The sequence below is a fragment of the Hippoglossus hippoglossus genome, chromosome 16 (assembly GCF_009819705.1).
Source record: "Hippoglossus hippoglossus isolate fHipHip1 chromosome 16, fHipHip1.pri, whole genome shotgun sequence".
NCBI lineage: Eukaryota > Metazoa > Chordata > Actinopteri > Pleuronectiformes > Pleuronectidae > Hippoglossus > Hippoglossus hippoglossus.
The window spans coordinates 24,210,595-24,354,773 of NC_047166.1; the positions used below are offsets into that span (position 1 = coordinate 24,210,595).

At 40.8% G+C, this 144,179-nt stretch overlaps 2 protein-coding genes across 2 annotated transcripts; one reads left to right on the forward strand and one right to left on the reverse strand.

Annotated features, from left to right (window-relative positions):
• The first annotated feature begins 2,345 nt into the window (after positions 1 to 2,345).
• On the forward strand, positions 2,346 to 86,355 carry me1 (malic enzyme 1, NADP(+)-dependent, cytosolic). The gene is made up of 14 exons (XM_034612128.1): positions 2,346 to 2,598; positions 31,902 to 32,035; positions 34,587 to 34,736; positions 59,601 to 59,676; positions 61,142 to 61,303; positions 69,708 to 69,811; positions 80,570 to 80,679; positions 81,798 to 81,895; positions 82,604 to 82,717; positions 83,410 to 83,515; positions 84,259 to 84,401; positions 84,496 to 84,669; positions 85,530 to 85,628; positions 85,716 to 86,355. Exons 1-14 carry the CDS (start codon positions 2,476 to 2,478, stop codon positions 85,881 to 85,883), a joined length of 1,761 nt encoding a protein of 586 aa, XP_034468019.1. The 5' UTR covers positions 2,346 to 2,475; the 3' UTR covers positions 85,884 to 86,355.
• Positions 86,356 to 137,109: 50,754 nt separating this feature from the next.
• prdm13 (PR domain containing 13) lies at positions 137,110 to 143,554 on the reverse strand. Its single transcript, XM_034612067.1, has 4 exons — positions 143,262 to 143,554; positions 141,742 to 141,873; positions 141,504 to 141,624; positions 137,110 to 139,602 (listed from the first exon to the last, which is right to left on the reverse strand). Exons 1-4 carry the CDS (start codon positions 143,427 to 143,429, stop codon positions 138,113 to 138,115), a joined length of 1,911 nt encoding a protein of 636 aa, XP_034467958.1. The 5' UTR covers positions 143,430 to 143,554; the 3' UTR covers positions 137,110 to 138,112.
• Between the last annotated feature and the right edge of the window lie 625 nt (positions 143,555 to 144,179).

Below are 144,179 nucleotides of genomic sequence, written 5' to 3' on the forward strand. Positions count from 1 at the left end.
CCATTTGGCAGGAGTCTGATGTTGACTCTGAGCCTTAAGGACAAAGAAGCTTGCCACTGAGTCTGTTGCCACAGGGAAGCATGCAGCAACAAAAAAAAACTCTGACCCCATGTGAACCTCCACAGCCTGTTGGTGCTTCATTGGTTGTTAGACAAGTATGCAAATATATATGAGATAAAACTGTATTTTTAATTCATCTGAGATGGAAAACATCAAGAGAAATGTTTCCAACATTCCAAAACACCAAGAGAAATATCAAGCCTCTTTGTATATCTGTCAATTTACACGTTCAACAGCAAGTGGGGATGTCAAAGAAGTAACAGATGTATCAATCTCTTCACTAATAGCAGGATAACAATACTTAATTGCAGCACCAGCGTGGTCTGATTTATGTGAGGAAATGCTGTCTGTCTGCAACGAGTGCAGGCATGCTCTTTACTCTGACTATTGTTGGCACATTCCATTTAGTTTTAGGCTTATTTATCTTCTAATTCCAGAAATGTCTCGGCCTGTCTGTCAGTCAAACTGATAAAACTGGTCAAACATTAATATTGTCTTCAACCAGCATTACCACAGGTCATGAAAACAGTAAGTTCCAAACAGGCATGTTTAGACTGCATTAGTAAAAGTGGATGAGGGAGGAATCCACAACAGTCCTGAAAACCTTTCAAGTCATTATAAGACTACCAGTGTATGAGGACTTAGCCTCCATTCATACTGAGTCTTGGTTCTTGCACTCTGTTCTGCAGATGCAATGTCAGATAACTTTATCAGTGCAACTGTCTTCACACTCTTGGCACAAGCTCAAGCTGTGCATGATATCAGACTTCAGATGTTCTCACCCAGGTTCCAACCTCCCTTTATCTCAGTGACACACAGTTCTGAGGAAAACCTTGTTTGTGGAGGCAGACATGAAGGAGCCAGAAAAATACTACAGCATGCACCTGATTAAATCATTTTAAGGGGAAACAACAATAATAGTAATAATAAACATCTCTGTGAATACCTGTGCTTCTGAACAGACAATAATAAATTGGCTTGAATACATTGACCTTGATAACTCAGCTGGTTTCCTGGTAAGAGTTTTGTGAATTGGGAGCAGTCACGCCATCCCTGTGTGGTGTGTGGAGTGACAGTTGAACAACCGTAATCTCAGTCCCAGAATGCCACAGTATTCTTCACTGTCAAACTCGCTGCTCTCTGATGTTGCAAAACTTTCCAGCTGTAACCATGTGAAGGTCGACCTTGGCTTCAAATATCCTCACTCTTGTCACAGCCCTGCGGCACTTTGTGTCGTAAAGTGATCTCAGTTACGTGTTTGTGAGAAATGTCATGACCCTCAGAAAACCCTGGAGAAAACTGCGGAGAGGGGGGAGGGGGTGGGTGCAAGTCATACTACTCACAGCATGAAGGCTGCGCTGTTTATGTTAGACCCAGTAAAGTCACTGTCACCCCTGGTAACGCTGTCCAGTGTAACACATACTGCACTACAATTATTAACATTATTTCTGCAACTGCAAACTCCTTTTGCTACACTTATTCTACTACAACCACTATTTTGGTATTTTTAGCCTACTGCTATTAATAGCATAGGGTTATGTAACCTACTGTTACCACCACCACAACACAACAACTCATTTTCTCAAAGGCTTTAACTCTGGTCAAAAGTTATTAATGTGCAGGTTCTCCTTGCTGCTTTTCCTCTTTATTCTCGTAATATTATGATTTTTTCCCTCATTAAATTAGGACTTCATTCTCGTAATATTACGACTTTGTTCTCAGAAATGTACAACTTTTCTCATCTTTATTCTTGAAATCTCAAATATTATTTCCCCCCTTTAAGTGGCCCTAATACTAGACTATACCTACTACTATACTGACAGTAGTGCTAATATTAATCTACTGTTACAACCTCACTTCCTTAAGTAATATGCTGGTGCTTCTCTTTTCTCATGTAATGCTTGAGCTCTGGTCAAATATTTTTAAGACTCTTAAAGGGATAGTTCACAGAGAAATTAAAATCCACTCATTATCTACTCACCACTGATAAATTAAATAAGCAAATAATTAACAGTATGAATGTTTTTAAATGAAGGCCCATGGCTCATATTATTTTCTGTGCTGGGGCCTAATCCGTACACAGAAATCCTAAATTCAACATGCATACCTGCAGTTCTCATAAATCAACCCCAGAAAAAAAGATGTATGTGATGTAGTTTAACAGTGTAAAACGATGTCATCACATTGGAGAGGTGAAGGCGTGGAAGAAAGGGAAAGTTCCCTCCAGGTTCACGTGTGCGACGGAGTGAACCTGGTGGCCCGCGGATCTGCGGGGACTGATTGGGAACAATAAAAGCTGGGGACTGATAAAGACGCTGTGACTCTTCTTACACTCACTGTCCATGAGCGACCTGGGCTGAGCGGCTGCACTTGTTGAGTTCACAATAGTTCACCGGCGTCGCTCTATTTAAAGACATGGCACACGGACTGGTCAGGCGGGAGTCGGTGGACACGGAGATGCAGAGGTCCGGCGGGAAAACCTTGGTGCACACCAAGAAGAGGGGCTGCGATGTGACCCGGAGCCCCCTCCTCAACAAGGTGAGCGCGGACACGGCGGGACACACGCGCTGCGTTGGAGTTTCCAACGTCAGTTTCTGTCAAAGACTGAGCGGCCCGGGCTAGGTGCTGCCTTCAGGGGCCGTGGGAAATCACACCTGCCTCAAATATCCCTGTGACGGTGTGGAGGGGAGAGATGGAGCTGTTCATTAATATCACAACTCAATAGGTTTAGTAACTTTTACGTGGTGCTAAGTTAACAGCTACTGAGACGCAGGCCCTATAGCAACCTGTAGCAACGCTTTGCTAACAAGGTGCTACAGTGCTAATGTTAAAGATGCTCACTTAGCTTAATGAGGTGTTACATTTAGCGTCATACTCACTTGACGCACCTCCTCTACTCACCATGAAAGCAGCAACAACAAAAAATATTTGAGATGTGAATCATGTTTTACATCAGACAACTTTTTAATTTGTTTTCTGGATCTCCCAGGGAGTCAATGAACGCAGCGTCAGCCAGGAGGTTTAGGTCTCAGCTTTAGGGTTATATTTAGATTTAAAGAGGCTATTATATCACTGCTATATCAGGTATTACATGACCATTCCAGCCCATCTTCATCCTCACTAACAGTGCAACAAGTGATGCCTCACATTGTTAAAACCGGTGTGAGACCAGTGCGACAGCGGACAGCGATCACAGTCAGTGAAAGTCCCCACTGCCTCTACAGACTCCTACAGACATTTAAGATTGAGGCTTGGTTTAACTTCCTCTCTCAAAGAGGAACAATCGAAGTTGCTTAGTCATGCAACTCATGACATAGAAGCCAAGTTATAAATAAAGATACATAGAACCTTATCAAAATCCCAGCGTAGCCAAGTGCAGTGTCCAAATCACAGCTGCAACTGTTTGATAGAGCTAAGATGTGTCACAATATACTAATACAAATGGAACACAAATCATCGGCTGTTCTCCAGATGTAAGGGACCATGATAAGTACAGATTCCAGCAATTGTAATATTTTTTTCAATGAAAATCCAATTAATCACCGTGAATGATATTGCAATGGTAATATCTGTCAATCATTTCGTTATAAGTACAAGCTTTTTAAGATAATCCTTTGTTTGTCCCACAACTGGGAAATTTGCTGTGTTGCAGCAGCAAAGAGAAGAGCTAAAGATAGACATCAGTCAAAGTAATAAATAAGTAAATATGTAACATTAACACAAGCAAATGAACAACAGAATCAAAACGACTATAGTTTGAAGGACAAAAAGCTCAAGTGAGCAAGAGCTACAACAGGCTGCCACTAGTAAGGCACCTCTTTTCATTTTAGTGCTGAGTTTTCTCACATGATTTTAGTGACCAGCATTAACTGTTGAATATTCCCCTTTTTCCCCATGCTGTAAATGTATCTTTAACAAAAGAGCCCCTGGCAGCCTTTGAGTCCTTCCAGTGTTTTCCTGGTTTGTGTGGTGGGATGGGGCCCCACAGGTCAGGCTATGGTGACAGGGTCTCTGTCCATGGTGCTGACTGGCCATCAAAACAACTGGCTTGATTCAGGGTCACTCTTAACGTCAAGTGTGCACTGTGAACACTGAGCATAGTCTGACTGCTCTTTGTCAACGTCAGGCTAATTTTAGAACACTTGTGCAGTCTAATTCCCCCCCCCTCTGAGCTGACTTCTGCACGCTCACTGGACAAATCCTCATGTTTCCCTGTGGGCAGCGACAGGAACACATTGAAACTGCTCTGGCTAATTTCACTTTGAATTCATAGATACAAAATCCAAAATATGATGTTGCAGACCACAGAGTCTGTTCACTTTTAGTATGACAGCAGTTCCTGTGTGATAACAGCCACAGGCAGTTTAATCACGGCTGAAGGAGCTGCCACCCGGAGTGGTGTCAACACCGAGCTGATAAGTGAGACAGTGGAGTTCACACAGGCCAGTGTGTTTGGGTGAGGGGTGGTGTTGTGGTGGCTGCACAGAGACCCGGTTGTCGGTCAACTTAATGACTCCACTCCGACACCGCTACATACTGTGCATCAACCCTGTGTGTGTTTGATTTAAAGTGCGTAAGTGTGCATGGTGTGCAGGGGTGAGTGAGGTGAGGTGTGTGCACAGAGATACATTATAGGAACAAATTAGGCCACAGTTTTCAACCATGGTGTGTTACACCAACATGCAGATGTCATGTTGGTGTAAAGCGTAGTTCATGTTTGTTTAATCAGTGGAATATGTTTAATAAAATGTAATTTAGAAACAGTACACCTCAATTTAACGTTTAAGCTGGAAGTGAGTTGGATTATATTATAGTAGAAAATAGACAGAGATCCGGTTCTTCAACAAAATGGAATAGAAACTAGAAAAACATCTCCTGTGTGAAATAAATGATCGCATTCAAGGGAAGTGTAGTGCTAATCTGGACAGAGCTGAGCACTATGACTCCAATATTTCAAATGTCAAGTTTTCAAATTGTGTTTGAACTTTTCAAATTCTGCGTGTCACTACAGTGAAAATGAACCGGTTGATTCAACGGAAAGACTTCTCTTTTTATATGCACTTTATTCAAAAATGAAAACACATCGACGTCAGACACACGCTTGTCTATATACTAATCAATATCAAGTATAGGTAGATGCAGCTCACGTAGATGATGACTACAGGACGTACATATGTCACACAAAAGTCTTTGTCAGCTCCCTAAATTACAATAAGAAACCAATACTAACCAGATCGAATGTAAACAATCGTAACAAAGGCATGACCCTTGGTTCAGACATTAGTCTGGCCCTTCATGTGTGAAATCACCCTTAGTTGTTGACTACACTTAGTTCTTTGCTGTTTGTGATAGTCTACAATTGCATTTTCTCTATGTAACTGGAGAATTTTCAAGGAATGGCTAGGTTTATTATTGGCTTTGTTATGTTATCCGACATCTCTCTCATTGCTTCAGTTTGTTCTCTGTCTACATATCAACTTCATTTGATCATGTGTAGCTAACCACTTGTTGATGATCACTAACTATTGCTATGTAGTCACAGACATGGTACCAAAGCTCAGGTCTGGTGGTCAGTCTGTTGTTTATATTCTTCAATTCATCAACATGTTGTGAAGCTTCACTGTTCACAGCAACATTTGAGCCAACCATGGTGTTGTTTCAGGTTGTGGTTTGTTGCTGATACGAGAAATATTTTTGTCTCAACAACCCCTTTTGATATTCTTCTTATAAAACTTAAATTTGTTAAGAGAACATTTTCTTACTGATCTGATTTGAAAACCTTCTCTTTTTAGACCACGAGGATGCTTGTATAGTGTGAGAGGTCAATCTGTAGGCCTTTAGCTTCAGTGCGTAGAAGCTGGCCCAGTACTGTTTGTTTACATCCCAATTTACACCTTGGGGCCCTGAATGGACCCAGTGTACAGTGGGGTTCTTAAAGAGGGCTGGAAAGGTTGACCTAAATCTATGTGGAAGCATGACTGGTCTACAACAAGGGATGTTTCGTCTGTTTTAATACAGTTCTGTTGTGATCTGGGGCTTTGTCTGACAGACTCACAGAAATCATCTTAACACCAACTCTCTCAAGTTATTGTTTGTCCTTCTTGCTCTCCCTTACTCTGTTTGCTCTCTTCTTTTGTTAAGAGTGAATGTTACTGGAGCCTTTGTTCTTTATTTTACGCAAGGGATTTTCATTTCACTTTCAAGTTGTCCATCTTCAAATGAGCTCATAATTTTGTGCAATTTTGTTGTTTGAAGTTCTCTTGGCCTTCAGACTTTTATAAACAGTTTTTAAAGACAGTTTTTACGAGTGCATCAGTTTGTTCAACTTGAAAACAAAAACAAAGGGGGAATCTCCATCCATCTATTATCTGTACTGCTTGGGGATCCTGGGGGAGCTGGAGCCAATCTCAGCTGATATTGGGCGATAGCTGCGGTACACCCTGGACAGTTCACCAGTGTATTGCCATTCCCTCTTTCATTCACACATACATGTACGTACAATTTAATGTCTCCAAATAACCCCAATCTCCACGTCTTTGGACTGTGGGAGGAAGCTGGAGTACCTGGAGAAAAACAACACAGACATGGGGAGAACATGCAAACCCCACACAAACGGATTGAACAGAGAACCTTCTTATTTCATTGTTTTAAGACGTTATCCAAACAGTCATTGCATACAGAATGATTGTTTAACTTGATCCTCTCTTCATTTGGCTTAAATAACTCAAAACACAGGCTCCACCAAACACACACGTTACAGTAATAGCACAAAAAAGGGTTCCTTAAGCAGCCAGGTGAACCATTCCCTGTCAGTCCCGTACATGAACTGGGGCGAGGAAATTGGAGGAGAAGGTAGGAAATGACTGCTAAAGCGCGTTAGCAGTCAGGCACAGGCGAGCTTCTGTGGCTCAGGCAGTGGCACATTGTTGCCTTCCCTCTGATTTCAGCGAGCCCTGGGGATGAGGTGTGTTTACCTCCCTCAGCTGGTCCACTTCACCTCTAAGGAGCCAGTCACAGCACAACCTGCTAATTGATGCTGAGGGCCGCAGCGCTGAAAGCAGCCTGTACTCACCCCGGCAGGATTCGATTTCCTTTTAATCTCTCCACACATACACATATATACATGCAGAGCAGATGTATGGGCACACACACATACTCACACTCACACAGCTTCACCTTCCTCTTTGGTTAACACTCCTTACTCCCTCCTCCCTCCGCCAGAGGTGGAACCGGATATTATAGGTGTGTGTTCACCATGCAATAAAGAGATGAAGTGGGGTGCAAGATGCAGAAAGGGTTCTCTGTGACGAGGAAGAGAGCGCTGGCCACGCTTCACAGACGTCCTCTGTCTCTCTTGATCACACATTAATGAGGCATCTGTGTGAATCCCGGCCCTCAGTACGTCCCTCTGACGCTGGTTCCGACTGCCGCGGCTATGAAAAACAACAACAAACTTCTCAAAAACCCTCTTAGCACCCAATCAGGGATGCTGTTTCACCTCCAACACTGAACTGAGCTGCCGGTGTGTCGGCGACCAACAGATGCCCATTCACTGGCTCTGTACTGTGGTTGAAGTCAGTAACATGTGCAGACAGTTAGAAAGGTTGAGGAGAATAAGACGTGCAGCTTCGGTCTGTTTGTTGACCATTTTTTACGGTCTTACAGCAGCTGTCTGGCAGGCGTGTTTTACTTGTTCCAACAATTAACTATACTTGCAAAGACCTGCATTCAAATACATTTGGTCCCTGAGTGAGAAATGGTGCTGTCAATCATGCCTTTTACCGCTAAATCCTACGAGAATACAAATTGATCCCCTTGATTGAACAGCAACGTTTTTGTTTATTGAGGTTTTCTGAGTCGCAATGTCATGCATCATTTGAGCCTCTGAATGCTGAGTAAAACATAGGGCTCCTGAACAGACAGTGCTGCAATTGGATGCCCCATTTGTAACCACAGGCTCCACATATGACACCGCACGATGGCCCGCCAGATGAAAGACTCAAATTAAGAATCTCTGTTCTCAGCAATAGTGGAACAACAATATATCTGATTGGGCACTGAGGATGTTCTGGTATGCCAAATGGCGTCCTGATAACCCTCTGTTGAAACTGGAAGCCATTAGGGTCACATGTTAGATTTACTCGGGTTTGGCTGATGCACTCGTCAGAAATGTTATCCCTCCACCAGGTTTACATTTCTTACCAAGAGCCACATAAACAAATTTAGCAACAGTCAAATGAATGCAAATAAATATGCAGAGTTTTTATTTTCTTATGTGGAAATAGTTCTGTATGAGTTTCTGCCTGGCTCTCTTCTTTGTGTATATGTCGTGCTTTGGTTGTTACTTTACAGTGACTAATTTGCTGAGCTTTCCATGTGAAACATAATGTACTCCAGCTGGTCTGTATCTCTGGTGAGGCCTGATAATGTTTTTATAACAGTCCATGCACTCTGATAGGATTATGTCTCAATTGGTTAAAGGTGCCTGTGAGAAAGCAGCCTGATGATCTGGCGCAGACTTAAGCCAGTGGCGTCTGGAACTTTTATTCCCAGTGAGTCACCATGTCAGCATGACACGGGGCCAAAGTTTGTTTTCTGCACAGTCAAGACGCTGACAGTTGTGTGCGTTGACGAAGTATTACAGCAATGCTTTGTTTGTGCTGCTGGCCAAGGTTCCCATGGACCGTGGTAATCTTTCTAAAATTATCGGTCTCTAGTCTTGCGCCCCTATCCACCAATCATCAACATTTCAGGGGAAATCCTGTGATGGATGTCTGTGAAGATAGAACAGTGGTTTTAAAAATTAAAACAAATTAGGAACAAACAATGCTAATAAGGATAGCTGTCAAAAGATTAGATGATATGGTTGATACCAAAATCAAGTCAGCAAGATAAACAGTAAGAAGCTAGAGGCCAAGTGTGACTATTTTACAGTAGCTTAGCATAAAGACTGCAAGTAGTGACAGCTAACTTCCAGGCATGAGTCAGTCAGCTCACATCTAGGAAGTCTTGGAAGTCATTGTGCGAAGCTAAAATATATCTCAAGCATGTGGCAACTTGTAGTTCTGACATGTGGGATGTTTTTTGGGATCTTGTACAGGTGAGCTTTTGAGGTGTTAGCCATTCATGGTCCCCAGAGGGTGAAGGCCTGTGGTGATGTGGTTGACATTTTTGGCTTGAGTGAAAAGGATGGCTTGTATGAAATGTGGACATTCATGTTCCCCCTGATGAATATAATGGCTCTGCCCGAAATCACTCACTAATATAATGAATTTGCCATTTTGTAGCGGTGTCTGAATGTTTTGTGAAGTTTGTTATACCCTATATACAGTAGTGCACACATTGTTTCCCATAATGCATCATGAAAAGTAGATTACAACTGATAGTCACAAAACCAAGCAATATATACCATCATGCATTGCACTCGTGGCGGAGTGTTGAGAGGAGCGAGGGCAGCAGGAACAGCCCGACCTGTGGTACAAATATAAATACAAGCAGAGCAGCTCATCACAGGAGACCGATTCAGGATGCATTCTGTCGTCAGGTGACGTAAGTGTAAGATGTAAGTTTTTGTTCATGTAGCTATTTGCATGCTGGCTGTGGCGTTATATTTAATGTGCCGGCATGAGAAAGAAATGATAGTAATGCATTTCCGCAAATCTTGGGCTGTACCGCTGAATTTCACCCAACTGCAAGCAACTTTCAAACCTTCAATCAAGACCTTTTAAATGCTTTATTTATCTATTTAATTATATTGCTGTACGGCTACTGCACATGGGTTTCTGACATCAATCTGCATCAGTCATCAGTCTGATTCTGAGCAGAAATGATGTTGAAATAACAGTGTGTGTATATATGTTACAGGATGTTTTGAAATGAATGACAGTGGTTATGTGAGGTTGAACACGATGATGATGGTCATCAGATTACAAGGCTACGTTTAACCGAGCGGTAAAAAATGGGACAAACCGTTCTCTGTTCAGGCTTCAAACAGAGCAGCTGCACTTGTCAATCCCCCTCCCTAGGTGGACTGCAGAGCTCCGTGAATGTGTGCGCACACTGTTTGAGTGTGTGTGTGTGTGTGTGTGTTTGGGGTGGAGGGGTTGTCCCAGGTGTGGCCAGGTGTTTCAGGGCGACCGCACGCATTGCTAGTGACCAGACATTCCTCTGATGGACTGGAGTGGATCGGCCAGACAGAGAGGGTGCATGCTTATTCTCCTCCAGTAACCTGCAAACTTGAGCTTTTTACACACACACATACATACACTCACACACACACACACACACACACACACACACACACACACACACACACACACACACACACACACACACACACACACACATACACACACACACACACACACACACACACACACACACACACACACACACACACACACACACACACACACACATAGACACTAGGGCACATACATGGCAAGTTCACAAACATTTCATTTGGTTGTTAAACTGCAGACACATCAAGGGATCAGTGTTTTCCTCAGGATTGGCTTGAATAAACTTTGTGTAATATGATCAGACTATCAATTCAATTGTGTCGGCACACACACACACACATATACACACACACATCTCTGAAGCTGTTTATACAGAAGCAGGTCCCTCTAAATTCCCCTATCTCCTTAGCTCACCTTTGTGTTTTTTGTAAGATGGTCCTCATTCATGTGAGCACAATGGAAAAGTCATTAGCTTGTCCCAGACAGAGACGGGGAGACAGTCTGAGCCTCGTCACCTTCCTATGAAGCTCATCTCAAGCATCCCTGCTGTCTTTTCCTCCTCTGCTCCTCAATGCGGCTTTTGTCTGTTATATTAGAGTAGTGGAGGAGGGCTCTGACTGTTGTAACAGTCAAGAATTTAAAGGTAGTATTTTGTTTCAGCATTCTGCTTCATAGTGGACTCATGACCATTATGTACAAATAGTTTTCTCAAGGTCTGTGAGAAGACTGACAGTATGACTGATTGTGTGATGATTGACAGCTTCTGTGTACTTGCAGCCGTATACAAACAATGAGGAGGTTAGCATCAATGGATTTAATGCGTTAAATACAAAATGTAAAAATGTCAGATAAAGCCCTAAAGTCCCAGTCATACCAGCATTTAAATTTGATTATTTCCAATTGATATGCTTCCATCATGCACCATTATTGGTATCAAGATAAGCGCTTGTGAACTTTGACCCACCAATTTCTGCCTTTGACCAATAGTAAGTTGACTTGACAGTGCTGACCTTTGAGAGAACAGGAGATTCTGAAATGCAGTCTGTTGAAGTTTTATGCAATATGCAAAGGACTAATTAACAGACAGTTATAAAACATGAGGCAATGGTACAAATGTGCCTTAGTAAAAAACTTCACTGAACTTATTTACTGTTAACAACGGAGCATGTACAGTTAGAAAGCTCACTTGCTCCATGTTCTATTACTATCTGTTGAATAAACAGTTCCCTCCTGAGAATAAAGTTCCAGGAGTAACCAAAACTAAATAGAAAATAGAAATAATGATCTAACAAATCAGCACTAAGCTAGCAGACCAGTTGATCAGCACTTAGAATGCAATCAGTAATTTCATCATTCAGTTGTTTCATTATCCATCTTTTGCAGTTTATAACACCACCACCCAGCCTATCCTTACTCCAAATAACTTTGTTCATCACCAGCTGCTCCAACACAAACAAAGCAGTTAAAAAAAACCTTCAAAACCCTGGTATAGCTTTTACTTTCTCAAGTGAAGCTTGCCTTTTACCAGTGACCATGAGCTCCTGCATTACTAGTGACTGTGTTTTCCGGCCTTTTACTGTGTTTAAACAGTAGCAATGCTGTTGCTTTGTGGAGAGAAAAGTTCTCTTATTTCCTTGTTTTTAACTGTCTGAGTGCATTTAAAGAACCAGCTGCCATGTAGGTGGTCATTTCTGCCATCAGAGAAACTCGCTTTGACACAAGGCAAATGCTTTTCACTGGGGCCCGGACATTAGCTTGACATGTCCACGTGTGGATATTGATGTACTTCCCAAACTGTTGTCACAGAGGTGAGTGGGAGACTTCTGTGGTTAATTGCTACAACAGAAAGAATGTCAATGCAAATACAGCTTTATTTCCCCTCTATGGTGATGCTAAAGTATCCTGGTTCCTTCTTGGTATTGCCTTCAGTAGCAGACAGTTATTTTGAGACAGCCAGTGAAATAGGATTGGCCGTCTCTGAGACCACAATGAGATTAATCAGGGATTTCCTGTGCTATTAAGATAGTTCAGCCAGTGGACACTTCACGGTCTTATAACTGCAGCTTAAACATTACTCTACAAATTACATTACATCACACAACATTAGAGTTACAAATGAGATAAATAAACATAAGTCAGGCAGTGAGCCAGACAGGGCTAGCAAAGTCCCATACTGTCACCTGAACATGACCAGTGAATGCCGATGCACCACGAGCCATTTTGGATGGACTCACAGAGTTGCAGAATTCTATCTAGGCTAGGACCCTTTCCCAGCAACACTCAGGCTCCTAAGGGACCTGGACTGTTCAGCATGAAAAGGCTGCCTCAAGGGGATTGGCTGCCTTTGAAGAGCGCTACATGTCCGCTACCTCCACCCACTCAAGGCTGCCCTCCCTAAGTCAACACTGGCTCGGTTTTCAAGGCTGTTTGGCCAACAAGCGTGTCTGTACATTCACAAGTTGACACCTCTTGATTTAAGAAGCACTGCGCTTGCATATTTGCTCTGGATGAGGAATTTAAGACGCTTCTTTTGGTCAGTCTCGAAGCTCAGTGTTGCTAGGTGGGGATCATGACTCAGGAAAGTGAGAAGTACACACCCTCACAAGAGATGTGCAGTTGCTGTCCATGTTGAAAGCTTTGATAATAATCGTATCACAGGCAGGGGAATTGATACACAAGACGTCAAATACTGTGAAAGAAACAGACAATATAAAACACAGCTTACCAAAATGGTTATGAATCAAATCAAAATGCATCACTACAAACAACGTGAGAGCATTCACTCTGCTTATTGGTCAGATGTGTTCTGAAATAGTGCATATTTCATTACTATGCAATTTAACACGGATCCGCTTCTACCTCTCAACAAAACGCTTCAGTCTGCATGCTCTGCTGCATCCCAGACTTCTCATCACCATCTCATCACATGGTGTAGAACCTTGTTTACATCCTGGCAACAGCACTTAGCTGACAGTATTTGTTAACTCAGGACTCTTAAGGCTGTCGAGATATTTTCTTACACTCCAGTGTGTCATTAAAAGCTGTAATTTAGATCAAATACATAGAAAGATGGGAGATCAAACCAAGCATATGAATCTAATTTAGCACACAGAACTCAGCTATACCTTGATAACTCCTCTTTTTGTTGTCAGCCTGCTTCTTCTCAGTGCTTTTATCTGACAAACATGTTGATAGAGAAAACACTAGTGATCTTTCTGCTGAATGTGTCTGGCCCAGTGCACAAAGTTCAAGTGCTTGGCCTTCTAATGACCAAAATTGTTTAGGAAAGAGAGGGCACATGCAGGTCCTCCACGGCACATTTATTGGGAGGCATTCACTGGGAAAAGCCTAGTCAGGCCATAGGATCTGGAGAAGAGATGGATGGTGATGATTTGTGCTTTTCCTCTTCCTCCTGAAAGGAAGGGGTGGATTTTAAAGGATATTATTTGCAGGGCATTCCTCTTGAACCCAGTGGGGACTGCCATTTTAAGGGGTCAGATGGGGGCCATTTGGCCTTTGCTGAGAAGATCTACAGGATTTTGACACCAAAGAGCGACATGTTAAGGTGTGGTTTCAAACTGAATACAGACATTTTCTTAAATGAGAGCTTACATGGACAAAAAAGACACTGGCCATTTATTTAGCTTCTAGGTTTAATGATAAGTCACATTCCATTTCGTGTTATCGTACCTTTTCTTCTGCTCTATTTCATTTGCCTTCCTTGAAACAGTGTTATGTGACCTTTCACTGATAATATCTTTCCATATTACCCTCTCCTTATGCGACCTTCTGTTGAACTTAACCTCTTTTTTCCACAATGATATACTGTATTAGCGTGTATCCTGCAATGACTTACAAGCAATCAAAGACAGCCCATTATCTCCTGTCTTATCACCAACTATTGTGAGATATCAATGTGTCAATACCCTAACCCTAACCCTGAGTAGCAATAAAATGTACTAATATTTGTTGAACTCATTGCCCCATTTTTGAGGCTTTGTACAATCTGTACACAGTGAGGCCCTGCTTCTGTTCTGCTCTAGAGATTATTAACAGTTTCTTTGTGTGTTTCATATGACACCCATGCCTAGCACATTCCATGGAGACAGCACATAGACATGAACTATAAAACCCAATCTTCTAAACACAATACCAGTCAAAGACATCTGATATGCCACCCAAAAATAAAATGTTCCACAGTTCAAACTGAATGTGACTTTAACATTATACTTTGCTTTCAGGGTTCATCCTCAGACGTCTTTGGCGACGAACATGAGCCTGTGTGTTGTTGTCTCTCATATTGCATTGAATGAACCATTAGTTTGGTACCTCATACAGGTGGTCTGGTGTTTCTCCCTCTGGCAGCTTTATTGGGCTGAGGGTGCAGTCCTGTCCATCAATAAGCACTGATGGTCCACTAACACGAGGAGGAGAAAGACAGGAGCTGTCTTTGATTGCTTGTAAGTCATTGCAGGATACACGCTAATACAGTATATCATTGTGGAAAAAAGAGGTTAGGTTCAACAGAAGGTCGCATAAGATCCAATAGTACATGTAATGTTATATTATAATATTAATGCATCTCTACTTGAAAATCAATTGAGAAAAGTTGTTATGGATGACAAGTTGGTGAAAACAGGAATGTTTCATGGGCATTCACTTTATTTTCATGGCCTCAAGGGACAATGAAAATATATTGCCAGAGTTTTGAGACAGTATGGTTTCCCACTTATACTCAATTCGAACAAAAATGGCTTAAATTTGGTACTGTGGGTCCTCTAGAATTTAATATAAGCCGTTTTTTCCTTGTCCTCTGCAGAAAAGGCAACTGGCTGTCAATGACTTATCATCTTTCTTGTGGAAGATGAGTAAAGAAATATGTAAAAACTGTTTTTTATTTCTTACAGCAAAATGAAACTGGGAATCTGCAGCTTTTTTTTGGCCATATACAAAAATAATAGATTTATACTGGCTTATTTCTATTTAGTTTCTTGGTAGTGATTAGATTTCCGTGGTCAAAGGTCAAGGTTATTGAGACATCATGTCTGTATAACCTAAGAAATCATATGCTAATTATGAGAAAATACACTTATTGCCTTATATTAAGTTCCTTCATAGTCGTCACTACGTCTGTCTGTCCAAATGCACATTTGTACATATGTGTATCCGTCATGTTCCTCTCCTGAACCTTTGGACGGAATTTCATTGCATCTGGCTTGTAGTCAAGGATGAACTGATTTGAATTTGGTGGTCAGAGGTCAAAGGTCACGCTCACTGTGACCTAAAAAATGTTTGGCCATAACTTATGAATTCATACTCTAATTATGATAAAATGGATGCAAACTGCAACTTGACTGGTTGGCGGAGCCATTTAACCACAAGGCAGTAATTCAAGTTTGGGAACAGTTTAGGGGTCATTATTGCATTATTTATTGTATACTATATCGCTGAGCTAGATTTTTCATAGGAGCCTGTGGTTGAAATGTGATATTCAATGAAAACAAGCACATGTTGGGTGTGTTCAGAGATACTTATGCAGGTTGAAGATTTTGAAGCAATGACAGGAACAAAGATGTCATCTCTCTCCCTTTCGTGTGGTGGTTATTATTGGCACCAAAGCAAACGTGTGTGTTACCATGTAGTCGTTACAGGAGATTTATTTTGGCCATTTGTAATGGAATTTCCACAAGAGAGGGAACTTCCCCTTTAAGACCAGTGTAGACCAGCTCTTGAGTGTTTCAATGTTCCCACAGTACAGTGGACACAAACACATCCACCCTCAAACCTTTTTTTACGCACACAGAAATTCATGGCTTAATTCATTGAAGCATGCACATGCAAAGTTATTTACGCAAGGCTGTGTGAGGTTTTCCATTCTTTGATACTGCCCCTGCACACTATCATTTCAATGGCAAACTTTCTCCAAAAAAGACGAAAAAACAAAAAATGTCGTATTTGGGCAAAAATAACAGGGCTGTAGTGGGAGACGAGGAGAATGTCGTCTGAAAAAGTCACCCAGTGTCAGACTTATACCAACACTCTACATCTGGTGAGTCCAAATAACTTGCATATGGTTCTCTGGCATGTGTGCTGTTTTGAAATGACGTCAGAGGAGATGGTCATTTGCCTTTAGGATGCGTGACAGCACTTCACCTCCATGGGAAATGAGCGCAGACATATTTGACCTTCATGCTCACGTTACTGTTTCAGACTTTCACCTCTTGTCCCCTGGATGTTGACATTGACACTTGGTATATTTAGATGTGCTTTTGACTGAGGTAAATTAAAGCAAATGTCTAAGCCAGTGGACTTTGCAGACATTGTGTACATGCTGAGAAATTAGTAGGCGTTTTGTAGCAATGTGCTTATATTTGTTTTTGACTTGTTCTGACAGACTTTCGGTGAACATATGTTGACCGGGTGTCAGCCTAACTCTTCTGCTTGCTCCATCAAATAATCTGATTTCTCTCCTGGCTCTACCTTCAGAGGAATCCCTGATTAAGCTCTTTCCAAAGCTAAGCCACACATATGATTGCACTTCTCATGCTTGTCCCCAACTAAACGTTAGCCAAGACAAACCAGAACTGTAAGCTTGAGAATTCAGAGAATTGAATGGGGAGGCGATGAGGAGATACAGCAACCAAAGTAACCATAGGAAATTATTTCATCTCTACTCATCCCAGGGGAGTGCAACCTAACAACAAAGGGGTTTTCTCCTTTGGGAAATCAAAGATCCAGTGTGTTAGATGTTAGACTTCAGTACAGGGAAAAGTTGGATTCAAATAATCACTGTTTCATGTATTTACAGTTCATACTACTTAGTTTTTCTTTGTAAGCTTCCATTAACATCAAAGAAAATACAATACTTGAAATGTTTGTACCAGCTTTAAATTATACAAGAAGATAGCAAATATTTCCCTTTAAAATATTTAAATATTTTATTATATGTGCTCATTATCTGCTGGGTTGGTTTCCTCAATATACTGGAGTTAACATGTATCACCAGGTTTGGGTGAGCTCGTCAACACAAATTCCAATCAACTTTGTTGATTTGGCAACAAAGTATTCAATCTTAATCTTGAAGGAGAGATTTGCCTCCATTTCTATTGGGCAATGCATTGTTGGATAATTGTGTCCATCAACACCCAAAAAATCATGCAATTAAAAAAACAACAGTCATAGTTCTAATTTTGGATTTTGTTACTTGCCAGTGAAAACCATGAAAAGACTATTAACTAAGCATGGTTTCTGTGGCTAAGAACTGTATCTCTGAGCCATAGAGTTCCACTACAACTGTAGTTTGTATCTATTAAAACCAAAACATATATACAACAATGGATCATTACATGTTAAACATAATTAATCACATCTTTTAGAATAAAGTTTGAAGTCCTAGAGCTATTTTGCACTATTTACTTCTGGCCTGGTCAGCATCATTATTTGATCTGGTATTGAAACACATCTTAGGTCATGTTTCTCTGAGGCCACATGTGAGCTGATGTGTAGCCACAGCAGGATGACTCTGTTTCAGGATAGATGGCCTTCTTATGTTCCTACTGTTTCCACTTGATTGCTGAAGCCTGTAGGATTTATATAGAGTAGGATGACTGTGATGGCCATCAGGAACAATGAGTGCAGTGATGCCATTCGGTTTGCTTCCTTCAAATCAGGAAATGCATTCCTGTGAAGCGTGGGCCCAATATGTAGTTTTTTAAAAAAAGACATGGTTTAAGTTTACCATGAAGCTTGCAGAATTTGCCTTTGTGAAATCCAAGAACATCTGCAGGCCGGCTCCATATGGCTCTACAATGCAGATGATTGACACAGCATGCATGAGAGATATCCCATCATTAAGGGCAGTAGCTGGATGATTGACAGCAGTGATGCTCTCAAGCTCTCAGGTCTTTCTAAGTGGAAGGAGAGAGGGTATAGATGGAGGGCTGGAGATAATTTATGAGTGAGGAGGAGAGAGTGGAGAGTGTTAAAGGGGACGAGTCAATAGTTTGAGTGTGAGTGTCTGTATTTGTGTTGGACATTTGTGTTCAGTTCTCACTTCCATTCAGATTCATGTCCACTCTATGCTTTGCAGATCAGACATAGAGCGTGAGCACGAACACACATACCGGCATGAATGTATTTATTTTTCCCTATATACCCTTCGCTCTCTCCCTTTCTCTCTTTCCTTTTATCACTCCCCCAACACACACTTATCCACTTAATCTAATTAAAAAATATAAGAGAGCACATGCGAACACGTTATACGTCTAAACTAGATTTGGTTAGCTGCCTCTGCAGCGGAAACCACTAAAGACCACACTATGGTTTAACACCTGCATTCTTTCTCTTTCCATGTCCTCATGACCACAGACACATTCTGAAGGCCAATACTAATATTTTTGATTGAGGCTGCTAATTGCATATTCAGTTTCTATAAACTTTAACATTTTCCCTCAAATATTTCCCAAAGGCATCAGTGATTTATTCATGGTAACAAAGGTCCCTGAACAGAGTCAAACCACGGATGTTACATACATGGTACATATGATATAGTACCGCAGATGGCAGTATTGTGGAGTAGAAGGGAAAAAATACGTATATCCACACATGTTGCATATTGATAAATGACTGAGTTATTCAAACAGCGCAAATAGTAAGTAGAAAGTACCAGATAAGTGATGGTTGGCTGAAAGTGAAGGAAACCTGCTGAAATAGTTCACGAAAATGTCCATCCATCCATCCATTCATCTATCTATCCATACCTCTTTTCCTTTGAGGGTCGCGGGGTAGCTTGAGGCTACTGGGTGGGAGGTGGGGTACACCCTGGACAGGTCTTATAAGTTGGAATGATTAGCTAAAAGTGATGGATAAATATCTAAGAAAGTTAAAAGATATTGGATAAAACATTGCAGTAATTATTATTATATTATTATAACTGGTAAATAAATAGTAAATGGTCTCTATCGCTTTTTCAAGTCTAGATCACCACTCAAAGCACTTTACACCACAGTTTTGCCATCCACCCATTAACACACACATTCATACAATGCTTCTATGTGCTGCACTTCTCTTCTTCTTCCTACACTGTCGGCACAGCAGTCAGGGGCAGTTTGGGGCTTAGTAATTAAGCCCAGTGCAAACGGTGGGAGAACTATTGTCTGTCAAAGAAACAAACTTCGGACATACACTGAAGACAGGACATTTTCTGGAGGGGCTATATGTGAGATTGCGAATGTCAACAAATTTCTACTTCAACTATAGGTTTGAGAGCTTCTGGTGATGAGGGCCAACGCAGTTGTCAATGCACTGGAAACAAAAACATTGAGCTTTCTGGAGTGGAATTTATACAGTACATGATGTCCTGCCTCCTGGATGCTCTACCAATGCTCTACCAAGGTGACATGTGAATGCTACGGACAGCTCTGGTTTGGTTATACTGATATGGCCAAAGCTAAACGTGTTAAAGACTTCAATTCACATTCTTTGGTGCCTGGTCATCAGATGGAAAAACTTTCAAAGTAAGGTTTTGTTGCTGTTTTTGCAGACTGTTTGGCCACAGACATGTTGAAATCACTGAATGAGATTTGGTGGCCTGGAGCAAGGCTTGGTTCTGCGTTCCTTAATTTTTTTTCTTTAATTGTTGAAGACATCCACATCTGATTGGAATAATGTGACACTTCACTGAGGTTAACAGCTTGACTGTGTTTCAAATCAGATGTCAGATAAAACAGTCCAAAAATCCAGCTGCTTAATACATTCAAGATGCAAAATAAGCATCATTGTCCAGAACACCAAATGTAAGTTGTACTGAGAATTTGGGAAATGCTCACCATCATGCTGGTTAATCAGATACATGATACTGCCACGTATTCTGAATGATATATTCTGGCTGTGCAGTGGTGACATTGTGCTTACAAAGCAAAAACTGGGTGAGAAACATGTGCACTTCTTCATTCTTATCCATTTTCTATTTGGTTTGATGACTAATTTTTCCTCTTGAGTGAAGGTTGTGGTTTTGAACTCTTCTTTATGACAAACACTTAAACAGCAACACATTTAAACCGCATAACTTCTCACTGTGCTTACAGAATGCATAATAAATATACCGTTATATATAGAACTTTTGTTATATTGCTATCGAATGAAATGTAATTATAGATATGGTTTTATTGCGCATCCCTAATCACAAGTGTTTTATGAAAACACTGTAAATCTGTGGGATGTGCTAAAGAGGTTCACCATCTCTGATGAGTTTACTTTTCAGTGGACAAAGTGCTTTTATTGCTTCAGAGCTTCCTGTGTTTTGGGGAGATTCCCTGCTGGTGACCTCACTTGAAGGCAGATATGTAATTGGATATTTGCTCTCCTCTGTGTAAACCCCACTTTTAGACTTTCACAGCAAAAGCCAGTGTAAGTTTACCAAACAATCTTTTCCTGTGCAGCTTTAAAAGATTCCTCTGCTTCCAGCTCAGGCCGCATTTGAGCATGAAACAGCCTGTGAAAGGCTCTGCCTGCTGCATGCTAGATCTCTCTTTCTCGACGTGGCAGCACCAGCGAGAGGGTGAGCTGTTTGGTGGTGCGTGGTCTGGATGGTTTGCTGTTATATAACAAGCGTGGTCGGCTGGCTGATCAGAGCCTAAAAGAGTCATGGATACTGGGCCAGTCCAACTCGTCCATTACATCCGGTGAACCAGTTACTCCACCAGCCAGATGCCTGCAGCCCGATCAGTTTGCTTTTGACCTTCATAAAAGAGTTAACCCACCCCTCCCACTTTATTTCTTTCTTTTTCCCGCTCCTTTTTTTTGTTTTGTATTTGTCTCCCTTCAACCCACCATTTCTCTCATCTGTGTCCTCTAATCCTAACTATGACAACTATGGGATGAATCCGTCATTCCGCTGGCCGATCCACTCTCCTACTCCCACCAGCTGTTTTTACAGAGTCTAGACACACATGCCGCTATTGATAAAACAAAAGGACGCCATGGTTTTGCTGCTGGACAATGTGGACGTCGTGGAGTGTGGGTGCTCTCCTGCAGCAGGATTAAATAGACTCCCTGTTCTTCTTTGATTCACAACCAGGATTGTGTTAAGTTTAGCTTGTTGTGTGTGTTTATGAAGCATCACATGTTTATGTACCTGTACATAAACATAAGGCTAGGTCTGTTTAGTAAGATATCACTTGAATCTGCATCAAGGTCACAATTTTTGCGTGTGTGCTTGCATGTATGTAAATGTGTGTTTATAAACACTAGAGCAGGAATGGAGAAAGAGGGAGGCATGTGACTCAGTCTTTCCTCCAGCTGTTGGCCAAAGCCCTCCTCCCCCCCAACTGTGGGTCACTGCCAACCAAACCAGTGAACTCATCCCGAGGCTTCTTGTGATAGCAAGTTTCTAATTTTATTTTTTAGGTTTCTGCTGACTGTGAATATTTGCTTGTCTCCTTTATGAGCTTTGGTTTCCAAATAGGCTTACTTTGCATGTCTGAGACACATTGTATTCAGCTCTGAGACCTCAAGGCAGGAAACCTCTTTAATTCCAAGTCTACTGTTAATCCCTGTTTTATTGTTTCTTTCTTTTCCTTTGATGACCACTATTCTTTTTTGCTGATTGCAAAAATTAATATGATCAACTGAGATGCTGCTGTATACTGCACCTCTACTGCAATAGACAGTATTTTCTTTGGGACCAGAGTGCACTGTGGGAGAACATGTGGCAGTAATAGTGGGGTAGAATAGATGGCGCTGGTGGCGGTATTTATGAGAACAACCTCTGCTCTCTGTTTGGGCAGCTGCAGAGAGGTTGCTGGTCTGAGGAGCTCTGACATCACCCCCAGAAGTGAATCCAGGTCCACTGGTGTGGTGTAAGAACAGCGTGGGCGAAGTCAACCGCTGTTGAGGACTTTCTCACAGTCACGTCTAATGTTAGGCAAATTTCTTTCCCCCTGCAGTTTCATTTCAGGTTCATTCAAAGTCAACTTTTGTATTGGCAGCAATTGAAGAAATGCTTCTTTGTGCTGCTAGCACAAAAGTTTTCCGCTCTCTGCTCTCCAAGTGGCAATAGTATCACTCACAATAGTTGCTTTCAGACATGAACTGAACTCCGCAGTTCCTCCGTATTTTCTCCGGAGGAGGTGCATGTGTGACCGCAAATGTCCGAGTGACATGCTCCGCAGTTTTTGTGGACTTTCTTTGCCTGGCCTCCCATAAAGTCCGTAGAAATCCAGGAGAAAGCGATGTGTGAACACAGCAGGGGATCCCCCGGTGGATTCACTGCGAGCAAGTGGGGGGGGGTTGAAGATGCTCTAATGCGTGACAGTAGCAAAAATGAAAAAAAGAAAACCAATATCTCCAGGTGAAAAAGCGGTGAAACACACACACAGAGAACACCGACAACGATGTCAAAGGAGTTTGTGTTGTTAAGAAAGCTGTGTGTTGTCAAGAAAATCACATGATCTCCGCAGTAGAGATAATATCTCACTTCCTGTCTCTGTCTGCTGCACCCGGCTGCTCCACCTCTTGCCTCAATAATGCAGAGGTTTTGTTGTTGTTGTGAATGTGTCTGTGCAGAGAACCTCTCACTGTGTTTAAATAAATATGCCATAATAAATATGACAGTGCAATACCAAAAGTAAATGCCAGAAGTAAACAAATGCTCTCCTTATAGTAAAGTGCATCAAAAAGACTTGTTGGTCTTGTCTTAGGATTTGGGACAAAGCAAAGATGTTAGACAAAATTGTGATTTTTGCAAAGTGATGACTCTCGACTGTAGATTTCACATTAAATTACATGTTATTTGACAGACGCTTTTATCCAAAGCAACTTACAATTAGTGCATTCAACATCTATGAGGGGCCATTTTTAGGGGTTCAGTATCTTGCCCAAGGTCACCTCGGCATGCAGATGGGGAAGACTGAGGATTGAACCACCGACCTTCTGGTTGGAGGTAGACCGCTCTACCAAAGCCACCCCAGAGTGCTGACAAGAGTAAAGTCTTAACCTCGCAGATGTGATTTCCTGTCTTTTATGTGCAGATTAAAGATCTACATTAACACATTTTAAACCTCTTTATGGCTTTTACAGCTTTTCAGTGTGACTGATGTGGTTTACCTGTGTTTAGCCCATTTAGTGTTTCTTTGATCTACTTACACCGATGAAACACTCTGGAGCCCTTTTTTTATTTTATACTGATGACTTGACTTCAAAAAAGCTGCGGTGACACTAATTCAACATGAATGTAATGAATGAGAGGAAAGTAAGGTTAAGATGGCTATCACCAGACATCACTTTCAGCAAGTGGTTTTACTGATAAACAAGTAACACAAGAAGGCCGTCTCTTGTCAAGCCTCGCCTCTCCCTCATGAAAAGAAAGCCCTCCCTCTCCCACACAGGGTTGAATAGAGAAGTGCTCTGTGGCCACACACATCTCTGCCAGACCCATATCGCAGTGCCAAACATTTGAGCCCTCTCCCTGTTGAAGGCCTGTGGGCTTTTGTCTCCGTGTCTGATCCGCAACTGTGGTTGAGAGAGACTCAATGGGGGAAAGGCCTCTCTTGTCGTGTTAGGCTCAGGTCTCTGTCAATAGGGGCTGTTTCTCCCAGACCAGAGGGCACTTCCATTGAAGCTGCAGCTCAGCGAACACACAGGCAAAGAGGTGGGGCGGAGTGACGCTACATCCAACAGTTTGATGGATTTTTATGCGGACGTGGGGATTTGTGTGTTGTTGGGCTGTGAGCCGGAAGGTCCTCCTCCTTCGTCTTGTCCTATCTCTAAATCTCAAGTTAATCATGGCTTTATGGGGAATAACATCATTTTTAAGTTTTCCCAGTGAGTGGAAAGGTTTTCAAGGGTTTTTGGGTTGAGTTTTTCTGAGTCAGCACATTGACAAAAATGTCCATCTAAACCAGTTATTTAGTCTAATAGTGAGTCATAAACCCTTATTTTATTTTCTGAAGAAAGAAAGGATTTCCTTACTTTCACTGAGAGAAGTTTCTCTGCTACAGTGTATAATATGTTTTATTTTCCTACTCATAGCAACATTCTCACAATTGCATGAGAAATAGTGCAGGATATTATGGAGATACAGTATATATACCTAGACATGGTTAGATTGTTTTATCAATACCCTATTTCCTTTATACCACTCTTTGCAGTTAACCTGTACTGTACTATGTGAGCCTCTTTGGAAACTTGTGCAAGGAAGGCCTGAGACAGGAGTTTAAAACAGCAGCAGATAAAACTATACAAATACAAATACACACTTCTTAATGATGAAAATAAGACAAAAAGAACAGAGAAAATTGCCAAAGGAATCATGTGTTGTTGAATTTACATTAGTATTGTGTTTCATCCTATCACTCTTCGGAAGAAAAAAGGTTACACTTCACTGCCAAACAATTGTGTATTTATCAATGATTAAAGTAAGCAACAAATACAAAATAAACATATTTGCCATATAAAAGTATAATAAGCATGATAGAGCATCACCAGACTCATGTTTATTTTCCTATACAAACCAAATGTATTCAGTTTAGGTTCACTCCATATTTCCCCAGGTAATCCACACCCTGCAGTGACTCTATGCCCCCTCAGGGGGGCCTTGCCCTCCAGTTCGAGAACCACTGCATTAACCCTTGAGTTGTGCTCATGTTTTTGTTACTCAGCCAATGTTTGTGGGTCTGTTGGACCCACTGCATTATTGAGTTTTTAAATCAATCACAAGAACTATAGATAGCATATGGTTGATATTTGCATCTTTCCTCTGTTCGATGACATTTATGAATAAAAGTGCTATTTGTCTTTTAGTGAAAGATTTTTAAAAATGAATAATTATGAAGCTATAAATAAAACAAGGACCTGAACACCACATATGTAGGGGTGTGTGCAGTCATTAAAAGTGTGATCTTTTATGTTATTTACAGAAAATGAGCCAAGGTCAATGAGTCTGAGGTTGAAATTTTAAACATCTAAACATTGGAAACTGGCCCCACAGAACCGAACACCTCAATGGTTAACCTGTATGAGTGGGTTTTTTGTGTGACCTGTCTCTGCATCTTGAAGGAAGTTCCACACGTACAGTCATCAAACATATCAGGGAAAAGCAGTGTGTGAGAAAAGTTTATGAACCATGTCAATATTGTGAGCCAATGGCATAACAGAATGTAACTCATTCCAGATCAGGTGTAGCTGTAACTGTAATGACGGGAGGGGCCCTGCTGTCGACTGCAGTTAGACACAGCCCTGTGTGGTTATGGGGGAGAAAAATGAAAAGGTTGAAGTTGCAGCGTGTTTAACTTTCTCAATCTTTATAACTGAAAGTTGCAACAAACCCACCCTTTGAACTCCTCGGGACGCACAGAAAGGCATTTTATCGCTTTCACAAGAGCATGTTTATCTCTGTTGTTCGGCCCTCTGGTGAACTAATTAGCTGTTTCCTCTGCACTGACGGCTTTGGGGTGGGCATGGCAGCAGTCCGAGGTTAAAGGGTGGCACTGCCCAGTGGGTAGATTACAGGTTTGGTTTGTTACCACGGCTTCTGGAACATGGAGTTGCGGGCATCACATGTGTTGGCACAGGGTGCGGGCACTTCAGATGTGGTCAGGGACATGTGGAAGCTTTCTAGGGTTTATCCAGCCCAGCCCAGTTTAGTTTAGAGCCACAGCGGAGAGAGAGGGAGAGAGTCAGCATTACGGGAGTCAAACATTTGAGAACCTGTATTCAGGCAAACAAACACAGGGATGGCTTGTGTGTATACAAGAGTCAATGTGTGTATATGTGCGCATTTTTGTGAGCTTTTCACTTTTGACCTGTGACTATGTACTGTCGTTTGGTTTTGAAGAACATTAACCAAAAAAAACAGTTAAAGAAAACGTAGATCTGTGTGCATATTTGGCTCATTTACAATCATACATATTTACAAGCTAACGAGCTGATATATTCAACAAGGCAGAAGTATGGCAGACTAGAGATTTTTGCCTCCTGGGAAGCTGACATGATGGATTACTTTTCAGGGGAGTTTTTGTTTGCCATTGTCACGGAGAAAACATGCCACACTTTAAATGCAGTGCTTTAAATAGTCTTGGAGTGAAGCCGTCATCACCCCCGCACCATCTTGGATCACCATTCCTGTATATTTACCCTGGCCGACAATAGATGGATTGGATCTCGCAGAGGGTTGACTGATGGACGTGTTGATTGAGTCCAGCAGTCAACCTTGGAATTGAAGATTGGCAGCTCTTTTTACATGCTGAGGACAAGGGGGCGTTGAAAGGCCAATATTCATGTCAAAAAACAAAGAGATGTAAGATCTGGCGTCGCCGGTTCCCACGCTTTGCCAGCCAAACTCTACGAACCGTGCAATCCGTGCAAAACTGCTAAGCTTTAGTGCGCAGCCCTGACACCAACCAGCCGTATCTTCAATCATAAAGTCACTCTACTGGCCCCATGCCCTCATGTATGGCCACCTCCTTTGTGGGGGATGTTAATTGGTTATTTTGGTCCTGACTCCATGATGGTTTCTATTTCACATGGCAGCCTTTTAGGGCCCATAGAGCTGTGTGGCTAATTGTTCTTAATGAGCCATGGTGCACATTCATTGGTCCTCTCATTCATTGACTGGCTGCAGATTTGCTGTAATAATCTATTTTTAATCAAAAGGTTTTCTTCCTCTTCCTTTTTCTTCTTCAGACCACTCACCCAACATGAAGTGAAACAATTGATTGATTGATCAGTTGTTTTATTCAAACCCATTTCTGACAACAATAACACATCCTATATGAACATGGAAGACTTTATTAGTTTGAATTAATCCCTTTATTTTAACAACATATACATACAAATACAAATACTGCAAATAAAATAAACACTCACTAAATTTTAATACATGAGAAAAGAAGACTCTCAAGCCTCCCCAGCCATCTCCCCTACCGTTCCTCCCAATGAGGTATGACTGAGAGGAGGAAAGCTGTTAAATGTTGAACTCCCTTGTAAAAGAAAAAGATAAAGAACGGCCCAAATCACTTCCAGAACACGCCATGCATGGTGTGAGGCACAAATCTCCTCTGCACATTTTGTAGTTATCATTAATTTTCATTGCACCTTATTGCTCTCAGTTGAGCTCAGGGGTCACTTGAGAAGTGAGAGGAAGAGTGAAAATACATTCTTAAAAGGTCTGTAGTGAAGTATAGTGAAAGTGCTAGAAAAGCAAAATGGAAGCACACATGCTTGTGTGTTGATTATAGATTTGCATGCTCTGTCATGATCTGCCTCTTCCTCTAAACTGAATCTGTGGACTATCTCTTACCTTATGTGACTGTTACTGTTACTGTTTGCATTTTATAGGGCTAATTCTGTAAACCTAAGTGCATGTATGAGCAACTCTGTTCAGAGTTGTTTGACTTATAACATCTGTGTTTAAACATGCTTTTATGCATGCAGACTTAATCGCAAAACCAAAAATGATATCTACTCACCACTGTGCAGATGGAGGGGTGGGTGAAGTGTTTGAGTCCACAAAACACTTTTGGGGTAAACAGTGTTGCAGCCAAATCCAATACAATTGAAGTAAGTGCCAAGTGGTGACCATGTCTTCAAACAGAAAAAAAACATTAAATGCCTGCATAGCGGTCCTGTGGTGTCATCCAAGTATCCATAAGACCCGACATTTAACTCAAAACAGCGTAATTTACACCATGTTATCTCAGTTTCTGGGCTTTCTCTTCAGGTTCCTGGTTTTCCTCCCAGTGATGTTGTAGCTGCAGGTTTTCTCCGCTGACAATACTGCTAGCTGCATTTTCTCTCACAAGCAAATTTGAAAAGACTCCATATCGATCAGTTTTGTTGCTGTCATGTTGTTTTATCGTCACTGTATGATATGTGTTGTACTACCTTGTGTTTAGGTAGGTCCAGTCTGAGTGTGCAGGAAAGAATTTGAACTTATTAAAACACAATACATTTCCTCTTTTCATCATCAGAAATAGAGAATTTTATAAAATGTTTGTATTTCAATCAACAATTTAGTCTAATATTTTTTTCGGGAATTATATTCCATGTTTATATAGTGCAAGATATAGTTTAATGATGTTAGTGCCACCTTGTCTTAGTCGTGGACTAAAATATCATTGACCAAGTATTTTATCATAGTTTTCATGAAATTCTTGTTTTTAATCTTACAGGATTTCAGCGTTCAAGTGTGAGTTGTGAAACGGCCGTTCCACTCACAGAGAAAGTCCGAGAGAATGTTCTACATGTGCTACAAAGTGCCGCTCTGAGTGTATCTCGGCTAATGAAAGAGCAGTGTGACTCTGTGCTGGAGCTCATTTTACAGCCTCATATTAAGCTCAGTTTGCCTCATGTATTTTAAGACTTTTCTCCATTTACTCCTCATGGTCAGCTGTGGCAGACAGCAGAACACTGGTGTGTCCTGAGCACATGGAGCCTGGAGTGAACAGCTGGCTCTCTGAAAAATAGAAAATCTTTTTTGATAATTGGGGAAGGTTATAATTCTGAGCTGCTTCTGCCTATTTGAGGTCCGTTAAGTACAGACTGTGTCGGGCCTCGCCGAACGGCAGCCGGTTCGGGACTCGTGCTCCAGTGTCTGAAATAACCGATGACCTTTTTGCAGTCATGCCTGGATAATTTAGTACTGTGAACTAAACTTTGTTTGTAAGGATTCATCTTTGCACGTTATTCTGTGTTAACCTATGTCATAACATACTTTATAAATCCTGACGGATTGTAAACACAAAACCCATTTCTTTCAGATGTTCTGACAAATTGGAAATAGCTATTTTTTTCCCTCAGGAGTCACTGTGCTTAAATCTAAAATCAGTCATTTGTGATCCGCCTGCTTTTTTATTCATTATAATTTAAGTCGTATGAGAATTTGGAAGTGTGTCTGTGGTCGGCACTGATGGCTCGTCTGACGTCAAAACCACCGAAGTTTCTTCCCAATGCCTCATTCTGTGTCGTGTGCTTTTCTTCTTCCTTCTAATAGTGCGTCTCGTGTGATCAAGCACATTTTTACGACCTCAGGACTGTTTTAACACAGCCAGATACACAGAAAGTGCCGGTGGCTTGGAAAGGCTGTAGGCTGTGGCGCCGGGGGCCAAGCATCCGTGGATGTGATCCAAAACAGAGACTGTCACAGCGCAGCTCTGCTTCTGTCTCAGCAGTCAGCAACAGTAGCTGGTGTGTTGAGGCTGAGGCTTCACCGGGTCGCTAGTCTTTTATAGATGGAGAAAGGATTAAAGATGCCCTCCAGATCATGCCTGACTTGCAGAGAATAGAAGAGAATGTTGTCCTCATTTAAAATATGGAGTCATTGCGGGGACAGGGTGCTTTGTGTGCAAACCACATTCATTTTGTATATGCAGATGAGCATCAGCTGAAGTACATCAATCTCATTCTACTGCTTTTTGACGTCACATTTAGGCCCAATCCCATTTCACCCCTTGGCCCTCCCCCTCCCCCTTGTTTTCGAGGGGTAGGGGTGAGGGTGTGACATGAAATTATGTGAAAATACAGGATTATCATGCAAAAAAAAAAAGAAGATCGATAGCATGCTAAAGCTAGTGCGCTCGGGTTGTTGTGAAAAAAGTGACCATAATACATTGAAATGATATTAAACTAAGATATTACAATCATTTTGGAGAAAAAACTACATTTGTGTGTCTCTCTCCCAGCTTGCCGGTTTTTCGCAAGACATTCTGGGTACCCCTAGGTATGAAGTGAGTGTAGGAAAAATCTCCGCTTCGAGGGCTATAAGGAGTCTACTCTGTGGAATAGATTAGACTCCTAAGTGTGTTTTTCAATATTCCCGGTCAGAGGTCAAGGGTGAGCGAGATAAAAGCTGAAGTAAAGGTCAAAGCAAAGCAAGTTATTTGTCTGGGCCTCATTGAGTGCGTGTGCGTGTGTGTCTGTGTTTGAGGTTGTGTAGGTGAAGACATCCACCAGTGTATGAGCTAACGGCATCATGTCTGAACACAGTGATCCCCTCTGAGAGCAAACACTGACGGATCAGACACGTTTGACCACCTCCCTCATCACTCAGGAATGTTTGAACAGGAAGGATTGTTGAATATTTTCCCAAATATTCATTTGTTCAAAGTTCAAGCAGAGTTTTCAGAGCGTAGCTAAACTAGGGAGATTCGTAAATACCAAGCGAGCAGAAATAACCATGATTACGGTTGTTTTACACACACAGAAAATAAATGTATCTTTTTACCAAGAAAATGATACACAGTTTTATATATATTATATTGCAGTTGTATTTTATTGTGGTTTACTGAACTTCTTCAAAGTGCCAGAATACAGTGGACAGCCTAGTTTAGCATTTCCTAAATTATAATGCCTTTAGAACGCATTGCTTAGTGCTTTTAGATATATATTGATGTCATGATGTAGAGACATCCGAAAGCATCAGTACAAGCATCAGCCCTGCAGGGTCTGAGATGGTTTAAACACTGGGTGTGTTTTTTATAGTCCATATTAATCTGGTAATAGAGGTGATTCAAAACCAGGATTAATGTATTTGGTAAAAGAACGTTTATATAATTGAGTTTACAGCTCAAAAAATGCATTTAAGTGTGTAGCATCTCTTTAATATGTGAGCAGCATTTTGTTGAGGTTGGTAGAGTGAGGGCGGTTTTTAAGAACTGTATTCACAGTTTAACCTCCTAAACTTGAAATCTTTTAAACCTCCTTCTGCAGTGTAAGAATTTTTCAGCATATTTTTGATCCTTGTGATACTTCCCCTGATTATTTTTAACTCTTTCTTAGAAAATAAGTGTATGTGCTTAAGGCCATGCCAAAATTAGCTAATCACATGTTTTGTATTAAAAATACAACATTTACCTCTGAAATATGAAGTGAGAAGTAGCATAACAGAGAAATAAGTAAGTAAACTAGGCCTAGAAACTGTATTTAAATAAGTACTTGAGTAAATGCACTTTTCAGGTTTCTTCCTGTTAAATTTCATTGTGGGAACTGTTTTTTATATTGTAAGATCTTGACCTTACTATATAAAGTGCCTTGATGTAATGTATGTTGTGATTTGGTGTTATACAAATAAAACTGAATTTAATGTTATTGAACTACTCACATAAAACTAAATAATACCCCTTTGCAGACAGCATGACATTACCTGACCAAACAGAACAGAACAAGTCAAGTATGAATAAGTCTGTTATCCATCACCATGTGTGTATAAATACCAAAACTAAAGGGAAAAGACCTGTCCTAACCAAACAACCTTTAAACTTACCTGAGATTGTCCGAACAAGTCTCCAAAAAAGCTACAGTTTTGTGTTGTGTGTCAGTCTGATGGTCATACGGGACCTGGTTATTGAACCAGGCTTGTGCCATCATGAATGAAAGGCCACTGTTTGAGACTTAAAAATCAACAGGAACAAACACACTGGGCAGGACTGGGCAGCATGACTCAAGTCTAACAACTGCTGAACTGATTTAGAGTGGCGTGTCCTTGAGCAAGGCAATCAACACCCATTGGTATCTTCCTCTTCTTGATATCCAAAGAAGGTAGAGATTGAGTTAGCCTGTGTTGGGATAGTTGAGGATAACCAAGTTGGTTTTTGTGTGTGTCTGTAGGGCATGGCTTTCTCCCTGGAGGAGCGTCTCCAGCTGGGGATCCATGGCCTGCTGCCCCCCTGCATCATCAGCCAGGACGTCCAGCTGCTGAGAGTCCTCAAGAACTATGACATGAAGAGAGACGACTTGGACAGGTAAGATGAGCACCAAATCGGCAGAGTTGAATTTCGGCTGATTTCCCCCAGACGGATCGCCTGCCTGCGTGCACACTGAGACATCTAACATCTGGAAGCCGTCAAAACGCGAGAGGCAGATTAGTGATCAGCCCTTAGAGATCTTCATCAATCCCCAAACAGCATATATTTTACTGAACAAATCTCTGCACTGTTCTCTCCTCTCCTTTTTTCCCCTTTTCTCCATCTACTCCCTGTGCCCCTTCATCTGCGTTGATGTTTTTATAACCTCCACAGCGACCAAATGAAAACTTCAGTTCAGTTATGCATGCTCCATCAGGCGCTTAGGAGTTGTAGCTGTTGGCATTATGTAATGAGTGTACCCGCACTGGGCTCTTTGATCAACAAGGTCAGGCCTCTAACTCCGGTCAGAGCCTGGTTTACTGGTTTGAATTATATGCTGAGTGCTTAATATTATCTGTCTGTGAAATTGCTTCTTAGTCCAGTCTCCATCATGGACTCTGACATCTCCCCATGTCAGAGTGAGCTGCCTGTGAGACAGGGTCGACAGTTGCTTCGTTTTTCGCCGTAGCAACATGACGGCATCAGCATCTACAAACATTCATTATGAGCCATTCCCATGCACCGTCAATGACACTGACAAGCTTTGGGCTTTGGGCCAGTGGATTAAACCCTGTTATTTGCCTGCCGTTGTTATAACCTGCTGTGTTTACATGCTGTCTGCTCCCTGACTCTCAACCCCCCACTGGTATCCACTGCCAGACGCTGTCATTTATTCTTTACAACCATAATTTGGAACTTTCAATACTTCCCGTTCTATTTTAACCGGTTATCCTAATTCCCACGTTTTTTTCTTTTTCAGTGGAATTTGTCGCAGTTTTGAATTATTGTGACAAATTGGGGAACAGCACCGTGTTTAGGATTTGAGATGAAGGAGCGGGTTAAGTACCAACATTGACTGTGTCAACAAGTGTCAACAGAGGAAATGGATGTTCAAAAGCTTTGCCAATGAAAATAGTTCTGTAGTATATAAAATGCAACAGCGAAGGGGAAACCTTGTAGTCAGTGAGGTTGTTAGACGGCAGTAACAGGCCAATAATGAGCCTGACAGACTAGAGCCGGTTCATCGCTCATGCTACAATAGATGGAGATAGATTATGTCCTTGCTTCCTCAGTAGGTTGACTTTAAAGGGAACGCTGCACTCACTAAGGCAGCATGGCTACTCCTCTATTAAGCAGTGTGCACCAATAATATTCCTGTTTCCTGGATGTGGGTTGTGTTCACTTCTTTTAAGGCTAAGAATAGAGAGAAGAAATAATATGTAGCAGTATGAAGTCAAACAGTAGTTTTAAGCAGTAACTCTGTGGCTTGTATTTGACGTAGTGATTTTGTTACAATTTGTTTGATGAGTCACAACATCGGCGAGTGAAGTCAACCAAATGTTTAAACTGAGACAACTATTTTGTTGTCTGAATTCACATTTTCTCTTGCCGTAGTTTTGTTTTCTTAAATAGGGGAGTTTGCCTGTTACAAATAAATTCCAGCTTACTTGTCAAACTGCCTCAATCCTATTGATTATTAACCTGGTAATAATTTTCTCAAATTGTATTATTTATTATTATATATGGCCCATGAGGTGTCGATAAATAATAATAACAAGAAAATGCTCATCACTATTTCCTTAGGTCCAAAGTGACTTCTTGAAAACCCTAAAATATTTTGTTTACCATCATGTAAGATGACAAAAAGCAGGAAATTCTTACATTTACGATACAGGAATTTGAAAAGTTTTGGCCTTCTTGCTTGAAAAAAGACTTAAACAATTTACTTTCCCAATTTTATTTGACTATTTAATGAACTGATAAATTGATACACGTACTATACTTGAGTCTATCAAGCATCACTCAGCGGAAGAATGAATAATTCAAGTCCAAACATTACGACATACAGAAACATTTCATTTGACAAATTACATGTGGCAGATTCTTATTTCATTTAAACAGTTTTCTTCAAGAGCAGCTGTCATCACTGTGCATTGTGCTGCAGCTGCTGTGGCCTAACCTATAGCAGAGAGGGTGTGCAGGCTTTGTAGCCCCTCAACAAGAGGTACCTTGTGCTCCTGGCTTTATGGAAACTTCTCTGATTAGGAAAAGAGCCCTCTCTGGCGTGCGCTGCTTAATTTGGCTCATATGCGAGCCCTCAGTTCTCGGTCATCCTGCAATGAGAACAAAGGACTTGTGTGGGCTATCTGAGGGGCAGATTTTTTTTTTCTGTGTTTATCCAATCAGCCTCATCATAAACAAAAATACCATTAGAGGTAGTTACTGTACAACAAAGCAACGTTTGACAGTATATTTTAGTATGTATGTGGCCTAACTCTCACAAAATCTCCCAGTTCCTCCAATCTTACTGGTACTTCTCATTCACAAACACGCAGGATTTAACATCTGACTTTAATAATCCCGTTCTCCGTTCAGCAGGTATGAGTCCTCAAGCTGGTAAAGATTAACATGAGGTGTTTTTCTCCCTGCTCCTCGCTGTCATTCACAGATATGTGTTCCTTATGGGGCTCCAGGACCGCAGCGAGAAGCTCTTCTATCGGGCGCTAACGTCAGACATCGAAAGGTTTATGCCCGTCATTTACACCCCCACCGTTGGCTTGGCCTGCCAGCAGTACGGCCTGATATTTAGAAGACCGAGGTGAGTCACCATCACAACACTTTCCTCCCTCTTGAGCTATGAAACAGTACATTCCCAAGCAAACTGACCTAATTTACATTGAGATTTTATTCATCCAAGTTCTCACTGCTGGGAACAGAAAGTGGCCGATGCTGTTTTCTTAATCTGTTTCCACCCAGTCAATCTTCCACCACTCAGTTATTACGTGTTTTTTATGGTATTGGCTCCTTTGTTCTTTCTTCTACTGTTGAATGTTGGCTGAAAGGCACCAATGTTCCACTGCCTCAGGCTGGTTCTTCACACGCTGCTGAGAACTTCCTGGTCACAGGTTTAGTCCAGTTATATGGAACCTAATGGGGACTTTATGTATTTTGTCAACTCAAGAAAGACTAAACCAAGTTGAGGGAGCAAACTACTGTTACTGTCGTAGCCTCTCACATTTAAACCCACGCAATAACACCAAGCTTGTTTCCGTGAGCCTGTCTTTAATTTGTGCAAAAAACCCTCAGAGAGTGGAGACGGAAAAATAACACTTAAAATACAGCAATCGTTTATTTTTTACTTGGCTTACAAAGTGTTTTAAATGTTTGTATAGATGAACGCAAAATGTGACAAAATGCAGCGGAAACTGTGAATAAATCATGATGTACAAAACTAAAACAAGTGGCAAATTATATCAACATCAGATTACATTTGTATTCCTCCACACAGGCTAGGCATCATGTTTATGGGTTGTCCATCAGTAGGTACGTATTGTATCTGCATCCCATTCTTGTGAACATCTCAAGAATGCCTTGAGGGAATTTCTTAATACTTTGTATAAACATCCACTTGGACTTAAATAGGAACTGATTAGATTTTGGTGAGTGAAGGTCAAATATCAAGGTCAGTGGACCTCACAATCCCTTTTTTGCATTGGAACAATGATATCTTATAAATGCCTCAAGACTATCCTTTCAGATTTGACATAACTGTTCACTTTGTCACAAATGCCACTTTACTCACAGATTAATCTGTTAGATTTGGTAGGTCAAAGGTGAAAGGTCAAGGTGGCCTCACAAAATATGTTTTTAGTCTGTTGAACATGATATCTCAAGTCTTTTTTTTACGGAAATTAATCAAATTTTGACCAGAGTCAAAGATTAAGTGATCAGACACCAGTGGTCAAAGGTCAATCCAGGGTCTGGATAAAAATACAAGTGGAAATTGCAGTTATTGGTGACACACAAAGTCACAGTACAGTGTTTCTAGTACCCCTCAAAATGCTGGTTATGTTTATTTACTTGCAAAAACCTTTACATCCAGACTGCCTAGGTCAGACAACAGCCTTAAAGTCCCGTCCCCCCCCCCTCCCCCAAAGAGTGGTAATCGATCAGCGTCTGTGAATGTATGCAGTTTATTCCTGCCACTGCAATCATGGTGGCTTAGCTAAACAGCACATGGCAAATATCATACAGTGGGTTCATCTAAACATCTGAGGTGGGTTCATCTACAGGATATACAGATTGACATACAAACAACAGATACAAATCTTCTTGGAGGCCTTGTTTCACCCAAGGCTCCAGAAATTGGTAAAACTGTTGTAGGTCTGAAAGCTGTGATTTAATGTGTTCAGGCGAAACCAAAAGGCAGGCTTGAATGTGTATGTTATGTTAGAGCTGGTCATAGATGCTATAAAATCTGAACCAAATTTGGAGGTTGCGGTGACTTGAGCAGCTGGAGTTTGGTTAGACAGCTCAGCCTGAGGAGAACTGCTGAAATCTGTTCAGTGTTCACCTTAAGTGGCTCTGGCTCTAGCAGATGTCCATTGGTTTCCTCCCCTTTTCTAATAAAAACACACTTTCACTCTCTCCCTCCATCCCACACACACACACACACACCTCTCCACTTGTATCTTTTTTCTCTCAAATGGGTTCATCAGGTCCAAGTCTCTCACTATCTGACAGACTCTCCCTAAGCAGTTCCTAATAGATACTGAGATGGTGATAGTGCTTTTTCCCATGTGCTGCATTCCAGGCCACATTCTGTTTTACCTCCCTGCAGTTACTCTCACCTAGGTGGTTGCAACTGTTGGTTTATTTTCATTCTAAAAAAGACTGATAGGAGAAAGACCACCCTGGTCAACAGTTCTTCATCATTCAAGTTCACTTCCACTTTAATTAGTGCCCCCGTTTAGAGAACAAAAAAGGACCATTATTGGATATCAGAAAGAGAATTGTCAGTTGCATTTTCATAATGATGCAGGGAACAACCATATGACTTCTCTGAGTACATCATACCTCTAGCATTGCCATAAACAGTTCACTCAGCATTGGCTTTGTTTGTCTATTCCCACCATTGATGTGTTTGATAAGCTGTGAAACCCATGTTTTCCTAATTAGGTCCAAGCAGTTTTAAATACTTGGAAAACCAAGTTCTCCCATGCACATTGCTCTGTTACCCAACATCTCTGTGTTTCCCTGTCCCTGCACAACTATGTGGAAAATATTCCTAGCATGCTTCCCTTCCTCTCACACTGAGCTGGCTGGAAGAGTCATTTTATACACTCCCTCAGTCTCCCAGCACAGTGAGCCAGGACCTGCTGCCAGGGCCCCGAGGCTGAGAGTAGGGCCTCTGTGAAATGTGCATCAAGGGGTCAGTCAGCAGAATACGCTGGGGACAAAGCAGACAGTCTCGGAAAATCTCAGGCTGTTTCTCTATTCTGACCATGACTGAGAAGAAAAAAAGGAAAAAAGGAACAGAGATTTTTATATATATATACAGTGGCACCTACATATTGTACCATACCTCAACAAATATTGGAAGGATTGCTACATTTACAAACATTCATGGTTTGCAATGTTGACATTTTTGGTTTTTAAGTGTGATACTTTAACAGCTGTTGCATAGTCATGAAATTTAGTCCTGGAGGTTAGATCCTAATTTTCTATGGTGATCCCCTGACCCTTTCTCTAGCACCATGAGCAGGCTCAACTTTTCACCTATCCTTGAAATATCTCTCCTGATTGGATTGGCACAAAATTGTGTAGAGACATTCATGGTTCCAGGATGGATTGATATGAGGTTGTCATTTTTGTAAAGTGAATCTTGCCAAATATTGGTTGGATTGTTACAAAATTTGGTAGAAACATCCATTCCTCACTCTGAATTAATAACTATCTCATCACATAACTTTGTGCCATCATCGAATTCAAAATTCCTCTACTTCACAAATACCCAAAACAAGCATGCTTTCATATGGTGGTTTATGATGATGTGCATATATGATATGTTGCATTTTACCCCAAAAACACCAATTCATTCGAGGGCTTTCACACCTATCTTGTTTGGTTGAGAATTTTGGACTTCTCAGTTAAATCTAAAACAGCCTTGCGCCGAAGAGGTAGTCTCAGTCTGAATCAAATGAACCATGTTTCAGTTTGTTTGCAGTGTGAAAACATTTTGGACAATGGCATTAAACAATAGAAGGAGAAAAAGAAGGAAAGGTGGCTCACAGGATTGCTTTAATCAAGGAGGATGACATTTTGACATTTTTCTCATACTAATACCATAATGATATTACAGTGGCCACGAATTAAAAAAGTGAACCGGTTCATTCATTTTCTTTTTGAATTCAAATGGAAATCCCACATTTTTCTATCCACTTTATTCAAAAAGGTTTACAAACCAATCAATGTCATCTATAGATAGATGCAGCACACTTAGATGATGACAACAGGACATACATGTCATACAAAAGTCTTTATCCTGCTCCCTAAATTGCAATGTGAAACCAAAACTAACTGGATCAAATGTAAACAATGAAACAAAGACATGAACCTTGGTTTGAACCATGGTCCAGTCTTTCAGGTGCAAAGTGACTAAGTGCAACCCTGAGCTTGGATCATTAAAATAGAGGAGGTAGTCTTGTTTAATTTCACAGCATTGTGCTAAAAGATTGTAAACTTAGTCAATATCATGTCAGCTAAACAGCTTCATGATAGCATTGACACTTTGAGCACTTTAGCATGGTCCTGTTATTAATTCCAAAGCCTTAAATGCCTAGTTACAGCGTCATAGAGCTAATAACCAGGCTGCAAATGTCTCACGTCTCTAATCTTTGCTGCATGTGTCAAGAGCACGAAATGAAAACATTCTGTTTCTATCTAGGTCTAAGCAGCAGAGTTCTTTACTCATTATCCTCCTCTAAAAATGCCTGCGCGTGTGTGTGTGTGTACATGCGTGTTTTCCAGTGGGACCACCATAGCAGCAGATTAGGTCTCTAATCACTGGCTTTTAGTCATAAAGATGTTCTGTTAGGAAGCAGCAGCCTCGCTTTGTCTTGCCTGATTTGACCAGCTAATCTGCCTCATGAAGACTAAACACTCCGACACCGGGCTCTGTACCTGAGGCCAAAGGTCAAGCGCCATTAAGTGTCAAATAACGGCTGATTCACTGATCTTTAGACGGGGCAGACGCAGGAAGGCGAGCTGCACAAAGGAACACATTCACTTCATCAGAAGATTAGTGGACATGCTTACTCTTTAATGGTTTGTAAGCTCATGAGCGAACACAGTGTTTAAGCAGAGAACGTTTGTATGTCTCCATCACATGAAGTTTGTTTCTGTTTTCCCCATAACTGTGGGTTGTCTACTTTTTTTGACAACTGAAAGTGCTCAGTTGTGATAATTGATAATGTTTTATCGCATAAAAATATCCTCAGTATTGCATGAAAATAATACGATTTTATTTCAGCCATTTCCAGTGCCACTGTGCTTCTGTGGTGCACTGCCAAGAAGTGTTTAAATAAACTTGTAATGAGCCCTATTTAAAGTAAGAGACTGCATGTTCAAGGAGCTCTCAGGGTAAATGACATGAACCAATCCATCTTACTGATGGAGATGGATGATCATTGGCAGCCCATTACAGATTTCTTGTTAAGGGTCAAGGGTTATTAACTCTGTTGTAACTACAGTTGTCTGTAAGGAGCTGGAAAGTGTAAAACATACACATTCTTAAACTCCCCAGAGTTAGGTTTGGGTGAAGACCAGATGTTTTTTTTCTTCCACCACTCCTACAGACATACTGTAGCTTTTACTGCCTATAGATTCAGTATATCTGTTTAATATTAACTGCCAATGCCATGTTGTAAACAGGCTGTAACTGAGATTTTCACTTATCCCTGCACACCCTATCGAAATTTCAGGATAAGTCAGAAAGCTTAGGTATATTTACTGAATATGCACTGTGTATAAAGTAGATAAGGATAACAGTGAGCAGCATTGCATGTTAAATTTAAACAGAGTGAGAAAAACCACAAAACCAGCAATGACTTCATTGTACAAACAAGTGTTACCCTTACTCACACTAAGGCCCAATCCGATTTCACCCCTTGGCCCTACCCCTACCCCTTGTTTTCAAGGGGTTATCTTGCCCCTTGAAACGGAGTCACAAGGGATAGTGGTGGAAATTTTCCCCTACGAATTGGGACAGCCCTTCAAGAAGCTGTTACATCATCAGTAGTCGTAGCGAAAACCTGACATGTCATCAGTAGCCGTCGATGTAAACAGACAAGACAGTTTTGAGATCTTAAATAAACCAATGCTATTGTTTGCAGTTACTAAAGTGACAAACCTACAACATCCAAATAACATCTATGCTAATGCAGGTGAATCAATGACATTTGAAATTGAAAAGCTTGGATTCTCTGCATTATTTCACGTATGAAATGTGACATGAAATGATGTGAAAATACCGGATTATCATGCAAAAAAAAAGATCGCTAGCATGCTAACACTACCGCGCTCGCAATCTTTTTTTTTTAAAGGTTGTCGTGCAAAAAGTACATATAATACATTTGTGGATCTCTTTCTCTCAGCTTGCCAGTGATTTGCAAGGCATTCTGGGTACTCCTAAATTTGAAGTGAAAAATCTCAGTTTCGAGGGCTATAAAGCCCTACACCTTAGCCCTACCCCTCCTTCCCAACAGGTATTGGGACAGCCAACAACCATTATCAACCAACATTATAATAGTGACACAACTGATAACTGCAGGACAGACAGGACAGATTGATCTATTGATCAATACATTGTCAGTCAGAATGTTTACATCGGTTATTTCAATGTAACATTAGTCCTGTCCAAAGAAACATCTGCCCCACACTGAAAACATTATAAAATGAGCAGGGAATTTTTTTTCAAACTTCATATCAAGACGAGGGAGTAATGAACATTACTCATTACTCTCACTCGTTTACATGTGTTTTGACAGCGTGAGAAGTAATTTTCCTGAAGCTCCTGTCACAGCGATTCAATTACATTTTAATTTGCTTCTGGACTAAAATAAGATTTCTTTCTGCTGTATTTAAACATATTTTCATGGTAATTTTGCATGATTTTGTATTTATGATTATTTTACCTGCAGTGGAAGCCGTCTTGATTCGGATCGTCCATTCGTAAAGCATTCGGGAATTTCCGCCTACCCATTCGTTTGTAGGTGGGTCCTGGATACACTATTGTTGAAGGGGTGTTTGAAGGGATAGATGGCCACTACCACTACATTACATAGAGAAATGGGACAACACTCCCCCTTCACGGCTACTCATGAAAATAAGGGGTAGGGCTAAGTGGTAGGGGTGAATTGGGACAGGGCATTACAGTAACACCTGCTAGTGGTCTGTGTCATAGAGCTCCATTGGTAAAAATTCATCAGTGAGCCACACTGTCGCACCAGGACACATGTTAAGTTGTCACATTTATATCATCCTAATACTGTAAGTACTTACTCACACACCAGTTTTGCTACGAAACGTTATGTACTTGTCCTGGAGTAATTTGAGACTTTCCTATAAAAAAGTTGCCAAAACATCATCTGTGTTCCATTTTATTGTTAGGCAATCTTCAGCAACATAGTAATTATGCCTGGAGCCAAGAAGAATGTTAGGTGAGCAACACAGTCCTTGTTCAGAGGAAAGCAGGTAGCAGACCCCCTAAAAGGCAGGCCGCAAAATCATAAGCTTCTTTCAGACATGTACTGAACTCCGCATAATCTGAAATTATCCACAGAGGCTATAGGTTAGAACTGCAAATGTCTGAGTAAGTTGCTACGGACATTCTCTAGAGTTTTTTTCTGCCAGCCCCCTGGTAACTACTGCAGAGAATGTCTGAGTGAGCCAATGTGAGAATACAGCACGGTATTGTCTGGAGAATGAACTGTGCAGTGATGTGCGTCTGACCTGAACAAACTCCTGCTTGCAATTTTCATATGTGAAAGGCAAACTCTGGGCAAAGTCTTGACCCAATTGTTTCTGGAGTTGATATCTGAAAGTGGCTATATACTTTATAGCTGGTCATTCATCATTATGAAAGTAATCTGTGATGATGGGGGCTAGAGGTATTGTCTGGGCAAAGCAGCTGGGTTTTGGGTTTCTGGAGCGTAACAGGATTTGGATTGGTGATGGTGTAGAGCATAACTGGTCCTCCTAGATTAAAGGAGGCAACAAACAAGGTATAGACTACAAAGAGTGTGCACCAATATATGTATATATATCTATACCACTGCGGGAGACCGATTTTTACTGATTCTTATGATTAAATGATGACCCAGTAAAATATCACAACAGTTTAGAACCTGACTCTTGAGGTCCTGGTGCTTGGTTAAATTAGTGGGTTTTCAAGGTCATCATCTGAAGTTGCCTCGGCCACTTCTGAAGTGGCACGTGCTGGATGATGAAGTGTTCCAACCTTGCAGATTAGGGGCTTTTGAGCTGTGATCTCACACCCTTCAGGCCCACACACAGTGCCACACTGCATCTGTGTGAGAGAAACTACTTCATTTGGATTGATTAGCATCAATACAAGCCTCGCCTTGTGGAGCATTTTAACAACGTATGATTATTGAACCATGATGACCTGCTTTAAACCATGAATAAGAAATAGCTGCTCATTCCTTATAACCGGTGTCCAGAAAGAATTTGTTCCTGATTATGACTGATTGCCTGACTTATGCTGATGTATTTGTTTACTGCATTTGTAGAATAGGAAAGAAGAGTATTCATTGTAAGAATGAGAGAAGTAATGGAGAAGTGGGGAGGAGATAATGGTGACCTCATGAGGAACGTGGCAAACATTTGGGATTAATTCCACCCTGGACTTTGAATACCTTGTATAATAATACAGAGCTCGTGTCTGAGGAGGTTTTCAAGACAGCGAAAACAATGAAACTTGCACACAAACTTGTACTCCAGTTTTTTTTGCCACATCCCATAGTATTATAAATTATTGTATCAGCTAATACCCAACTTAAATCCACAGCAGAGTTACGGTTTGCTGTGTAAACATGGGAAGTAATCAAACTAAATATGTTTTCACTAACTGTCTCCTCAAATAAGACGACCTGGGTGATTTGTCTGTGACCTGCAGTACCAGAGATCACTGCTCATTCAAATAGTCATAACTTTCCATGACTGAAAGTGGAGCAGCATGCCCAGAGAGCAAGGTGCTTGGATTTGGCTCTTTGGGTGAAAATCCAGTGTTTCTAAGAAACAGCCATAAAATCATTACAAATATATTTATTTAGGGTTTTGGTTGGGCTAAAGGCTGTCAGCCTAAAAGCCTGCCTGGCAGTCATTGTGATTATCTCTCCCTTTACCTCAGACATGCTTGGCTTTTGGTCAATCTCCCATCCGGTCTAGATCCAGCCATGGTCCATGCAGGCTTCAACTGACCTTCTGTCACTCAAGTTTGGATTTTGAATTCAGGCATCTGCTCTTCCACAAACCTTACATAAACCCGAGGAATGACAGATGTGGAACAATGAAGAACAGACTGACACTGTTTACCTTCTTCAGCAGTACAAGCAGACCAGGTTGCAAGGCCACTAAAAATTAGGCGATGGATGCCTTCAGACATTTCCATTGGTTAGGTGACCCTTGCCTTGCAGGTCAGAGAGGTCTGTCAAATGTCTTTTGCCAGAACTAAGCCTGTTAGCTCAGAGCCAATCAAATAGTCACACTGACACACCCCTTCAGAAGGACACAAAAGGAATTTATCTTTGTCGATTTCTCTTTTTTTTAATTATGTGCTTTCAGTTTGACTTTACTGAAGCTGTTGAATGAGGCATCCATAAAAGCCTCTCCATCATCACCACCATTATTTTTGGATCCTATCTGCACACTTTCTGAACAACTCTGTTAAAATTTTGGTTATTTGTAATGATATTTTACAAAACTACACTGGAAATTACGACTTGTTGAACATGTCATCAAGCTTATTTGATACTCCGGGTAAATCTCAAGCTCCCGTCGCTGGTCAAAAACCCCACTGACATCCACTAACAATTGGCTTTTGTCTGCAATGGGAATGGATACAATCGGCATTCACTCCTGGGTCAAATGACTCTCCAGTAAGCACAGGTTTTTATCGGCTCTGATCCGATCTGATCAGCGGTGACGGAAACGAGACATCAAGGTTCATCAGAGTGGTTTGTTGTTTTTAAGAAAACCCTGAGGTGTCTAAACTTCATGCTGGTAGAAATTTCATTTTCATAAATTTCATATATATGTCTTACAGATTGACAACAGGGGTAGTTTCTCTCTAATAGCTTTAACATGAACTTCACAGAACATTAGAAATAAGAGGAACATTTATGGAATGACATATGATGACAGTGTTTTAAGTTTGATACATTAGGATATTCAGCTTTAACTTAAACTGAAACAACTGCCAAAGTTTCTTCTACAGTAATAATCTGAAATAGTATGTATTTGGTTTCCCTACCTTGTGGTAGAACTATAAAACATGCAGTAGGAGAGGTTGGTGAGTTAAATACGAGGCCTTATGGAATAACCTCATGTTTGCAAATGTTGGCCACTTCCACTGCTTCATACTTATGGGCTCTGTATATTTTTAATGATGTTATCTTTCCTTATTTCTTCACAGTTACCACTGCCTGTAGCCCTCCGAGACACACATTCAAATAAAACTATACAAATTCTTTATTACACTTTCAAGGCTGAAGAGTGTGTGTATCGTTCGGGTGACAAAGCAGTTGTTGGAAATGGATTTATAAAAGAAGGGTTGCCTGTACTTCAGCAGAGATGTTTCAGACCACCAACATGCTGTGGCCTTGTTCCTGTGTGAGTTGTAGGAGCCAGTTGCATATATATGATGTAATACAGTGTATTTAATGGATATGTGTGTATAGCCAATATTCACAAATCACAATTTGTCTGGCTTTAACAAGGTGTGACATCCTCTGCCCTTAACTCTCAACAAGAGTAAGGAAAAAGTACTAAAAAAAAGCCTTTTAACAGGGTAGAAAGAACGTAGAAACCTCAGAGAGAGCCACATGTGAGGGATCCCTCTCCCAGGACGGACAGAAGTGCAATAGATGTCACTTGTAAAGGAGAACATCAAAAAGATAAGGGTATTTACAGCATTGGTTAGAATAAACACTTTGTAGAATAATGGAAGGTCAATGAATTGAGGAATTATTGTCAGTAATGGTCGAGTATCTGAGGAGACATATTGTATATCAAGTAGTCTTGTTGTAATCATAGTACACGATCAGCAGCCACCATGATCAGGATCCACCATCACGATTGGATGCCACCACAATCATGATCCACTGCCGCCATCAGGATCCACCACCAGCTGCCACCTCGATCGTGGTCCACCACCACTATCAGATTCCAACACGATTCAGGATCCGCCATTATTATCATGATCGACAGAAGTTCAATAGATGCCACATGTAATATATCAACCATCCATCAATTAATTCATTATCTGTCCCGCTTATCCTTTGAGGGTCACGTGGGGGGGCTGGAGCCAATCCCATCTGTCATTGGTCAACATGCAGGCTGCACCCTGGAAAAGGTCCTAAACATATCGCAGGGCCAACATGCAGAGACGAACAACCATTCACACCCTCATTCACACCTACACATGGGCAATTAGAGTCTCCAATCTGCATGTCTTTGGACTGTTGGAGGAAGCTGGAGTACCTAGGGAAAACCCACCTGGTGAGAACATGCAAACACGGCAAGAACATGCAAACTCCACACAAAAAGACCTCAGCCAAACCAGGATCTGGACCAAGAACATACTTGCTGTGAGGTTATCATGCCGCCAACTCAATATGACCCCTCTCAACTACCCCCCATCCCCTAAGAGAGAGAGTACTGCGTGTGCAGATGGAGACTTTGTTTTTGCATGTGAGCATCCTATAGTTAGGGCTGCTTGCTCAGTAAATTGTGAGATCGGCTTTTTATTTTTAAAAGTTGGAACCGTCTGCTCCTGCAACTTTTGCATTGGCAGGACCGAAAGCAAAATAGGAGGCGGCCAGAAAAGAGACATGGTCAGTGTTAGACTGGAAATACCGACCAGAATGGCATCGAAAAGAACATGGGGATTAACAAATGTTACAGTTTACAGCACAACACAGAAAGGCTGGAAATTAGTGGTGCAGAAGTTACTGAAGGCATAATCTTAATACGATTATGACTGTAACTTTGGAACTGTTGCAAAGCTGTTTTTTCTGGTCCCTTCCTCCCCAAATGTGCAACAAATTAAAAAAGTGTGTACTTACAAAGCACTGCCATAGTGCATGGAGAAGAGCCTCACTAGTTTGTTGAAACCAGCTTGGTCTCTGCAGGGATTGCAGGAAAACTTTAAGTCAAAATTTCCCCATTTCACAGTAAAGCTTTATTGGCACTTTGTCATCTAAATCTTTTCTGTTTCTTTCCCTTTTTGAGTCCGGTGTAAAACTCACATTATGGTCTTAATGGGATGATTTAACTCCAGTAATGACCTGATGAAGGTGTTTGGACCGTGTGGATTGGTGAAGACGATGGAGCTTGACAGTTTGCGGTCGATGAGCCGAGCTGCCCGTCTGATGCCTGTTTTTCCAGGTGTGGCAGTTTAAGCCTCAGCTCCACATGCAACTTTGTTTTTGTTCCTGTGTTACCAAGAATTGCCATGGGTGTGTGGGAGCCAAACAGAGAGAATTACATGTTTGAGATTCATTTACAAGCAAAATGACAATTTTCCTCAAGTCTGATTTGAAGGAGTATTCCACAGATTTATTGCATTTCATCCCCATCACTCTCATCGTCATGGTTAAAAGAACTACTTAATGGAATAGTTCAAACATTCCTGGATATAATTTGTTTTCTTACCAAGCATGAGAAAATGGATTGCCAGTATTATGTCTGTGTGTAAAGTTTTTTAGCTTGAACCACAACAGGGAAACATCTTTTATGCTGAGAAGACCAAACTGGGTCAGCCTCATGTTGGCATGGAACACTCTCTTGCTGATAAGATGTAAGTCAACAACCCCACATTAATCATCCAAGGACAACGCTTCTATAGATTCGGCCATAGATTTGTCTATAGTAGAGACCTACAGTTAACTAACACGTTATCTCTTAAAGGCTCCTTGTTTTTTTTCTTTAAAAAATTCCCTCAGCTTTGTTAATGGATGCGGTGAGAAGGCACTAAAAGCTAATTTCTCTTTGTCTTGACAGCTCCATGAGCTCTATGCTGAGCTTTGGCTGCGAACCCGTGAAGTCCTGTCATGCGCTTGGCCCGAGGATAGAAACTGAAAACTTGAACATGTCCATCTGCACTCAAAGACATTCTGAGTGGTGGAATCTATCAGAACGCTTCCAATCTTTAAACACTTTCCATAGCTATAACATACAGTAAATAAGACATGTGATAGTATAGTGGTAATAGATTTAGGGTCTTATACTAAAGTTTGATTTATTTGCAAAGAGAGCCAGGCTGGTGTATATTTGACAAATTTATTGGCATGTTTCAAGCCTGTAAAATGCATGTCTGTCAAACCTGTTATTTTCATCAACAGGAGTGCATGCACATTAGTGCATAAATCTCTATGACCTGTCTTTGTCAGCTTCTCTGATGCTTATTGGAGAGCATTGTATATTCTTTATATCAATAAAGCATGAAATGTAAATGGGAAATCAGTCCAACAGAGTAGCTTGCACCTACACCACTCCTCTGTGTCTCTATCATTCGCGCTGCGTACTGCCAACCAAATCGAGCCAAACCGAGCACGCCCCGACATCTCCTCCAGCTCTCCATATATTGGCTAAGTTTACAAATTCAAATGTTTTTACCCAGTCTGAGTTTACACATATGTCAGATGTGCTGAGCGTGATGAGTGTGTTTATCTGTGTGAGTGTGGCGTCATTCCAAACAGATCGACGTTAAAGTTTCAGTGTGTAGAATTTAGTGATATCTAGTGCTGAAGTTGCATGTTGCAGATGATACCCCTCACCTCACCCTCCCCTTCCAAACTCAAAAGGTGTTTATTTTGTCCAGATTGGACTGGACTACTGTTTAAAAACATGGCGGCCTCCGTAGAGAGGGCCCGCTCCCGATGTGAATATAAAGTATTTCAATATAAAAGGGGCCATCATTCCATTCATATTTCCCTTGTATGTGGTCCTGTCTGTGGTCCAAATGTTGTGCTTTTACATTTATATAAAATGTTTATGTTATGTGAATAGAAGTAACAGAAGACTGTTGATCCTGGACGTGTATTTGACTGCAGGGTTTCAGTGTCTCAATGAAAGTGAGAAAATTGACACCTATGACCTGCTGATCACAGATGATCTCACTGTGTGATGATTATTTTCTGTGGGACTACCTCACCAGCACTCAGTCCGACCTCTGGGATTTGACCCCAGGTGACTTTCTTTTCCACTTTCTTTGATCTGTTTTCATTACATGAGACTTGACCTCTCCCCTGGCACCCTGCACAATTGATCTGATTTAGGTCTCAGCATTAGAACAGTCAGAGTTTCATGTTATATTGTTGAAAAATCCCCTTCAGGCCCACGGGGGCTACATGCTAACAGACCACACATTCCTCTTGTGTGACAAACTGCTCAAAAGCATCTATTACAAAAGATAGATCACAAATGATGTTCATTGATTAGTAATTTTGAACTTTTAATGGAATTGAATAAATTATTATGTCAAAGGTATCATTTTACATCAACATTGTTGATAATTTACATCTAGACTCTGATCTTATCAGCTGCCAAAGGAAACACCAGACTCAGCCCAGCAGGCAGTGGAATGCAAAGATGATAACCTTCTATGTTATGAAGTTCTCAAATTTTAGGTTGTTCTTTTTTATTACTTTTTTATCTGACCTCTCTTATGTGACCCACCATTTGACACATGGGTACTACAGCCATGTATCTTAAATAAATGTTGACATTATTTTAACATTAATACAACAGGAGAATTCTGTCTGTTTCCATTGGTAGGTCAACATTCCTTTTATTCCATATTCCTACAAAGCGGCTTAACTCTGTCTGTAGCAATGTTTTTAAGTTGTCTGTATGTCTGTCCCATTCTGTGAATATGATATATAGAACAGGCCTGGGAGCAATCGTCCACTTGGAATTGATTAAGATTTTGTGGCCTAAGGTCAATGTCATGGTTACCTCATAACATAGCAGTAACTTCGATTTTAATTCAAGAGCACTGTGCTTAACCATCTTATAGTTGACAGATGAGCTATGTTTTTAGGAAAATAATCTTTCTAAAATGTATTTATTTAAAAAATAGTGGCAATACCCTTATTCAGCCCTTGGTAGTGTCTGCAGGTAATCCTCTCAAACTGCATATAGCCCCACAACTCTCACTTATAAAACAAGATAGTCTGAGAGGCAAACACCAGATTAGCCCCTTGTTGCACCACTCACTTGATTCCAGATAATTACAAAATGTCACAACACATTTGAATGCTTTGCCTTGCAACCTGCTTACAGGTACAGTGCCTTGCTTTGCCTGCTTTGTGTGTGGTAACTCATTGCAAGCAACAACCAATCAAATTGTGTTTAAACAAACACTCGAGTCAATCAGATCGCATTAATTCAAATGCAGGTCCTGTCTGACATCAGAGGTGAAAATTAATAAGAGGAGGCAGAGGCAACTGCTGAACATGGTACATGTTTCATCTGAAGTTTATTTCCCATGTGCTTCCCTCTAGCATTGCTTGGACAGCTAGCATGGCAGGTGATCATGCAAGCTAGGCTATGTTTTATTTATTTAGCTATATATTCCCAAGAGAAAACTGTGGTTGTTGTCATTATGATCATTATGACCAGAGCATCAGGCACGGCCAACATCAAGTTAAAGCAATGTGTATATGTGAATGCTTGAGTAAGGGAACCTTCAATGGCTTTCAGGTAATGTAAAACTGTGAAAGGCCCTTTCCAGAGCCAGTGTTTGGTTTGTCCATTGTGGGCTACTGTAGAAACCCTAGACTGTGGGCCCTATATAAAGATGGACAATGCATCTCAACTCCCTCCCACTGGCAATTTTATTTATAAAGGGTTTATTTATAAATTTATTTATGTGGGAGCGAGCTGGAATCAAAAGTATTCGAGCTACGTACGACACTATCTTGAGATTTGCAGCCAGCGAATAGGGGATGGAGCCACAGTAGCGTGATTCTGCAAACACGTGTTCTCTACCATTTGTGAGTTAGTCTCAGCTGTCAATCATGATTTCCCCCCATTTTTATAGTGTCAAATAAATCATTTAAAGCAATCAAGATGCTTTGGCTTCACTTTTGGGGAGCTCATTTCCTCCATCTTTATATACAGTCTATAGAAACATGGCATGGCTAATCCAATGAAAACCATGTTTCTTTCACGTGATTATATATTATATATTAATTAAAACATAAGTATGAATAGTATCTGCCTATAGACCCTCCTTTATTACTAAACACTGGAGCTTTAAATGATCTTGAGAGCATGAAGATGTGCAGTGAGTCACAATTGCACTTTCATTTTTATGTAAAACAAAATGATTTGAACTTCCTCTTTAGTGTCATATACTACACATTATATATCCTCACCAATAAGTCATGAAGATTAGGAAACTCTTAAAGCACTTCTCCATCTGTTTTATAGTGGACAACCCCTGAAATCGATTCCATCGTTTCCTGTAAATGTCAAAGGGAACACATTGGACCATAAATCATAGTCGCCCATGCTTCATGATTTAACAGCATTCTGTCTCCCATCACCAGTGAACTGTGTGTCTGTTTTCCATGAAAATATGACCTACTTGAATTTTGGATGATTTAGGTGTTCCCATATATGCACCATGTGATCTGGTCTCGACCACTGTTGCTAACACAAAGCAGCATTTGCAAATAAACATGCTTCAACTGTTCCTTGGATAGTTACTGACTGAGGCAAAACCAATGGCTTTTGAAAGTGACTTTGCATCCCACGCGAAACATAATTGGCATGCCCCAAATCTCATGTGTGAGAAGGCGAGTGAATGGAAAACCTGGTTGCAGATGGTTGAAAGTCATCTAATAGCCAGCTGGGTTCATCAGGTCTGTGCCTCTAATTCCTTTAGCAGGGCCTTTGTTCTGGAATGGGCCTTTTCCTGCTATTTCTTACCCCATGAGTTATGTAAGGTTGGCTGAAAAAGAAACTGAACTTCCACAGCAGTTGTCTGGACACTTGATTGCCGCTCCTTCACCCAGACATCTATAGCAGACGACAGCCTTTGAAACCCCGGAGCCCCACACTGTCTGGTTGCTATTTTCATCACCTGCAGTTTGGCCCGTTTCAGAGATTCAGTCTTTTTCTGTTTGGCCTCAGCATGTTACCCAAGGTGATGAAAGGCTGATCAGATTCGCTAAACTGTGTTCATTTTGGCTTGAAATTCTCCAGTTTCCCCTTCTCTCTTAGTTTGGAAAAGCTTCATAGGGAAAGATTAGCTGTTGTGTGGAGACCCGGGCTGATTTCAGTGGGCTGCAGTGGAATGAGGTGGGGGTGGGTTTTGGTTTTCTGAGGCCAGGGACTGGAACTGGTCCTCACTTGTGTAAAGAGAGAGCGTGATTCAGGCAACATGTTGAGTATTTGTAATGTGATGGAATCCTGTCAAAGTCTGAGCGTGCCATCGAGGGTGGGAGGGAGAAGAAGAAGAGTGCATTGTCTATGGAGAGTCGTACTGTATGGAGAGAGGAAGGTGTGAAGGGAGAGGAAAAAGAGGAGACTGGAAAGAGATTTCCTGCCTGTCGTGTCTCATTTCTGAGGGATAAGAGCTCTGTGTTGAACAATAATTACTGGGTACTGTTTTCTTGCTGCAAAGATAAATTCCTAGAAATAACACACATAAAAACATTCAGATCTCCTACACAAGTGTATTTTACTGATTGAACAATCACAGAGAACAGAACATGTGTTTAGACAGAAATGGAGACATGGATTATGGGCGGGTTAATTGTGTTTATTGCGCGGATCTTAAATTATTCACCCACTATCCGAATCCCTTTGTCGTTTTATATATAAATCTTCTTCTTTTTGTGTTTACAGAGCACTTTTTCCTCCTTCCAGAGCCCTGTTGTATGTTTAGTTTCTTTAACGATCATCCTTTCCATTGCAATTAGTTATTTTTGAACTGGGCAGAGTTAACATCAGCCCAGGCTGCGGCATGATCGTGGTCATTGATTGGCACTGCCAGACCCCCTTTTGAGTTTTCTTCTTCTCCTCTACTGGTTCATTCAGTTGCTTGGCTGCTTCATATGTGCTGCAGGGTGACTGTGTTATTTTTAATGCTGACAGCTTCACTACCATACTTGCTTTGGAAATTACCAGTATGAAAAAAGCAACAAGTTGTGAAGCTACAATATTAAAACTAAAATAAAATTCACTTCGTCACAAGATATGATCTAATCTCTGTCGTAAAAATATCTTCTTCTCTTTCCATGGAAAACCATTGACTTATTAAATACCACTCAAGAAAGGACGCAAGAAAGTTGAAACCGGTGGTCTCATTGCTTAAATAGTGTGCCGTCAGTTCATTCTGCAGCTTGTGGTCAGATACCACATCCAGTCATATAAATGTCCCTGTCTCCTTGTGAGTGTACTGTATGTCTGTGTGCTGGGCTTTAGAGGATGCTGTGCTCAGCTAATAACCATAGGATGTCAAAACCCACGGTGAGTAATAACGACTGGAGAAAATTGATCTTCAATGCGAATTAAAGCACGGAGCAAAATCCAAAGCACTGTTTATCCTAATATCAATGGCCATGGCTGAAATGTTTGGTTTACCTTGACAGAGACATAACCAAGACCCTGCTGTAGCCAATAATCAGCCAAATCCCTCTGTGTCATTGTTTGTGCCTGCTTTAGCTGCCGAGTAACCAGGGTGTAATAAAAGCCTCATGTTGATTAGAATTGTTTTATATCCATGCTTGGAATGTCTGTATGGGCGGCAATGTCATTGTGTTGGTCTCTGTGGGTCTGCATCTTTGGTCCAGACTGAATCCTACCAAGTTTGGTGTTCTGCATTTATATTTAAACTATCAGATTGCCATGGAATAAAGTACAGATAATACAGATATTCATTTTCCTGTTTTTCAATCAAAGAGACAACTCCCCACATGACCAGAGTAGTCCAATCTATTCATTAGAGTTTGTCTAATTGTTGATCTAATTTGACAAATTGAAGTCATCAACTGGCAATGACTGAAACAGGATTACTGTTTCTTTAAGTGAGTCATTGTCCCCTCTTAGGTTGTTGTTTTATCCAGTTTTAAAAAAGATAGAGCCAACACATTACTGGTAATAAATACTGGCACATCAAAATCTGTGGTTTATCATAGTTTAACTCTTGACCATTTTAACCCTGACCAAGCAGTGTTGACGAATATATTATGAATCTATTATGAACATTTACATATTAAACTGTTGTTATTGGCAATGGAATGTTTTTGTTTCTGTGGAGACCTGTTTAACTTCCCAACTTTAATAAAATTATATCTCAAATTTCCCAGCAGCTGGTCTGGCAGAAGGATCCAGTGTGTTAATTTTGGAGTGACGCTCCTGTTTGAACCTGTTTTGAAAAGCCACGGATCTCCACCAATTGAATAAATGTGTTTCTTTCTCTGTGAAAGGCAGACAGTACCTTGGCTATTTCTCAGCCTTTATTTACCACAAGTGTCGTACTGTGCTAGTGGTCACACTTCAATGATTATCCACTACATGTTCACTGCAGAGGCCCATTTTATATAGACACAGCTCAATGTAGAGCAGGGGTGGGGAATCTTGCACCGTATACAGCTTGCAAGACAGGTTGACCTGGCCTGCGAGACAATTCATAAATGCAAAAAGAAAAAGAAATTGACAGCAATTTTCTTTTTCACGGTGGTCCCCTCCTGTGGCTGTGCAGCATGTCATCGATGACACACATAATGACAACTGTCAATGAAAAAAGTAGGTGCACAACGTGCGCTTTCCCAGAGAAATGGGACTAACAATTATTTTTGGTCAAAGCAAAGGTCAATCCAAAGGTTGCATCATTACAGCTGGAAACACTCAGCTTAACTGTATGAGTTGCAAGGATAAATATGCTTGGACAAAGTTAACACTCTTCAGCAGAGTTTGGGCACCCAACAAGCAGCTTTCACAAGACCACATTCTCACCGAGACAATGTTCTGCAGACAATTTTTGTATTTATTGAGCTTATAGCTAAGACGCTGAAAAAGAATATAATAATATGCTGATAAAGTCAATTTGTCTTGAGGAAGTCATCAGTTTTTTCTCTATAAGGTGATATACAGGCTTATATTACACAGTGCGCTAAATGTGTTTAACTATCTCTCACTTTCTATGCTGCTTTGCGTGACTTGCATAACTCTTCATGTTGCATAACCATTTAGACACGGTAAGTCAGCTATTTCAAACAGCTTGGTGTAAATGAGAAAGTAATAGGTCTAACAGTAACAGATTTGTGGGTCCAATGGCAGCTCCAGCTGGCTGACAGCTGGAACAGGTACAGAGGTGTATAAACAAAACTCTATGAGCAAAACTCTATGAGCAGTGCATGGTGTCAGTTATAATGGGTTGGAAATGAACCGTATACAGACATATAACTTACTATATTTAGTGTTTAAATATTTTTATAGAGTAATTCCATGTGGTCATGATCAATTATTTACTCTGCACACAGAAATCGTAATATGTGTTTTGTACTCTTGATTGTGAAATAGTATCTCTATTGTCACCGTTGTTTGTCTGCTGCATAGTTTTCTAGGCAGTGGTTGCCAGTCCGGGGTCAGGATCCCCTACATTTTTAGGTGTACAAGTTCATCACACAGATTCAAAGCCAAAATACATTTCTACTGCACAAACCTTTTTGTATTTTTCCCGACTCCATTTTTGAATTTTCCTACTTGACACAAATTTTCCACTGTGGAACTGGGTTTGGATTTATAGCTCAGTGTCAGGTTTCACATACTGATGGCTCCACTGTGAGGCTCAACAAAAATCGTACTTTTATCATATTCCAATAGTAACCATGGTTATATTCTTTTATCAGCTTTGTCATACAGGACACTAGTGGGCTATGCACCTACTAAAGTGCTATCCAGGTAACCGATTCCCTTGTATCATTCCCGAATAGAGGGTATAGAGACCATGGCTCTGCAATACGTTCTTTCATTCACTGTGATAGTATAGCATCTTTGGCAGTGAGCAAGTGATTTTCAGAGAAAAATAAAGCCTTTGCTAGACTTGTGTTTTATCTGTGAATCTATAAATATCCTTTGAATAGTTCTTTCTTTTCTTGTATCCTGGAAAGATACCATAAATTCTGGTATTTGAAGACATATAAGTTTTATGTGACCCATTGTTTTCGAACTGTGGCTTTGCCCATCAACAGTTACATTTGCTCTCTGTAAAAGTGACATTTCAGAGGCTTTTACAAAATGTCAGGCATTTGTTTTTTTAAAGTGAGAAAGTTCAAGTTACACACAGAAACAATACAGGAATTGTCCGCACTTAGTTGACATTTACCTCCTCCCGCTGGGCAGAGTCCCAATCTAAGATGTTGGCTCTGTTCACTTCCAATTAGGGCCCTTTCAAACAAATACCAAATTTTTTTCATTTTTTCTCAGTGAACACCGACCGACTATATGTGTCTGCTGGTGCAGATTTTGGGCTTAATTATATTCAAAAATCTCATACTGTTTGACTGTGACCTTTGACAATATTTTCACAGTCTTTACTCAGTGATTTGTGTCCATTGTGTCAGTTGAACATTATGTGGCTCGCTAACTGAGGGCGCCGAGCACAGGGGAGATTAAGGTCATGCCGTTGGGGTGAAGAATGGCGGTTGGTGGTGTTTTGTGTGGACACGGGTCAACGATTGGAGGCGGGTTTCCTCACACAGAAAGCAGCTTTTCCTCTTGCTGGCCCCCTGCAGCTTTTCCACAGTCCCCGGGGTGTGTTTTGTGTTGGGCCGCAGGTCAGTAGTGCTGCTGTTTTAGGCCATCAGGTTGTTTTCTTTAGCCCCTCTGTTCTCGCCACACTCTCTTCCAGAAGGAGCCAGACATAGCTCCGCGCTTTGTGGCACTCCTCTCATCTAGAAAATGAGGCGAATGCTGTTCATTGTGGTTGTTTTAGGAGCAACATGCTGACATACATGCACCAATACAAACACACATGTGCATTTAACTGTCTGAGCATCTATATAAAAAGAAATATGTTGTTTAAAAATAATTCCCAATCAAGGCACTTCATTTAATAGAGATCATTGGAAGTTATGGGTGTCCGATAACGATAAGCAGCTGATATTTTAGATCCTTCAAATATTTTTTCATAAAATTATATTTTCCTTTCTTGCTCTTGTGAGTAGAATAATTGGTGCTAGTTGCATCAGAGTTGGTTGTTATGAATTTACAAGTTGTTTGAAACTCACAGACTTGAATTGGCTCTATAACTTTTGCAATTTGATTAATGACAGAGTTTGTACGTCCTGCCATCTGTTGCTTTTCTTAACTCTTTTTTTGCAGAATGACTCTAATAAAGTTTGCCGAGTGTGTTTTTGTTGCTGGGATATGGTTCAGGCCTGCATGTCGTTGGCAGCTGACATCCAAAGCTTTCAATACTCAACATTCTGTGTGGCAGTTAGTTTGCCAATGGTGGTTAGTCGTCGATCTGTCATTAACAAACATAGTTTGTAGATGATGGTGTTTTGAGCAACATCCATCCTTTAAAAGCCAATTAGATTAAATAACATCTAACAACATATGTTATGAGGCTGGTGGTGTCTGTAATTTGCCTCATTTTGACTTTAGTCATGCATTTTTAGGCAGCTATTCTTTACTTGTGGTGTGGTGACCATGCACTCTCAAAGCATATGTGCGGTAACCTTTCCTATTAGACATGAATGCGTGGCCTCCTATGGCATCTGTTTGATTTTTACAAAGTAAGTGACATACTACTATACATACTTAATATCTGCTCGCACATCACTAGATAAGATAACTAAAAGTAATTCATGATGGTGACAGTTGCGACAAAGGGACTGTTGAGTTTGTTGATATGCCTGCAGGCAGTCATTGATCACAACAGGTTGGTAACCACTGTTGTAGATGGTTATGATTTTTTAGTAGACTAGAAATGATGCAGGACATGATCTGGTTTTGTTTTCATGTTAACCTAACAACCATACAAATATCAGAGGGTGGAATTTCCCCTGAACTCTCAACTGAAATTCTAACCTAAATTAGCAGGCAAAATGACTTCACTTTGCAACTATGTTCTCACACAAGTTTATAAAACAAGTATTTTTTTCCAATTTAATTTCTCTCTCCCACGGTCTAAGCACAGACACATACAGAGCCTGTGGTTCTATGGACAAAAATCCGTCCTATCAAACACATCCACTTGACACCAGTTCAAAATTCTTGGTCTGAAAAGACCATCATTATCTTAACAGGCAGTGATAACGGATTTAAAACAGCAGGACTTCTGACATCATGAGACACTGGTGATCTGCTCTTGATACTCTTGATACACGGCAGAATCTCTGTACGGAAGTGGTTCATGTTTATATGTCTTGTTCGCTCTGCGGGACGGTGTCGCAGATGCTCCTGCAGTTCAACTTTAACATACTCATCAGGGGCAAAAGGTCATGAGGTCACCACCTCTATGAAAGTACAGAGGAGCAGAGGATGAGAATTTCAGGAGCAGAGGAATAATGGCAAGCTGAACCCAAAATGTTTTTGGTGACATTCAGGTTGACAGATTAGGATTCATGTCGAGCCTGCCTGTCTGCTCTGATCCATCTTGTAAAGTTGTTTTCCAACAGTCGTATTGTGGGGTCAACCTTTCAGCCCCACTGCTGCTCTTTCTCCCAGAATTCCTCATAATGCTGTTGCTGGCAGTGGCTCACACGCTCAGCAGGCCACTCCTTTTCTCCGCTCCTATTCCTCTCTCACTCAAATACATTGTATAAAGTCAAACCTCATCCAGCTTCCCACAGCTCAGACACAGACATGACCCTTTAGATGATCTACCCATGGTGCAATTCAAACAGCACACATTCGTTTTCATGTGTAGATGTGCTGATATGCAGATGTGTGAAATTACATTGCCAGAAGTCTGTGTCTGTGACCTTTGTATGACCTGCAGAGCTTTTTGCATAGAGGGGATTGTGTCACTTTTAAGAGCTTTATAGTAAGTTTCTCTTCAAATCAATTTTTTTCTGCCATAGAGCTGCAACTAACTGTTTGATTAGTGATTTGACTATGCAGCAAAATGTCAGAGAATAGTGGAAAGTGTTCAGTTTTGAGTGTCTTTTTGAAGCTTTCTTCAGATTTATAATGTGTGACACAGACAGACGAGTGTATGCACACACACACATGCATGTTCAAGAACACAAACACATATGTATACACCACATAAACACCAAATCCAACAACAAATGTCACTTTGTTCTTGATTCGTGGACAGACTCACTTTATTTATGGTCTATCTCTTGTTGTCTTTTGTCTTGAAAAAGAAAAGAAAAATGACTGAAAACAATCGGTCGGTGTGAAAGGACCTACAGTTCAGGGTGTGAGCTCAGCCTAACTGATTACAGATTAGACAGGGAACACTGTTTGTTTACCAATGTAGAGGAAACAAGCCCCGCCCTGGGACCACTGATGTTTCTTGCCATGCATGAGCTCCTCTAACATTTAATTATAGTCATTTGCTCAATAACAGATTAGCTATCATACCAAACAGCTCAGTGTGGATAAAATAGATTGTTGTAACTTGGGAATCTTTCTCTTTTTTTTGGGGTGTTGAAGTGGAAACGATGCGGAGGGTTTATTGTACCTCATCTCATGCCCGGTTATCAAAAGCATTTCTATGTGACATTTTCCTGTCTCTTCAGATGTCTCTTTTAACAACGTCTCAAACTGTTTCCAACTGTTCGACATATCTTCAACGTTTCCGTCCAACAGTGTTGACCTGGGATGGGTTTTTACATTTATGAGCAAATAGTGATGTTTTAACTGTCGCTGGCACATGACCGAGGTGTTTCCTCCGTATAACCAGATGGATTGGTCAGGGTAAGAAAGACGCTGCAGCTGGACCCCACGTGCTGAGATGATCTCTTTATCCTGGGATTGTCACAGAAGGAAGGAAATTGATGCCAGGGAGCAAGGACAGGAATGAGGAATGAGGGTTGGTAAGAGGGGTGTGGTACTAAACTGAGACCCTCAAGTGTCCAAAACAAACTCACTACAGAGGCTTGAGGATCAGGGCTAAGCATTAAAATCCCAGGTACCATCAGTATTCAATAACGTTCTTGGTTAGAATAAAGAATGGCAGAAAATATTTAACCGCTCTAGTTCAAACAGTATCTGAACTAAAACAGCTTAAAGTTTGTAAATGTTCATGAGCTATTTGAGTTCTTGTGTTGCCATTGTTTTAAACAAGGTTATTTTAGTGGCAGAGTATAGCATGACAGGAGCCTTGGGTGTGAGAAACAGCACATAACCCTGTGGTTCCTTTTGGATATTAGTATTGAAACTTATCTTTTTTTTTTCTGTGTTGCAGGGGGCTGTTCATCACCATTCATGACTCTGGACACATTGCTTCACTGCTGCAGAACTGGCCAGAAAAAGACATCAAGGTAAATGACATCTGCTCAAACAGTGGCATTTACTCTTTGATAATAGATGAATATTACTACTGTACTGGTCTAAATCTTAAATAGTCCATAAGAAATGTAAAATTGTCATTATTGGATTATATAAAATACAATATGTAATGGCTTAAAGGATAATTACCAGAATAGTTGTAGTCAACAAATTGTTAAATTTTTAAAGCATTTTTAGGGCAAACAATGCTGAGTGATAGACTTACTGTAATGTAGTCCTTAATGATATACAAGTAGTATTACAGTCAAAATATACTCAGAAAATACTTTAATATTGTTATCTGAAAGTACTGAAAATACAATTTTCTCTATGATTGTGAACTGATCGAGGTTGACCGGATACTGTCTACATCACTGTGCAGGTATATACATGCCCATTTTAAAATGTGTAAAGCATAACAACATTGAACAGGGTTAAAAATAAAATATCTGAACAAGATTTAATAAGAAAAGTCAGGCAAGAGAAAAAATCTCTTAATTAATTGCATTTGATAATTATGGTGACATTTCACAGTATATAATAAAACATGGTGTTTGTGCTTTTTCTTACTATACAATATAATGTTTAAAAAAAAATACAGTGTCAGACACTTGCATTAGGTTGTTATCAATAACAGTTAATGTGTATGGATCAACATTGTGCAAGTCATGATATAGTCATATTTAGAATGACGAAACCGGCAGGCATTTCTGGCATGTCAAATATTCCTGCAGCCTCAGACACCTGTTCACAGCTGTCAACAGCAGGGTATTTACTTCAGGGCTGACATGCCGCCTCTCATTGTCAGGGTGGTCTTATCGTAAACTCATCTAATATGCCTTACGTTAAACATTTCAACGGAGAGACGCTAACTCCGAGGCAAGGTCCTTCAGTTACATATTAAGACGTGGTATTTAAGGGCACAATGGGTGTGGTCCTCGTGCCTTTTTAGCATTCGTATGGGAAAAGCAATGACACTCTTTAAAGCGGTCAGAATGTGGGAGGAACACGGCTGTTAGTCCTTTGTGCCAAAGATTTGTACGTCACACTGATGGTGGAAAAATAAAAGACTCAGAACGTTAGGAACATTTCAAATTAAACACTTCTGCTGGTGATATTAAGTGTTACACAATTGATTTGTTTCATGCCGTGGAATCTACCCAGAGGAACTTATTTATTGCTTAATCGGTAAAGTGAGTGGAAAGCCAGGAGAGTGAAGCAGGACCTGGCTCACACTGAGGAAAATACTCATGGTTCTGGGTAGCAGAGTGGACTTGGTTTCAGTGAAGAAGGTTTAAGTTAAGAAGACAGTGGGGTGGAACTGCTGCTCTCTTAATTTTCTCTTTAAGCTGTGTATGATTTCAAATATTAGTACACCTTGTGCAGCCTCACTGACAGATTTTATGCTAGTTGGTGTGGCAGGTGCACAATATGGCTGACAGTTATCTTGATTAACAGGCGGTGTGTGTGACTGATGGAGAGAGGATTCTGGGATTGGGAGACCTGGGCTGCCATGGTATGGGCATCCCAGTGGGCAAGCTGGCTCTCTACACAGCCTGTGGGGGTATGCCTCCACAGCAGTGCCTGCCCGTCATGCTGGACGTGGGCACAGACAATGAGGTAAGAATTGTGTTCAAAAATGACTGTTTACAGAACTACAATCTACTTGTTTTATACATACAACGTATACAACCATCAGTGATGGAAAGTCATTTATTAAAAAAAATTACAGAATGAATAACGCAACAATATATATGAAATTGATCAAATTAGCTTGACTGAACCAGACACAAGGTAACAGGACTGTGACGCCGGGTTCACACCGGACAAGCAGCGCAGTGCAGCGCCAAGAAAAGCTGTCCGCCTCCTTTCCGCCTCCATGTTGTTCACATCGGCTGCGAAGCGCCGCGCAACGCCGAGGACGGCTCGTGCTCTGCAGCGATGGTTTCGCCGTCTGGTCTATTTTTTCCTCTCGCCGTGAGCGTATCGCGCCGGAAAACACACTGAAAAACGATATAAATCACATATTATATATGATATAAATGATCAAATATGCATCCCATACTTTGGATTTCCTTGCTGTTCTCCTGGAGTTTCAATTTCCCCGATTTTTTCCCTCACATGATGAAATTTCCCCATCTGCCCATCCACTACAAGCACACAAGCAGACAGACAGAGAGAAAGAGAGGGGTGGGGGGGGGGCTGAGAAAGACCATCATCATTTCCCACGCATCCGGTGTGAAAAGCCAGGCGGATGCGCGCGCGAGAATTGCGCTGCGCGGCGCTTCGGGGTGCTTCCGCGGCCGGTGTGAACCCGGCGTGAGTCTCTACAGCAATGACCTCTTTCCTGAAAAAAATGAACTTAATATAACCAGGATACAGGAGCTGACATTTTGTGCTTTTGACATTATTAGAAAATGAAAATGTGGACATAGTGCGATAAGAACTACCTAAAATGACAGAAACCATCTATGAGAAAATGTATTTAATGTGTACTTTGACTTTTAAGGTTGGTCCATGTCCCACCCAACATGCTTAGTGGGAGGTGGGGTTTATGACCTGTTCTGTAGCCAGCCACCAGGGGGAGATCAAGATAATTTGGCTTCATCTTTGGGGAACTATCTTGGCATCCATCTTTTTATACAGTTTATGGTCTCCAAGCCATACTGATGGGTCTGTGAGGTGGCTTAGTAATTAGTGCTTTGAGCTAAATGGTAACATTAGCAAAACAACATGCTAACAAGGACAATGCTTACTTGTTATGTTTCTAATTTTAGTGTAGTGTGTGCATAATTAGCATTAGCACAAAATACAAATTAAATATACAGGATATAATGAGTTGATATCATTATGTTTCCCCCAATTTTTAAGTTTATGGTAGGTGACCTTTACACCTCAGATATGTAGCTTCATATTTACTGTAGAGTGTGGTAATTCTTTAGAAAAAGCCATCAATCTATCCATTTTCAGCTGCTTATCCGAACTTGAGGTGCAGAGGCAGTAAGCTAAGCAAGATGTTCCGGGCACCCCTCTCCCACCCTCTACAGCTCCTCCTGGGGGAGTTTAAGATATTACCAGTCCAGATGGGATATGTAGTTCGCGCAGCATGTTCTGGGTCTACCCCTGGGTCTCCTCCCACCAGCTATACTGGTTTGATGCCAGAACCACCTCAACTGAACATCAACAAGAAACCAAAAGGCCTATTTCCCTTTCACAGTGTACACTGTTAAGTGTATGGAATGTGTTTCCATTGTTGTATTCCACCTTCTTCTCTAGTGAAGTATCTGGATTTTGAAAACATTTACATCATAAGAGCCTTATTATATTAAACCTTCACTTAATTAACAATGAAAACCAGACTTAACTTAAATACTGAGGGAAAATAGCTATTCTTCTATTCTATCTTGCCCACCTTGTTATATAACCTAGTTACCTAGTAAGCATGTGCTGTTCCTGCTGAACTCTCAACTCTACTGCCCCAGACCCTTAAATTCCAAATATTGCTCCAAGAAATGTTTTTAATGCCACAGTATAACATGCCAGTGCTGGGAAATGCTCTTAAGAATCCAGCATAGCCAGTTAGGTCTCACCTCAGAAATAGCCAAGAAAAAGAGAACAATTCTAATACTCTACAACCAGGAAACACCCTTTACATAAGTGAGGTAAGCAGCTCCATTGACGGATGCCAGCTGGGAAAGCACCTCTCCCCTGTGAAGCCTGTGAGAGTAGCAGCCAACAGAGTAGTTGTTATCCACCTGGTACAGTGGTCCTTGTTCTCTATGGCAACTCCGAGAGATGATTCAAGCCCTGGGCAGGGAAGCATGAGTGTGTGTAGCCTTAAACAGACTAAGAATAGTCTGTGTGCCCTTCTAAACACAATTATCTGTCTGGGCCAAGGGTGCGGCCACCTCAGTTGCGTGTGTGCCCAGCACAACTGAGCTCTACCTGTCAGGAGCTGTCCTTCATTTCCTGATAGTCTCCAGATGACTAAGACTGTGGAGTTCAGTTTCATTTCAAGCAAATGTCTCAAATGGATTAGGGATGAGAGACATGGCTGGAGAATGGAGAATAAAATGAAACAAGAAGAAATATAAGTAGCAAAATGGAGTAGTAGTCAGAGCTGGTCAGAGACAAAGACAAAGAAAAACCTTGAGGTCATGCAAGTGATGGCCTCTATAATGGCCTGAGATCTCTCTCTCTCTCTCTCTCTCTCTCTCTCTTGCAGTACTTAACCTGAAGCTTCATCTAAAAGTCCTTGGACTACTAAGGACAACAGAAAAAACAGAAAACCCATAAAAGATATAGCTACATTACTCGTTTTGTGCCTCTGGAACTGGATTTAGAGCAAAATCTTTTCATTCTGCCAAGTCATCCACCTCACCGCTTCCTCTTTATGGCCTACTTGTTATGGCCCTACCTTTTGATCACTAAGTTCCTTTACTAGCATCTCTACTAACATTGACACTTTACTATTCTGAATGAGTTTGGTTTAGGGTGATAATACAATCTGCAGGTTAAAGTTTTTAGCCATTTGATCCCCACTTTCCTTTGTCCTCAATCTGCCTTACACCATCTGCCAAAGCAGGAAGAAGAGACACACTTGCTTATTGATGAATCTGTTGCAGTTGAGGTGGCGCTGTTGGACTTTAACCGTAGTAACTTCAAATAGCCTTTGACAACAACATTTTCAAGGAATATTTAAACATTCTAGACTATAAACTTATAATGTAGCATTTTGGAAAGAAAGTAAATAAGATTGATACCACTCTAATGTCTATGTATTAAAGTGGAGCCACGCGAGAATTAGCTTAGCCTAGCATAAGACTGAAAGCAGGGGTACACAGCTAGCCAGGTTATCTCCAAAGTTAACGAAAATGGTTGCACCTCTGAAGCACATTGATGAAGAGATGGTAATTAATTTCTTTAATCTGCATAAAATCAGACAAGTATGTACAACATTTTCTGGTTTAAGGATAAGTTATGTGCTGCTGTTTTTGCTTGACAAATCCGGCAACCTGCACCATATTTATGTACAGACGCTGTACAAAAGTGCTGGATAGATAGACTTCAAATTGTGCTTTTTACAATATCTTCCAAACCAAAATTGTCTTATTTGAACTCTTTTTGAAAGGCTTGCCAAAATTAGGCACCTGGTTATGTTTAAAGCTGGAGGGTGTGTAAAATTCCTGGCTTTACTTAGGAGTGCTGCTGTGTGTGGTCAAAGCAAATGATAAGCTAGCTGTTGGTTGTCAGTAAATACCTTTAAAATACTGTTTTCTATTCACCTGCTTTAAATATGTGAAATGCGGGTTTGGAGGCTTGGTGGTTGTTGAAAGGTATCTTTGATGGAGCTGGAGTAACAAAAATTATAAAAACAACTAACCACATTTTCTTACCTTATGAGAAAAATGCAATAAATAATTCATTACATCATTGAAATTTTTGACTTATTACGCTGAGCATGAGAACTTACTACAACCAGACTTTATATACTATATACACAGAGACAAACTTGCCTGCAAGAACACACATACACACACATGGTTTTGCTGCTTACTTTAGTCTCTTTTTCTATTACTCTGAAGAGATGACAAGCTAAATGAGATGTAATGGGATAAATGGGTCGGCTGTATTGTGCACATGTGTAGTTTTTCTGGACTGGCTTTTTTTGCGAGGCAAGCTTGCCTGTTGCCCCTCGATGCTCCGCCTCACGCTGCAGCCCAGACTGTAAATGCCCTAATGGAAGCAGATGAGGGTGGGAAAGGCTATGAGGCAACAGTAGCTCCAGCTAATTATTAAAATGACTGCTATTATGGGATTAAATTTGTCCTTGAGGGGATATGGGAGTAGATATAGAGGCAAGCAGGCAGACATCCAAACAATCAAACAGGCAGATCCCCTGACCAAGATTGACTTTGTATTATTATTTTTTCGGTAAATTGATAAGTCAACATTTGTGAACTTATTGTTTTGATTTATGAATCAGATGACCATTTTAGTACCACTATTGCATTGATCTCTTATCAGATCATGAGGAGATTTATGCTTTTTCCACTCAAATGCTGATATTTTGCAAAACAAACTTTTTCCTTTGCGTATGGGCCTCTTGTCTAAACGCAACCAGTGTTTTAACCAGTGTACTAAAATGGAGCTTTGGAAAAACTCCAGTTTCTGTGTACCTGTGTGTACATGTAAAACAGAGTGTTAAGGAAACAATGATATCCCAGCTGTCTTGATTCTGCCGTTATGGCGATTAACTTTTGAAAAAAGACTGTTTTGGTTCTGGTTTTGGTCGGCTTAGTTTGTGGACATTTACCTGGGTTCTCCTTGTGTTTAGATTTGTGTTCATTCTGAGTTCTGTTTTATTTTGAAATTATGCTCCTTGTGTGTCTCCAACTTAATTTCCTGCCTTTGTCCTGTCTTCCTTCTCTTGTGATCATCTTCACCTGTTTCTAATGTGTTTAACCTGTGTTCAATGCATCATCCCTGCCTCCCCTGTGTATATAAGTCTCTGTGCTTCCCTTTATCTTTGTCAGTTCGTCTTGCTTCACTCGTTCCCCTTGTTCCATGTCGGTTGTGTGTGCCAAAACCTTTACTGATGTTTCTCTGTATATTGATTGTTTGGGTTTCGATTTTTGGACTCTGCTTTTTATCTGCAAGAGCCTTTGCTTGAATTAAAGACATTTTAGTTTTTCCACCTAAATTTGCCTGCTGCATTTGGGTCCTCCTGCTCACCACAATATAACACCAGCTTACTTTGCATTCCCACTGTTGCTGGTGAATGAGCATGCATCAGAAAAAACAACATGCCTATATACTGGTATTTCTATGTTTGGTTAACAGTGCTAGTTCTAATAACAACAAAAAAAACTAGTGCTTGTAGTCATTTTTGTGCTCTCGTCTGGACATATTTTCCAAATCAAAGGTTGTGTGGACAAAGATTCTTTTCCTCAAGGAGTGGAAAATATCCCATCTATCACCAGTAGCTTGGACAAGGCCTCAGTGTCTGTAAATGTCTGTTTTGCTGAAGAGATTCAGAAAGTGAGCCACTGGAGAGTTGTTATTTTTCTTCTGTCGAGGAAAAGTAGCTGTGTAAGAACCAGTAATATAATCTCACTACCTGCACCGCTCTTATCTCTCTTTTCACAGAAAAAAAAATACACAAAATCTACAGCAATAGCTGCAGGTGAAGACACACAGAAACACACACATGCATGCACGACACACAGCGTTGAGGAGTGTATGTTTTCTGGTAGCCCAGATTTTTACAGTTTCATTCCCATATCTCCCTGGACTGTCTGTGTGTATCCCGGTCTGATGTCACCTGGAGTAACTTCAACACACACTTACTCAGTCTAAAATGAGAGTCAGTGATGTCATCCTGGACAATCTGCTGTTTGTAGGCTGGCTTTCTTCTTTAAAATACAATTTTGTTAAAGCTTAACTTAAACTCCCTCATCAAGAGTCCCATTTTCACTTCAAGGCATGTGGAATCTGGCTTCATTTTACTTTACTGAAATCTGACAATCAACAGTTAAGAAAGTGAAAATGAGGGGCTCCTGTGACTTTAGCAAGCAGAGACTGTAAAACCAAACATGAGGATTAATCCCTCTTGACAGAAAAGGAGCCGTACAACACAAAGAACAGCTTAGCCAGACAGACGACTTGTGTCAACAGTTCAACACATTGTCAACGAGGTCAGCCCTCTTGAAACCCACTACCTGTGTCAGCTGTAGAGCTGAACAACTCTTGCATGCTGTTGCATCATCTTGTGAAATTACCACCAAGATCTCGCTCTGATATCAGTCCACTTCTCTGTGGGATCGCATGAAAATGTTTTTGCTTGTTTTGGTAACAGTTGAACTTGGCCACCCCCTGCCCATTACAGCCCATTAAAACCTTGCCAGGAAATGAGTTGTCAACTTCAAATAAATATTGCCCAAAATAAACTTTCTGAGCTGCTTTTGAACATGACCCTGCCATGGAAAGGTGGCCGCTGCGTTGTCCAAGTCTCGCTCATCGAGTGGCAGCCTCTAATTATCCATCTCCACAAGTAAAGGTCGCCTGTCCCAATGTGGCATGACAACTCTCCGGATCACTTCTCCACTCTTTGAGGTTGTGTGGCACATTTAAATATATGAGTCTATCCTCTAAAATCTGATTCTGTGGGAATCTGCCTGTTGGACACTGACACACACAGCCAAGTTACAGTATTTCAGGCAGGTGCAGCATGTCAGGGATCTGATGAAATACAGGCCGACACCTTAAAGTCTGTTAGCAATCTAACACGGCTAAGTGGCATCTACCTCATTCATCCCCATCACTTTCTCTCTACATTCTTCTCTCTGTAACACACACACCTTCACATTCACCTCTGCTCTAAATATGTACACGTCATGCATCCCTCTCCTTGAAGTACCGTGTGCAAAGGTCAAAGGTCACTCCTTCAGCTGCAATGGTTAGTTTAAGGGACTGTTTAGTTAAAGGGAATTTAAAAAATAGTTCCCGCAGACCTGTTTCCTACAGTCAAGAGACTACAGTGACATCTTTACATTTATTATTTTCATTCATACTCCTGTATAACTTCTGCCTTGTCATTCTTAATCTTGCCCTACGAGAGTTGTAATTTCATCATAGTACAACCAGACACTGACTGAGTAATATCACAATACAAATGAAGAAAACTGCCACAAAGTTTTGGTTTGCTGGAGATGGATTTGCAGATTGTGTGTGAATCAACATGACAGGAGCTGTTGCTTGTGCTGTGTAGGATCACACACATGGTTCACGTTATAGCCGAGGTCTAAGGTCTACAGAGAAACTGGTGTGTGTACATGTGTGCGGATGTGCTCACATTATATGCAGGATATATCTCTCTTCTCTCTCTGAATTTCACATCCACCAAATTTCCAGACTTAATAAAAGTCACACACACTGTCTCCTCAATTTCATACATTCTAATAAAAAAGAGTTCCTCTGTTGTTCCTGGAAAACTGGGGTTCATATTCTACATGAGAATGCAGGAGATGTACAAGTACTTACTTACACCTACATATATTTTTATTTAGGCATCTTAATATACAAACCAACCTACCTATACATTTTTTATTCACCAGATGTAATTGTAACGTAAATCAATTTTGCAGTACAGTAAAGAGTAACCAGTTAAAGCTAGGGTTGGTAATCCTGGAAAAGCTAGCAAAAGTAAATATACTAAACCAATACATCCCATCCGACCCTCTAGTCAAAGCTACGCCACCAAAAACACATGAACGTGCACTGACAGACAACAGCTAGAAGCCGACTTTTCAGTCACCTGCTCGCTAACTTCTGACTGTCGTCTCCATTTCAGTACTGTATGTCTATGCGTGAAGACTCTAGTCATGTGTTGTTAGAGCTCAAGCAGGGTGTGCACAGGCAGACAGGTCAAGTAGTGAAAGACAGGCATGAATGAAATGAATCGATTATTTTTGTTGCATCTGCTTTTCATTGTTTGGACTTGTGGGTGTGGGTGAGACTGAAATGGACTTTGTATATATAGGCATTGAACTCTGGACATTAAGACTGTGGGACACACACACACACACCCTTTCCTATTGGTTATTTAGTAGCTTCATGTGAAGTCAAGTCCAGCATGTTCTTTAATGTTCCTTTCTTTACTGTTCCAAATGTTGGTGATTTAATAAAACCCAGGAATTTCATTTCATCCCATTTAACTCCTTCATTAACTGTGCAAACGCATAAAGGAACCAACCTCCAGCAACGAGGCATGAGGACAGCGAGGGTCCCAACATCGCTGCTTGTAGCTTTAGTAATGTTTAAAGTCTTGTGTATAACCTTAAATTAAAATATCATATACAGATATATTTACTTTTGTGAGCGTATTTTGTATTTTACTTGCATCATATCACACTGTTTGAAACAGTTTCTCTGTTCAAATATGTGTTTTGGTTCTTTCTCTGTCCTTCACTTTCATCATTCCCTCATCTGTTGCTCTGATCTCTGCCTCCATGTGTTTTTGCAGGAACTGCTGAAGGACCCTCTGTACATCGGGCTGAGGCATAAGAGAGTCCGAGGCCAGGCCTACGATGACCTGCTGGATGAATTTATGACGGCTGTGTCCAACAGGTATGATAATATCAGCCATCCTTTCATTTGCTCCGCTTCTCTCATGTGGTCTGCAATTGTCATCATAAGACAGACAGCGCACGGTGCTCTTAAAAGAAATATGTTGATCAGTTTAGCATGGTCAGTGTGTGCAGGGAGATGCTGCCAAACCTTTCGGGATTCAAGGGTCTGGAATCTCAGTCATCAGGGATTCAGCTGTAGCTTCTTTTGAAGTCTTAGTTGCTAGGCAATATCAGTCAAAAGTCTACTCCCTGTCTGAATGGAATTAGCCTATTGAAAAGTGATCAGAGAACTTGGAGCTATTCATTTTATTGGAATGATTTGCCCCAGTCAAGATGGCTGGACAGCTAACCAGCTATGGGGAGGACAACTGAACTGTCAGCAGGCAACATCCATTTAAACATTATGCACAATAATCTGATAGAAATGTAGTATTTTGAAATGCAGTACATCTGAATCTTATCTTATCTTAATCCTCTTCATCCCTCGAGGGCTATAAGGCATCAGCGATCTGCCTCCATCTGGGCCTGTCTTGGGCTACATGTTGGGCTTCTCCCCATGTCAGACCTTGTTTGTGTATTCTATGTGGTGTCAATCTTTGGTATGCTGGTCCGGACATGCCCAAGTCATTGTATCTGCCAACATCTGATCTCTTGTACCACACTTTGGCTCTGAGTGACTTTTTAAAGTTCTTAATTTTATATTGTTGATGTCACCTTATACGACACGCCAGCATTCTGAGCCATAAAGAAAACAGACTGTTCCCAGACTATAGCCTACTTCTTTGACTTCCAGATGCCCCGTGCTAATGCTCTGCATGCTTTCCAAGCCCAGATCTGATGTAATTTTGTGCTGCAATTTCTTTGTTGACAAGGCTGCCAAGGTAGGTGGAGACCTCGACAGAGTCAACTGTTGACTGTGATGGGTGCATCTGGGTTGGCATTTATGGACATCACTTAGATTTTTAACTTTGGCGAAGGTGTTCAGCTTGTCAGTTTCCTCCTGCAGGTGTTGTGTTATTTAGGAGAGAGCAGCTAGGTCGTCAGCAAAGTCCAGGTCTTCAAGTTGGTGATTGTTATTATTCTGAATGCTTAGGGGACATGATGGAGCATGTGTTCAGAGATGCTTATATGAATAGTGGGTGACAACTGGTCTGTTGAAGAATCTGTTTTGTCTATGGTGACTCCAGTTATCCTGTCCAGGGGGAAATATCTGGTTATATCGTCCCTTAGCACACAAGATGTGTACTTCAGGGTTTTTCTGTCATGTTGACATTCAGCAGTGGGTCATAGAGGGGTTCATTCTTACTTCTTTGACTTGCTGTTCCATATTGTTACTCATTTAGTTTGCATGTACCAATATATGAATTGATTAAACTGACATTTGTATCTGTGATTCCCTTCAGATCTTCTCCCTAATATGTTTACTGCATTCCGGTCCTTAACAAGACTCTTGTAGCCGATTGCTTTGTATCTTGGTGCCACAGTAACCACACACAAACACACACATGGGCCTGGTTAAGCTTTGTCCTAACCCATAGAGACCAGAGTCCAGAGGGAGAAGCCTGGGTCTGGGCCCTCTCCAGCTGGCAACAGGAAGCCATGACTCTAATAACCGGGTGGCTTCTCAACTACAGGGAGCAGCGATGCTTTTTTCCCCATAGGAGCCAGATTGGCGGAAAATGAATAATTATGGGCTCAGAGATTGAATGAATGATTACAGCTCTGCAGTCTTTTAAGTAATATTCATGTTTAGTCTTCTTAGAAACTAAACATGAACTAAAATACTTCAGATTGACTCATCATCAATAAGCCGAAGTCTGGAGAGATTTTTTTGATCCACGATTTAAAAAATGCTTAACACGGTGAGCGGTTGATGCAACCATGAGTGTGTGATTTCAGACCAGACCTTCTGTTCTCCAGAAATCGGCTCCTGTTGAACAATCACCTATGTGTTGACTTGTTTTGTCTACAGGCAGAAATAAATTATCTCATAATCTCATTGCTCCTGGCCACACCCACAACACTTTACAGAGGATGAAAGGGGCTCAGCCGGGGTTTTGAAACTATGAACTCTGTATTTTCTCTCAGGGCAACAACTCACCATTTTGTCACATTTCATCACACCTCAGATTTTGATGGTGTGTGTGCAGAATTTTTCTGTTTAAAGGTGCTGAGGGATGTGCTCAGAATGAAAACTTTACACAGTAATTAACAAAACAGTGGCTTAAGTCACACAGCAGGAACACTTTGACTCTATGTTGTATAGACATTCAGACAGAACGTCTTCACATCTTCTTCTTCCAAGGTGTATCGACGTGTCAAAAAAATTACAATCAATCTTCCTATCTGACTCTAGGCAAGAAAGCAAAGAAGCACATTCACTAAAATGACAAACTATTCCTATAAAAGGCAAGGTTGGTAATCTATATTTTACTTATTTAATCATTCGTAAAAGCCAACAATGTATTTGTCTACCTCTCACTCTCGTCTCTCTCTTAAACTTTCTCTTGCAGTCAAGGTCTTCAAGTTGGTCCATTATTTCCTATGTAAACCTTTAAAAAATGTACCCAGTAATTTTCTAAAACATCAGGGCAATATCATTTTCAGCAAACATTGCTTGAACAGGTATTATTGGTGCATTTGTAGACACAAGATAAGATGATTAAATGCATATATTAGGGAGCTAACGCATGATATGAATTTACTGGCAGAGACACAGTTCAGTCAGGAATATTTTGTGCCATGATATCTAAACTGTCACACATGTTTTATAGACTCTATAGGTGTTTTACAAACAAATCTTAGTAGACTGCAAAGAGTACAGGAATGCCACCAACTATTTTAAACTCTTGGCACTGAGGAAATAAGGAATAGACAGACCAAAGGAGGGATGGATGGATGGATGAAAGGAGCAACAGAGGAGAGGAGAAAGAATGCAGAATGTGTCTTTGTCATTAATGATGGCTCGGGGATTTGAGAAATAATGTGTGCTGAGAGATGCTAGCTCTCTGGAGAGTAAGGTGGGGGGGGGGGGGTTAGGGATTTATTAAGGCCTCAGCCACAAACCCCCTGGGGGACGAAGGTAACAGACAGCCTGTGTGTGTACATGAACACACATGTATGCACACAGGTTCGACAGCTGTGTTTGTACAGAGCAGCCTTGTCTTTGCCCCTCTTTGCAGAGTCCTCTACGGTGGTCATGAAAGCGCTCCAACTGAAAGTATCAGTTCATACCTTTACCTCTGCGTCTAGTCTCCCCCGCAGTAACTGGAAGTACATTGTAGGTGACATACTTCCTGTTCGCAAGAGATTCGGATGAAGCCAGATTGTGTTTCCTAAAGGAGCTGGGTCCCTTGTTAAATCGCTCATCCTCCAGATTGGCCCAGACATAACACCAAAAGTCTGAATGATTCGCCACATGCAAACGCCGGGTGTCTCATGCTTCATGCTCTTTTTCACATTATCAATCATTATAATAATGCCACAAGCATTTACGCTCAATATATTGGAGTGTATTGTCAGTACCTAGAAACCCTAGAAGTACTGCTCCAACAAACAATGACTAAATGTTTTTTTCTTTTACTCAAATCCCCATATTATTGTGAGGAAGTTATAAGTCACAGTCAAAGGTTCTGAGAACAAAAGAGCTCTGTGTTATTCTGTTAGTGTGGTTCAGATAGTTTAAACAGCCCCATGACAGGAAAGGTTGGACTTCTGGATCTTCTGCCATTTTTTTATTTTCTGGAAGTTTGCATTGTCTAAATTGATCAATAAAAGTATCAGAGAACGTCTAACTAGACTGAATAAATCTTGATAAACAAACACAGTTACCACAATTTAAAAAATATAATTTCATGTAGACATTAGGATACATAATCTTTATTTCAAATGTAAAAATAAATACCAGTAATTGTTTTTTGTTTCTGCTCTACCTTTAATTTAATTGATTTCTTTTTAACAATGTGAATAGTTTATATAATAGAATTTGATATTATTATCTATTTCTTAAATAGAAAGACTAACAGTAAACTTTTTGGGCAAACCCTCTTACCTATCAGAAAGGGCATGGAGTCAGGGTGTGGGAGCTCATGGCTGTCAGTCAATATATGAACAAGTTTTTGGCAGACTACCTCTCAATTAAAATTAAAATAAAAAAATAAAAACTAATATTTGTTACTAAAAGATGTTGCTATAGCTGATTCACAGCCACAAAGACTAGCAAGCTCCCAAATCCTGCCTTTAACTGAGACGGTGAATATAACAATTCAGCCAATGGAAGGGTTCGCTTTCAAGTCTCATGTTAGTCTCATGTTGTTCAGATGCTCCATCTATTGCCCTGTCACTGCTCACAAGAGAAACAATTTGCAACTGGGGCAAAAGAAACTCCCTGTGAGATGAGGCAACCTTGAGAGGAACCTGTGCGCTCTCAAGGGCCCGCATCCTCCTGAGGGCCGGGGGTCATTGTCCTGCTCCAGGCCATGGTACATGCTCATCATCCTTCAGCCCCCCTGGCCAGGGTTTTCATCCATCCTCCTCTGGATATATTGGTAGGATCTGTTGATCTCAACCTCGACATTCATCCTCATCCTCGGATTTCCTTTGAACTCTACTTTTTGTCCTGATAAGGGGTGGTATGTAAGGTAGTTGGTAGGATAGTATGTTGAGTAATATCTAAAGGGGTAGAGTAGAATGTAGGGGTAGTAAAAGAAACCATGAGCATGACCTCCCAGGTGTCCTGTTCACATCATTGAAGATGGGACCTTGGGGTGGGCCAATGCTTTCACCATGGGAGACTCACATGCATTAATCTAAATGGCACCCAGATCAGCTACCAAAACAAAGAATAGACAAGCTTGGATCACAACACACACACACACACACACACACACATATATATATATACATATACATATACATATACATATAAATATATATAAATAAAATAAATATATATATATTTATATTCTAATCCTCTACCCTCATTCTTCATTTCTCTCCTCATGTGTTTTGGTCCCTCTGAAACCTGAGCAGCCATTTAAGAACCAAGGGTTTTTGCTGTCACAATTTAAATTCTTGCGCAGCAGGGGTAGAGAGGCATTTTCTTGCCCGTTCTCTCATCCCAGTGACAGATATGAGAACTTTCCCACCAGCTCCTTTTTAATCTCCAAGCTCACTGAGCAGACTGGTGTTGACAAAGCACTGGAAAGACATGTGAAGTGATCAGTCTTTCTAACAGCCATGAAACGTTCCAGCATCTCCATTAAACTGATCATGTGCTAGTTGGCAAATTTAATGTAATTTCTCAACCTTTAAATTAACTGTAATACAGACATATGAATAGATAAAGTATTTGACCATCATTCTAAAAGCATGCACTATGTCTAGATATGTATTTTATCCACTAATTCCACAAATCTCTGTCTGTCTGTGGCTCGCATATCGAGAACCATTCATTTTATCGGCTTCGACTCGGCATGTGTAACGTTCAGGGACAGAGGTAGTGCAGTGTCGAATTTGTTGCGATTTGGTAACAGTTATTATGTATACCAATAATATTGCTGTTAATAATATGTACCAAACAGGGGTTTTATTGTATGTCGTTATTGTGATAATAAGTCATCCAAATGTCATTTCCATTAACCACGAATAAAATATACAGTATATAACTTTAAAGTTAATTATATTATTACTACTTAACATTGACTTTTCTTGTGTGTTTTTTTCCCTTATTCAGCCCATACATAGGTAAACCTTGGTCAAGTCTATTCAAATTGAATGTTTTATTTACCATCTGTCATGCAAAGGATCCATAGCAGAACTTCCCAGGTTTTTGCAGTTGTGGTACATTCTGTATACAATCTCTTTCCCACGCCTTCCATCTGTCTCCTCCGCTGCTGAGAGATTAATAGATTGATTTAATGGATCCAGCACAGGCAGGAATATGGCCTGTGTTTTTCATCTTTTTGGGTGTGCCCTGGCTTGGGTACTGCCCTTGAGACTGAAACACTTAGACACAAAAGCATATTCCGCTTCTTTGTCCAGGGAACTTTTGTTATTCAGAGGGCTGTCAAGGAAAGACTTCCAAAGAGCATATTGAGCAATGGACACAAATGGCCTCCAACACATACACACACACACACGTTTGTTTCACTATCTCCACAGGAAAAACTAATTTACTTACTGCATTCCCTACACCCTTACCCAAACCTTAACCATCACATCTAAGGCCCTGTACCAATTCCTCTCCTTTGGTCCTACCCCTAGATATGAAGTGCCCTTCGCTGGTAGTAAGGCCACAAGGGAGAGGGCTGGAAATCTTCCCCTAGGAATTGGGACACCACTTGCTAAGTCATCAGCAGCCAACCAATGTTATTACAGTGACAAACACTATCAACTAACATTATTACATTAACAACCATTTTCAACCAACATTATAATAGTAACACTGTGGCTGTGGGGTAGAGTGGTTGTTCTCCAACTAAAAGGTTGGGGGTTCAATCCTCAGTCTTCCCCATCTGCATACCGAAGTGTCCTTGGGCAAGATACTGAACCCCTAACTAACTGTAAGTCGCTGTGGATAAAATGACATGTAATATAATTACACATCTGATAACTGCAGGACAGGATTGATTCATTGATCATTACACAGTCAACATGTAGTCTGGACCCATGGGGACCTCAATTTTATCCCCATCAGTTTGTTTGCATTTGGTTTAAATCCTCACCAGGATCTGAAAACAAATACAGCATAAACACCCCCCCCTATCTTTATTGGCTCAGACCAAGAACCAAAGATGAGTCTTTCTGCATTGGGAAGATGTTTCTTTCTTTCTGAAGTCCAAAAACCACACTGTGTCCTACTGTGTATTTTATGGTCAGTGAAAGCCCATAAAAGTGCACATGTTCACAGCTCAGTCATGATCCATGTCAAATGTTTCTTTTTTCACTCGATAAAACAAGAAAAAAAATCTATGTGTTCAGTGTATGGCAGGCCGCATAATCCTCTGGCTTTATCGTATGATGAGAATAGTTACAGGAAATTCAACATGTAGTTTGACTTCTGCACAGGATACACCCCCAAGTCCTCTTCTTTAGACTCCACTGCATGAGCAGTTCTGTTCTGTGTGAACTGACCTGACCTCTCACGTAGCGTCATGCACCGTGCTATCCTAGAGGGAGCTGTGCTGGCATTTGGGATAGGCCACATCTATCCTGTCACATGTCGCCTGTCTCTGTCTATGTCTCCTTAAGCCCAAACACAATAAAACATTTATAGCTCCCTTCTTGGCCTCATTATTCCTTCTCTTCACACAGGCTCTCTGTGCTTTAGTGCTGCTCTCAGCTTGATAGAAAACACATTTCTCTCTTTGACGCTACTGCCGTGTTGGCAGTAGGTCAGTAGAGCTGTCAGAATCTGCATTAGGCGTCAGTGTCTTGCAGTGTGGCAGAGGGAAGGATAAACACTGACCCTCCAATAGCCCTCTCTGATCAGGACATTAAGTTTTATTACAGCTGAACTCAGGTCGCTTCTCATGCTGCATTTCTTTCTCTGTGTGCTTCCGCTCAACATCCTCCTCCAGCTGAAAATAAGCAGTTTAGCAGCCACTGTAACAAGTAGGAAACGGCTTTATTGAGATGTACATGACTTTTTCCAGAGTAGGTGTTAGGTGGGGTTTCATAAAGAGGCTGAAATAGAGCAGGCAGAAAGAGAAAGGGAGAAGACAGTGAAGGAAAAGAGAAAACAGAGTGAGAAACCTTAACTGCACTTTATTGAGATGTACATGACTTTTTCCAGAGTAGGTGTTAGGTGGGGTTTCATAAAGAGGCTGAAATAGAGCAGGAAGAAAGAGAAAGGGAGAAGACAGTGAAGGAAAAGAGAAAACAGAGTTAGAAACCTTAACTGCAGAAGGCGACTGTGTGAGGAGAGAATAGAAACATTCATCCCCCTGTCACCTCTCCTGTTGTTCAGTTAGCTCAGTGGGCTGCAGGTGTTTCAGATGGTATCGTCTGTTTGCTCAGCCTGTTCTAAATTTTCTCTTTCACTCACTGACTGAAACATGAGTGCTGGTGTTTATAAAACAGGTTTAAGACAACCTAACCATTGTTTCTATCTGTGAAATTGACTCAAGCATTACACTGCTCATCTTTACTTTGAGTCACAACACATAGTTATCCCATAGTTCCTGCTTTTGAAATGTGTATTGCAAAATATTAGTCAGTTGTTTGGTGCACTGCAAAGTCTGAGCTGCAATTATAGCTTGTGTAAGAATTGTCCTCAAACAGAACAACTTGTAATTGTCTCATCCTGCCAGTACAGTTGTGAAGTGGGAGTGGACTCTGCTTCTTGAAGTGTTTGAAGTGTCTTCTCTTTGAAAACATTTTATAAACCATATTCTAAACTCAGAAACACAGATCTCTCCTGGTTAATGTAATGATCCTGTAGCTTTGTTTAATATATGTTCCACATTTGTAACAATTTTAACTTCTGTCTGGGAAATCATGCTCTGTCTGTCATTTTGCATGGTGGGCAGGTCTGAATACTCTGAGCCTTGGGCACCATTGATGTGGCATTATAGCTGCATTCAAAACGAACTATTGAGCTCATTGTTGTGAGATGGGATGTCGTGTACACACAATGATTTGTGTTCGAGTGGAGAAGTTGGGCGAACACAACATGGACGCTGCCACATAGACTCATAATGTAGTAAGCTAGCAGGCAGGAAATGTAATGCAGGAAATGTAATGCAGGAAATGCAAAGCTGTAGTCACATTTTGCCTTAAATTTACTATACAGTTAAAGAAAAGAAATACAATATATTATCCTACAACTCCAATTTAAAGTTGACTTCCATGGCCTCAGCCATTTCTGAAAACATCTGCAAACTCATCTTGACTTGTGAACTCTGAGGTCTTCAGAAAACACTGAGGTCCAAGGTCATGAATAGCTACCACAAGAGGGGGGTGTTCATATGGACTCCATTCATTAAAACGACCCCATTTGACCCCACATCTAAATGAGTAATGAACAGTTGGTCCTCATTCTTAAAGCTGTTTCTCTGCACTGGAAAAAAGTACAAGTAGATTGAAACGAAAGACATCTGACCTGGGCGGCTGTGGCTGAGGGGTAGAGCGGTCGTCCTCCAACCTGAAGGTCAGCAGTTTGATCCCCAATCTTCCCCATCTGCATGCAGAAGTGTCTTTGGGCAAGATGCTGAACCCCGAATTGCCCCTCATAGAACAAGAAAGTGCTAATAGATGCACTGTATGAATGTGTGTGAATGGGTGAATGTAAAAAACTCTACTGTAAAGAGCTTTGAGTGGTCATCAAGTCTAGAAAAGCGCTATATAAATACAAAACCATTTACCTTTGTATAATACAAGGACTAACTATTGCCTGTTTATTTATATTTCTTCTGCATGCATTATCAGGATGGAGTTCATAACCACTTTTATTTGATTTTTAACAAAGGCACCCAGACCTTTTGAACACAACCAAATCATGTTGGCAAAGTTAGCCTTATTAGCTTGTTATCTAACTTTTAAGTGGGCAGTTGCCAGCCCCCAAAAATTAAATAAAAAATGAAGTGTCTTGCTATCTCTTAAAATCAAGGACCTGTCAAATTACCAAGAGTTGTGAGAACTAAATGTTTCATAGTTTTCTGTTCACAGTGTTATATTTATCCTGCAGGAACGGGACGTTTGAGATTCTATAGCAGCAGAATGGTGGGAAGCCAAGCATGAAAACCATCTATCAATACAGAGTATGACAAAATGGCAAAAAAGACTTTTGCATTTGGAGCCACCATAAATATTTTGATAAATACATTATTTTCTTCTGCATGTTATCTTGCACTTTTATCAGTGTTCATTGTTCTACTTTTTATTCTTTCTTTTGGTACATGTTGAACTGTTTATCATCGTAGAGCCTGAGCAGCAGCAAGCTCTCTGCAAATATTGAATACATTTCAGTTTCATCTGTTGAAACTGTTGGGAACTTGCTGTTGCTAAATCTAATTTACAGACTCATAACACTGGTTTGACGGCTTATTTTGTTATATGTCATTGTAGGTGCTTATTGACACAGGCTCCTGTGTGTGTGTGTGTGTGTGTGTGTGTGTGTGTGTGTGTGTGTGTGTGTGTGTGTGTGTGTGTGTGTGTGTGTGTGTGTGTGTGTGTGTGTGTGTGTTGACTACATTTGATAGGTGGTCTGAGCAGCATGGTGTTAAATTGAACACTGCTGTTTTACTGGGGGACTGGGTGGGCTCTGCTCTTTTCTTTCAAATTTGATGTTAATGGGATTCAGCTCCTTTTGTGGGGGTTTGACCTTCTCTCCTGAAAACTCATTGTGAGGTGCTGTCAAACAGCTGGGGAAACAGGTGTCAGCCTGTTAAATGTCCATTAAACAAAACGCAGCACCGAGTTCTGTGGCTTTAAAGTCACCACTTTAGACATAACTAACAAAAGAGATTCCCACTTGTTTTCATTTGAAACATGATCATATAGCTGTCACTCAGAATATTGTGATTACAATTCTTGAACTTAGTGGCATTGAGGAGTCGACATCCCCCCTCTTCATTTATCACCCTGTGCTTCGTCGTATAGTGGAAGAGCGCCCCCCTCTGGACTGAAATAGTGCTTGAAAGCAGAGGCTCCTCTCCCTGTGTTTAGAAAATGACCCCTCACATTATTTGCTTTAGTTACTTCCGGTACCTCTTCTGTTGGTTCACTCAAAATAAAAGCCGCCCTCTTCTCACAGGTATGGGATGGACTGTCTGATCCAGTTTGAGGACTTTGCAAATGTTAACGCTTTCCGTCTACTGAGCAAGTACCGCAACAAGTACTGCACATTCAACGACGACATCCAAGGTAACCACATGATCAGTGTAAAAAATATGAATACTATTGGTACAAATATCCTTTGTTTTTCAAGATAGATTAAGTCACATTTTTCACTGGAACAATGAAAGAAAAAGAGGGAAAGAAATGCCACAGCTGTACCTCACTCATATCATTTTTTATCTGATTAAGCTCCTGTATGTAAGGTCCTTGTTGTGTAAATCTAACTGTACCCTGATGTGAATAACTCAGCAAAACTGTGTCGTTAATTCTACGCATTTATCCAAAATTGTTTTCTTAAATAACACTGTTCACTTCAGATATTCACTGACACCTCTCCCCTGGAGTCTATGCAATGAATGCTAACATAAAAGTTGCAGAGTGTAATTATGTCTCATCCCGTAACACTGCAATTTAGAAAAGAACCCTTATTCTTTCATAAAGCTAACATCTCACAGAATAGCACGAAATCCGTCCCCACACAAACATCTGAGGAGAAAGCCTCAGTATAACTCTCTGGGCTTACCCAAGTGATGACTCCACAGTTTCCCCTTTTTGTGATAACACACTCGTCTTTTACACTCACACACACGTGTGTTGTGAATGTTACAGAGAGTTAAAATGTCATTGTCTTTATTGAAACATTAGCTCTCTGGGACCCTGGATGGTGAAACTGGGCAGTACAGTCTTACACTTTTTCCAAATGAGAGTTCAAAGTGCCCTGTGAAGATGTATTTATAAACATGTTTATATCGTTTGTTATTCACCAAAACACATGTGTTTATCCATCAGTACTAACACACATGATTCTTGCAATTCTTTTCCCATACAACAATTCTCAAACTCATTTAAAATACATTGTTTTAAACATCCACATTTGGTTGATTGCAGTTTGTTCTTTTTCTTGGCCCATTAGTGTCGATCAGTGTCATACTGTGAAAGAGCCAGTGTGATCACCGGGTCAGGGACCCACTCCAAAAACATCTTTAGGAGATTAGTAGTTGATAAAAACATATTTATTGACTCACACTCTGCTATTTTTCTTGAGTTTATAAAGTCAAAAACAGTAGCATCATGTTCTTCATCCCATGAAGCATATCATTAAGAGTAGGTTGAACTCTTCAGTGATGCTCATGTGTAATCTTCAGGTACTGCTGCTGTGGCAGTAGCTGGACTCCTGGCCGCCCTCCGCATCACCAAGACCAAAATGTGTGACCACACCATTGTTTTCCAAGGTGCAGGGGAGGTAGGTGCTTTAAGTGAGGCTGACTATGTGTATTTGTCTGCTATGGACCCAGCCAGGGAACGTCCACATGTCCTCACCCCTCTGTTGTGTTATTTTCTCTTGTCAGCTCTTTACTGTATCTATTCAAGGTAATATGTCAACTTTAAGAATGAAAAAACACAACCATGTCTCCCAGTGAAATATGGGGAGTTTGATTCCCATTTTATTGAGAGAAAACAACTGAAAACTATATGGCACTCATTAGAGCTCATACCTCGGCCAAGGCCCAACTGTCAAAATTGAATCAATCTGCACCAAATGTCACATATTCAAAAAAAGGGACATTCATTATTTACTCGCTGGGAAAACTGTACAAATGTGAAATCTCATAATGTTCAATTAAGTGGGGAAAAAATCCTGGATCCACCCCCTGATCCGGATGCACATCAGCATTTAATGGGCTCTTCCCTGACCCATACCCTTCCATTAAGTTTCATTAAAAATCTGTTTTTGTGTAATCTTACTTACAAACAAACAAACCAACAAGCAATCAGACAGGGGTGTAAACATAACCTCATTAGAGGTAATGATGTTGGTGTTCTATAGTCTCACTTGTTACATGGAACATACTAAAGGGCTGTTGTAGCAAAATAACATTTTGAGTTGAGTGTGGAACAATTAGTTCAAGTTATGATTCATCATCATTTCTCCCTTGTGTCTTGCTACCAGGCAGCGATGGGGATTGCTGAGCTCATCACCATGGCCATGGAGAAGGAGGGACTCAAACAGGAAGAGGGCTTGAAAAAGATCTGGATGGTTGATTCCAAGGGTCTCATTGTCAAGGTGACTTAGTCAAATCCAGCAAACATACACATATAAGCACATGCATCTAAGCACTGTAGCTGACCTGAATGAATGGTCCAGTATTAATCTATTTGCTTCAATGTATATAGATGCTTAAAAAAAAAACTAAGCCAGGAAGTATGAAAGATAGAAAGATGGAAAGATTTACATAAATTATTTCTGAAATCAATAGAAACATGAGAGACTGACATTAAACGATAGGTTGAGAATATGTGAGGGTGGATCTTCCTGAGCAGTTTGTCATCACTGCTTCCTCCACTATCCAGAAAAACACATTTCCTGTGGTTTGTTGATTTCTATGACAGAGGTCTTTCCTTGGAATCACTGCAAAAGCGCTCTCCACGGGGTTATACATCTGTTTTCTCCACAATATCCATGTTATTTATTATTCCTCCCCCATACCTTCACCTCCTCTTCACTGTCTTTTCTCATCCCTCTGCCTTTCATTCCTCCTTCTCCCATCCTCATGTGCATCTTCTTTTATCTCCTCTTGTCACTCTCTTGATCCCAACTTGTGATTCTCACAAGAAATCCATCATTTTGTGAGCATTAAACCTAAATCTGTTAGAAAGTAACTCCGGACTGATTTTTTTGTTTTTTTTACAGTGTTTCCACAGATGGTTTTATGTTTTTAACGCCCCCCTCTTCATCTTGTATTTCCAAACCCTCAGGGTCGGGACAACCTGACTCATGAGAAGGAAAGGTATGCTCATGAGCACCCACAGATGAGGAAACTGGAGGATGTAGTCCGGAAACTCAAACCCACGGCAATTATTGGTAAAGCAACATGCGTGTTGTTTGTCTCTACCATCATAATATGATAGATACAGAAGAACTTCATTGTCCAACAATAAACACAGTTATTGTTATAAAAATAATAACCCTAACCCTGACTTCAAGTGACCTAAAAGGGAGAGTTGAAAATTCACTCATTATCTACTCACTCCTATGCCGATGGAGGGGTGGCTGAAGCGTTTGAGTCCACAAAATACTTCTGGAGTTTCAGGGGTAAACAGTGCTGCAGCCAAATCCAATACAATTGAAGAATATGGCTACCCTTTCTTCAAACATAAAAAACCAACATAACCAACATAAAAAAAACATTAAATGCCTCCATACTGCTCCTGTGGAGTCATCCAAGTGTCCGTAAGCCCCGACATTCAGATTTGACTAGAAACGGCGTCATTTACATTATGTTTTTAGCCTAAACGTCCTCTGACTTCCTCCTCTGGAGCTGCGTTCACATTCGCATGCACACACTGCACACAAGCTCTCGCCCAAGAGCATGCGCAGGGTGTGCGGTTGCATAGCTACATCTGCTAGCATCGCTTCTTCTGGTAGAAGATATTTAGGCCAAAAACATGGTGTAACTGACTCCGTCATTTCTATTGTTTTTTTACGTTTTAAGAAACGGTGATTATGATTGATAATGATTAATATTTGATCAAACCTGATTTTAAAGTTGAAAAACTAGAAAAGTTCTAAATGTAATGTTGCACATTGATGGCTTTGTGTGTCAGGTGTTGCCGCTGTTCCCGGAGCGTTCTCCGAACAGATCATCAGGGACATGGCGTCTTTCAATGAACGCCCTATCATCTTTGCCCTCAGCAACCCGACCAGCAAAGCTGAGTGCACTGCTGAGCAGTGTTACACACTGACACAGGTACTCACTCTACACGCTCTACATAGCTATGAGTTATTTCTGTCTCTTATCTCTAATAAAACAATGGTTGAATACTTACTCCTCTGTACTGCAGGGGCAGGGCATCTTTGCCAGTGGCAGTCCATTTGACCCTGTCACGCTGCCTGATGGGAGGACATTCTATCCTGGTCAGGGAAACAACGCCTACATCTTCCCTGGTGTGGGCCTGGGCGTCACAGCATGTGCCATCCGTCAAATTACAGAGGAAATCTTCCTCACTGCAGCAGAGGTAACACACTGACATATACACACACTTTATATTTTACTCTAAAATGAATGCATGGAATTGTACAGCTTTGTAACTTTGTAACTTGTCTTTACTGAACCTCCACTTACCCTCCTAAAGTCTCATTCAGGCTACATCTCGAGAATCGACTGAATGTTTTGAGAGTTTCATTTTAGATTATATACAATAATGGAGAAAGAATTTCAAAACTTTTCATCTTCATAATGAGACTGTAAAAAACTAGTAGGAGTCATACACTAAAATCTAGTCAAAGTACACAGGAAACTCCAGTTCAAGTATTCAGAGCATAAAAATATCTCCTGTGAGTTTTATATTGTATATTGTATATTGTACCCCTGCATCATTATTACTGATGGGTAAGTAGCATTTTAAAGTTGTTGTTTGCCAATTTCTGTCACTTCAAATACTGTGGTAAAAATTGAATCCATGACAATGCTTTATATTTTAATATATTAATAATTAACCATGTTGTCAAACATCACTTGTTCTCAGTATATCGTTTTTGAGATCTGAAAGAAAGTGTGAAAGTATAAAACTACTAATGAATAATACAATAATAATAAAACAAGTACTTGATTCTCTTGGGGTTATGAAGGATACAGATCATCCCAAAGCTCAGGCTGATCTATAACATCACATTTAAAACATTATTCTTTATAATTGATGTTATATTTGAACCTAGTTATTTATTTTTTGTCCAGATTGTTTATTTATTTAACCATAACTGTGTTCACTGAATGTGAATTGAAAGTGGCAGCACAAACTGGGACTCATGTAGCACGTTAGCATGTTATATAATTTCTCTCTGTGATAACAGGAGCGATGTGTTTCCTGTTTAACAGACTCTCGCTCACCTGGTGACAGAGAAGGACCTGTCAGAGGGACGACTGTATCCTCCTCTCTGCTCCATCAGGGACGTCTCCGCCAAACTGGCTGTGAAGGTGAGAGCTCAGTTTACATATAGCAGCACATGTAGCTCACCACATCCGTATGACTCCAGTTTAACTTCAACTTCCTGTGCATTACAGATCATGGAATATGCCTACGAACACAACTTGGCCTCACTTCGCCCGGAGCCATCCGACAAAGAAGCGTACGTGCGCTCGCTGACTTACAGCACTGACTATGACGAGTTCGTGGTGGACTCTTACCGCTGGCCGGCCGACAGCATGGCCGTGCAGTCATGCAAACTTTAATACACTGGACAGAGAGACAGAATGAGCCCTGCAGGGACAATCTAACTACTGACGTGCAATACCATCACAAGTGATATGAGAGAGGATGTGTGCAGTATTTTCTCATTCATATATTACTGTGAAATTAATGGTGGCAATACAAGAGCCAATACTGGAACGTTTCATACTTCTGGTGGGTCCACTTTAGGAGGTATTGAGCTTTATTTCTTGTTATTAGCACCTTCCCTGCAATAGTAGAATAGTAGTTTACACAGGTTTATAATGAATAGTTAATCATTTATTAAGTACAGATGAAACGGAAGCTGATGAAATGTGAAACAGATGCTGTTTTATTAAATTGATAATATTTAACAATAATAAATTTAGAGAAAGTCTTTCACAGGGAACTTTTAATTGTACTTTATTAGGCAGTTTCTTTATGCCTGTGTAAGATATAACCCAGAAACTCTTTGTCAAATAAAAATGGTTTCAATAATGTTTTCCATGTTTGATTATTACATCTGTGCCAACAAATGAAAAGGATGCACTAAACTGGAAATATGTTCTTGGGTACAAAGAAGATTTATAATAGAAATATGAGCAGCCATCATTAAGTCCTGTTCCTAACTTCCTCTCTCTGACATCTTTGGTGTCTTTCTATTTAGTCCCAGTGGCAACACTCACCTTATAATTCATAATCCTTATTTATCCTTATACTGAATCTCTTATTTACAGGATTGAGCAAATATGGTATTATGGCCCCCTCCAGAGGTCAATGAATATCATTGCAACAGAATTAGCAAATTGAGTTATTTTTATTGATTGTTGACATATTTTGATAGAAGAAATGGTAGGCTATATATACCTAATATATACAATACGTAACATCTGTGTAACATTTAAAACAACAGTTATAAAACACATTACATTATTTATGTGGAGAAAACTCTTTGGTGTCTTTTTTATGTTTCCACATCAGAACTGTTTCAGTGAGGTTTGACAAGATTTGACTGACAGTAACAAAGCGACATACTATCTGTCTAAATATATATGTAAATAAATAAATAATGATGACTCAATAGAAAATGAAAAGTTTTTTTGGGCGCTATGGCCTTTATATGACAGAAAGTGTGCAAAGGGGAGAGAGACGTGCAGCAAAGGGCCGGGTCTCTGCATCAGAACACGAGGCCCCTGGTAGCTCACCTGGTTAATCGTTGAAAAACTATTTTATTCAAGTTTTGCTGATCTGATCAGTGCACAGAAGAATGAAACATCTGTTTTATTCCCTGAGCTCCACCATTATTTCTGTTATTTTCCCTTTACATGTAGTTGTAGAATAAAATGGCTTTGGAATAACCCACATATTACACACACACATGTCTGTGGTATATTCAGGCAAAGCACAATAAAAACCGCAGGTGAATCCAAAATTAAATTGGTTTATGGACCAACAGTGTTGTTTGTGTGTGTCTGGTCCTGTCTGAATTAAAGTGTGGGTGATTTAATGTTATTTAATCGATCACAGGCCAGACAGTCAGTACCAGAGGCCTTGGCTGGGCCACTGCCCATCCCAGTCTGTAATCAATAGAAAGGCAACCAGACCAGTCAGTGTGCAGTGCTGAGCGTCTGTCCCGGGGCCACACTCAGAGACAAACATTTGTTTTCCTCACTTTCTTTGCCCCACCCTCACTTTGACTCTCTAATCAGCCCAGGGCAACCGACGCTCTGACATGACAATGTGTCTCAATGTCAACACTATCCAGTAGTCAGTTAGCTGTCTAGACTGTGAATGCTCCATCAATATTCACATGCACAACTTATCCAATACTGTGTGTGCACATATCAGAATAAACATTTACTGTTTCTGTTTCCCGGGATGCTCAGGGGAACGATTACATCAGTGTAAATGTCACAGGAGTTTTTTTTAGTCAAATATAAACAGGTGTCACAGGGACAGAAGTACCAACATGCTACATAAATGATCAACTAATTTAAAGTTCTCTCTCTCCCAGCTCTATATTGGATAATTCTTTGAATTTTTCTACTTTTCACTTACTACTTTTAGATATTTCAGTTTTTTTGTCCATCTCATGTAGATAACTATTATCTTCATAACTTTAAGCTATAGCTGTCTAGACTTACCTTGTTGCTTTTTCTAAAAACTCAAATCATGATTCATGGTTTGATTAAAATGTTTCCACTCTGCCTACCCTATAGCAGCTGCAGATGTACCCCCTGATGTAACAGTACCCCTGTTTGAAATCAGTGTTTTACAGTTTGCTCCTCTGCAAATGTGCAAAGTGTGTAAAATAGTGTTGATCACTATCTCTTTCTCATCTCTGACTCTTTCCAGTAGCCTCTGAGGTGCCTTGCTGGTTCACAAACTGGCCAGCGACTGGCAGCTGTAACCCGACATCCCTTTGACCTTGTTTACAGTCTCACATTAAATGGAACCTTGTTAAGACCTTGTGATCGGTGCCTATCAGTGAAGGCCCCCGAGGGAATGTCGCCTGTGTGAGTCTGTCTACCCATCCTCCAGTCGCCTGTGTGACAGTAAGCCCCAAAACCCTCACCCATCTGCCCGGCCACCAATGCACACACACAGCTTGTCTACTATCACTTCACTTTCTCTCAGGACCCAAAATGTGTCCTTTTTGCCTTTATTTGCTTCACAATTTATTTTACTATATTTAACGTGCATGTTCCTTGAGTCAGTATTGCAGCTATACTGGTGTATGATTTGTTCTGAAGCCACAGTGGATATAGGCTGAAATTTGCAGCTTTGTGAAGACATTATAATACAAGACCAGCAGATGGCGCTCTAACATACTGTCTGAGAAGATGTCAACAAAAGGGCTTAAAATCACTATGGTGCAACATTAGTGACAATAATGATTCCAGTGCACACTTGTCTGTTATCATCTCTCCTCTCCAGCACATTTGATATAATCATCTTTTCATATAAGTCTAATGCAGCATTAGTTTCTGCTGAATCAATATAATGACACGAGGTAATGACTAATATAAATGCACTAATACCCCAACCTATAAATCCTCTCATTTACTCAGAGCTAAGTTCACCAGCTATATTCATATATTTCTATATGTATTGTTCCTGCTCTTGTATGACAGGGCTAGTGGTTGGCATTATAGCCTGTTCTATACTCTGTCTATAAATAGCGAAATGGAATAAATTACATTATGTTCACATATTACCTATTGCTGGTCTGTTCACTTGTAAAAAGGCCAATTACAATTAGTATATGCTGCAATTTTACACAGAAAGAAATTCAGGCTTAAGACTGAATGAAAGAGCTAATTGAATGAAGGGTAAACTCTCAGAGATTTTAAATTATATTTAATACTTTCAAATAGATATCTTTGTCAAAGTCTATCACTTCTGCTCAGTCAGCTGATCAGGATCCTAGTTGTCTGGCGTATTTTAAAACAGGTTTCAGGTTTTATTTCATTTGTTTATTGATTTGATCATGAATCAACAGACAAAATACTGTAAATGAGCCAGTTAGCTTTATAAGCTCATTTTCATCTGCTGTCCCTATTGCCAGTTTTTACAAGGCAACCTTAAATAAAATAAAATGACCAAACTGCACCAATCTATTGATAATGAATGTGCATTATACTGTATATATATATATCATTCAAACTGACTGTATGACAAACAGAGCATTAAAACACTATAGCCGATAAAAAACACATGATAAACCATGATTAAACACGACACCCGATATATACAAGCAAATTAGCCAGGATTCAAATAAAATGAACAATAATATGCACTTATAGCCACAATGATGCGTGTAAATTAAATCACATATGATAAAGTGGAATGATTACACACGATCACAAATTTGGTTTGCTTAAACCATAAGATAAGATAAGATAAGATAAGATAAGATGGGGAAATTTGCGCAATTACAGCAGCGGCAGGAAAGAATAGACATCAGTAAATTAATAATTAATAATTAATAATATTTCTGAAATCAACAGGTAAACTTTTGCAACAAAGAAAAAACTGATTTTCCAAACTTACTGTGTGATTTTTGTTTTTTCTATTGCCCTCATCTTTAAGTCCAAATAAGAAGATACTGTGACAAGTGAAGAGATTCTTAAAAATTTGGACAAAGTGCTTGTTCCAGCAGTTTAACATCTGCTCCTTGTATTGTAAATGAATCACTGTGGTCGTCTGCTGGACAACAGTTTACACTTCAAGGATTTCATTACACTGCTCTTCATTGTCACAAGAAGCGATATATTACATGCACTGAAGATGGCTGCATGAGGAGATGATATGTGTTGAGTACAGGCAGTAAATATGAATCTAACCCTTTTGAAATAAACGTATTCATGATGGCAGGCTGTATGATGGAATGGAAGGATCACGTTACAAAAGCTCCCTGAAAGAAAAAGAAAAAACCCCAGTATCCTTTGCCTCCTCTTTACATCAAGATTTCATTCATTTTTTACATTAGCTTTTGTCTCCTGAACAGATGCAGAGCACAACTTTGTCAACAAAAATCTAAGTTTCACAGCAGCCACCTTGTCAGAAAAGCAGGGTGTTAGCTGAACAGACGCGATGGACTTCCCGTGACTCCTCTTCATCTTGCTGGTTCTGTACGGAGCCAGCAGAGACCTGTAATCACAGTAGCCGTGTGTTTATGTTCGCTCTGTGATGAGCTGAAGCAGTCATATGGATCTAAATAAAGGTTGTCAAATGGAACATACAAGGTTCTGCTCCTCCTTTCTGTGAAACCACGAGTGACAGAGCATCAGCTCAAAAGGTAGATTAGAGGATAAGCTCAATGTCTGACTGTCAGCATATATGACAATTTTCAATCACTATGCTGTCGAGTTTTAGTTCAACCTGATATTTATATTCAATTTTATTTGTCTTATTATTGTTTTATCATGAATGTTACTGGTAGTATGATGTAGAGCACTTTGTTTTGCACTCCGTGCATGAATTGTGCTGTATGCATAAAGTGTGTTGTTATTATTATTATAATTCTAATTATTATTATTATTATTATTATTATTATTGTTATTATTATTGTTGTTGTCGTTGTTGTCATTGTTATTAATGCAGTAATTCTGATCCATCTTTTATTTAGTTGTTGTACTATTTGAGCATCTATCCAAATCATTTTTTTTTAATCAAGATACTGTGATTGTATATTACTTTTCTTCATGATATCATTTGTCCAATGATATCCAATCAGGCGTATATTGAACATCTACAGGTCGTGGGGAATGTGAAATACTGCATTCTCAAGGTGAGTTTTTCCCATTTAGGCTTAAATGTTATTGTGAAGACTGTGAAGGTAGGGTGGTGTGGACATTGCTTGACTTGTGCCCATTATCAGCTTCAACCCTGACCTCTGACCTCCCTGTATGAGGAATCAATAACACTGAAAAATGTTTTATATGATTCATTTCAGCCTTGTCCATTTGTTGGATTGTTTGTTTGTTTGTTTATTGCAAGACTGACAAGATTACACAAAAAAATACCATACGAATTACCACAAAACTGCACTTTAGGATATATGGTATCCTTTGGGATCCTTTGAGTCTGGGAAGAACCCATTAAATTTAGATTTAATTCACTGTTCTTGATTTTAAAAAATCAGGCATGCTTAGTGGACTTATATTTATGAGTGTGTGCAATTTGGTGCAGAACCAAATAAAAATCTGGATCTAGGGATTTTAAATTAGATTTGATAAGGTCTTGAGATGTGCACTCTACTGAGTGCTACTCTAGTCCTTTATTTAATCTTCTTCAGTAGTTCAGGACCTACTGTATATAAAATAACCTGATGTGAGTCTTAGTGGTGAAAACAGCTCCCCTTTGCCACTGCATGCATGGTGCTCTGTCGAGGTACCAATGGAAATGGTATCATCGCTCAAGGCCTCACGGTTTCCCTTAATGAAAAGAAGCAACATTTGAACTTGGCTTCTAACCACTCATACCACTATTGTCAGTTGGGAATTTAGTAGAGTGGATGGAGACCTCGTTCAAAGAAATGACTTTACTGGGCTCTAACTAAAGATCGAACAGAACAGCAGGCCTTCCCCTGAAGCTGGATCTGACTCGGGAGAGAACTGAAAGAAAGGGTTTATTTCTGACGTGAGAAGTCTAATGCTAATGCTTTTCTGCCAACCTTATTGGTCTCTTGTTTGACCGTTCAACCAGCTCCTTGATCAACCCATCGAGCAACAGGATCCATAGATCTGCAGGGCAAACCTCTTCAGGGCTTTAAAAAGGCATTCAAAGTCCTCAAGTCTTAATATATCTCAAGAGAAATTCTAACTTACGACAAGGTGAAACCGACATGTGGACAAGAGTTGAGCTATTTTGTAGAGATTGATATTTGTTCTGCATCTTGGCAGAAACTAATTTGAGAGCAGCTCTGGCAACGAGGGAAACTTTGTGGAACTGGTTCAAGCTTTTACCGAGTTTGAAAGAATGTTAACACAACACCAGCAGCACCGCCTTCTACATTTACTGGTACATACTCAATTGAGAATGACAGACAGCACTGCTGGTATTCAGGAAGTATTATAGCAACATACCGTATTAGCCCTGTGTTGTTATCCAATTAAGTGTGAAGTCTTTAAATGCAGTTGTGTGTGTGAAAACCTTTTTTCTTTAGATGAGAATAAATGTATTTTATTGTGTATCTTTTAGACCAAACGAAACTCATTCAGTTTGTTTTGTGAAAGCAAGCAACTATAATATCGAAATGTGATCATGACCATCAAATCCCGACCTTCCTCCCTTGTATTTGCCACACACCAGCTCTGACTGAATGAGGACTACGGGACCACCTCTGGTCAGCAGCCTCATACCACTCTGCTGTTCCTGTGAAGGATTCTGGGAGTGATTCACAGAGACATCTCTGTTTTGCAGAGTCTTTGTGAGGCCGGGCCGTCACACAGGTTTTATCCTGAGAGGCAGTGGTGGGCACAGGTTTCCGACAGCCTGTTGTTTCTCAGGCGGGTACCACGCGCAGATACCAAGCAGGAGCGCCAACGCCTTGACAACTTTTCCATAATTAGATGAGGCCTTGCACTTAGCGTGGGGATTCTTGCACTGAAATCTAACATGACATGTGTGATCACGACCCATAGTCGTGTTTAATTAATTTGTGTTGCAACACAGGGAGCACAGACAGCATTCCCTGCAGCTCTCTGCACTCACAAAACCAACCAATGTTCTACTAAAATAGGCCACTTGGTTGGTTTTGTGAGAATTTAGATTTATCTTTTCAGAATTCAACCTGTATTTTTTCAACAAGTGATTGGAGCAGGTTTTTGACAAGCACTCTTTTCACCTACCAATAATTCAGGAGTGGAGAAATGAACATATTCAGTTAAGCTATCCTGATTTAGTTAAGCTAGGCAGCACGTTGCCTTCAGCTGTTCAGCATGTCTTTCCCGCCTTTTGAATGTCGGCACATGCTAGCCAGGCTTGTGCTTATTATTCTGCTGCAAGCTCCAGATGGATCAACACATGCTGAAAATATTACAAGCAAGACATTTGCATGTGACCTAAATCCCTCACTTCTGCTTCACCATGCAAACGCGACAGTCAAAAGACATTATTTAATGATCCTGGATTGGAACATTTGTACTGCACAATTCATTTTCCCATATTTAGGAGACATTCAAATCAGCTCATTTTGCCTGATTATATGTTGAATCAAAACAAGCAGCCAAGGAATGACTCAAAATTTACTAGATCTAGATTTTTATTTGGATCTGCACCAAATTGCACAAACTCTAAAATATCAGTCAACTAAACATGTGTTTATTTTATCAAGATCCATGAAGTATTCTCTGTGAAATCAACTGATCTACTGTCCGACCCAGATCCGAATTTGTACCGCCACATTTTTTTCTTACTTTATTTAGGATCTTTTCCAGAATAAATACTGACCTAGTCAGGACCAGTAGACCTCACGGGGACCAAAGCCTCATACTATGGAGGCAAAACGTCATTTCTGAACTCCTGGTTTAGTTGAGGGGTCAGATATGAATTGTGGTTAGGTTAAGGTTAGGGTTTTGCTCATGGTTTTCTCTGCTCACCCTGACCGGTCGAGGCAGATGTCCGCCCACACTGAGTCTGGTTCTAGAGGTTTCTTTCAGTTAATGAGGGAGTTGTTTCTCTCCACAGTCGCCAAAGTGCTGCTCATTGTGGGAACTGTTGGGGTTTTCTATAATTTTAAGGGTCTTGACCTTCTGTGTAAAGTGCCTTGAGATAATGCATATCATGATTTTGTGCTATACAAATAAAATTGAATTGAATTGAATTAAGGATGAGTGTTTGCTGTCCATGGAAGTCAATGCAAAGCCCTAATATGGATAGCTGCACAAACCTGTGTATGTGTGTGATCTTAAAAGTGCTATGTGAAAGGGTAATAGGTGTATAATTAATGCATTGTTTAATTGTATTGTTCTTTGTAAAGTTTTTTATGTCATTTGTATACTTTGTGACGAGTGGACATTTTCAAACTTTGAATCATGTCTTTAATGAGTGAGGGCCATGGTCCAAAATAAATGAAACTGACTGATTGACAAAGAGTGGTAAGCCCACCAACACACTTGATGCACTCAGGACCTGTAAGAGAGCACTGATGATAAGCCTGAGGCACACTATTGGCTGAAATCACATTTAACATGCATGCGCCTTCACATATTAACATGCATGCATTTGCAACAATAGCCTGTGCTGTTGTTTTCTGGACCTTCATTAATTCTGTGATTGTTTGCTGCTAGTGATTTACTGCCAAATTTTGAGAACATCAAAGCATGATCTCTTTTATTCTGAAACCAGACATAACCCATTAAATTAACATGCATATTGAATCTTGAGCTCAACAAGTTGCCTAATTAATTGTGAAAAGCAAGAACGGCTTGTGGTTGTTATGGGTATAGAAAGTAGTTTGTCCTCTTAGCTTGTGTGGTTATAGTGCGTGTCCATCCCGCTGAATGTATGTTCAATGTGTGTGTTGCTGATTATAAATGAGGACAGCGCGGCGTATGTGATGGTAATGCAGCCTCCAGTGCTCTCCCTGCCCATTAATAACCAGGTTCCCTTTGAACGGGACGTGATGAGCAAGGTGGCCCCTTTTTTCTGCATCAGTTGCAGCATGTAAATCTGCCTGCTGTGTTATCTCCTTAACTGCTCAAGGGTCCATCTGAGTTTGTCCACCTGATGGATAATTTAAAGAAGAAAGAACCTACAAAGGCTGTATCATGTCTTTTTCATCAGTATGTCACATTGTTGTGTGCTATTACTATTGGATACTGAACACTGGGAAGCTATGTGTCCACCTAACATGATGAAGGATGAATACACGAGGCGTCCAGTTTATTACACAGGCTTTCAGCTAGACATCGTAAAGGTCATGGTGAAGTATCGGCAGCCTCAGGGTTATTTGTTGTAGGTGTAAAGCTTCGACATTCAACTAAATGTGTAAAATCATTGGAGATTGCTGCTATTGTCAATGTTTATGTTGACAGTAGAATAAATGAGTGTATCGTGTTAAAGGGGTTACTAGTGGTCACAAACCCACAGAATTATGGCAGATTCCTTCAACTCTTTGCAGAAATTTGGTATCTTTTAGCTTATTGTTTTGGTTTTGTGCATTAACTTTATAGTTTTAGTTCTCTATTACCAATCTCACCAGTGGGTATTTCCAGGTACGGTGGACAGAGAGCAGGTCTGATCATATATGTCTGCCTCCAACCCAGCGGCACATGGGAGAGTTATGTTAGCAGTTAGCACAGAGCACTTAGTTAGAAAGAGAGTGGGTGAAGACCAAATCTGAGCGGAAATGGAGAGTGAATAGTAGACTTATTTATCAGGTGGCCAGGAACAGAACTTGAATGATTGTCACTACTGTCGCTCTGCATCTGCTGGATGTGAAATTAGATACAGTTATATATTCGGGGACTTTAAAAAAGAATTTTCAAGAATAATCCGATTTTCAAACTCTCCATAATGAAGTTATATTTTTGCTGCATATTGTCTTTACAATAAGTTTCTTCAGGTATAATCTACAAATATACTTTTTTATCCTCAAATATTTACAATCACCATTGGTTAAGGTTTCACAGTTGACCTTGGGTTGAATGCCAAACTGAAATCTCCACGCAAATGCTGAAAGAAGGAAGCTCATAAAAAATGTATTCAAGAAAAATTGAATCGATCAACCAACTGGCTAAGTGTTTGTGCCCCTGCCTTTGTATCAAATCATACTCTGTGTGTGTGTGTGTGTGTGTGTGTGTGTGTGTGTGTGTGTGTGTGTGTGTGTGTGTGTGTCTGTGTGTGTGTGTGTGTGTGTGTGTGTGTGTGTGTGTGTGCCTGTGTGTGTGTGTGTGTGTGTGTGTGTGTGTGTGTGTGTGCGTGTGTGTAGGTGTGTCCGTCTTCTGCTGGCTGCATATGGGACGATAGCTCATCATCTATTGTCAGCAGGCACAATGACTCTGCCCCCCCATCCAGCACAATACCTGTAAACAGTGGGCGACCTAATTGAAAACACAGACTTGTTGTTGTCTCACATTGACAGCGTTGATGAATAGGGAGGTGGGCTCTTAAACAGGCGAGCTTTATGAGTTGAAGGTGGGAGTGTGTTCTTAACAAAAGGCTGCAGCAGGGAAAAGTGTAACGTAAAAAGTTTTTGACTGGTTGTGAAATTGCAGGTGGTCTTGTGGCTTTTTCAAAGTAAACATTGTTTGGATGCACCTAAATGTAAATAATATCGACACCACTAACTCTGGATAGCTGTACATTGATGATTAGATGTTGAAATACACAATCAGATGACGCACAGCATCGATTTGCTGGAGTAGCTTTTAAAATGTTGTGCATCAGCTCACTCATGCATTTAGCGCTCATGTTGATCGGTACAAATGTGCCCCCCATACGAGCCTGCAGGCGCTGAAATTAGAGATACAATAGTCCTGTTTGCTCTAAATGAGGCCAATATGTGCATTAAATGACGTACATGGAGATGTCATTCATGTAGGTCACTGAGTCTACATCCATCCGTCACCTCCACAGCCCAGGATCTTAAACACATCAACAGAGAGAGGGAGTCAATCTAAGAAAAGAGCTTTGTGTTACTTGTGCTTGACTCTCTGCCGTCTAAGTAACAGTAATCCAATCAGATGTAAGACGACTCGCATTCAAGTTCTGCCAGATATTTCAGCCGCTGCGCGCCCACCACAGATTCACTAGTTCCCTGTCAACTTGTTGGCTTCCATTACACTGAGCTCGGATATCATGGCCCTAATTGTTCTGACGCTGTTCTTTAAGTGGGTTTTGTGATTAGACTCAGATATCGGCCTTTGTTTACCCTCATGTGCGATAAAGAGCCTCAGCCATGTCTGTCTCTCTCACTCTCGGCTTATAACTCCATTAATATGCAATATCTTTATTCTCCGTCACCAAGTGGCTCCTATGCTTGTACTGATATGTCATTGTTTGTACAATGAACCTGTTTTCAAAGGCATGGACTGGTTGTTGTAGTCGCACATGTGTCATGGATGTTTTTGTTCAGCTGTTCACAGATAAATGTCTTTTTTACCTGACTGAGTCCCAGTGAAATACTTCTACTTTCTGTCCTGTCCTGAGCAGATGCACTGTGCTCTGACACCTGACCATAGACATTATATAAAGATGAACAATACCACTGCTCCCGAAAAGTGAAGCCAAAACATCTGGATTGCCACCTATAGGCTGGCTATAGGTCATTAATCCTGCCTCCATGTTAGTGGATGCATGGACCAAACAAAACATTCAAAGTACAGGTCAATTTTATTTTTTTTCAAAGATGGTTTTCTGTTCTAGGTAGTTATTATTACACTGATGTATGTTCATGTGTTAATTTTGTATATTCGCCCCCAATCGCTGCTCTACAGACTCTTGCTCCAAATGTGCAATATTTTGCCTTCATTTGTGGATAGAGGGAGGAAGGTGAGATGAGTCGTCCATCTTTATTTACAGTCCATGCATCTGACCTTGAAACTCTACAGCTTATACATTAGCGTCAGGTCAATCTCGCCTGTACCCCAACCAGTACCAGGCCCCACTACAACCTATTGTTTTTATTGTAGTTTACAGGAGGTTATGAATGTTTATACAGTATTCACTATACCTTAAAGGGCCCATATTGTGTAAAATACATTTTCTGGGCTTTTACTATCCGTAATGACTTGAAGGGGGTCAGTAGGGACCCTCAAAGTATGAAAACAGTCACTCCGATGACTTTTTCACTCAGTCCATTCGAAGAAATATGTTATCGAAACGTCTTGTTTCGTACTTCCTCCCCCGTATGAGTAATACGGGATCGCACTCGTCTCTCAGCCCCACCCAGCCGGTCCCAGTTCAGCCTCCAAACCCACCACCCATGCTCCCCGTCACCTCCACCACAACCACCCCTCCACACCGAACGCGACATCAAGCAGACTTGTTGCTGAGCTAGCAACTTGTTAGCTACCGCAGGCTAACCACAACAAACAACCCTGAAGAAACACTGCAGCGTGGAGGGATGCAAGGAAGAGAATGTGTCCGTGCACATTCCTCCTAAGAACGTTACTGTTCGAGACCAGCGGTTACGCTTTACTTCTTCTGACGTGCCGTGTCGGTGTGCTCATTACGGAGTAAAGTCTACGTTACTCCGTATTGAAACTCCGTTGTGAAACTCCGTTCTGTAACCCGGGACGTTACTCCTACATTGGCCGACTGTCCTGCTAAAACTTGAACAAACATGAGGACGGTGTAACTTACCGTTCAGAAACATCCTGTTGTAACCAACTGTAAATATGTGGCTGGTCTTCTATAGCTGCAAACATACCAACATGTCTTTCAGCTGTGTCTACAAGAGAGATCGTCAATGCGCCAGAATGAGACCGGTGAAAGTGCAGTCAGCCAATCAGAGGAGGGGCTCAAGAGGCAGGCGAAAACATCCTGTTCTGTCTGCAGCTCCAGAGAGAGGCAGAAGAGAGGACATGGAAATACACATTGCAGCAGTTTTTTTTACTTTAAACCACTGATATATCATCTTAGGGGTACCAATACCTCAAATTAAATCCCAGAAAGGTGTAAAATATGGCCCCTTTAATTCTGCAAAGGGAATTCTACAGCTGTTAATTTTAAATTTATGGGAAAAAATGGTTTGTCTTTGTATCACCAAAATAAGATTAGCAAAGTAACACAGAAAAAAGGTTTCCCACACTGGCAAATGAACATGTATTTTATGCACGAGATAGTTAAACTCTTTCTAGCCTTATAATTATTATAATACACAGAACTCACTAATGAGAGGTCACCAAGGTCATTTGTGTGAAATTAGTTGTTACCTGTCCCTAAACTAATCTTATTTTAGGAGTGAATACCATTTTTACTTATGAACAGCTGAAGCCTGATGTTAGTAGCCCAGATGATTTTTTACATTGATGTAAGGGTCATTTGCTTCCGCCCCCTCAAAGCAGCAGGGGACGTGTAGCAAACCTAAGTTCCCGGATGTGCTGTCTGATTCTCTCAGGTTCCATCTTTGGCGTTGTTGGATTATTTTAATTTGCTTCTCATACGTCTCACAACTGAATGGAAGTAAAATGTGAAATCTGTTAAATATCATTTTAATGTAGATACTTCTCTCTCTATATTCTTCTTTACTATTTAACTGCATCTTTATTTAGCAAGAGAGAATTAGATTAAGAATCTCTTTTTCTGGAGAGAGATTGGTGAGAATACAATACATACAATACCTTTCAGATTCATTCAGAGATATGGTTGAGCATATCCTGCAGCAAGTAAGAGGCAGCTAGCTACAACAAAATATGTTTGCAACAGCTGTCAATTTAGCTGGAAAATCCACAGCTGTCATCCTAACTGAGAAGATGCTCTTATCTGAAATCAAGGACCCACTCAATATTACTAAGGATTTGAGTGTTGAATCAGCCTCTGTTCTAGAATAACATAAAGACAAGGCAAGCCATGCAAATTGTAAAAGCAACATACGACGATACAAAAAAGAACCATTTAAAAAGAAATGAAAAGAGTTCAATACAGAATAAATAAATAAATAAAACAGGAAAGTCTGTGAAAGTCGTGTGTCATCTGCATAACTGTGGTAGCATATTTTGTGTATAGGTTCCAACAGCAATTACAGAGGATTAATGTGTGCAAATGGCTGATTGATAAATTAACCAATGAGAATGATTTATTTAGTAAATGTTAAGGATTTCTTGATAGGCCAAGGTTTCCATATGTGAAGAAACATTTACATGTACGATTCCCTAAATTGTAACATATACAAGAACCACATATCTCTCTCATTGTGTCTCTGCCTGACTCGTCCTCTGTCTCTTACTATCTCCCTGTTGACCGTGCCCCACTTCAGCCAGTGACACACCTCGTGCTGCTCGTGGCGATGACCTCCAGATGTTTTCTAGTCCAGATCTTTGTGCACAGAAAACAAGGGAGGGGTCATCATTGACCATCATGTGTCTGACCATGCTGGTCTTTCTGGGTCGGTCGGCCTCCCACTCCCTCGCTGCTGCTGCTGTTTCAGTTGCCTGAGGCCAGCAAGGCTGGTCAGTGAGCCAGTGTGACCCGGGGCTATGGGTAAACTCAGGCAGGTCTCGAACTCAGGGATGCCGCCTTAAATTTGCAGTTGGTCGGTCTGAGGAGCCGCTGTGACGGGCCTGGATGTGATCGGATCCGAGTAGCACTAATCCACTGGGCTGGTTGGGGCGGGTTGGGACTCTGGTGTCCCATTAAGTTTAGCCTGGAGGATCATAAGGTTACAATTTTGAGAGTCTGGACTGGCCTTGGGTAATGCAGTCTGAAGGTCCACAGCGCAGAGGTCCTTGTAAGACTACAAGAGAAGAGAAGAGCCATTAGTCTATCAGAGTGACAGACAGAGAGAGAGAGAGAGAGAGAGAGAGAGAGAGAGAGAGAGAGAGAGAGAGAGAGAGAGAGAGAGAGAGAGAGAGAGAGAGAGAGAGAGGTGAAAGGGTAAGACTTCTGAACAAAGAGAAGAGACTTCAGGCCTGGAAACAGCTGAAAAATATTTATCTTAAACCTGTAAACTGAGCAGAACCCAGTGACAAACACACCTGCACCACCATAACCCCGGCAGCAAGCATGAGATTCTATTGTATTCTCTTGATCCTCACAGGGGTTTGTCTACCTTTAATCCAATTCACGATGGGATGACCCCTATGACACTGAATAATAGCGAGCATACAGGAGTTTATCAGCACTTGTGTCAGATATAAATAATCATATTAGCACCGGAAGTTGAAATGAAAGAGTTTTAGTAACAATATTAGCACAATAATATATAATAATGTGTAAAAACAATAGTATAGTAAAAAAAAAAAGGGTCACTCGGACTGCAAAACAACTGCACCCACTGGTATCCGGCCATTCACATGTTTCAGTTTTATTAATCAGGTTTTCAGATATTTATTATGACACTTCTGCCTCCACAACAAGTCAGTGGAGGTAATTGTAATGTTGCTCCTGAGCACAGCATTAAAAATAGTGCATGTTAAAAATTCTACAGAATGTCATAATTCATTTAAACACCTTTTGACCCTAAAAGGTTTAAATTAACACATTTTCTAACATTTCAAAATGTTTATTGGTAAGACGAGTACCACCAATTGTCTGTAACATAAAGTTTCCTGTATTTGAGAAGCTTATTGGTTGATTTTTACATTCAACTGCGTCTCCAAGTGGTGACCTGGTTTAATGAACACCACCTTTACAGATATGCAATGAAGGATCAGAGCTGTATCGAGATTTAGGATTTTTTTTTTTCATACAAGACAAACTTAAAGCCTGTGGGCATCATTGGTTAAATGAAAGCTGATTTAATCACATTCAATTATATCCTGGGGATATGCCCCTTTCAGATCTTCTTCTCTGTTGCTGATTTCAGCTCATGATATTAATTGGGTCCCATCCCAAGCCTTTATTTAACATGACAGTCCAAACAGGCCATGTCTTTACATCTAACAACGGAGGGAAGAGGGAGGAGAAGAGGAAAACCTGAATAATTAAAATCAAATTACTGACCAGTTGATTTTGGGGATGATGGTTAATTAGCCAGCACATGGGCAAGTGTGAAAATTTGAGCAGGACGGATCTTCAAATGAGCATTTTGACACTGTGACCTGTTTGAGCCTGCAGGGGCAAAACAGATGTTCAGGAGCAGTGTGCGCTGTGGGGACACATTTCACACCATCTCACAACACACATACCACACATGTTTTATACTACACTGATCTTTACAACACCATCTTATTGAAAAGTCACAAAGCATTTTCAAACTGAGCACACAACGGCCATACAGTAAAATAACCATGCCATGTGAAGTGCAGGTAGACATAAATTAACAGTTTTTATTTCCCTTCAGTGATGAAACATTTAATGAAATGATTTAATATCCAATTAAACCAAACATTTTAATTCTTTAATCGAATCTATCACTTTATCAGTACTAGAGCATACATCCCTCATCACATCCCTCTTACTCATACCTATTGCCATGGTAATGTTTGATATGTTGATGTGAGTTTATCTGTCCACCTCTTTTGCTGCTATATCTATCTGATTGGTGGCCTTGAATTTGATGCAGACATTCATGTTCCCCATAAGATGAATCTAACTGACTTTGATGATCTTCTTTCCTCCTGTGCCACCAGGCAGGTTATGTTTTCAATGTGGTGTCTGTGTGTTTCTTGTCTGTCTGCAGGATTACACAAAAACTGTGGAACTGATTTTATTGAAACTTGATGCAAGGGTGACATAAGGGCCAAGGAAGAACCCATTCACTTTTTACTTTCTACATTTTTGTGAATTTCTAAAGAAATAATGCAGAGTTCTTTATGATCAGGCATGTGTGCTAATATCTGTAAACAGGTCAAATTTGGTGTGGATCTGGATTATGATTCGGGGGTAAAAGTATTATTTAGGTGGGTTGATCTTTATTCAGTCACTGTACGATAACAAATACAGCTAGGAACCTCGGAAACATTTGCACCGTAAATTCCAGTTTTTGATTTTCAAGTTAGTTGTTTGACAGACATTTTGAGACTTTGAGCTATTTGTATCTGATCTCAATACATGTCTGTGCAATATGGTAATATGGTCAATCAGCCTCAGCGACTGGATTTCATGAAATCATGTGCAGACATCCATAGTCTCTGGGGATCAAACTACAAACTACTCCCAAATTTTAAAACATAAAATTGCTTGATCTCTATAAGGTGGATTGTGGGAAAATGTTCAAGGTTCCCAGAGGATGAAAAGAATGAATGGTCTTAACTTTAGCGACTCCTCCAGCGCCATCATCAGGTCAAAATTATAATTTAGTGCATCGGTCAAATGCTTCCAAACCATTTATTGTGAGCTGGAATGACGTTTAAATCATAATTAATAATTACAGTGCCCAAAACTCCACTCTACATGATCACTTCTACATAAAATGGTTTTCTTATTCTGCTGGAGAGGCAGAGTAGAACAACCTGCCATGAGAGAGCATAGTGGCGCTCGTGCTGCGCTCTGTTCCAAACATAACAGCTTTCGTATGGCTCAGAGGTTATTGAAGGAATGAATATTACATGCTTCAGTTCCCCACAGTAATAAGCTATGGTAAGTATTCGCAGACAGGCCGATGATCCAAGTGGAAATCGGCATCAAAAAAGACAAAGTATTAATTCCTGCTGGTGATTCTGCATTTCGTTGCCTGCATGTTTATTTCTCACATGTCTAGTGAACAACCAGACTGATAAAATGCTGTGTCTCCCTGTCACATTTGATGAAGAGATGTCTTCTTCCTCTTACGCCTTGGTGAGGAGACCTGAGAGGAGATGGAGTCATCAGTTATTGTAAGACAGTGTTAACTCCTCAGCAACAGATTCTTCTGAACATCTACTAACACCAGTTTACCAGTTTCCTTTGAATTCAGAGGTTTTTGGGTGGCACAGTTAAAGGGTTTGTTCTGTCATGGTTTTGAGTTGCACTCTGTTCTTTCATCCTCTCATTCATTCAGTCCAGTTGTTTGTCTTGTCCTGGATCATCCCTTACTCATGCTGCTATATGGTTAGACTGCTGGACGACTCCTGACAAAGCACCAAGCTCATCTTTTGTCCTCTCTTTATATCTGTACGCATTCATATATTATTTATGTTACTAAAGGTCTGAACACACCTAGTCCGTATTTTATGTCCAAAATTGTTGCATGCTTAAAAATAAACAACCTCACGTTGTGTTAATAACTTTTGGTGAATCAGAAACTTTTGTACGTTTATATAGCGCCTTTCAAGAGACCCAAGGTCGCTTTACATGTGTAAAACAAAACAGGACAGAAATAGACTGAGCACTAATGGCAGGGTGGAGCTTTAACTGAGGCCAAAGGCCTGAGTGAACAGGTGGTGTTTGAGAAGTGTTTTGATGCTGCTAATATGAGATATTGATGTAATAATATATCAAACTGGATCACTGACTTTCTGAAATAGACTTGGAAGCGATTGGGATCATTTTGCAGCTCCTCGATCAGAAGAGGAATTTTTCCTTGTTCCGGACTTCCTGACTGATTGGATGGACCCAATGTTTTCTGTTTCTTTTTTAAGAAGTAAGGAGACAACAAATCAAAAACTGTAGTACTGCAAATATTTGGAAAATATAGCAAAACTAATCTGATTCAGTGTGCAAGGTTTATGTACATGACAATTTTATTGGATGACATATTAAAAACATTTAAAATGCTGACTTGGTGCACAAAGACCTTGAATTGGAATCGTCTCTGTCTCCTAGTTTTGTGCTTTCTCCTCCTCTTTGCAGGTATTTCTCCCTCCTGAACTGTGGAGTCGGGATCTGTGGCTACTGCCCCCTGATAATCCTGCTCAACACTCACAGCTACAATTATTATTAGTATTTCTATTATATTACTTCACATGTCTGTATCTGCTTCCAGACATGCACTGAACTCCAGAAAATCTCCTGAAACCATCTAGAGGGGTTATATGTGTGAACGCAGATGTCCGAGTCAGGCATTCTCCAGAGTTTTTACCGCCTGCTCCCTGGTAAAAACTCTGGAGAATGCCCAAATGAGCCTATGTGAGGAAACAGTATGAGATAATATGGAGGATTGGCTGCGAGCGAGTGGGTGCATTGATGAAGTTTCTAACACATGATGGACTTAACACTGAAAGAAACAAAAAGAGCACAAACATCTCAGGATGAAAAAGACATGTCATACGCGTAGAAGACAAAGACGAAGGTGTCACTTTGGAAAGACAATGCGATTTAAAAGCTTTTGATGATAAGAGCCGACGCCGGTGTTGATGTGCTGTAAACAAAAACATGTGTTTTCTGTAGCAGAATGAATGTCATGTCCTGCCTCTGCTGTGCCACTCCTCACCTGAACACAGATATTTGTTCTGCTGTGATGAATGCTTCTGACCACGGAATCTCCTGCTGCGTTCTTCATATGTGAAAGGGAAACTCGGGAAAAGTCCAGACCCTATCGTCACGTTTGTGTTCCGAGTTCATGCCTGAAAACGGCTTTTGTGAAGTTCTTTCTCCATCCTCCCCCCCCCCCACTAAGCCTTTTACCTTCTCGCCTTCTCTCAACCCAACCAAACGATCACTCAGCTTTTCCTTACAAAGTGCTTGCTCATGGTATTGTGTGCTCCCTGTAAATAATATTAAAGACTATGACTAGGCCCGGTCTATGAAAAGTGCTTCTGTAAAAATGTTGACCTTATACTTGCCTGCCTTCCTCTCCAGTAGAATCACCTGACCTGCTCCTCCTCCTCCCCACTCGCCTGTGTGTGTTTAGGATCTCGCCTGTGTTGTTTTGGATTAAGCCTCCCTTTGAAATCCTCCTACCTTGGTTGCCTGCTTGTATTTTTATATCCTTGCTTTTCCTTGCTCTATTCTTTTTACATCTGCCTCCTGAGTTGTGCTCCCGAGTCTTTTTCCTGAGAACCGTGACATCTCCTGAGGCGATGTTTACCTTTATGACACCAACAAAACAAAATTTGTTGGAAGTGCTGCCAGGTTAACTGCTAAAATCTTTTGCTGTGGTCAAAACTATCAGAATATGCCTTTGTTGCAGATTTCTCCACTAGAATTGTTGTTGTAACACAAACCTTGAAGCAGTGGTGCACTTTATTTGCAATTAGATAAAGAAAGACTTGTATCCCAAGACCACAGTATGACCTCATTCTCAGCTCATGAATTGATTTTTATTCAGAAGTGGAGAAATGGCAAGGCCAGTGTCTTACAATTGTTGCAAACGTTCTTTGAGAGGGAGCAGAACAATAATTTGCCTTACAATTTCTTAATTCTGGCAGCAATTTGTCCATACCACCATACAATTCCCTCCTTTTCAATAGGGACGGATGTGTTTACATGATTCTGACTGCTCCTGAGGTCATTTGCATTACTTGGAGCCAATCCTTTCAGTTTTTAGTTCAGGAAGATGCTGTATTTCCTTTGGACAAGTCATTTGATATCCCTGCAGTCAAGTGATTGCTGATGGTGAGCCGCCAGGTTCGTCCTTATATGAGGTGTGAATGAGAGTGGGGACAAAGTGACAGACAGGGTCCTTATTAGAGTGAACAACTCTCTGTAGCCTGGGTGTCGTGACCTCCGCGACCTCTCATCTGCACTGCAGCGTTCAGCAGCCCTGAGGCAATACAGAAAACTGTACTCACTTTGAAGTGTCAACAAGCCACACAAACACATTGCTATATTTTTCAATAAATATGACTTTTTAATATAACTTGACTTTATGATGCTGCTTGGAAATAAAATCAGTGTGAATGATAATAAGACGGTGGTAATCTTTATTAATGAAATAAAACAACCTCAAAAACCTTGGTGCACATGTGTAAAAATATAGTAAATACGTGTGAAAAAAAATGTCATTGTGGTGCAACATAATTGTAATCATTCAATCAGTATTTGTTGAGATTTGCAGACTTTTGATGGTCCTTCATTAATATAAATACAAAAAAACCTTATTGCAATAATGCAAATATCACACAAAAACATATTATAAACTAGAATGACACTCAGTAGAGCACGTACCTCCACAAGGTCCAACAGTCCCTTATGAAACTACATTTAAATTCATGAGATCCAGATTTCTGTTTGGATCTGAACCAAATTGTATAACTATCAGTCCCCTTAACATGCCTAATTTTTTCTTTAGGATCCATGAATTATTACTCTCCTTTCTCACAATGTTAAAGAAAGTGATATGGCCACTCATCCAGATTCACACAAAAATGGTATGGGTTCTTTCCTGGTCCATACCACATCCTTCCAACAAGTTTCATTGTAATCTGTTCAGTATTTTTTCTGTAATGCTGCTAACTAACAGACAAACTAACTAACGGACACATGGAAAGATGAACATATAACCTGTTTGGTGGAGGTAAAAACACAACACAAAGCCTTTTCTTTCTGTGAAACTGCATCAGGACTATTAGAAAACTTTCAAACCTGGGATCATTATATGTTCTATAAGAAACAGGAATTGAATGAAATGTAATTTTGCGTCTGTGGACGTCGTTACAGACAGTCTGCCATGTTTTGTTGTCAGTCCATCACTGTCATTCCATCAGATCAGCTAAAGAGCCAATTATAGTGACGACACACAGGTTGCAAAGCTGGTTAAAGTTCGTTTGAATCGCGAAGCGTGTTTTACCATTCCTGCCGGGGGAAAAGACTGGGGACCCAATTATGATAACAAGAATGCTTACTCTGGAAGGCAATGGAAATAACGACAGAGAGGCTTCCCATGGCTTTATTCTGCTTGATTTGGTTGGTTTGCTGAGGCCAAGATTTTCAAAAACAGCACTTACAGCCTTAAGCAGCATTGTTAATTCATAATAAAAGAGAGAGAGAGAGAGAGAGTGGGAGAGAGAGAGAGAGAGAGAGAGAGAGAGAGAGAGAGAGAGTGGGAGAACACAGTGTGCACAGCAGTATGGAAGATGTTTTCTTGAACATGCACTTGAATCCAGTCCGATGCGCTTTTGCAACGCGCAGTATGCCTGTCTGAGTTCACAAGCCATCCCTCCCTCCAGGTTTGAAAACTGCTCTGGCCTCTCACAGACCCCAGGGCAAGACGTTCATATGGCAGGCGAGCTGCATATTAGACACATATGGTGCCGAAACAGATTTAAGAAATAAGCTGTCATCAAATAATCAAATCATTCATGTTTCAGAGAGCAATAACGGAGGTATGTGAGCAGATATGTCTGGGACCTTTCCTAGTGGGATGCCTTTGTGTGTGCTTGGTGTGCCTGTGGACAAAGGCTTGTTACTGTCTCTTCTTCTCTCTTCTTCATGGTCACACACATGAAAAGCATGCAAAGGAGAGAGGAATGTGAAAAATTACAGCAAACATGCTTGATTCTGATGTGGATTGGCCAGCTGATATCAATTTGATCCATTTTAGATCCATTTCTAAGTGCAGCTAATCAGAGGACAGTTATCTGTCCTGCTGCAAAGGGGAATTTTAAAGATGCAAATAAAGAAAATATCATCGCTATTAGACAAAGAAAATAGTCCCTGGTGGATTTATTCCTTTTAATCTCCATTATATTTACCGCTTTTATATTGTGTTTTAATTTTCTGACTTGCTTTTGTCTTTTATTGTTAAGTTCTGTCCGTAAGTCTGACATATAAATCTAGTGTGCAATACACTTTACTACTTTTATCACCAAATGAATCTTAAACTCTCACTAATTGCAATTCTAAATAATCCTTTTGGGTATTGATACAAAATTATTCATGAAAATCAAGCAACTTTTATTATAATTTGTGTATTTTCCTCTTTCAAATACATTTAGAAAACTCATTTTACAAATGATTGCTGCGTTTGATCTGTTTCCATAAACAGCATGGAGGAATGCAATAGCTGAAAAACATGTAAGACTACATTTTGCTGTTTTCCTCTTCGTGGAAAGTAGCAGCTAACACTCTTGTTGCTGATGAGTTGACTGCTGATCAATTCCCACATGGTCCACATAAGCACTTAAATTAATTCATTAGAGCCTTAGTGGAGCAGGGGCTGGACATGATGCACACTATGCAAGCACTAGAAAAGACAAGCCGTGCTCCCTGTACCCTGTCTGCACTCATCCCATCAACGTCAACAGATCGCAGCGTCCTCACTGAGAGAAACAAGCCAGCACAGTGGAAAAGAGCAGGAAAAAAAACCACTCCGCCCACCAAACCCCAGGCTCTGCTTTTTTTAACCCACGCCTCAGCCCTGTGCCCCGCCTGCTTGCCTGCTATACGCCAACCGCCCCCCCGCACCACCACCACCACCCAGCCCCAGCTCTACCCCCCCCAACCCACCACCACCCACCCTCCACTTGCAACCCAAGGCCATGTGTCCATGCTGTGCATGACAGCTCACAACATCCTCTGCCACAAATGTTTTCTCAAAGCATCCACTTCCGTGACCCCATCAGCACATAAAACATCCCACAACCCCTGATGGAGTGCGCCTCTCACTTTTTTGAATGTGTCAACAATTTCTGGCTGGCTGGCCAGACACTGCATCCTGGCTATGTCTGCTCTGTGTGTGAGTGTGTGCGCCGCAGTGTGCCTATGTGTATACATGTTTTTGAACTTGCTTATTTACAGTATGCTTGAACATATTTACGTCTTTGTGCTTTTTCTGTCTTTTTCTATATGAGGCAGGAGAAAAAGGGCCATGTCATTCTTCCACATCTTAATCAGGAGCTACACACAGGAGAGGGCTGCTGCAGCATGGACCTCTCTGATCATGTTAATGAGGTCCCCTGGCTATGCAGTCATTGAAGTATAATTGACTTGTTCGTCTCTTATCTTCCTAATAGACACTCTGACCCAGAGCACGTTTATTTCGCTATGAGAAATGTCAAGAAGAATTGGAAGTTTCCTCAGTGTGCCCATTAAAACTGAAGGCATGCCACCCTGTCTTCAGCCAGCCAGCACCGCCATTGGCTCCCTGCCTCATTATGCAGATGCCAAACGTAAATAAATGATTTGCAGATCACTGCTGCCTCCACCATTCTCCCCCTGCACTCACCCTGTCCCTCTTCCTAAAATATTTCTCTTTCTCTTTCTCTTCTCTGCCAGGACTGAAAAGGAGGACAGGAAGGAGGGATCAGAGGAAACTCTCCGAGGAGCACCATGACGATTTGTCTCTCTGGAGCAAAATAAATAGTATAGGTAGTAATTATAATAAGACATGTCCCTGATTTGAAAACCTGGCGAAGCGCATTGATGTTGTTACAGCCACGTATGTCTCCTGGCTTTCAGAACCCATCAGAATCAAACAGGGCTTTGTGTTTATTGGGGAAGGACTAAGAGTCAAGCGGCAAAAACAGGCGCCAGGCGAGGGCGAACCAGTGCCTGTGGTCACACGCTTGTGGATATGAGGGGGAACATCTGTGCACATCAGCAGCCGACCGTCCCTGCATGTCCACCATGTCCTCTCGGGCCAGTCACACAGTCACAAAGAAATTCTGCTGTTTGCAAGAACCATCTTCCTTAAGCCTAGTACCCCCATGTTACATCCTCCATTGCGCCTCCATTCATTTTTATTTTGTTTTACTATTTAGGTAATGCAGATCATTTTAAAAACTCAGCTGAGAAAAACAGGGTTTTGGTAAAGAATAATGATACAAAAGTGTACAGATACAGGTGATTAGAATGATAATGATAATTAAATGCAAATAATACATTGAATGTTTATCAATCCCCAACCTGCTATGAAAAATAATTATTGGTGCAGAGGTGTTGATGCAGGAAAATATTTGTTTTGCAGTGGAACTTTTGAGGAAATTAGTGACAGAAGGACAGGAGGCCTATTCATCACAAGACAGACAAGATGCTGAGAAAAACATTTATATTGACTGTTGATACATTTTGTCAACATGTGACTAACTGAGCTATGAGTTATCTCTGTTTGGTACATTTTTACACTTAAATGTTAGCCAAATACATTTATTCAGTCATTTGAGTAGCACATTGTGAAGCTAACTATTCATGAAATTAGGGGTAATTGTGGTATCCAGCTACACATGCTCATAGCTAATGTGAGCTAAATACATTTTAGAGGAGAGACATTGTGGAGTTATTCCTATAGGTCAATAAAACCTTATTCTGTGATGCATTTGCTTCATTTAAAATATATAAAGGTTATAAGTGTGCGAGGCAGCTGGATTTGGTGCAGACAACAATCCATCTTATCAGACTCCACATGCAAGCTAGCTAGACCACAGTGGTTCAGACCAATCAGCTTCTTTTGAAGGAGGAACTGTAGCTACTGGCTTCATCCACTCACCTGCACCTGAATAGTTTTTAGGAAGCACTCGCCCCAATTTCCATTGAACTCTCCACCGATAGCTTTGTGCATCACATCAGGTTACTAATGTTTCAAAAGACAATGAACTTTAGATACAAGAGGTAATTGGCTTTATAACTGTTAGCTTTTAAACATCAGACTGACACAACAAAGCAAGTTTGTCATCAAGCTCAAGACACATTTTCGCTTGTAAAGCCAAAGTTTTTGTAAGAGTTCATAAAAAGTGTCTGAAAATCACAGAAAAGGGAGGGTTCGGTTAGGTTGGGCTGGGCTGGGTTGGGTTAGGGTAGGATAGGATAGGATAGGATAGGTGAAGTTCGGGGAGAACCACCAAAAAGAAAGTGTCTTTGATGTTTTTGATCATTTTGATATATTGTTTATATTTTTTGCATTTGCATTCTGTAAAGAGCAATCATCCAAGTGAAGCTTAATCAGCAAAATGCTGATTCAAAACTTTCCAAAACTGGTACAGAGTAAAAAATTATATATATTTTTATTTTATGTAGACTTATTATTTATCTGGCTTAAAATTTATTCTTTCATCTTATTCTTTTTTATATTTATTTATTTATTCATTTATTATTTTTAAGTGTGAAAAAACTTGTGTACCACATCCCCAGACAGCCAAGTGGTAGCAAAGGATTTCAAAAATACTGAGGTCATGAAAAATAAACGTCCTTGTTCTATTTATCCATTCAACTTTTATTTTTTTCTGGTATAAAAAAAGTGTATGCTGTTTCACATTTCCTGGTCCCTAATACGTAAAAATGAAAGCCCTCTTATTTAATGTTTTTTTAAATCAGATAATCAGACTTGAATGCCTTGAATGCCTTGAAATGAAACTGTAGAACACAGAAAAAGTGGCATCGGTGTCTTCAATGGACCTGCTGTGGTGATTTCATTTGTTGAAGTCATAAAATTTGTATTATTTTCGGTACACAACAACCTACAAACCTCAATATCATTCATAAGAGTACAATAAGAATACAGCTGTCCACCTCACTGGATATTTGTAAAGGGCCCAGAAGAATCTTCCTGTCTGTCATTTCTCCTGATTTAGCGTGCGTTAATGAGATGACTGTGGCTGCCTTGTGTGCCCCCTGAAATTTTTATTTTCTGATCAGCTTCAGTGTGATCGCAGCACTGGCTCTGCCTTGACTTGGAGACATCATTATAGTAATTACCACAAGCTCTAGTAGTTGCAGGCAAATAATTCTGCCGGGTCCACACCCCCACCCCCTCTTTGCTGCAGCTACACAGAAGAGGGGAAATTACATTTTTCACCAAGCCTTTCTGTTGTCGGTATTGTGACAGCGGTCATCCTCCATCACATAGCCCCTCTCTCGGCTACGACTATCCCACAATCGGAGTAATGGTGAAAAAAAATCTGAGCAGAGGAGGCAGCCTATTTACCTCACAGTGCCATACCACCTTTAGCTTGTGAATAGAAGAATAGGTTTAAGTTTGTCGACTTTATCATTTGCATTCATTTCAGTGGTGGTTCACAGATGCATCTTTTAAATATGGAATGAATCTGGATTGAGGGAGTCACATTAATCTTTTGCAGCGTTTGCGTCTTCACAAGATAATAATCTCTTTCTCGACTCATTTGTCACCCTTTTATTCGATGGCTTAAATTTACTGATGAAAGGATGTGAGCTTCAAGCAGCCAGACATGTGCCTCAGATGACCGGTATCTATTGACCTGCGAGGTCCTTTTTCAAAAAAGACAGTTGTACGAGAAAAAAGCTTTCAGTAATACAATACGTAAAGTTCTCCCATAAGTCCTTTTTTTTTCTTTAAATTATGTGTGTCATAACGAATTGCAAAAATGTATTTTGTTCTGTCTCGTACTCTGTCCTGCACAGTTGCATATCTGCAGCTGCAGAGATGCCTGAACGGTGTGAGGTGCTGCAGGTTTCGGAGGAGTTTGGAAAAGGTTTTTATTTTCTTTCTCCAGTGGCTCACTCACATGCATCCTTCACCAGACCCTCTAAGATCTAAAGTGTCTCGTGAAATATGAAAACCAGAGAACTGAAGTGACGCAAACTGTTGTCACTGCTGCTGCCCACAGAGAATTTAAATATAATTTGTTCTTTTGTTTCACATTAGCTCTTGCTCGCCTACTCTATTGTTTTCTCTCCATTGACCAGCATGTCCGCACCGATTGTTTAGTTTGCAATAACAAACACAATTAGCATATCTTTTCTTTGTAAAATGATTTTTGATTAAGCTCTAAAAACTGCACTTTGTCACCGCGCTGAAGTGTGCTAGAGTGTTAGCTTGTGCGCGGTGTGTCTGAAGTGCCATTGTTGGGCCTCGCTCGTTGTGCACCATGCTAGCGCTCTATTTAACAGCTGAACAATTAAGAGAGATGCAATTAATGCAAAATAGATAAAGGAGAACTGGTGAAAAGAAAGAAAGAAAGGAAACACAGACAAAAGTGGTATGATATTGGCTGAGAAACACATTATATGGAACTGAATATCAGAAACCACTTCACACACACACACACCCACACATAGATTTATGAGCACAGGAGGGACTGAAGTGTGGTCTTTATATCAGCAGCATCAAATATATAAATTGATAGTCCGTCCACTCAGACGAGCAGGGTGAGGGTCTGTTTGTTAAGCCTGACTGTAATTTCGGAGCGAGGGCCAGATCATTTTTCCACTCTGTAATGAGGCATTCAAGCCAAGGCCACTCTGGTCACTGTCTACTTCTTTTCTTCTAATTAGCCCAAATTGAACAATTTGTTTCTCCTTTTAAAACCTGATCCATCCCCTCATCTAACCGTCATTTGTATCCAGAGCAGTGTCAGCAAGTGACACTGATTCACCTCCCGCTGCAGCTCCTCTTGACACAAGCTCATCAACATGAATGTTCCGAGTAACTGACATCATCAGCGGCAGTGCTACGTGCAGCAGTGTTTTATAGTTTACCATAAACATATTACACACTGGGTTTACTGCAGCTTTATGCCAATTTTTCCCTTAGTCCTCAAACTATTATGTAATGAATGCACTGTGCACTAATGTAAAATACTGAATTCAATGTATTTTACGAACAAGAAACAAGGTGTTTACCACTGGATATAAATAATAGTCTGCTTCAAATGCTGTACTTCCAGTTTTCAATCTGGAAACTTCCTTTTGTAACTTTTTTCATCATTGCTTTTCCCAACTCTGACTCATCCCTATATTTATATGGTGCATTTCATTATCCATCTACACCATTCTAAAACAATACAATGTATTGAATATATGTGCAATATAATTTCATATGTATGTGTCAGTTTACATAAGGAGGTTCCTGTCATTTTTCTACTGTAAATTTGCAACATACTCAAAATTTACATTGAAGGGAACTGCGTCCAAGCATATTTTTCCTTTTTTCATGCATGTATTTTAAAATGAACTTGTAAATTATATATATAATAATGAATAATATTGAATAAATGATTGTTGTAAAAACATTCAGCATACACACTTCACAATCAAATATAACAATCTGTCACATTCACTTTCATATTTGTGGGCTTCACAGAATTGAAGCCATATTCTCCTACGCAGTTCATCTCCTGAAATGTCTACCGGGAGCCTTAAGAGATGACAACAGCATTGCACAGAACAATGGTTTTTCACAGGTTTTGCATTTTAAAAATGTAATAATTGTTCTTGTCCCTTGGAGAACTGCCTGTGCACAAATACTGAAAAATAGAATTAAAAGAGAAATATCTGCTACATTACCTAAAAGCTTTGTTCCCCTCCAACAATTATTTAGGTATTGTGAGCTCATGTGATGTTGAAAGTATGCGGTTGCTATAAAGGAAAACTAGAGATGGAAAATCAGATTTTAAAATGTCACACTCTAATTTAAAGAAAGAAGAGAGAGAGAGAGATTATGTCAGAAGACAAGCAGCTCACAGAAACACCTCCACTTCAGCACATGGATGTCATTCTGGACCGGATTTGAATCATGGGTGTTTAAAACACATTAGGGAATTGTGGCAGCCATTGTCGCTGGGATCTTTAAATTTTTCATACAGGCCGGATTAAAATCACCTCACCACCCGCAAAGACGTGAGTCCAGGAGGGGACTTCAGTTTCAGTTTGCTCAGGCAGTGAAAACAAAAAAGAAGAGTCCAGAATTAGAATCCAGATTGCAGTAGAAGTTATGCTGATTTAATCCTTGTATTTCATATGTGAGCAGGCTGTAATCATAAATAACTATTGTATTAAATGGGACTGATCCAAAAAACATGTGCATGAGCCATAACCTTTGCCCTTTCATTGATAACTACAGAATTTTATCGCTGGTGTGGGTAATCACAGTCTGGACCCTCTGCAAGTGTCTCTGTCTAAAGTGTCTGTTTCTTTTTGTGCATCTGTGTTAGTGTGTTTTCATTTGTGTATGAATAGGTTATGACTGTGGGGGTGCACGTGTCCTTGAGGGTGTGTGTGTGTGTATGGACTGTGTGGCCGTGTGTGAGTAGCAAAGTGCATGTTGAACATGTGCCGGGGTTCTCAGTGGAACAGCAGGGCTCTAATAAGGACTAGTCCTGGATGGCAGCTGGTAAACTCTGTCCTCAGAATAGGTGTCCTTTATTCACACACAAAGGAATGCAAATTAGTCCCAGTGCCGAGTGGACACTGAGAACGGATCCACATGGCACACACCCTCACTCTGAAACGCACATTGAGAGTTGCACTGCAATGCAACTTACCTCAATCAAAAGAAAAACAAGCAGGACTAATGACAAGGACAACGCGCACAGCTGTTTTGTGTGTGTGTGTGTGTGCGTGTGTGTGTGTGTGTGTGTGTGTGTGTGTGTGTGTGTGGGGGGGGGGGGTGCGTGTGTATCTGAGCACGTGCAGCCACCAAGTGTCTTTTTTCACTATGAAAACAAAAACTCTTCTAAAAGTCTGAAGGACCACACACACACACACATCCAGGAATACAACCAAAGCACTTCATTTTAAATCCTGCGAGTGAAGTATGGAGTACCTACCGGTGACCTCATCACAGCAGTGCTAAGATGCCAGATAGATATTTTTTATTGTGTCAAACAATAAATCATTAGTCCTTCAACTTGATTTTCCAGTTCATATAAATATTGGCAATATGCAGCAGAGGCGCCGCTAGAAATTTGGGGTCCTTTCAAAGAATATTATACTGGATTAGTAAAGGGTAGTTAGTTAAACCTGCTAGTTAAGGTATCTGATTTTCGAATCTTTATTTCGAGTCCATTTATTTAAATAGATCTTTTAAAGATCAGTTAAGCTACTTTGTTTGTACATTTTCAGCTTCTTAACTTTTTTCTCCCAGCTGTTGTGCCAATGACTTAAATTTCAAGAGCCAAACATAAATGTTTACAACACTTCCTGTACCCGTTTCAAAAGAAAAGCTCTCCAGCGTTTCTGTTGACTGAATCCACTCATTTGTTTTTTTTAAAGTTTTTATTCTGAAATATTTGCAGGCGATGCACAGCTTCATATTGTATAGTACTGGTATTTATTTGAATATATAGGACTAGTTTTATACAATGAAATACATTAGTCACACCAGAAACCTCACAAAAGTTGTAGTTATAGGCTATTAAATGTTGATGTAAACAACTTAAGGTGATGGGCAGTAGACTCTCTCTCTCTGTTTGTCTCTCACTCTCACAGACACAGACAATGCGCAACAGGTAAAAAAAACTCTTCCCATTCCGGACCACTTATCAAGGATTGACGCCACAAAACTTATTGTGGAGACTGGAAAACACCCAGAGCTCCATGACCCCCGCTGCCAGTGTGTCCAGTGACAGTTCATCTTCTGTTCCGCTTGTAGCACCATACTGGAAAGACTGAACCATGCAGTGAACAGAGAGAGGTGTGAAATACAGTACAAAGGCCATCCTGATTATTTTGCCAAAAATAGAGAAAGTAAAAAACTCTCTCTTTGATTACATTAACAAGCTAATAATAATAATAACAATAATAGTGTGCTCTGTGGGCCCCTGACTGTGCTGGGCCCTTAATTGGAATCATCCTGGCTTTCCCCCGCTTTACGGTGCCCCGGAAGCGTGGGTCTTTCCTGGTATGTAAAATGAAGCCTTTCTTCACACAGCATTCAAAATGTTCTAATTTGTCTTTTGTGCCGCATTGATTTAATAACGGTGTCCAAGGTCTATGTTAAGAACATAGGGCCTTGAAAGGAAGTCGAAGGGCTTGAAGGAGAATACATGCTGTAGATTCATGTTGACACGAAAGTAGCTTTTAGTGACATATACAATATGTTTTATAAGTGTTTGTTGTTCACTTCAGGGCTCATTATGAAAATATAATGTCTTTATATTCAGATTCAGTGAGCTGCGAGTTAGTGATCTTGAAATTATATTCAGCCGTAACACAGAATGTTATATGTCATTGAGATGTTCTTCATATCACTTGCACTACTTGAATATTATTTATTAATAATGAATTCAGCGACTAAGTGTACAGTGTAAACATGTTCACTCTTAAGGCCAATTCATGCTTTTGCATTGAAGCTATGCCGTAGGTACGCACATAGCCTCCACACGGGGCCGAGCATTCATAGTTGCTTCTCATTGGTTTGGTAACTTCTCTGTTCAGTTCACTTGTTTCCAACAGCAGCTGATAAACACAGTCCACTACAGGTCTGGCAACAAATGGCAGAAGGAGTGATCAGTTTACACAATGGGGCATTTATCAGCTAAACTGCCTCTTATCTCCATCCTGTGTTGGTGGAGACCAAAACAGAGCTTAAAAAAAAAAAAAAGAGTGAATGGTATACTTAAATTCAGGTGATCTGAAACATGACTGTTTACCAAAAATTACCGTTGACAGCCCTGAAAAAACTTAATGCAGCTGTAAACAATAACTCAGATTTGTATAACTTATTATTCCTGCTATTTCATGTACTCACCTGATCTGAAACATAGTAACATCCCTATAGTAAGTAAGACAGCACACGAAGCAGAGGCAGTCAGATGATAAGCCCATGTTGGCCCAATTTATTTGGAAGAAGAGGCAAGTGGTCAAATTATCCTACACTTTAATCACAGTGTACAGACCAACCAGTTCAATTTTGACCCACTGTACTTTCTGTAGTTGTACTTGCACAGTTTTAAAGAGATTACTGACATTTCAGGTACTATCCTAAGTTCTTGTTCTCCATAAAGTGTCAAACTATTGTGATTTATAACAGATGTGATGGTTGTGTGTGCAACGGTAACACACACAAGCCGCTTTCAGACATGAACTCCAGAAAATGTCCGCACAATGGGGTACTTTCTCTGGAGTTTGCCTTTCACATATGAAGAACGCAGCAGGAGATTCTTTGCACAGGTGCGTTCACAACAACATAGAAATATCCGTAACATTTAGGTGACGGGTGCCGCAGCATGGAATACGTAACCTAAATTCTGCTGCGGATATCATGTTTTTATTTCCAGCCCTTCCACCAAAAGCTCTCGAATCACGTTTGTCTCTCCATGTTGGCATCTTTGTCCGTGTCCTCCACATATTTCACCCCTTTTTTCATGTGGTTATATTTGCATTCTTTTAGGTTTTTCAATTTTGCTTCCATTGCATATTGAACTTCATCAACGTCCCACTTGCTCACGATGGATCCTTTGGATAAACTCCTGCTTTTTTCTTGATCTCTTTTTCTTGTGGAAGGGAGTTGGTGGGAGAAACTCCAGAGAATGTCCCGAGCAACTGACTTTGACATGTGTCTTCTCACATACAGACCCTCTGGATCATTTCAAGAGATTATCTGAAGTTCAGTGCATGTGTGAAAGCAGACTGATTGAAAAAAAGATTGAAATATTACTAGTCAGGATATTTCTAATCATACCGTTTACTGTTGGCATGTTAGCTGCCAGTAAGTTAGTACCAGTTGGTGACCTGCTGGTTTTGTCAATCAACTTTTCTACAACAATGGAAAACATGCAAAGATTTCTCCTGGCAATGCAGAGATTATTTTTGATTGATGCTTTTAAGCCTGATAAAGGATCAGTGGATTATTCAGGCAGAAACAGAAAAAGTTGTTCATTGTGTCAAACAGTGAAAGCTTCTTTGTAGTTTTGGTGAGCTATGATTTTTTTTAGGTGTCACAAAGCAGCACAGGAAGCTCATGGCAGGTATTAACAGGATGGTGCCATATGGAAAAGGATTTCAGCGTCCTGAATAGATACCCTGTCAGATGCAGCAGTGAAGGTGACCCAGTACGAGGCCAGTCAGACATCAAAGGGTGCCAGCTGTTTCCTGAAACTGTGGGGGGGGGACTGGAGGAGAGGAACGAGTGGAGCTGAAGAGGAAGATTGAGATGACACATCGGATCTCCAGGAGTGTCACTTTGTGTAATAGGTGAGCGGCGGGTATTCATCTGCCTGGAGGAGAGAGAAGGAGAATGCTCTACATGGACTTCAATGAGTCTTCAGTAATTACTTATTACTGCACATATGGATGAGATGGGCAACGAGAGGACTTGAGGCGTTCGCAGCTCTCCCTCCATCTGAAAACCACCTTTGGGGTGACTTCAAGAACATCCCTATAATGCTCCAAGACAAAAGTCTCATTACAGGTAATTATGGACTGCCTATATCGCCCCCTCCCCTTCTCTGCAAAAGCCCTCACTACTTTTATCCTCTCATTCAACAGGAGAAGCAAGCCCCGGAGAGGGATGGATCATGGGGGGGAGGGGAGGGGAGGGGATGGGGCTATTACCTGGGAGCAGACACTGATCATGGCCGCTGACGCTTTACTGCACTTCCATTCATGTGGAGTGGCTCACTTGTGGGCAGCAATTACCGACCAAATGATCCAAACTGGGCCTTGTGATGAAGTAGTAAGTGGACTGACTGAGTGACTAGCTGCACTATTCTTCTTCTTTGCTTGTGTGCATGCAATTGTCCCACATTCTTAATAACAGAGTCGAGCCAGTGGGTAGGAACATGTGTATGTGAATGCACTTTGTATGTGTGTGTATAGTTTGCATGTACGTCTGCGACAGAAAACCAATTCTTGTTACTACACTTCAAAGGGGGGAAAAAGCCTACATTTTCCTACCAATTAAAAGGTAAATTAGGTCATCTGGCCTTCAAAAGCTGTTCAGCTTAAAATAATTTGGTCAAGGACACGAGCCAATAAACGAACAAAGAAGAAGAGGAATAAGTGGGCTCGCTTGGGCTTGCTCCTTCCACTCCACGCATCGACCTGGTATGCAGTACCTCCAGGAACGGTGCACCAACACAGTAGATGGCGGTAATGCAGCTTGATGTTGGTTTCCATCCGCCAATAAACCGAACAAAGAAGAAGATAACTTGGTCAGCCTTGGTTTCAGTTGAGAGCTCGATAAAACCCTGATGCTGTTTCAAAGATGTCTCCCTACTCACAATTCAGCAGGTAATCCCTTACATTTCAATATTTCATACAGGAACAAAACACTGGTAATGAGTAGACTCATTCCAAATATCCTGGTGTTGTCATTTCACTTTGAAAGCCTCATATTGGTCACACTCAGCATGCACTGTACACGTCCCTGCACGCACACGTCCTGCTCCCCTCTCACCATGAGATCGCAAGTGTGGAGCTGGTGCAACAGGCAGGGTTGTCATCGACAGATCAGAGGCAACAATGGCGCCTTCCTCAGCTTCCATTGAATATGTCACTGTGGGAACAGCATAATCAACCTCATGTCACCACCAGCTGCTTCATCCGGAGCGCATTAGAATAAACAACAGCACGGCAGAGGCAGAGGTATAAAGAGACAAGTGGGCAGGAAAGACAGCAATACACTTATACACTCCTGCACCCCATCTGTGGCCGCTGGTGAATGAGGAGGCATGAAGCACAATTTGAGCCAATAACTGAAGGGTGGAGAGGCATGAAGAACCTCCTCTGTTCCTGTCTGTGCTGCACCACAGCCGTTAAGAGAAGAGTCCGCTCCCTCGCTTTGTTTAGGGACAAGGGCTCGAGCCTATAGCATCTTATGTTAGCGAGCGTTTGTCCTCACACATCTGACCTTACTTTTGGATGTACTTTTTTCAAGCACACAAATGTGTGCAAACAGTGTGGTCAATACAGTGCCAACATTTGACCAGTATATCTTTGATAGATAATGGAGAAGGCAAGAGCAAGTTGAATGAAAACAGGGGTAGTCCAAGCATTGTGACCACAAGAGCAGCCATTGTTCATTGTAATGGAAGATCTCCGGCTAGAATATGTTATATGACAATGGGGTGTCCTTGGAAAAATCGGACAGATAATGAATAGAGGTTTTGTCAAATCTTTGACAAAGGACCAGTAGGGTACTACCTGTACAGAAGAGGACGCGCTTCCAATTTCTCTAAGGTCAAACACAGGCCAACCTCAAACTGGCCAAAATGCAACATTTTGTTGTGAGCACGGCTCCAGAAACTCCAGTTGTCAAACTGTGTTGAAGTCCCCCTTGAATAAACACTAAAGGCGTAAAATTTCCCACCAACGTCTCCCATATGTCGAAAATTACATTAAATATAGGCTGTGTAATGCATGTACCACTCCCTATTCATCCTGTTTGAAGTGCCCTCTCACTAGTCAAGATCTCGTCTCATCTCCAGTACCTGTGAATTATACAAAATGATGCATTCGCCATTGATTTCATCAGTCCACTGTCGTCGCTAGTAATCCCATTATAACATGTGTGTTAGTACAATAGCCAGATATGGTCTGAATAAAGGAAGCCTTTCTTTGCCTTGTCAAAGCTAGGCTGTCTCGCAAATTACTTCTTCAGAAGTTAAAAGGCCCACTGCCTAATCAGTCTATTATACCAGACTAATAGATGACCAGTAATTGCAACTAATAACTTATTACTCATCTACACAAATATTCTAATAGCTTGTATTTAGAAGCCAATTTTTTCAATGGACATAGTGAGAGGGAGGGGGGGGGATCCTATTCACAAGCCAGACAGACAGCAACACAAAGAAATACTCCCACAAAGGAAGCCTAGAAAGCAACCTGTAGCATGGTTTTTCTTCTCTTCGCTGGATTAATATCTAACCTTATTCATGGATCTGTGAAACCTCTGCTTCGTCTTCATCTCCAGAGCTGTCTAGCAGCAGGGCTTTGTTTGGTGCCCCAGGTCCTTTTGAGAGAGAGATGGCGTGGGGAATTATAGATAATGTCCTCCATCCTCTCCCTCTGCTAGCCCGCTAGGCCTCAGACACAGAGCTCAGCAGGGACCAGAGAGGTGGACACACTGTACATGATGTGAGCCACGGCAGTCATTGTCGTCCCATCAGGGCTCACAGGTGGAAATGCATTAAGTCACAGCCGGGCAACAAAGAATAACCTACGAGATGGAATGATAAAGTCTCGTGTGCAGTACAGGACGCTCATATCTGTTATGATATCTGCTTTGATGCACATACTGATGATCAGCAATGTTGGGCAAGTGGAGGATGCAATCAGTTACTTATAACAGATTACTTCATGAAAAAGTTATTACATTACTAATATCTCATTATCAAAAGCAACTAGTGACAAAGTATTCTCATAAACATGTTGCAATTTTAGTATTTAAAACATTTAAAAAAAACACAAAATGGGACATTATGATTTTTGCCAGCAGTCTGCTTGAGGTCTACAGTTATTTACCAACTGACTGATGGAGGAGCAAGTTTCATGTTTGCCTGGGTCGTTGCTTGCAACCCAGCAAAAGTCCTGTTGTCACAGCAATCACCTTGCATCTCGTTGTTTCGTCAAGAGTCTCTCAGTGGTCACGTCACCACACCCCCGGTCCCTGTGCTAAGCTAATATGAACCAGAACACACAGAGAGACCAAACTAGGTCTTCAAACAAACTCCCGGTAAGACAGCAAAAAAGATGATCCTCAGACTTTCAAAGCAATGGGGCATTATTGGGATTTGCAATGTTAGCTGGTGGTTTTTCTTTAAATCCTTTACTACAAAAAAACACTAGTGCATTACATGTAAACATGCATTTGACTCAATCTACACTTGGAGGAGAAGGCATCATTAACAAATATGTTTATTGACCACAGTGCATTGAGAATTGAATGGGCAGGGTACAATGGGGGTAGTTAAAGGGGCAGGACACACAAAAAACCACTGGGACTATACAGCCCCTGCTGATCAATGACCTCATCCAGAGTCAGTTTCTCTTTCAAAGGCGGCAAGACCAAAGAGCAGTGCGGCCTTTTCAGCCCCGCAGATAACAAACCAACACCAGACATCCAATAAAGAGACTTCCACTCCATTTAAAAGCAATTAATATTCTTGGCCGGCCGGCGTGAGCCCTTTGGTGTGGCAGGTCTGTACACGCCCCCTGCACTGTAATGGAGTTGACTGGTTAACTCTGAGTCTGTGGCCACAGTGTTGGCTGCCTGGGTGAGAGCGCTGATGCGCAGTGGGACAGGGTGTTTAGATCAGTGTGAATGGACCTGTCTCACAGCCCACTGCACCCCAAAAGAGCCTCCTCTTCTCAATCTCTTTCTCTATACGTGTCTCGCTCTTTCCATCTCTCCCTCTCTCTGTCTTTACCGTCCTCTTTCTCTCCTCCACGTTCTCTCAGAGTCTATCTCGGCTTTTGTTTTTTTTTAAGTTCTCTTCCTCAGTCAGTGTGAATTGGCTTTGAATAGAAGCAAGGGTTTAAATAGTTAGCCTTTGTAATGTTTGATAATGATTGTCCCAAGAGGATGTGAAAGGCAGGCTGGAGGGAAAAATATTTTGTCCCTTCACGCACACACACCCTTGCCAAGAGGTTAGTAGGGAAGATAAATAGTTGGGTTGATTGGTAGAGATCCCATATTTTACATTAAAAAGATACATTGTATGATGTTGTGAAATCACGTTCATGGAGGAGGTAATGTCTTAAAGTTTTATTCACATTTTAGCAAACAGCAATCATGATCCATCACAGGTGATTCATACAAACAGTGGAAGGTCAAAATAGATGAGGGGCTTACTGGCTACTACTGTTTTTCCTTCCTTATACGTCATTTGACCCGGAATGTTAGACGGCCAAAGTCAGAGGTAAATAGGATTTGATGCAGAGATACACAAACCTCCACATGTATGCTCTGATTAGTTTGACCTTACAAAAGTGGAAATAACATTTTCCTTAAAAAAAACTACCTTGATATAGAGTAGTGTTCAATTCAGACATAACGGCTGTTTCAATGAATTTCTGCTTTAAATTGAAAAATGAAACATTTTCATTCTTCAATGTTCAGCACACATAGTGTATACAGTAACACAGCAGCGGATGTCCTCGGGGAATTTAGAAAAAGTTATGGCTTCAGAGACCTAGCCCAGCATGTTGAATGGTAATGACTAGTGCATTAGCAGTTGCCTGGTTGTTTAGTAGGCTGAGGGTAATGAGGAAATCAATGTGGTACATTCAACACATCTTTAGCCACACACAAGAGAAGCATTAAGGGATTTTCCTACAGAAGAGTTAATTTATTCTCAACGCTATGATAATCTTTAGAGCAGGCAGAAGAGCAAAAACGTAAGATAGAGTAAGAAAAGTATAATGCTTACGACAATAAATTGACCAATTAACTGTTACTCTGTTATAAGCTGGCATAAGCAGCCTGTCGATAGGAGCTTGTAGCAGCCTGTGGGCTTCAATTAAATCCAACTTTTAACCCGCCAGTTAGTCGATGAGAGCTAGCCCTGCAATTTTCATTCCCACTCACTTGTTTCTAGTGATAGTATCTTTTTATTTAATCTTAAGGTGTTTTCACACATACCTTGTTTTGTCTGGACCCTCTGACTTGTCAGTTTAGTCCAAAATAACCAATATAACAGGTGTGAAAGGTGCCTCGGACAACAGCGCAGACAGAGGAACCAAACGTCCAAACAAAAGAGGTGGTCTTGGTCCGGATCAAACAAACCATGGTTCTTGTTTGCAGTGTGAAAACACTTTTTTGTATAGTGTGGCCTTTGGACCAATTGCAGGAAGTTGAAACAGTGTTAACGGATAGAAGAAGAAAAATGAGCAGAAGTAGCTGACAGGATTGCTTGTTGTCTTTGCCTCAGATTTTATATGATACTTGAATGACAATGAACATTATTAAAAAAGTTTGTGAAGGCTATAGCATTATGCCGATATCAGACGCACGCCCGTCTACAAACCAATCAATGTCCTGTATAGGTAATGTGCAGCCCTGATGACAACAGGATGTACATACATACCTCAAATGGCCTCAGATGGCCTCAGATAATGGACTTGTCTCTATACTCGTCCTTTTTGATCTTAGTGCAGCATTTGACACCATAGATCATAAGATTCTCTTACAGAGACGTCAACAACATGTAGGGATTAAAGGGAACGGCACTACACTGGTTTAAATCATATTTATCAGATAGATTTCAATTTGTTAATGTTAACAATGACTCTTCCATGCACACACAAGTTAGTCATGGAGTTCCACAAGGTTCTGTCCTTGGACTGATACTCTTCGTATTCGATACTCCTTATATATGCTGCCTTTAGGCAACATTATCAGAAAGCATGTATCATATATCTATGAAGCCTGATGAATCTAATCACTTCAGGAATGTCTGAAGAACATCCATGCCTGGATGACCCAAAACTTCTTACTTCTAAATCCAGACAAAACTGAGGTCATTGTACTTGGCCCTAAACATCTCAGAGAAACACTGTGTGAGCAGGTAGTCACCTTGGATGGTATTAGTTTGGCCCCCAGCTCCACTGTGAGGAACCTTGGAGTTATGTTTGACCAGGACATGTCATTCGACCCACATATAAAACAAGTCTCTAGGACAGCTTTCTTCCACCTGCGCAGTATTATGAAAATTAGGAACATCCTGTCTCAGAAGGATGCTGAGAAACTAGTCCACGCATTTGTTACCTCTAGACTGGATTACTGTAATTCTTTATAATCAAGATGTCACAGTTAGTCTGTGAAAAGCCTCCAGTTGGTACAAAATGCTTTCGAGTGCTGACAGGAACTAGACGGAGAGATGATATTACTCCTGTCTTTGCTTCTCTGCATTGGCTCCCTGTAAAATTGAGAAAATAGAATTCAAGATCCTGCTCCTCACATTCAAAGCCCTTAACAATCAAGCCCCTTCATATATCAAAGAGCTCATAACACCATATCCAAAAAGTTCACTTCGCTCCCAAAACACAGTCTTCCTTGTGGTTCCAAGATTCTGTAAGAGTAGAATGGGAGGTAGAGCCTTCAGCTACCAGGCTGCTCTCCTGTGGAACCAGCTGGGTTCGGGAGGCAGACACCATCTCTATATTTAAGGTTAAACTTAAAACTTTCCTTTTTGATAAAGCCTATAGTTAGGACTAAATCATCCCTTAGTTATGCTGCTATAGGTCTAGACTGCTGGGGCAACTCCCATCATCCACTGAGCACTTCTCCCCTTCTCCCTGTCTCTCTGTCCACACATTCATTTATTAACATGTTACTAACTATGTGTCTTTTTCCTCCCATAGTCTCTTTCTCTCTCTTTCTCTCTCTTTGCAGGGATCTCCGACTCCAGAGCTGCAGGATAACAATTATTATTATTATTATTATTATTATTATTATTATTATTATTATTATTATTATTATTATTATTATTATTAACAATAATAGCTATTATAACTTAATTACTATATGAACTGTTGCTGCTATCATTTATAATCAATAGCATCTTTACACTGTTATTGTTTTCATTATAACTAGTCAGAGCTGATACCTGATGCTGCACAAGTGTCCCTGGTCTCCCTTTCCTCTCTCTTTTTTCTTAATATTTGGTACCAACTTTCAGCTGGATTTAGAATGAATTGAACTGAATTTTGAGGTCAAAGGTCAAAGTTCAAGGTCACTATGACCGAACAGAATATATGTTTTGTCTTGTGAATGCTAAGAAATACCTTGAGGGAATATTTTCAAATTTGGTACACTTGAACTGATACATCAGGGACACCCATGGGGAATTTCATTACATCTGGCACAAACTATCAGTTTGATTCAAACATTTACTTGAATTTGGAAGTCAAAGGTCAAGGTCAACGTTACCTCACAAAACCCTATTTTCCCTCGTGAACATGTTACCTCAACATTGCCTGTAGAGAATCCTTTCACCATTGGAACAAGTGTTCACTCAGACTCAGAGTGATTAGATTTGAGTGGTCAAAGGTCAAGACTATATGTAGACTGAAATTGTTTTTGCGGAGGCCTACGCCCACAGGGTGGTAATTCTACTTCAAACTATAATTTAGTCAATGAAAAATCATGTGGATATGGTCAAAGTTAGTGTTGATTAACATTGGTCCTCTCTCGTTATCATTTTAGCAATTGGGGGAAAAGGTTGTTTATTTAGTCATAGTTTTTGTTAACAAAGTTATCACTTGTCCTACTTGTTTCACCCACTCTGCTTCACCTTGCCACAATAGACTAGCTTTACACTGAAGAATTGAGATATATTTAATGACACTATTCATCCTGATGAAACACTTTTTTTTAAGATTATGACCCAAAAAATATTGCTATGTGTAATTATTCTTACTTTGATTTAATGAAACTGCTGTTATACAGATCTGAATAAAACAGTCCAGCATTTTGGGTTAAATGTCTTTTCTGTTTGTTGTTAAAAGGTATGAGATCATCGATATCTGTCCGGAAGGTGCATCCAAGAGACAGTTAGCTTAGAAACAGTTTGCTTAGTCATCCAAGGTTAAAAATCAAATGACCAGCACCTCTAAAGATACACATTGTTATGCGTGTGTTATGTTTTCATTGCTGTTTGTCTGTTTCTTTGTCTGTCTGTCAGCAGGATTATGCAAACAGAATATTGACGTGATTTCCTTAAAACTTGGTGGAAAGGTGGGCTATCGGCCAAGGAATAACTCATTAACTTCTGGAGTGAATAAAGTAAATGGAATAGATCCAGGCTTTTTTTTTTACTTTCTTTAACATTGCAAGCTCAACAAGAGCTGTTTACTGGGCTTGGTGATATATTTACATATTTCAACCTTGAGCTGTTGTTTGAATATATATGTTGTTACTCTGACATGCATAGACTCCTGAGCCCACATGCCTGACTGCTTGATGTGAGGGACCTAAACAATGGGCATTTAAGTTTTCAGAAACCTGCGCAAATGAAAATTCATCCTCATTATTCATGACATCAAACGGGGCTGGGGCCCAGGGCAGCCTCATTTGCAGCTGAATGTGGGAGGCAGAGGAGACAGTGGCCTGTTTAGCATGTGTTTGTGTTGCAGCGGTGGTGGTGGGACGGAGGAGGAAGGGGTACCAGTGGGCCACAGCTGGTGTGCCACAGTCTCAGCCCTCTACCTGCTGCTATCACAACTGACAGGCTGGGCCACGACCAGGGACTAATGTTCTCTCTCTGAGTGAAGCTGAGGCTGTGGACTCAATACCCACGCTCTGACCTCATTGCCTTCATGTCTGCTTGGCTTTTTTTGTTGTCAACTTGTTTCTTCTGCCGCTGTCTTCTCTGTCAGCCTGTTTGCTGACATGTTTGCTTCTATTAGTGAGAACTACAAAACTTTCCAGTACATCGAGCACCCCAGCATAATGCAGCTTGTCCGCCTTAATTTTCCCAGTTCCTTTGACCTTCACAAGCAGCAAAAGGTAGTGTCTATCTTTCTGATTACACCTTGTGTCCCTTCCTTTACCTCCTTATATAACTCCCTTCAGTTGTGTGTGTGCATGTCAACATGCATCAGTTTCCTTTCATGCTCCTTTGGGCTTTACTTCTTGTTTGTGTGTATTTCATCCTTCTCTGCTGCCCTCTGAAACCAGCTGTGTGTGTTTACTCTACCTGGTTTACCTGCTCCAGGAGAGCAGGCTGTAAGCCGCTGCCCCGTCACTTCACATCCACTCTGTCAGGCCCACATCATTGCCAGGAGGACAACGTGGCTTCCTCATGATTTATGGTCACTGCGTGTAAAGCCATTGCCGATGGTGGGTATGTATTTGCATGTGGAGCCATTTGTTCCATCTCTTTCAGCTCAATCTGACCAGTTGTGTGTGTTGACTCTACCTGTGTTCATATCCTGGTCTACCTGCTCCAGGAGAGCAGACTGCCAGCAGCAGAGCAGTCACTTGTCATCAGGTCTGTCAGACCCGGAACAGGCTGAGAAACTGAGACAAGCACTCGTTGCCTCGCTCTCTGAAGCATGTTTATTTTACCAACCACACTTCATCCGAAAAATACTGAAATATTCAGCCGTGTAGCAAATACATATCTTGCCGCATGCTAAAAAAAGAGATGTAGTGTCTTTTCCTGCACAGGTTGGTGAACACAGAACATGGACTGTGGCCTTGGATTTACAGTGAAAGGACATCGTATTATGTTTACTGGTTCATCCTTTCCTTTTTGTCCGTGCTGTTTGCTTACTCAAACAAGTGGCTCAGTCCTCATGGAAACCAACCATCTTGTTACTAGCATGCATCTGGTGTCACAGCTCAAATTACCAAGTAAACAGCTAAAATAAGTAGCAGCTAGACTCATCTGATTAAACCCAGTGTTGATAGTAGTTGTGGTTGGAATTTATTCTTCTGTAACTATTGAATATTAGTATTGGTACTGCACCGAAAGTAGAGCTAGATCTACAGACACCAATGTGCTTTGACTGACTGATTGAATGAGCAACTGAGTGAAATTCCACTAGTCTGCCGGCCAAATTTGGACTTTACCCAAGGACACTTCGGCATGCAGTGGGGGAAGACAGGGATCGAGCCGATGACCTTCTGGTTACAGAACTCTACCCCCTCAGCGACAGCCGCTCAAGATATAAGTATGGCTACATTGACTTATAAAGAGGAAACCAATTTTTCATAAAATCGACATCAAGTTAAATCCTAATCCTGGATTACAATTTTAAAGATCGACCCCAGATACTAACCCCAGACGTAAAACCCGTAAAAAATACTAATATAAATCTTTCTGCTTTGAATTGTGAGTTGTGTTTAATTTTCCTTTTGAAAACTTACTCATTCTGAGTATGCAACATGTTTTGTCCAAACATTTGGACTGTGAGACACACACACACACATGCATTCTTTACCTATAGAAAAGGTTTAATCAGAGTAAAACAAGTTTGTGCCTGAACAGTTTTTTTCTTTTTTGAATCCTAGGTTCACCTGTGTTATTGGTTTCCTTCACCTTGGTTTTAAGATATCTGTCAGATTTCTGCCTCCAGTCATATAAAATGGATGTGAAGGAAATGTAATCATCAAAATTATCAGCTGTTTGTCCTTCCAGTGAGAGTTTCTATATACCTTCAACATAGGGTCTATTTCTTCAGTTGGGAGTTCAGTAGTTCAGCGATCACAGCGAAGACTGTGAATCATCCAAACTAGCAAGGACACTAAATCTATGAAGCTATGCAGTTACAAATTATGTTTGCGATTTTTCTTGGCGATGCCGCCATTGTAATGGGGTGGTAGCCGACATCTCATAAACAAACATTTCAAAACAGAATGACCAACTGACCTGAAACATATTCAGGTTCAGTGCGTCTGTGTGTCAGAAAGTAAAGGACACGCTTGTGACTTAAAGAAAAAAGTTCCATCTGACGTCACTGTTCGACATAAAAGAGGAAGCCTTAAAATGTTAAGCTACATTCTTTCGGGACAAATGTTTAAGCACTCTTCAACATCCTCTGAGTGGTTTCAACATGTTAACTGGGACAAATGTGGCAATAGCTAAATAACTGTTTTATCTTCCTCTATATATTTTGGCATATTATAGCATTAGAACCCTGACAGAGCATTTGTATCATTAAACATTCTGTTAAACCTGTTGACTTTTCAAACTGTTTTTATTCATATGTCTTATTTATATTTACTGACAACAAGAAACTAGGAGAATGTCTTGTAGCTTAAATCTGACACTTTGAGGCGAATGTCAGATAGAAACCAAAATCTCTGCATGGTCTTTGGTAGATTATCTGATTTTATATTATTTTAATATATGTTCACTGTGTTTACTGTTTGAATTTAGCAGGTTAGCATTCGTATTAACAGTGCATATTAATGTTTTCTAACCCTAACCTAAACCTTATTCTAACCCTAACCCTAAAACCAGGTCTTAACCCTGAAACAGCCTGTTAAAAGTGGGTCAGAGAGTGAGGACCAGCCTAAATGTCCTCGCTTTCCTAAAATGTCCTCACTCTGTAGGTGGTAGGCTCAAAATGGTCCTCACAAAGATCTCTGTACAAGTACACACACACACACACACACACACACTTGACTAACCCTAAACTTAAATCTAACCTAACCCCAACCCATACTTCTAAGATAGAAGTTATGATTACTGCATTTTATCTGAATGCACAAATGTCACTTTCCATTTCCTGTAATCATTCTGTCTCCAGGTTCAATCAGTCATTAATTTTGAGAAATTAATACAATTTTGTGTAATTGGCACTCAGTAGAGCCCATACCTCTACCAAGGCCCAACAGTCCCTTTAAATTCAATCAAGCTGCACCAAATTTCACACAAACACAGATATTAGTCATCTAAATGTTCCAGATTTTTGTTGTTGATATCAATGATTTATTCCATGAGAAATTGGAGAAAATGTTTTTAAAAATGCCCTTGCCCTATCTCGCATTGTTAAAGAAAGTGATAAAAACTTTGGCTTGATCTTCCAAAACAGTTTATGAATTCTGTCTTTTGTGGAAGGTTTTGTGTAAATCTTGCAGACAGACAAACAGACAGGGGTGAAAACATAACCTCCTTACAAGAGGCAATAAAAACAGTCACATTGTTCATATGTTCTTATTGAATTGAAATAGCATTTTCTGTCATTTGAAGGGCATTTGTATTGCAGTTTTTAAGATGATTAAATTTTAAGTTTTATTCTAAGCTTAATCTCAACATGACTTTTTCTGAACACTTTTCGTTTTGAAACATTCACATTTCCTTTTCAGCTTCACAGAATCCAGCCTTTACAATCCACATGTAACAATGGATTGCATTCAATATGCAACTGTTAAGTTTTACCTAAAAAGGGGCAGAATAAATGGCATGACGCAGCTGACCTGCAACTCTTCGTCCCTGTCCCTCCTGAACACAACATATCCAGTCCAACATCACCTTTTTTTCTCTCTTGATTTCAGCTTTTGTGTCTTTAATGTAATTGTACTATTTTTCTTGTGCTCATGCTAAGAACTATTTATTGGGTTATGTTTGATGATTGGCCCTCAGTTTAATGTCGTTTTATATTCAGCCTTTTGCACTGAAATAACAATTTAACGGTGGCTTCAAAAGAAGACTTTCTTTTGAAGTGATTAAAGACCGTTTCAAATTGATTTCTTAAAAATTGTTCAGATGACCTTATGGTAGCCTCGACGATGCAGCCTGCTTGGAATATTCATTAGTTTAAAACCTTGACATGAGGCTGAAGTATCCGCTATCTTTATCGTGACTCATCCATTGGCCGGTCAGTTAGGACAAGTGGATGAAAAGAATTCCTATGATCAAGGATACCCGCTCGCGGCTTTATGGGAAACTATATTGTAGCCTGGAAACAAGTCGTTCTGGATGTGGTGGCTGGCCTGCCGGTGAAGTCTGGTTTTAGATCAAATTCTAGGCTGGGAGTCAAACTCTCTCAATCAAACTCTTTTTTCCCCAATGTTCCCACTAATGAACGTCACTAATTGATTGAAAACGCTGGTGGGAGGGGATGAGCAAGCAGGGTGTTATAGTGTGAGAGAGGGAAGAGGGATTTTGAACACAAACAGTGTCTGGACCCGGTCCAGACTGATGCAGGGGCCCACAATGGAGAGCCCTGAGTATTGTACACAGAGGAGACAATATAATGCAGGGGAGCAGACACATAAAGGGACAGTCAGCTCCGACCCTCTGAAGCTGCTCCCCTGCCGAGAGTGAAAACACTCTGTGGTTAATTACAATAATTCCCGTGGGTTGAATCATGGTGTGCATTTGTGGCCAATTATAGCGAGGATGCATGTAAAGTATAAATCCTTGTGACAGATTTCATGTGCATCACACTGGCCTTTTCTTCTTGTTGTCTTAAACTCACTATAAGCGAGGGAATAAATTTAATCCAAGCCACAAATCCATCACATCACATTCAACTACAGAGCACTGCATCTTTTTTTTTCGATGTTTCTTTCCAGCCAGACTAACCTGGGTATGCAAGCATTAAACTCATGTGTTGGGAAGACTGGGGTCAACATCCCCTTGGAAAAATCTAATATCGTCACTTATATCGGCAAACACGTTCTCTCCATCACAATCCAATGCCTGTGACCAGCAGGTGAACAAAGATCAACCAGCAAATCAAAAGCTCTGCTTTGTTGCTTGGTTCTGTCTTCACCACCTTGGCCGCCTGACTCACACTCAACCCCACCGTCCATTTCTCTGCTAATAGAAAAACCTCAAGGTATCTGCACTGCTCCTCTCTGCCTGCGTGTTCACTGGGTGGAAAAGGCCACGTGCTCCTGAAACAGAGTCAGAGCTTCCACTCAGGTCTATTGAGGCGTATTGAGATGGTGCTTGAACTGGGGTAGCGCTTGCGGTTGGCCAGTATGTTAGACGTGTGTCCAACTTGTCTGTCAGTATGAATTTTCCTACATGTTGTCTTTGTTATTCTCTCAAACAAAAAGGGACCATTTCTAAAATAAGCCACAAAAGGCAATAGCTGTGTGAGGTATAATATGTGTAGATTCAAAACAAAATCTATTACCGGATAACTGAGTCCAGCAGATGTGATACATAGATTGTCATATTACTGCGTTATTTAGAAACATTTTACAGGAAGGAATTACTATTACTTACTATTTCCACAAATACTTATTTTTTAGTATTATAGTTGGCTTTTCCGTTTGCTTGGTGCAGCAGCTAAAGTATAGTGAATATATGATTAGTTTGTATCCACCAAACTGTTATGACGTGTGTTCAAACAAGGTCGCATTCAGCAATCAACGGATTTTCAAGTTGGAGGTTATATTAACTAAGTGCCCTGCGTCCATTTGACATAGCTGACAGCTGAGGAACAAAAGTAATAAAATGAGTAATGTAATAGATTACTCTAGCTCTTTAAGTAGGACAGTTAGTCAATCATAGCCTGAAACATGTAATAGAAATATGGCCTTGAGATAATGTGTGTTGTGATTTAGTGCTATACAAATAAAATTGAATTGCATTGTATTTTGTATTATGCATGCTGCTGGCACATTTAACATTATAAAAAACACAATCAGTGTTAGCTGCACAGCAACACTTGTTAATGACTAATGGAAACTTGGAGGAGGGTGTAATAGCATCCTTGTTGCACTTCAGATACTCCATGTTATTCGGATCTGAATAGAATGTGTTGCACACTGTAGGAGAAAAATGATCTACAACAGAGGACCTGCAGGTTGTTTTGATCGCCCTGGACACATGAGATGGAGATCAGTGGTTTTCCCATTTTAATAAAGGAACGACTGAGTTAGTGAAATCTGACGTTCACATATTGTGACCGCACTTTTATACCAGATGTGATGCAGCTTTACATCCTATACATGAACGCTCAGATTGAAATAAATTTCCCTCATCTTTATCTACGCCAAGGAGGTTATGTTCTCACCCCTCTGTTGGTTGATTGTATGTAAGCGAGATTATACAGAAACTACAAAATGGATTACTACGAAACTCAGTAGAAGGATGAGACGTAGGCCAAGGAAGAATCCACACACATTTTGGGGTGGGTCAGGATAAAAGGGCAGATCCAGGAATTTGTTCACCTTTGTTAGCATTGTAAAACATGGCAGTATTCATCATTTTGACTTATTTCCCAGATAATAATTCATGAATTTCAATGGAAAACTTCGAAGGCCAGATTTGTGCATTTTGATGCAGCTTGATTGAATTCAAGGGAACTGTTGGTTCTTGGCAGAATATTGTGTCTACTGAGAGACATTACATCATGTTTTTGGTTTATATCTTATTCACTTTCAATTTTCAGTCCTTCTATGTCTTAGAAAATCAATTTATGTTTGATGGTTAGAAATCAACAGCAGTTCTCACTTATCAATGCAAGTGAGTCATGACATTGGACACACAACATTTATGATGTGTAGAAATGTCAGATTTATAAGATTGTTAATGTATGAACCAGAAGGCCTAGACACAAACATAAATCTGTGTGTGTGTTTGTGTGTCTGTGTGTGTGTGTGTGTGTGTGTGTGTGTGTGTGGGTGGGTGTGTGTGTGTGTGTGTGTGTGTGTGTGTGTGTGTGCCTGTGCCTCCTGCTATACCTATCTTTGAGTTTAAATGCTTTTTCAGTGTCACCACCTTGACAATACGTTAAACAGACGTAATAGGGACAGAGGAGATTGAATATGGTGGCACACTATAGCGTCTTTAAGATTAACACAAATGTATTTACTCTGCCACATCAAGGTCGCACCTAATTTCACCGCCTTTACAGCTCCTAGAGCTTAGGAGGTCATTCACCAGCGGCCAGTTTAAATTGCCGGCAACTGTCATTGTGGGGTTCTGTCCTCTGGTGTGTGTGAAGTGACTGGTCGGTGGGGTACAAGGCTATAGCAGCCGCTGAAATGACAGGATAGCAAGCCTGCTGGATTTCACCTCATCCAGATGGAAGGTGGCAGCACACACACACACACACACACACACACACACACACACACACACACACACACACACACACACACACACACACACACACACACACACACACACACCACCCACCAATTTCAAAGTCCATGCCTTCATAATTAAACAAAACTCTGAGACGCTAATTTTAAAAAGACACAAATTCCTCGGGGTGAAGAAGGACTTTCAATATTCTTATGTTAGATTAGTTTAAATGGTTTCTATGGGTTTAAGGATGAGTTCTTATATAATGACTTGCCAAACCATAGATTGGTTTGGTTTCTGAACCTCTGATCCAACATTCTCAAAGGATTTTTGGGCCATTTTCCACTTTGTTTGTCAAAATATGGTGTTTTCTTTTTCTTAAAGCAACCTCTGATCAGTGCATATTTTTTTAATTTAAATCTACTGTTAAATTGGACGGTGCAGAAAGCGCTCCAGCACATTTCTGAGAGAACATATAAAATCCAGCACATTTGTTTGACAGCTTTTGAATTATTCATAATATATGCTGGAACTGTGAATCGTTCAAATTAACTCCACATTGAGAAGAACAATCAAATGCTACACATTAATGCACATGAATTAATGACTCGATAATTCAACACTCAGGCAAATGTTTAGCTCTGAACTCTAATGTGTAGGCTACAGTTTGTCAATAATACTTCCACTGTCAATGAATTTGTTTTATAATATTTTATTTATATTCAATATATTTATACATTTTACAATTTACTTGGTTTGGTGGGTTTATTGTCAATAAAGACGTCACATTATTTGTATTATTATTAGTAGTAGTAGTAGTAGTATTTCTATTGTTATTATTATTATTGTTGTTGTTATTATTATATATATATATATATATATAAAATATTGATACCTCAAACGGACGAAATGTATCGTCCGTCTGTATTTATCCTGTACGTTATCAGGGCTGAGTCACAGAGCGTGAACCAACGGCTCAGTAAATTATAGGTTAGCCTACTATTTTGATATAAATTACACAAATAATTGAATAATGACTAATTAAGACCAAAGAACCAAATGAAATGTTCGTACGGGCCTATACCACAACTTTACACAGAAGACGTGAGGGTTTAAAAATACTGAACATCTCATGATTCAATAAAAACACATCATTTCTTCTTATTTTTTAAATAGATTTATTAAAAAAACAACGAAGTATTGGACAAGAGTTAAATATTGTCCTCATCACAGACAATTATCACTTATAAACAAACGTATACAACACTTTTCCACTCAGATGTGAAATATCATACTTTACACGTCTTATAGCCTTTACTGCAATCAATACATTTTCTCTCTCTAGAAATAATTCCTTAAATAAACTGGCTGCTGCTGCTTTAAGAACAACATGCCTGCGCCATGAAAGTGCAAATTGAAGTACAGTGTGTTATTCAGCGAGGCGCAGGGAACACGAGATCTGCAAAGAAGTGAGGAAATCAGTTCGATTCGAATCATTGTTTTTGTCACTGATTTGTTGGAATGAGGTGCCCATTGCTGTTTTTAAAGTGCAACTAACAGTTAAGAGGGGAGTATGGGATATTTGTCATTATGTTTATTTGAGGGGAGGGGGTAGAAGTGGCTTTTCAAACTCATAGTTCCTTCCTCGGGGGGAGACATACAAAAAACACATCTGGTACATTTTTACACTGCAAAAATATATCTAACTTATAGGAAGTCACTCTCATATTCAGCCTTGATTTTTTTCTTTTAACCTGGATCATTGTTCTTGTTTGGTTTTAGAAGTGCCAGATTTATAAAAGTATATAAAAATGAAAACAGTTATGGTAATTTGCATTTAAAGCAAACGGAAATGTCTGCAACACCACTGTCCGAATTCTTCTTTTTAACTTGTTTTTAAAGCATTTTTGAAGTGCCCTTGAGCAAGATACCGAATATGTTTACCTTTTGCTGTAACTCATAACTAAATACATGCAAAGGGTAAAGTTACGCAAAGGAATACGCAAAGCAATGCGCAAAGTTTCAGGTCGAAATTATATGGGGTTTTTTTTGTAAATTTGACAAGATGAAAAACAAAAAATATATATTTGGAGGCCACATGTCCACTATAATTAGATGTGGAGGTTTTGGGAGGATGTTGTAGCCTAATGTCAAAATGATTCGATACAAGACTAAAGGACACCATTTCAAGACAACGGGCAGTCTCAGTCATTATTTTTGCTCGACTCCTGGTCGCTCTGGTCGTCAGTGAAGCAAACGTCCACGTCACTGTCATTGTCGCTCTTCTGCTCCGCGTCCTCGAACAGGCCGCCGGGTTTGTCCTCCAGTTTCTTCACCGTCTGTCCGGGGTGCCTGGACTTGACGTGCCTCTCCAGGTCTCGCCTCCGCACCAGCACCTTGCCGCAGAAGTCGCACCTGTACGGGGTGTTTCCCTCCGCGTGCAGTCGGATGTGCTTGTTCAGGTTGCTCGGGTCTCCGAAGGGCCTGAAGCACACCTTGCACTTGAGCGGTTTGTAACCTGTGTGAGTTCTCATGTGGATTTTCAGCCCGTATTTTCTCGAGTACAGTTTGCCGCAGTACAGACACAGGTGTCCCTTTTTCGGTTTGCCAGAGCCGACGTTGCTGGAGGCTCCGGCCGGCATCGAGTCCAGCCGCGTCCGGTTCTTCTCCGCCGCGATTTCGGACAGCTGTTGGGTGTGCATGGCGATCTCCCGGTCGATGTTGGTGATGGAGCCCAGGTCTTGATTCAACGACGGCGCACCAAAGTAGGACATGGACTCCGGGTACTTGAGGAGGTTTCCGAAGTGGAATTTCAGAGGATAGTAAGGTGAACTGTACAGAAGCTCCCCGTTATAGACAGTGAAGGGCATCAAGGGGATGTTACAGTCTCCACCATAAGTCTTAACGCCATCAAAGTGAGGGAGGGAGAACCGTTCAAAGTGGAGTCCAGGGGGCACCTGGGGGTAACGGGAGGGGGACAGGCCGGAGTGCATCCGGCTCTCCACGTGCTTAAAAGCCGAGGTCTCCTCCATGTGAGGCAGCAGCGGGAAAGCCCGGAGAGCGTTTGTGCATGGCACCAATGGGGATGTGGCGTCCATAATTGCAGGTGCGCATTTTGGAGGATGGCTGCCTCCTCCGTTTAGAGTCTCACCCGCATTCCGGATTGGTTTCATGTTACCGATGAGTTTGCTGAATCCCATACCACTCAGCTTCCCGTTGGGGTCCTCTCTGGAGGCGTCAGCGCCCGGGACTTTGGAGACGCCGGTCGGCTTGAAGGCAGAGCGCACACCCGGGTGGAAGCCCATGCTGCTGAGCACGGAGGATGTGGCGCCCAGGCTGAGCAGCTGCCCCTGGTTTCTGGCTGCGGTGACGCTCATGTCGAGGGCCCGGTCCTGCTCCTCGGTGCTGCTTTTCTTGGACAGTCCCGATTTGATTAGAAACGACGAGGAGGACACCGCCCGCCGGCCTGAGTCTGACATGGAGGAGTTGTTGTGACTGCTCCTCGGAGAGATGGAGGTGTTGGGGATATCTCCAGACTTTGGTGACCTGCTGAATGTCTCGGTGCCTCTTGCCTGTTCGCTGCTCACAAACCCCCGTCCGTTGCTCAGCGCGCAGTGGAAGTGGACGTGGGCCTTGAGTGTGTTCGGGTATTTGAATATTCTCCAGCAGTACCAGCAGATGTAACGCTCCTCACCTGTAGACAACAAGCATGACATTAATGATGAGATGGATCATGACCTGACACAACACAGCATGAAACAAGTTAATAAGCCTTCGGATGACATGTCAGTTATCAGTATATTTCCATATATATTTCCATACGTAATAACACCACGCCCGTGCGTAAAATGAGAATAACAGGTTTGGCAACCTGTAGAGACACGACCGTATTGAATCTGTTTGAGCATGTTGTGTGTGGTACACAACATGATTAAATTGAGAGAAATATAATAGAAAATATTTTATTTACTTTTGCACCGAAGTGCATCGAGTGATGCATTGTCACATTTGTTCGATTTTCCTTGGGAAATTATTCTTTTGTATATTTCATATTTAATATAATAATTATTTTATATTCTTATCAGTTACTGTTGCACTTCAGCTGATCCTTAAAACTAGGCCTGATACGATGCGGCTCCTAAGATCTGGTGCCAAATGGTAATAGCGGGGAGCCATCTTAATGGCCCCCGGTCGATCACTCAGAGGTTAATACAGATGTAATGATTTTGTAATCCTCATACGGACCATTGTTTATGATCGCCATCAAAAGGGCAAACGCCCTGCCCAATCTGGCGCTCAGAAACCGATGCATTGAATGCGGGACTTTCCCCTCTCATGTGCTCTTTCCCGTGGAAGTGACAGCAGCTGTTGCTTGAAATCGCAAGTCTCCAGAAACAATGGGGCCGGCCCATCTGTTGACGCCTAATAATGGGAAGCGAGCGTATGTCCATGAGCGCACGGTGCGTCGGGCCGGAGAATCAGGCCAATATACACCCCACATAAAAGTTAGCATTCATTAGGCCACAATACCTTAACGCACCCACCTAATTCACCGTGAAGCACTTGTTCTCGAATTTATTTGCTTTTTGACTTCATGAATATTAATGGCGCGGTGGCATTTGTTAACCTATGTGTCTCTTGGCTGAAACGCCAGACTCCTCTTCCTCCTCCACGGTCGCTCAGACACGTCCATTTTTGCCTTTAATTGCTTTTTAAAAAACCCTGTTTCAAGCACATTCTTTTTTAAACACATTTTCGTTTGCGTTATGCTTTAATTGTTTGCTCTTAATCATTCAGCAAGTAAAGACTCGATTCCTGCTCGAAATCTGAAACAGTCTTGACAGAATTAGTTAAAAGTATCCGTTGATAATAATTTCTATTAACGGATTAGATCCTGCTGAGCTGGTGTGTTTTGCTAAGATTAGACACTAATCCCCAAGCGCAAATAGCAAATCCCCCAAATCATCTTTGCAGCCCAAACAAATGGATTAACAGTCCAAACACAGGCTGAAGACAAAACTCAGCCAACAAGAAATCACTCGGAGAAAGAGGAGACCTAATAAATAATAGCTGCTGCGATTAGGCCTTATATTTGCACTTTATATTGTAGGCCATGTTGCCAGTAGCATTCATGAAATATAATGCACTCTGCAGAACTAATCATGTCTCCTCCTGTCTTCTGGTTAACGGAATGTGTTTCTTCCCAAATAAAGTCTATTAAAAATGAAAAATCATGCTGGAGGAAAAGGAGGAAAAATAAACATCCAATTGATTTTTATATCTGAGCGATAAGAACGGCCATTGTGGTTATTGGCAGATATTTAATTGTGCAGTGATGGAGCCTCAACATGTCGATGACACGGTCAGACCTGTAGCCTCTAGACATGACGGAAACAGACCCATTGAATTTAGTTGCTCTGAGTTATTATTATCATTATTATCATATATTATTATTAATACAAATAAAATAATCTACCTTCGCTAAGATATACAAATTCAGAGTTCCGTAATATTGTCATAAATTTCCATTTTATTTCCTACAATGCAAAAGCCGCTTGGTAAAACTGGTCCTACGGCTTGAACAGTGTCATTTACCTTTCTCGTCGTGCGTGGGAGTGGCGGTGGTGGGGATGTCGTACCACTGGGCCAGAGCGTTGGAGTACCAAACACTGAGCTCCTCTCCTGCAGGGATTTCTCTCAGCACACGGTAGAAAATCTTTCAAAGAATAAATCGAAGAGGGTTAATTTCAAGTGTCTAAATAAATAGAAAAATAATAAGAATGATATTGAGAAACTCCAGCAGATTTATGTATGATGAGGGTAAAAAGTTCACCTGTCCACCAGGTAAATCCGACACAGCCTCCAGGTTTTGCTCTTGGCTGTTCCTGGCGGCGCGGATGAATCCGATCCAGTCTGGCACAGGACAGCTCGACTCATCCACGAACTCTCCTCGCACCAAGCGGACCTAGAAACGAGGCCGGGAAATGAAACGGATGAGAGCAAGGTTTGCAACTGACCACAGCAGAACAGGGGTGATGGGAAATATGAAAGGAAAAGTTCAACTTGTTCTGTTTTTATCTCAATCGTTTATTTATTATTCCGCTAATTCATTACTTCAATTCATCTATTTCTTAAATCGCTGCGAATCTCTGCCTCGGATAATGTGGCTCTCTGAGGTACCTGGAGGTGCCGCGCGGCCACGCCTGACCAAAGGGCGCATAATGCGCCTCTTTATCCGCTCTGCTGATAATTTACTAAAGAGAATGACACACGGGCCTAATTGAGTTGATATGGGAAACGAATTTGAGGAGTGTCAGAGCGTTTCTAAACTGTTCAGGGACATTAAAGATCGAAGCGTGACATTTGACACAGAGATTGCACCTGATGATCGCCTGCAGCCCGGGGGCCACGCATTTAGACGCATCAATCACAAGCGCTGACAGCCTCAACAATAACAGGGCGCGGTTATAGCTGCGCGCATGGCAGGAAATTGTTTGTGTTTATTGTTTGTTTATGTGTAAAATAATGATAATAACTATGATAATGTGTCAGAAAGTTGGACTTATTTTTTTATGGTCTTGTATCTAAAAATGTCAGGTCTGGAGACTTTTACTTTCTAAATATTATTTTGAAGACAATAACTCCAAATCCCACTGCGGCAACATGAACAACAATTTATTAGATTTTTTACTTTTCATCCTTGTTGTTATTGTTTCTGTATTTTATTTCCCCAGCTGCAGGCAGCGGGGCCTCAGTGGCATCTTTCTGTGGCCGGATTACATTAACATTAAACGGCTCATCGGAATAACAGGCCCGCCAGGCAGTGAAATGTGAGGCGGCAGACCCGGGTCGCCCATTAGGCCGGTTAACTAGAAGCACAGACTGACAAGTCTGCCACTAATGGAGCTCAATTATTTCCAACATGACAGGCCAAAGCAATTAATAACCGAGGGCCCGATGGAGTTTGACAGTGCAGCTTTAAAAATCCCAAATTGTTTTAAATAATATTACTCAACAGGGAGTAAATAGGCCTACAGGGGGTTCAATTTTTTTGTCATCGATGGAGTATATTTTTGCAGATAAAAAGGTGAAAATAACAGAACATGCAATGGTTTAACAATAGTTAAAATTTTCTATCGAATATAGTGTTTTGGAATAAATAAACTATTAATAAGAAAATGCGTAAATTTGTATTTAATAATATGACAATGCAGCTCCTAATCAATTATATCATTTAAAAATATTTTAAAACAAGACACATAAACTGGGCCACACAGTAAAAAAAACAAGCAGCACAAATATTGAGCAACTTGAAGGACTTCTTGAAAGTGTCAGTGTATCATTTGAACCTACCTTCTTCTTGGATCCAACTTCCTTACGATCCGACAAGTACTTCCCCAGTTTGAAGATGCCCGGTACCGGTCCTATCCGGAGCCCGGCCGGGATGCTGCAGTCCGCAAACACACTGACGGTGGAGGACGCCCGGGTGGCTTGCATGGCGTGGGGTGAGATCAGAACCATGAAGACTGATGGAGACCGAGTGTGAGTGGGAGAGCGCTGCAGGGAAGGAGAGAGGGAGAGGAGGAGGAGAGAGAGACAGAGGATGAGGACCGGTCGATATCCGTCCTCAAAGTGACACGGTGGCGTTATGCTGCCCGGCTTTTCTAGTGATGGTGCAAGCAAGGTACCCCCTCCAACACCCCCACCCCCCACCCCCCCAACACACACACACACACTCACCCCAACCTCTCCAGCTCCAGGATGCAAAGGGGGGGGGGGGGGGGGGGGGGGGGGGGGGGGGGCAGAGAGGTGATGCTGTGCTATGTTAGGTAGTTTGAGGGGGAGGTGGTCCAGAGTTTGACTGGATGGAGTGTGTGCGCATGTGTGTGCGTGTGTGTGAGTGTGAGAGAGTTGGGCTCTCCCTGCAGCTGTGAGGAGAGGGGAAACGGGCCGGCCCGGTCACATGGAGACTTTCCCTCACCCCGCCGCATAATGAATTGCTCCAAACCGGTCAAGAGACACAAAGGGCCAGGCGACCTTCCCATCCCCGAAATCCAATTTGTCAAGGGCAGAGAAAAGAGGGTGCACAATCAAAGGTCCAGAGCGACCATTAATCCTCAGCATGTGGCTTTGTCCTGCAGACAGTTCCGATATTTTCACTGACAAATCCACTGTATAATTTATCCATAAATCCTCACCCCTTCCCATTCCCTCCTTTCAAGGCAGGTTTTTGGAAATGAGTGGCTACTTTAAATCTACTTGGCTGGCATT

Excerpts from the sequence above, each read along its gene's own strand:
- prdm13 (XM_034612067.1), bottom strand. The coding sequence starts at position 143,429 with ATGGTTCTGATCTCACCCCACGCCATGCAAGCCACCCGGGCGTCCTCC. Across the intron at positions 141,625-141,741 it reads CGGATTTACCTGGTGGACAG|ATTTTCTACCGTGTGCTGAG; the intron begins GTGAACTTTTTA and ends ATTCTTTGAAAG. Across the intron at positions 139,603-141,503 it reads TCCCACGCACGACGAGAAAG|GTGAGGAGCGTTACATCTGC; the intron begins GTAAATGACACT and ends TGTTGTCTACAG.
- me1 (XM_034612128.1), top strand. The coding sequence starts at position 2,476 with ATGGCACACGGACTGGTCAGGCGGGAGTCGGTGGACACGGAGATGCAG. Across the intron at positions 69,812-80,569 it reads ATGACGGCTGTGTCCAACAG|GTATGGGATGGACTGTCTGA; the intron begins GTATGATAATAT and ends CTCTTCTCACAG. Across the intron at positions 82,718-83,409 it reads CCAAGGGTCTCATTGTCAAG|GGTCGGGACAACCTGACTCA; the intron begins GTGACTTAGTCA and ends CCAAACCCTCAG.